Consider the following 116,832-nt stretch of genomic DNA (forward strand, 5'->3'; position numbering starts at 1 on the left):
TTACTCTAAGGATTTGATCAAGGAAAGGAAAAGGAAAATTATACAATAAACAATTACAAAGTTCAAAATACAGATCAAACATATACAAAATGAAAGCAACCAAATAACATCCAAATTAAAATGCAAACACAAATTTCATGCAAAACATTAAAATCATTAAATAGCACTCTTATCAAGTAATATGGAAAATTCTATTACTATTGCATTGTAAAAAACACAAAACTTAGATGAAAAAAATTTTGAAAAAATACAATGAACACAACATTGCAAAAGTTTAAAAAAAATAAACCAATCCATCAAACTTGCTTATGCAAATCACATTCAAAAATAGATGAAAATTAAACATAATCTAAAACTATTTACATAATATTTACATATACCTACAATACACACAATATATAAAGGTATACTATACATAAATATACATATACTTCATATTTATGTGTTACATATATATTTATATACACATTCACTATAATACAATTCCGCAATCCTGACAATACTACGCACTATTTTGTGTATTTACATTTTTGTGTGATATGTGATGTTATATGTAATATTTACTATGTAAAGTATGCTGCAATGTATTTTGTAATGCAATTCAATATCTTACCTTATTTTATCAACCCTAAACTCCTATCTATCAAATTACAGCCCTATCTTAATAAAATCTCCTAAAACTAATCCTATCTACATATATTATTATTCTTCTAAAGTACCTAAATCCTATCTTAAATTCTGTACTAAGTAACTAACTATTCTTCATTAGTAACTCACCACTTTATAACTAATTATAACATTGTCAGTACCTAACTATACATTGTTTCCCTAATTCAACTAGTGAATCAATTTATCCTAACCATGTTTGTGTATATTTTTTATGATGCTGTTATTCATGCTATGCTATGTTATATTACTGTTGTATGCAATATACTTACCAAAACTTCAGATTTTCTTTCTTCTCACCTTGTTTGATGATTTCTTCCTCATGAAAATCCATGGTAATAATATGTATTGGTGAATGCTTATGAATATGTGTAATATTGCTATATTACATTACCTAAATTCCTTAGAACCATTAGTCCATCCACCACCTGATCCTCTTCATTGAAAATTCTCTTCAAAGTCTTTATCTGCTTAACATCTATAAGTCTTTCGGTCTTTGTATAATGTCCATCAATTTTCTCAATCCTCCTCTTCCACAGTAATGTCCTCCATGTGAATGTCCTGTTCCACTGGAATAGTACTCTCCTTCCTGATCTTTTTTGACTGCAGACTCTATTTGACTCATGAATTTCAGCTTTCCACAAATGAATAATGATACCATGATTCTCCTCCTAATACTTTTCCTGAAGATTGTGACACTAATAAACTGTGTAAGGACCTACCTACCTCTCTTGTGTTGCTGATGTTTTTGCAAAACTTTTCACATACACCACATAAGCTGGTTGAAAATTATGAACAGAATAATACAATGGACCAGATTGTATCTATACCCCCATATCATGCAGGTCTTTAAGTCATTGTTGTAATTCACTTGAATATGAAGCTAGTTGACAATCTCCTCCTAGGAGAGATGTCTAAACAAACTTACAAGCTTTTGTCTGTAATAGAGCCTGTCCGAAGAGCATTTCATAAGATGATATATGAAAATGTGCTTTTGATCTTGTACATAGGTAAAACAAAGGTATGGGAAGAATATCTGGCCATTTTAGATGAGTTTCAGCACAAATCTTCCCCACCATAGACTTGAGTTCCCTATTCACATGTTCCACTTGACGTGAACTTTGTGGATGATAAGGAACATAATATGTAAGTGTTATTCCTACATTCACATAGACCCTTTTTAGAATATCTTGTGTAAAATGAGATCCCTTATCAATATCTATGGTAATTGATACACCGACCTAGGAACAATTTCCTTAAATAACGCTTTCACCACAAAGCTAGCTGTATTAGTACTAGATGGAAAAGCTTCAGACCACTTTCTTGATCTATCTAAATTACAAGTCAAAACTTGTATCTCCCAGATTGTGGCATGCTTATATAATTCATTTTCAAACTCTCAAATTGTCAGTATGCTAAAGGTCTACCACCTAAAGTTTAGCATCTAACAAGCCAGTTATTTTTTTCTGCATGTGTGATTGATTTTCCTGATGCAGTAATAAAACTTCATTGTTTCCAGATCTTTTCTGTTGCACAACATACTGAAAAACCATACGGAGAATCTGTAAAAACATTAGCACTTTACCATCAGCCAGAAGACAGACTTGCTTCAATGCCACCATCTCTGCTCCTTGAGCACTAAGATTACTAGGTAATGAGCCAGACCACAGTGTTTCAAATTCTGTGACCAATGTAGCACCAGTACATCGAATTCCATTACACTAATATGAAGAACCATCAATGAATAACACCAAGTCTGGATGTTCAATAGGAATGTCTTTCAAATCCATCCTAGGCATATCCACTAGATCTACCACTTCTACACACTCATGTAATGTTTCAAAATTCTTTGCCAAATCAGGAGAAAGCATAGCTGGATTTAATACACTACACCTCCTCAATTAGATGTTCTCACTACCGAGGAGAATAATTTCATAGTTAGAAATTCTTTGATCTGAATACACTTGAGTATGAAACTTCCTCATTAGTGCTTCTATTTGATGTGAACAATATACAGTCAATGGACATCTCAAAACTAAATTTGATGACTTCTGGACTAACAGAGCAGCAGCAGCCATTTCCTGTAGACAAGGTACAATACCTGCAGCTATTAGATCAAGCTGACAACTATAATAACCAATTGGATGGTAACTTTGTCCCAAAGTCTGTGTCAGTACTCCAGAAACAATATCTTTGGTCACATTAACATATAACTGAAATGGTTTTCTATAGTCTGGGACATCCAAAGCTGGTGCAGATTAAATGGATTCTTTAAGATTACTTAAGGCTCACAAATGTCCAGGCTTTAGTTTCAGGAGTTCAGGATCTGTATTCTGGATAAATTCATTAGACATTTTGTAAGTTCACTATATCCAGGTATCCATTGTCTACAGAATCCAGTTGTCCCAAGGACAGCTCTGAGTTGCTTTTTGTTCTTAGGATCACTAATTTCCTGGATATCAGCTATTCTTTTCCTTGTGATATATCTTGAAATCTCTTATAATAAATAACCTAGATATTGCACTTGAGGCAAAATCCATTGTAATTTGCCTTGGGGACTTAATGCCTATGCTTATATAATTCTAACAAAAGAATCTTTCTATCTCTCAGACACACCTTTGCATTTGGGGATGCAAGAAGAATATATTGTGCACAAAATGCACCAATTTACTTTCTTTGATGTTATAATTTTCAGATCTCTATTTAGAATTTGTAAAAATTGGCCAGGTGTGTCTGTATACCCCGGGCACAGATGAGTCCAAGTCCACTGGGTTTTTTCCCAGGTTAAAGCAAAGATCTTGTGAGAATCCTCATGAATTGGAATTGAGGAAAAGCTGAGCATAAATCTACCACAATGAAATATCTTGCCTGACTTGGAATGGAAGAAATTATAACAGCTGGGCTTGGTACAACAGGATGAGTTTTGCTTACATAATCATTGACTGCTCTTAAATCCTGGATAAAATGATTTATAGGTAGGCTATTCTCATCCAGCTTTAGCTTTATAATTGGAAGAAAGGAGTATTAAATTCTGAGAAGCAAGGTATTATAATCCCTTGTTGCATTAGGGATTCAATGATTGTTCTTATACCCTCAATTGCTTCTTTAGTCAAGGGATATTGATGTATACAAGGAACTACTCCTTTCTTAGTCCTCACTTTTACAGGGGTAGCTGATTTCAATAGACCTACATCTGTGGAAGACTTTGACCAAAAATCTTCAGGGTTGTCCTCAGCTATAGAATAAATTGATTCTGTAACCCTCCTTACTGACTGAATCTAAGAACAGCAATGGAAAAGCTTTTAAAGATTCTTCTGGTAGATGTAATAAGATATCAACAATATCAGTACATTGGATTGTTGCTCTTAATTTACATAATAAATCTCTACCTAAAAGATATATTGAGCATTCTGGCATACACAGGAATGCATGCTCCACAGATAAGGGATCTAAAGTAATCATTTTAGGTTGTAATTTTGCTACTCTCTCTGTTTTACCAGTAGCACCTGTTACTTCCATTGTACCAAAAGCTCTACAATTCTCAGGAAAACTTTGAAAAACTGATTTGATGGCTCCAGGATCAACCAGAATGTCATAAATCTGGTTTCCAATAGTCACAGTCACATATGGTTCTGTACTATGTGGTACTTGGAATGTTTCCAACACCAGAGCTAACACAGTAACATCAGTACAAAGCACAGTCATTTCCTGTCCATCCAAACTTACATGTGCTTGAATTGCATGATATTCCCAGGATTTCACATCTTTAACACCTTCATCAGATTTTTCACTACTCTCATTGGTCCTTATAACCTCTACCTTTGTATCATTGTTCTCATTTACAAATGCATTATCTTTATCTAATTTACATTCTTCATTATTTTCCATTATGTCACAATCATCAGAATTTTCAATTATTTTTATGTTACAATTTTCTTTTTTCCTCATAATTATTAACACTATTTACATTATCTTTGGTTTCAATCACATCATTTATAAGTTCATTAGTCTTATCTCCATTACAATCAATCCCATTTATTTCCAATCAATTTTCCTTTGATTTTTCAAATACTTGAGAACTCTGGGTACAGCTTCATAATGAACATGGCCCTTTGTTCTTATCACTCTTATGTCCACTAACAACTTGGCTATATTGAGGACTTGCTCCAGATTTTACCCACTCTTGCATTATGTTCAAATCAGATGCACGAGCACCCTGACAATAAGCATTTGGACAATTTTTACCATTATTTTTTCTTTGATCACTATTATTATTATTATTCCAATTAATTTTTCTCCATCCATTATTATTATATTGCCTACTGTACCCATTTTTTCTATTGATTTGTATAGAAAATTGTCCTCTGTAGCTACACCCTCTTACAAAATGTCCTACAAGATTACATAGAAAAGACCTCAGAACTCCTGATCTCCTTCCTCTCAACATGCATTGATTATGTAGATATGTAAGTGCCGACACCACTTTTATTTCTTTGATCTCACTATCCCTTGCTTTACTTTCTGCATCCCTTATTTTTTTCTTTAAATCTTCAATCACCATTCTTTATCATCATAACATCTATGCACATCTTCTAAAGATAGATATATAGACAGAGAGACAGACAGACAGATAGATAGATAGATAGATAGATAGATAGATAGATAGATAGACAGATAGATAGATTTTTCTTTCCATTTAAATTCCTCCAAAGTTAGCATTTCCCTATATGGACAATTATTCTTAGAAAAAAACATTTTATCATTGGACAGGCATTATTTATAAATAATATTTTGATGTGGGCAATAGTGTCATGTGCCATCACAGCAAGACCTAAAAGTCTGTCAGGAAAACTAGCTGTTGTTTCATCATTTTACTTTTTCAAATTTAGACCATGCATTGGGATGCCTAGGGTGTCTCTTTATGACCTCAATAATTGCTTGCTTTTCTGGCCTGCTTCATCATTCTATAGTTAGGCACAGAATTCATATCCAGTTCTTTGAAATTTTCTGGCCATTGGGTCAGAGGAGGACTATTCCTGGTTTCCTCCATAAACTCATTTCTCTCTCACTTTGTGAGGAATTCCTCCATCAATAGGAAAAAAATCAGCATTGTCCAGGTCAAAGATTTTAATTGCCCTTTGGAATTCTTTGATGACTTTATTAGACCCATCAAAAAACTTAGGCATTCTACTTTTAATTGTTTCCAGATCTTCAGATCTGAATTTTTCATGGGATTTTACATTAAAGATTTCATCATGGTTAATAATTGGCACATCCCTAAGAGGGAACAAATTTACTGGGGTCTTATTTAACTTAGCAGCCTCTCTTTCTAATCTAGTTTGTTCTTTACCCTTTACTTCAGATACATCCTCCTTTAAACCATATCCCACAACATTATTCTATACCATTCCATCTTTAATACATTGTTCTATAGCATCAGTCTTTGCTTGCATTACTAATCGCATTTGTTTTAGTTCTTAATCTCTGGTCAGTCATTGAAATATTACTCTCATTTTACCAACAATTGCCAAAAAAAACAGTTTTCTACATTTATACATAACCAAAACATAAACTCACAAGAGGTACATATGAAAAAATAGTTTGGATTCTTATAGACATTATTGGTTTAATCCAATCATAGCCTAACAGCATGTAACAATATTCTGGAAAAAATGTAAAAATTCCACATGGGATATAAAGTAAACAATCATATAGAAACAGTAAAATTACATTAATCATGTCTCCTGTCATGATGTATGGAGTATCGTGTAATACAGTATAGGATAGGTGGTATTAGTATCCACTCAAGTACCAAAAGGAATCACCAACAGAACAGAAAAAGAAAAGAAAAAAATTTCCCCTACCACATGTGCTATTTTGTCCATTTTGACTGGCTCTTTAAATTGTCCCTTTAAAATTTAAATCCCTCCTAGTGTCAATCAGTTGAAAATTCTATTTTTCAGAACCTTGGACAGCAGCAGTCGCTCCCAAGGAAAAATGGAATGTTGCAAAGTGCCCCAAATGTCAGTCTTATAAACTCCTCTATCCTAGTCCAATTTCTCTAGATTCAACCTACTTAACTCACCAACTGAAATAACTACACTAAAATTATATATATATATATATATATACATATATATATATATATATATAACTAAAACAATAATTTATTTTAAGGGAACAGAAGAAAGGGAAGGGAATTGGGATGATATCTCTAAAACCAAAAATCAAGTTGTTAACTTACACTACCTAACACTTCTCTACCTATGAATTTGTCTCCCACAACTAGTTACATTAAACCCCCTGAGTTAAGATATAAAACTGGGAAGGAAATGAAGATAGCAGGAACAGGGTTCAGAAGAAAGTCTCACTGACAGTTGTGCTCTGGTGTCTTGAGAAGCTCTGTTGGAAATCACTCTTCAGCAGCAGCAGGGATAGGCAGAATCTCAAGGAAAGCCACAGGAGAGGGAATATCTGGTTCTCAAGGTCCACCCCAGAAGAACCAGACAGAAAACCCTTGTGGCTCCTTAACTGTTCCTCCCAGAAGAAGAAACTTCTCCAGAGCTCCAGAATCTTGCCCCTGCTTCTGCACACCAGGATTTCCTTTCCTATTCCTGGTTTGTAGCATTGCTTTTACTCTTGCTAAACCCTTTTAACATCACTATGTAATGTTTTAAATGGTGCTTCTTGAAGTTCAGGTCAGGTCTATGAGCCTAAGTTAAGGGCTAAGAGTCAACAAGAGAAAGAAAGACAGTCGCCTCTCTTGGAGAGGAGCGAGCCACTTTACAGAGAGAACTCCCTATGATCATGTCCCTTTAAAAATTTAGACAACTTAATCTGGACATATACTTGTCAGGAAGCCCCCATTTGTCTTCAGCATCTTGAATACATTCAAAAAGACTTTTATTGAATGAAGTTATTGGTTGCCATGTGAACAGGGACTGTATAATGCTTTTTATGAATCAAAGTCATTTTGTAAGAGATTGGCTCGCACTCTAGTCCATTTTTTAGGAAGAGAGAAAAACAATCTGAGAACCTGTGAGAGCTTTTCACAAAGCAAGAGGAAAAATGGAATCCTTGCTCTTGTCTTTAGTGCTTACTAAGAGAGGGCAGTGGTCGCAGATAAATATCTGACTTAAAGTTAGAAAAGTTCTTGTCCTTCCAATTTAGCAATGCACGTAGGTCTGTGCTTCCAAATGGTCCTTTGGGGACACTACCCGAAAGAACTCTGAATGGAACTTTGTATGGATGGGACAATGAGCGTGCCTCGCTCCCAGAACCCTCTTTAATCATCAGTTCACTTCACCAGGCAGAAGTAAAGGAAGATCAGAAAAAGCACAAATTCTAGGCCCTCCTTGACTCACCCTTACTTCTGGCAGCCCCCCCAAAGGTTACATTTCAGTTCATTTTGACTAAATCAGAAGATCAGACGTGCTGGGCTGGGTTGGGTTATCGTCAGAGAAATAGACTGTCCCATGGTGAAGGGGCTTCCTGCTATCTGAGGTAGAATGGCAGAAAGAGTGCTGGGCCCAGAGGAAGAACTGTCTCAGTTCTAATCCAGACTCAGTGACTGGTTTTGTCATCTGGCCGAGTCATGTGTCCACTCTTTGACTCAGTTCTCTCATCTGTAAAATGGAGATAAAAATAACCCCTACCTCCCAGGGTTGTTATCAAGGCCCACTGATATACTAAGTACAAAACACTCCGCCTAGTGCTTCACACACATCAGTGCTAGCTATGGTTATGAGGTGGTCTCTGGCCATCCTTCCAATGCACATCCCAGAAGACCACGAGGCTGGCACTGATGGCCTCCACTTGGAGAGTCAAATCTGAAGGAAACAAGACTGAGCTTAGGAGGGGCTGCACTTTCCGTCTCCAAGAGAAGGTGTCTTCTGCGGTTGGTCCCTGGGGACCCCCTGCTCGAAAATGCCTTCAGGGCAGCCAAAGAGCTGCTAAAATTACTAAAAGCTAAATTCACAGACTGAGGAACCGGAAGAGAAATGGTGACCAACGTCTTTCATCGGGCAATATTATGGGGTGCTCTACGGAGCTGAGACTGGCCGGGAGGAGGTATTTTAGAACACACACGGACACACACGCTCACACACACACACGCACGCACACACATGCATGCAAACACACACACTCTCGCTTTCCTGCAGCACACAATCCCTAACTCATCCATATATACAGTGCACTCAAGGTAAGGCTAGTCTATCATCGCCATTTCTGATACAATTTAGAGAGGGAAGTCCCTGGAGGCCATCTTGTATCTCCTGCCCAACTACATGCTAAGAAATCTGACAACCCCAGTGAAATGGGTGAATAATCACCAACATATAAGCTCGCCAGATTAATGAAAGAGGAAATGGAATACTGAAAGAGCTGCATCACCGAGAAAGGAAGTGAACAAACAATCGAAGACCTCCCTGAGAGAAGGGTCCCGGGGCCACATGAACTCACACTGAGTCCTGCCCAACCTTCAAAGGATGACTAACCCCAGCACTACAGCAATTTTAGGAGAATGAGGGAAGAGGGAATCCTCCCAAATTCTTTTCATGAGACCAATATGGGTCTGATATCGAAACGAGGGAGCTAGAACAGAGAAGAAGAACTACAGACCAACCTCCCGAAGGAACATTCATGCAAAAATGTTAAAGAAAATACCAGCAAGGAGAGGACAACATCCTATCCCAAGACTCATACGCCCCAGGCAGGTGGGATTTCTACCAGGAAGGCAGGGAAGGTTCAATAACAGGAAAACCATCAGCACAAATGACCACATCAACGACAAAACGCATAGAAACCACACTGGACCCTGCTCTGTCGAAAGCTGAGGTGATGGAATAGGAGTGGGAAAGGAGCACTCGCCAGTCAGTGGTTGCTGAGAGACTGGAGACAGTCAGCTGTGGTCACTCCCAGAGTGGAGTCCCTGATTGAAGGCATTGGGAGTCAGACTGGCTGCTTGCACTAGCAGGGGCAGAACGGCCCTTTGGCTCTGCATGGAATGCCTGAGGTCAAGCATGAACTGGGGCTTGAGTGGGAATCCCAGGATTATAACTGACCCTGGACTATGAAACCTGGAAAAACGAATAGGACCCAGGTATAAACAAACAGAAAACAATTCTGAATCTGAGGTAACATACAGCAGCACAATAGGAACCCTGAGAATCCACTAAAAAGCCAGTAATTAAATGTACTGGGCCGGCTCTTAAACTTTTTAGAATAAAATGAGTAAACAAAGGAGAAAGAACCTACTTACTGGTAATTCCTATAGAGACAGGGAAGATCATCGCTTGAACTCAGAGGACAATGAATTAAAAACACTTGTTCTGGGACAGCTTGAGAAAAAACCCCAGGCTGGGAAGGTCCCCCTTCAAGAAGGACAGGCTCTGAGAGAGAGAAAGACAGAGAGAGAGAGAGACAGAGACAGAGACAGAGACACAGAGACAGAGACAGAGACAGAGAGGCAGAGAGAGACAGACAGACAGACAGACAGACAGAGACAGAAACAGACAGAGACAGAGACACAGAGATAGAGACAGAGACAGAGAGGCAGAGAGAGAGAGACAGAGACAGAGAGACAGAGACAGAGAGGCAGAGACAGAGACAGAGAGGCAGAGAGAGAGACACAGAGAGAGAGAGAGAGAAATGTATTGAGTTGAATGCAAGTTGAATTATTGAGTCAAATGGCCAGAAGGCAGGTGCAGGTCAAATGCTGCCTCCCTGAAAAGATGGAGTTTCAGGTTCTTAAACCCTCTTGACAACAGGGGCTACCTGTAACCCAAGAGGGGTTGATGGGGGGATGCGTTGTGGCTCAAAGACTAAAGGGGGTGAACTGGGCAGTTCAGGAGATGATTAGATATCTGAGATACAAACAGATGCTCATCAGAAGCAAACTGAGGTGCCTCTCTGTGCTTATCAAAGAGCCAAGGGAGAGGCCAAGGGAGTGTCTCTCTTGGAAACCCTTCCTTATAGGTTTCCGTTGCTCAAAGCCACCTTCCTTTGGCACTGCAGGGGTGTAAGGAAAAGGGATTCCTTACATGCTCTCTGACCTGGGACACCTCTGGGGTTTGGGGTGTCCAGGGGGAGCCAGTAACCCATCTCACACCTCGCTTGGCTTCACGTATAAGAAGGGGACGGCATTACAGTTAGTTCTTGCCTCTCGTGTCTCTGAAGATCGATGGGATCCTGCAGGGGAGTTGCATTGGGTGAGGGGCTATTGAAACGTCCCAGGTCTTGTTTAGCCCACGACACCCTTCCAGTACCAGCAGATGTGCCCCCAAGTCTCCTGTTCTTCCGTAGGTGCCTCCCCAGGTTTTCCAGCTCACCCTCAGGAGGGTTGTTCTCCAGGCCTTTCACCAGCCCCACGTCTGCCGGGGTTACAGACATGCTCCAGTTTCCAAATGGCTTCCCTAAAGTATGGCCGCTGAACCTGGGCATGGCGTGGCCCAACAAGGGAAAGCCCATCTCCCTGCTTGGCTTAGCTCAGAGCCTTGATCCAGCAGAGGAGGGCAGGACGCTGGCCTGTTCCCAGTGCTCTGTCCTATTGGGAAGCCCTCCGTGCCAGTTCAGTGCTGTGCTCTGCTTGGCTACCTCCTCCTCTGTGTGACGTTGCTAGCTGGACTCTGGGGAGACAGTCACCCTTTTTCTGCCAGGTACCGTCCCTTTGGATCTGACCCCTCCCCCCGGCTCCTTCAAATGCTTTTCTGTGATGGCTGCTCCGCAGCTAGGGGGCATCTCCGCATTTGACAAGGCTGACTTCTACGTTTATAGGGAAGGAACCACCCAGGTTCACACATACTCGTCTCCAGTGATGCATCAGAGGTCTGCATCCAATTGGGAATCCGTTCCTTAGTGGGCACTTTGGGGTCTAGCCATTCTCCTAGTGCCAAGTCCGTTTAACCAGATAATCCTTCTTTAGTTCTCAGTTCTGGCTCCAAAGCCGGCATGAGGAATTCGGGCAAATGGTTTCCTGCAGCATAAAGAGCCCCAGGCCAGTGGTGCTTCCCTACTCCAGCAGACTAATTACTGCCTCAATGAAGGAACATCAGGTCAGGCTGCCCTAGTCTTGGTGAAGTCTCACCAACTTTGACTTACTACCTCTGGAGATGACACCATTTCAACCAAGACCCAAATGGCAAAGCCATAATCTCAGCCCAGAGGCTGAGAAAATCACCCAGAAACAGAGAAAACCCTCCTCCCCATTGGGGTCCCTTGCTAGGAGGTGTCGGCCCCTTTCTTAGCACACAGCAAGTCTGCCCATGGCACCCTCCCCAGCCCTAGGATGTAAGTCTGAAGCAGACCCTAATGGCTCACCTGGAGTCCAACCAAGACTAATGAGACAGAGAGCTTGAGTGATGGAGCAAGGCTTTATTGGAGGAAAGGAGGGGGATGGAAGGCCAGTGGCCATGGAGTAGGAGGGGGAGGATGGGAGAGCAAGCGGGGAGCCAACAGTCTATAGAAGGCTAGGGGTCTCCATGGGGGATGAAGAAGGAGAGAATCTTTTATAGGGTGTTGGTCCAGGATTGGGGAACCTGTATTGGGCAGAGTTGGGGTACTTGTGATCAGATGATTGGATGACCCTAAGGGGCTTGGCTTTGGGGTTGGGGCTTTTGTTGCCCAGGCTTGTCTAGTCCTTAGTATGGTACAGACAGTATAAGTCCAGAACATCCATCCACCATGGATTTGTCAGGTCATAGCAGGGAAGTAGCAGTGCCCTGAGGAAGTGGAGCTACTTGCTTTGTTCTGGAGTTCCAGCAGGTGCAGGGGACGGGGTGGGGGGCTGTCAGTCCCGGTAGGGATTGGGGAAGGGAAAGGGGGGTTTTGATCCCAGGATCTATCAACTGACACTCACCTGGCTCTCCGCTGTGCCACTGAAGATTTCTGTGTTTCATCCTATGCAGAATGCAGGGACCCGTCTGGGCTGTAGTTATAGGTACTGGATGTCTGACCTCATCTCCCTCCAGAGCCGCCATTATCTTGTCACCTACCAGAGAAGTGATTCATCCAATTAGAGCCAGAGATGTCTCCAGGTGTTTGGGGAACTTTGGTCCCTTGAGCCCATCCCAGTCAGCAATTGGGACAGAGTAATGAGGGCTCAGCCAAGAGTGGGAGCAGCTGCGAAGCTTTTTCTGTTCCCTATGTGTCAATGAAGCTCATCCCCTCCCCCTCCTGAGTAACTTTACTTGCCCATCAAACATTCCTGAAGATGTGATTTAGACTTGCAAGAAGGAGGTGGACCGAGCACCCATGAGAAAGAATAAATAATCCTGAGAGCAATCAATCCACATGAGTGAATAATCTTCTCTCTTCATGCCATTGCACACCATGTCTAAAAAGCATATGGCGGATGTTCAGTTCAGGAGAGGTAGAGTGGAGGACCTTCTCCATCACTTCATCTAAGTCTGTCCAAATTTCCTTGGTTCTGGCCATTATATCTTTTCATCAAGTATTTTCTATCAAGTTCACATACCATCATCTTTCCACCATTCTCCCACTAAGTTTGTTTCCTTTCTAGACACAGACGTGTTTTTAAAAGAGGAGCTTTAAATGATTCTGAGACTGCTGCCCTCTTTTTTGGCTCTAATTTTGGGGCAAAATTTGTGTGAAGATTGGATTTGGCTATCTCCTGACTGTAACAACAAAGGTACTTCGCTCTTCTTTATTGGGAAGATTGAATTGTAAACCCGTATTTTTAGATTTTAATCCTCAAAAGTGTTAACTCAGTATTTAAAGTAGATCTACCCATTTTAACTACAAGAAGGTGCAAACTAACTACAAAAAGGTGTGAACTAACCATAAAAAGGTGTGAACACCCATTTCATGCATTGAGTGGGAGGTCTTTGACCCACATGTGAAAGAGTGAAAAGTCCTGGAGAGGAGCATCTGCTGTGATTGTTCGATGTAAAATTTTAGGGGAGATGACACAAGAGAAAAAGGTCTTTAAATAGAGGAAAGAGAGGCACACAAAAAATGAAGAGTGAAGAAGAGTCACTCAGAGGAGAGACTTCAATCAATTGCTCAAAGTCAGACTGAAAGAGAGACACTCAGACTTGGAGTGAAGTCACTTGGCTGTGGAACTGGACCCATGGATGAACTTGTGTGGGAGACCTCAGACTGCTTTCCTTTTAGAAGGTCACTTTGGTGAGTGAAAGGCTGGCTTAGTTCCTTGGCCTTTCTGGAGGTGTGAACCTCCTAGAAAGGCGCATTGTCTTGAGACTCCTTTTCCCTTGCTGGGGCCTGAGAATTTCAACCTGACTCAGAGGAAGCCAGAGCACTCTCTCTCTCTCTCTCTCTCTCTCTCTCTCTCTCTCTCTCTCTCTCTCTCTCTCTCTCTCTCTCTCTCTCTCTCTCTCCCTCTTTCTCCCTCTCTCTCTCTCCCTCTCTCTCTCTCTCTCTCTCTCTCTCTCTCTCTCTCTCTCTCTCTCTCTCTCTCTCTCTCTCTCTCTCTCTCTCTCTCTTTCTCTTTCTCTCTTCCCCCCTTTTCTCTCTTCCTTAAATAAACTACCAAAAATTACATTTTACTTCGGTAGTTCATTTTGGGATTTAGCAATAAAATCCCTGGTGACCACCAGTTTTATATTCAATCTCAATCATAAAAATTTAACATTTGTATACACATAAACATATTGATTATTTTACTAGATTATACTATATCTATACACACATGCATATATATGATTTTGATACCATTCTAGTTTGCTTTGAAGAATATTTGGACCACTTAGCAGCTCTGTCTATAATGGATTAGTGGGGAGTGGGCAGCTGGGTGGCTCAGTGGATTGAGAGTCAGACCTAGAAATGGGAGGTCCTAGGTTCAAATCTGGCCTCAGACACTTCCCAGCTGTGTGACCCTGGGCAAGTCACTTCACCCTCATTGCCTAGCCCTTAGCACTCTTCTGCCTTGGAGCCAATATATGGTATTGATTCTGTGATGGAGAAAGAACGTTTTGCAGCAAACTAAGTGGTGCATAAGTCAGAGTGATTGGTGGGAGCATGTGACTGAGAGTCACATGGGAGCCTCAGGCTGGAGATCTGGGGAAAGGTTCTAAGTCCCACCTGTCTGGGCACCTGTCTCCTGGAAGGACCTTGATGGGAAAGCCTTGGAAAACAGGTTTCTGCTTCTCCCAATAACAACTGAAGAGAGAGATCTTTTTGATCTGGTTGCTGGCAGCTTGAGTAAAGAAGATTGAGGACACGCTTCACCTCTGGACCTCTTTGGACAGTTATCACCTGAAGATCCTGGCCCATTTGATTGGACTCCATTCGGGAGACTTGACTTTGGGGACACTTAGTGCTCAGCTTAGGATAAGATCGTTTTTGATCGATTTATAGAAATTGGTGTTTAAGGTAACTTGTAGTAACTCTCCAACCCCTCTTGCATCGAGGCTATCATAGCACAGGACAGACACAGAGTGCCCTGAGCTCGCAGCTTGTGGGCAGAAGTGAGTTTCTTTCCTTCCCCTCCTCTTCTCCATTGGCTCTTTCAACAATGGAGCCGCATCCTGTCAGCATCTTATCAAGGTCGCCTCTGCCCTCTGGTGTGATTTCTGGGGGTGCCAGAACTCCACTCCACACAGAAGGGGCTCATCTAGGATTCCAGAATGATGAAAGTGCCTCCGTTTGCCCATCTGGGCACATCTGAAATGTCTAAAAAAAGGTCAAGTAAAGAGAAATAAGGAGTGATTGATGCCAGAGAAAAGATTCAAGCCAGAATCCTGGTGACTGTTTGCTTGAGCATCAGGGAGAGTGGCACAGCCCATTTCTATGACCTTCAGGGATTCATCAAAGCATCTTGCTGGGGAGGTGCCCCATTTTACAGATGAGGAAAGTGAGGCAGAAATGAAGGGACTTGCCCAGGGTCACACAGCCACCAAGTGCCCCAGGTCTGATTCCATCTCAGGTCTTCTTCATTCCATCCATGTTTCCTTTGAGGGGTTCAGAGGAAGGCCAAGCCAGGCTCTTTCTAGCACCCCAGGGTTGACCCTCATTGTGTAAAAAAAATGTAATGATGGTAAAAGAATATTAAATTAGCCAAACTTGTCCCACGTGTGGTTCTAGAAGAGCCATCTGCCCACTGCAGCTAAAGTAGTAATGCTTGATAGGAGGAAGAGTCTACGCCCAGAGGCCTTGTTTCCTGTTGCCCCAAGCTGGTGCCCAGACCTATAATATGTGTTTGCCAGTGGAATGTGTGTGTGAATGTGTGTGAGTGTGTGTGTGTGAGTGAGTGTGTCAGGGCTCTGGCCATCACCTGGGGTCACCAAGTTTCACCTGGAAGGGATGCTGGATGTCCCCTGGGCTGACTCCTTTGTTTCACACAAGGACACACAAGGAGGCTCAAGAACAGACAAAGCCAGAATTTGAACCCAGATCCTGCAAATGAATCCCTCAAGTGTATGCCAGGCCTTCAGCACCTCCTTCCCTCCCTCAGCAGAGGACCTCAGAGGGGATCATGGATCAGCCACTTCCATGTGACTGTGTCTGAGGATCCCCCCAGGAGGCTGGGCTGGGAGGCTGAGTGGAGAGGGAAGGAGGCTGCACAAATGGTTTCAGTGATAACGAACCATGAAGACATTAAATGTACATTCAGAAGCTGACTTGAGCAAAGGCTTCCTGGGCCAGACTCACATGACTGATTTCTGAATCCTTACGTTGGAGGGGCTTCAACACGAGGCCTCTGTTGTATCTGCAGGTTGAAGGCGAGCCAGCAATGTGTGAGAGTCTGACCTCAAAGGCTACTCATGGCGTCTAGACATGCTCCATGCGGCAGCCATGGAGAAGAAGGTTAGACCAAAGTCAGGAAGGGCTCGCACTCCTTTCCTGGGCGCCCAGCAGGGCTGTGAGGTCGCTGTCCGCTCCTCTATCTTGTAACTGGCTGTCCGTATGCTGGTGACGCGTCTGTTGTTCTACTTGTTTGCTGGACATCCCGAGAAGCCCCATCCTAGGATCCCAAATGAAATCAGGAGGCTTGTCCGTCACCCTCTCTCTGGTCATCTGAGGAGGAGCTGGCAGGAGGCTGAAGATCTCTGTCTCTCCTGTGTTTGTTTTATCCATGCCATTCCTCCCTTTAGCCTTAAGCCTTCCCCCCATTGTCTCCCAGCTCTTGGCTTTCCTTCTGGGCCTTTAAATCCACAGGAGGTTTTTGTGGAGAGGCTGACACTCTTCAAGGCAGACCAGGAGAGGATGGGGATGGGACTGGATCTTCTCTGCCTAGAAACCATGGAGGAGGTTCTTCCTCAAGCCCAGGCCAGAGCTAAGGAGATGCAAATGGTCCAGCTACATCCATCCCAAAGCAAAGACATTTCCTGGGCTCAACTGCTGAACTCCCAGAGGAGAAGAGTCACACCAAGGGGGCTTTTGTCTGGAAAAATTCCTGATCTGGAGGGGGCAGCCTCAGGGCACATCCCTCCTCAGGGCCAGAAACAGGCTGCTTTGTTCTTAGTTGTTGTGGGCTGAACTGGAGAAGAGAAATGGCAAAGGAAGCCCAAACCAGGCCTGGGCTGGAGAGGCAGAAATGTCCTGAGAGCGGAGAGTAAAGGGAGGATCTCCTGAGGCTTCCCTCCACCAGCCAGGGAGGAGACGTGGGCACAAGGGAGCCCCTCAGAGTCTCAGGGAGCCAAGAGGGTGGGCAGGATGGCCAAGTGGGGGTTTGGCTGCCCAGGTTTGATTAATTTAAGAAGATATTTTGCCCTCCGGCTAAAACCCATAATGGGGAGGGATGAGAGAGGAATGAAGAGAGAGAGGCAGAGACAGAGACAGAGACAGAGAGACAGAGAGAGAGAGAAACAGAGAGAGGGAAATACAGAGAGAGAGAGAGAGAGAGAGAGAGAGAGAGAGAGGAGAGAGAGAAGGGAGGGAGGGAGGGAGGGAGAAATAATTGGAAACTCTTAATACTAGTTTCAGAATGCACTGAGGCAACTCAGTGCTCTGCTATTTGGAATCAAAACGGGGTGTTATATAAACAGCTAGATGGCTCAGTGAATTGAGAGTCAGAAAAAGAGGCAGGAGATTCTGGTTCAAATATGCCCTCAGACACTTCCTAGCTTTGGGACACTAGACAAGGTACTTAACCCTGGTTGCCTAACCCCTACCACTCTTCTGCCTTAAAGGTAACAGTTCTAAAGGATTAGTGGAGTAAAATAAATTTTTCTATAAACAATTTAGGGTGTGATTGTAAGGGAAGGGTCAGATCTGTATATTAAAGAAGACAGGTACAGTTTTTATGTGGTAAATGTTATGTGGTTACTCTGTGTAAAATTACAGCTTGAAAGTTTTAGCTCCTGAAGTAAATGGCAGGTGAAGCAGGGTGGTGACAAAAATTGATCCAGTTCTTTGAAAGGAAATAGGGATAATGTTGTAGGGAGTTAGTGTTGTGGGAGACTTGAGGTGAACCCCCAGGGTTCAGAAGGGGTACCCTTTGCAAGAATGCAAGACTCCATAACTTAATTTAGAAATAAAGAGAAATTTATTAATTTGGAATTCATGCTGAAGTGGCTGGGAAGACAGCATAGGTGGGACATTGCCTCCTAAAGAAGATATGTCCTGGGTCCTTTATACCTTTTAGACAACCTGGGCTATGTGACTAGAGATAATAGAATGGAATGAGGTTAGTCAGTGTGTGATTGTGTAGTCCTGTCAACCCCTTTCCCAGGTTTACAATTACTAAGATTTTAATTTTCTCCTTTAAACAGTAATGGGTAAAATATTTTTGCTTTTGGATTCAAACTAGTCTTCTTTTTCTCAGGAGTTGTCCCTAAACATTCTTTGGTTCTTTCAATTAGTCCCTGTATGGATTGGTTTGGTTCTGCAAGACTATCAGCTATGTCGTTTGTTTCTTCGGATGTATATTTCAATGTATCTATTTTCTTTGCTGTTACTGTGTTAAAATGGTTTAGATAACTGTGATGCTGCTTTTTCTCCACTGATGTAACTTTATATTGTTGTCGATATAAGTTTTTATAACTTTTCCTTTTCTAATCTATCCCTAAACCAAATCTACATGATAAGACATTTTCTAGATATGCTTTAACTTGTTATCTGCTTTTCTCTTTCCCTGTTATTATGCTCCATGTATTTGAATCAGTTCAGAGATGCAGTGAAGGAAACATCAAAGACAGTCCTAGGCCCCAAACAACGCAACCACCAGGACTGGTTCGACGAGAACAACATTGCTATTGAAGAACTATTGAGAAAAAAGAACAAAGCCTTTATGGAGTGGCAAAATAACCCAAACTCTGCTCCTAAAAAGGACAGATTCGAGTCTCTCCAAGCTACGGCACTGTGTGAGATCAGGAAGATGCAAGACCAATGGTGGAAAAAAAAAAGGCAGAAGAAATCCAGCGCTTTGCTGATACAAAAAACTATAAACAATTTTTCAGTGCCCTCAAGACTGTCTATGGGCCATTAAAACCCACCACCACTCCCTTGCTATCCTCTGATGGTGACACTTTCATAAAAGATAAAAAATGCATCAGCAACAGGTGGAAAGAACACTTCAGTCAGCTTCTCAACCGACCTTCAGTCGACAAAACGCCCTTGACCAGATCCCCCAAAACCACACCATTGAACAACTTGATGTCCCTCCTTCATTAGAAGAAGTCCAAAAAGCCATTAAACAAATGAGTGCAGGCAAGGCACCCCATAAAGACGGGATCCCAACCGAGGTGCACAAGGCCTTAAATGGAAAGGCACTCCAGGCATTCCACATAGTGCTGACCAGCATATGGGAAGAGGAAGACATGCCCCCAGAACTCAGAGATGCCTCCATCGTAGCCCTATACAAGAACAAAGGCTCACGAGCAGCCTGTGACAACTACAGAGGCATCTCACTACTCTCCACTGCTGGAAAGATCCTCGCCCACGTTATACTCAACAGACTCCTGTCATCTGTTTCAGAGCAGAACCTGCCTGAATCACAACGTGGCTTCCGACCAGATTGCAGCACCATCGACATGGTCTTCACGGTGAGGCAAATGCAGGAAAAATACCTTCAGCAGAACCTAAGTCTCTACATTGTCTTCATAGACCTGACAAAGGTGTTCGATACAGTGAGCAGGGACACATTGTGGGTGATCCTTAGCAAGCTCGGTTGCCCAGCAAAATTCATCAAACTGATCCAGCTCTTTCATATTGACATGACAGGGGAAGTCCTATCTGGTGGAGAGACTTCCGATCGCTTCAACATCTCCAATGACGTGAAACAAGGCTGTGTCCTTGTTCCAGTGTTATGCAGCCTATCCTTCACCCAAGTATTACGACATGCTGTGATGGATCTAGACCTGGGTGTCTACATCAAATACCAACTGGATGGCTCACTATTCGACCTTTGCCTCCTGACTGCAAAAACAAAGACAACAGAGAGACTCATCCTGGAAGCTCTCTTCGATGATAACTGTGCTCTCATGGCCCACCAAGAAAATTATCTTCAAACCATTGTGGACAGGTTCTCCACCGCAACAAAACTGTTTGGCCTGACTATCAGCCTCAGCAAAACAGAGGTGCTGTTCCAACCTGCACCAGGGAAGCCAACTAACCAGCCGTGCATAACTATCAAGGGCACGCAGCTTTCCAACGTCAACACTTTCAAGTACCTGGGCAGCACCATCGCCAACGACGGGTCCCTAGACCATGAGATCAATGCCAGGATCCAAACCAGCCAGGCACTCGGACAGCTGCACTCCAAAGTCCTCCAACACAGCGGTGTAAGCACTGCGACAAAGCTCAAAGTGTATAATGCAGAGGTCCTCAGCTCGCTGTAAACCTTAAAATTTCTTAGACTTATAAATGTTGGAAATTTCACCATTGGGAAATTTCATACTTGGAAAATTTCTTACTGATAATGTATTGGAATGTGAACCCCATTGGCATGGGAGGTTCCTTCTCCTCCCTTCTTAAGATTACTTTAGGACAGAAACCTTTTGCTTTCACCTGGAAGGGCTCACAATATACCTGGTGTCGGCTGCCACAGGGTTATGTTGAAAGTCCGAGCTTATTTGAGCAAATTTTGAGCCAAGACACAGACAATATAACATTTAAAAATAGCAAATTAATCAAATATGTAGATGATCTACTCTTGGCTTCAACAGATGCAAAAACATGTCAAGAAGATAGCAAACACCTTCTTTTGGAATTGCACAAAAGAGGACATAAAATCTCTAAGGATAAAGTTCAATGGTGTCTCCAAAAAGTAGAATATTTGGGATTCATCGTGACTGCGGGTGCTCGTTATATTTCTCCAAAACGAATTGAGAACATTCAAAAATTGAGTGCTCCTACCACTAAGAAACAGCTGAGAGCAATTTTAGGAGCAACAGGGTTTTGTATACAATGGATTCCTTGCTATGGGGAAATCACTAAACCCCTTATAGCATTAACAAAGGATTGGGTTCCTGAACCCCTCAAATTAGAGCCTGAACACTTGTCAGCTCTATCAGATCTAAAAAAGGCTATCATGTCTGCCCCTGCTCTAGGCATCCCAGATTACAACAAGCCATTTATTTTATATGTGCATGAGCGAAGAGGAGTGGCCTCTGGTGTGTTAACTCAGACTTTGGGACCTTCCCAGTGCCCAATTGCTTATTATTCTGCCCAACTAGACCCAGTAGCAGCAGGAGCACCACCATGCCTTAGAGGAGTAGCTGCTACAGCCTTACTAGTAACAAAAACCGTTGATTTAGTATTGGGATGTCCATTAACAATAATGTGCCCACATGAGATAGAAGCATTATTGATAAAACATAGAACACAGGCATTCTCGGATCAGAGAATTACAAGGTATGAAATAACCTTATTAAATAGTGAAAATATTACCTTGAAACACTGTTCAACTCTTAACCCTGCCACCTTGCTTCCAGATTTACCTACTTCAGGAGAACCATTACATAACTGTGAAACATTAGTGTCCATGGCAGAAAAGCCTCGAGATAATCTCTTGGACACTCCCTTAGACAATGCAGATCTGATTTTATTTACCGATGGTTCCTCTTTTATGAGGGATGGCATATGTTACACTGGAGCTGCCATAGTCTCAGAATTTGCCACTGAATGGTCAGCTTCACTACCTTCTAACATTAGCGCTCAAGGAGCAGAACTCATAGCTCTAACACAAGCTTGTATAATTGCCAAGGATAAAAAGGCAACAATTTATACGGATTCTAGATATGCTTTTGGCATTTGTCACTCAGTCAGGATGCTATGGCTCCAAAGAGGATTTTTAACCTCAGCTGGAAAATCCATAGCTAATGCAGAAATTATTAATGAAGTTCTTTCTGCTCTCAAACTGCCTAAAGCCCTAGCTGTAGTTCACTGCTCTGCCCATACAGGTGGCTCTGACCCTGTCTCTAGAGGAAATGACCGAGCAGATGCAGCTGCAAAACTAGCAGCCATAGAAGGACCTGGATTAATTTTAACATTAACAACCACTGATAATTTAAATTTATCACTTTCCTATAATGAAAAGGAAGTGGAAAAATGGAAACAAAAATTTAAAGCAAAACAAATTAATGGAGTATGGGTGTCATCTGAAGGAAAACCCCTGCTCCCTAGAAGTTTCTATAACCAAATTTTCCAATCTATTCATAAAAATGGTCATTTTGGCACACAGGGCATCATGGACTCTGTCAAGAGAGTATGGATAGCCCCTGGTATAACTACTATAGCCTCTAAAGTATGTTCAGCCTGCCCTATCTGCCAGGCATATAACCAACATGCATATCGTGGAAAAGCCTTTGGGGGACGTCCTCTGGCTTACACACCTTTTGAACATCTACAGATAGATTTCATAACGATGCCAAAGGCTGGACGTTATAAATTTTGTCTAGTAATTGTAGATCAACTAACCAGATGGCCGGAAGCATTTCCTACGACCCGAGCCACAGCAGATTTTGTTGCAAAGATACTTTTAAAGGAAATTATTCCTCGTTTTGGCCTACCAGCACGTATTGACTCCGATAGAGGGAGTCATTTTACCGATTCTGTCTTAAATCAAATATATTCTTGTTTGGGGATAACTCCAAAATTCCATGTTCCATATCACCCCCAGAGCTCAGGCCAAGTGGAGAGGATGAATAAAGAACTTAAGACTATGATTGGCAAATTATGCACTGAGACCCATTTAAAATGGCCCGAAATTCTCCCTCTGGCCCTATTTTATCTTAGAAGCAGGCCTAGAGGAGACTTACATATTTCACCATTTGAGATGCTTTTTGGACATCCGCCTATACAGGCTAAGCCTTTCTCCCCGGCTTATACATCACTATTAGGGGGAGATATTACTATTGCTTCCTATATACAGGAGTTACAGCACAAACTACGTGAACTTCATGAATCCGGAGCTGCAGTACAAGCTGGACCATTAGACTTTTCTCTGCATGACCTGAGCCCAGGAGATAAAGTTTATATCAAGAATTTCAAGCGAACTGGAGCAACTCAACCTTCATGGGAAGGACCGTTCCAAATATTATTAACTACTCCAACATCTATAAAGATTGGAGAAAGAGACTCTTGGATTCACTGCTCACATGTGAAGAAAGCATCTTCTGCTGAGACTGATTGACTCTATCCTATCATATGAATTGTGACTCTATCTTATCATATGAATTGGAGATAATAATCCATAGACAAATGGATGCTGTTTTTTCAAGAATATATTGAATTACTGATTTTTTCTTATTTTTCTTATTTCTTTTCTTTTCTTTTTTTATCAGAATATTTGATTTTTTCTCATTTTTTGTACTGAAGGTACACATAATTAATATTAATATTATTTTTTTCCTGCAGTAATACAAGTTAATATATATACTCTTGCTATAATATCAATATATGCCTAAAAGCGTTAAACTATGGGAACCTGCCATTTATTGATAAAATATTATAGGACTGTGATTAATGTTTGTGTCTGATTCCAGGAAAAGGGATAAAAACAAGGAGCACAGACTAAACCTGAATAGTGCCAATAGAGCACACAAGAAATATTAAAGTGAGACTCGAGGTTGCAACACTTAACTTATGTTTAAGTCGTAGGACTTCCTTGTATCTACACTCTTTTCGAAGTACTCAAACAAGTACAAAGCTTGACTATCATGCTGGCTCCCTATATCCCTGAGGAAAAAATCAGACAAGGGAATGACATTTCCCCATCAAAATAGAATTCTAATTCTTTTCTTCTTATATTATGGCAACTTCCTGTAGTCTTGGCTACAAATGGCTAAGTGAAATATTACTGCATTCTTTCCTACATACTTGTAGGATAGAAATTACTTTAAACTGGACCTATACAAGGTCTATTTTGAATTTTTCTTATGTTTTTGATTATTTTTCTATTCTTTTGATAATTGACACATACACCCCCATAACTGAACATTGCATTTTGAGCTAAACTTGATTTTTTTTTAATACTTACTTCAGGGGGGATTGTATTTTAATTTAAAATCTAAGAATTTTTGAATTTTTTTTTGTTTGAGATTGTATTTTTATAAAAATCCAAGAATTTTGTTTAAGATTTTACTTTTATAAAAGAAATTCAAAGATTTTTATTCTGTTTGAGACAAGATCTTCAAGAAAGAAGCTTGAAACTTTTATATCCAGAGAATGAACTGTTGCAGAAAGATGCCGAAAAATGTAAAATAAATAATTTTGACTACATCAAACTAAAAAGCTTTTGTACAAACAAAACCAATATAACTAAAATCAGAAGGGAAACAACAAATTGGGGAAAAATCTTCATAAAAACCTCTGACAAAGCTTTAATTACTCATATTTATAATGAGCTAAATCAATTGTACAAAAAATCAAGCCATTCTCCAATTGATAAATGGGCAAGGGAAATGGATAGGCAGTTCTCAGATAAAGAAATCAAAACTATTAACAAGCACATGAAGAAGTGTTCTAAATCTCTTATAATCAGAGAGATGCAAATCAAAACAACTCTGAGGTATCACCTCACACCTAGCAGATTGGCTAACATAACAGCAAAGGAAAGTAATGAATGCTGGAGGGGATGTGGCAAAGTAGGGACATTAATTCATTGCTGGTGGAGCTTTGAACTGATCCAACCATTCTGGAGGGCAATTTGGAACTATGCCCAAAGGGCAACAAAAGAATATCTACCCTTTGACCCAGCCATAGCACTGCTGGGTCTGTACCCCAAAGAGATAATGGACACAAAGACTTGTACAAAAATATTCATAGCTGCGCTCTTTGTGGTGGCCCAAAACTGGAAAACGAGGGGATGCCCATCAATTGGGGAATGGCTGAACAAACTGTGGTATATGTTGGTGATGGAATACTATTGTGCTCAAAGGAATAATAAAGTGGAGAAGTTCCATGGAGACTGGAACAACCTCCAGGAAGTGATGCAGAGCGAGAGGAGCAGAACTAGGAGAACATTGTACACAGAGACTAATACACTGTGGTATAATCGAACGTAATGGACTTCTCCATTAGTGGCGGTGTAATGTCCCTGAACAACTTGCAGGGATCCAGGAGAAAAAAAACACCATTCATAAGCAAAGGATAAACTATGGGAGTGGAAACACCGAGAAAAAGCAACTGCCTGAATACAGAGGTTGAGGGGACATGACAGAGGATAGACTCTAAATGAACACTCTAATGCAAATACTATCAACAAAGCAATGGGTTCAAATCAAGAAAACATCTAATGCCCAGTGGACTTACGCGTCGGCTATGGGGGGTGGGGGTGGAGGAAAAGAAAATGATCTATGTCTTTAACGAATAATGCTTGGAAATGATCAAATAAAATATATTTAAAAAAAAAAAGAAAGATGCCGAAAACCTACACTTCATCAAGAAGATCAAGAATGAACTTTGGATGTGATTGATTGGACTGAACTTTTGATTGAACATTTATTGTAACTGTACACATTTATGCCAAAAGGGACTGCCCCTAATTTGGCTTTCTGTCAATGCGCCTAGCAAAACATTGGTTTTGCTTTCTTTTCTATTTCCTCTCTCACTATTCTAATTTCTCTTAGAAAATTGAATATTGTGTATATCTTTAGTTAGAAGTGAATTTAGAACTACAAAATGATTATGTTAAATGATCAATGGGGAGACTAGTCTCCCAATGATCATCAGGGGGGATTGTAAACCTTAAAATTTCTTAGACTTATAAATGTTGGAAATTTCACCATTGGGAAATTTCATACTTGGAAAATTTCTTACTGATAGTGTATTGGAATGTGAACCCCATTGGCATGGGAGGTTCCTTCTCCTCCCTTCTTAAGATTACTTTAGGACAGAAACCTTTTGCTGAACAATGGAAAGGGCTTTGACCTATGCTTAAGCACAGAACAGGAATTTCTTTGAGTCATGATTGATTTTAGAATTGATACAATAGAGATACTTGGAATGACAGAATCAGGTCTTGGAAAATACAATTTCCACCCCACTCAGTCCTAACAGGATTTAGGAAGGGCTGCAGCATAGATCAAAATTTAATTATTTGAGAATATGACCTCCAACAGACATGTGCAAAGCCCAGACCTCTGGGCGGTCCTGGGTTAAGCTAGAGCCACCATTGGCACAGGGAAAATGATGGACAGTGATTGGTAGATGTGAGAACTGAGGGGAGGGAACTTGGATGGTTTCCTTAAAGAGAGGGGGGTCTGAGGACTGAGGGGGTGGTTGGAGAGTTTTGGCTCTGGGTGTTTGGAGAGGTGCTCTGAGAAGCTTGCTCTGAAGGAAGCTGAAGGTGGGGGCCTCTGAGACGCTTTCTCCATTTTGGTCAAGTGAGTAATAGGGACTGATCTCTTTTCTTTGCCCCAGCTATCTAAGGGCTTGGGCCTTTTGGCCCAGCCTAAACAGAAGGGATATTTAAGCCCTATTCCCTTCTCTCCCCTTTCTCTCTCCCTCTCTCTCTCTATCTCTAATTCCTTTCTTCCTCCTGTCTGTAATTAAACTCTATAAAAGGTTGATGGCTGACTTGAGTTTTCATTTAGGAATTACATAGCCAAATTCCTTGGCGACCTTAAATTAATATATATCAGTCTTTTAAAGTGATTTCCTTGTCACATCGCTCCTGTATGGTTGCAAGACATGGACACTGTACCGGAAGCACATGAAACAGCTGGAGAAATTCCAACAACGCTCTCTCCAGTCAATCATGAGGATCCGATGGCAGGACCAAATCACCAACCAGGAAGTCCTCGACAGAGCCAACTCCACCAGTATTGAAGCCATGGTCCTCAAAACCCAGCTACAATGGTCTGGACACATCATCTGCATGGACCCACAGCGAATACCAAGGCAGGTATTCTATGGTGAACTGTCAGCTGGACTCAGGAAACAAGGCTGACCAAAGAAAAGATTCAAGGATCAGCTAAAGTCAAACTTGAAGTGGGCTGGCATTACACCAAAGCAACTAGAACTTGCTGCCTCTTTCAGAACCAGCTGGCATACCCACATTAACCATGTTGCTGCCACCTTTGAAGATGAGCGACGTCGACGTCTTGCCACTGCGCGTGAACGCCGACACCAGGCCACAACCACACCTCCCGTAACAACTGGCGTCCCATGCCCCATGTGCCACAAACTGTGAGCCTCAGTCTTTGGACTCCAAAGTCATATGAGGGTACACCATAGATGAAAATGCACAAAGACAATGTCATTCTCAGTCACCGAGAGACTACTACTACTATTTGAATCATCTATATCTTGTTGTATCTCTGCTATAACCTTCTGAATCTCCTTTTCCATCTCCATAACTTCTCTCTACTTTTTATTAATGTTCTGTTCCAACCCTTCTTGTAAAATTCTTAAAGAACCCAAAATCTCATTTGTAGATACCACCCTTTTGACACCATCACCCTTTTTGTATTTTATGTTCAATCCCTCATATCTCTTTCTTTTAACTACTGTCCATTAATTTCTCCCTTATACAGTCTTTTGTTTTAATGAAGCTGGTTCCTGGCTTCATGCTGTGTCTCTGTCCTTTAGCTACAACGTCTGCATAGCAAGGTTTCTCCCCTCTTTGGATAGCAGATTGCATCATTTTCAGATCTGGTGTTTCTGATTCTCTCAATCCATGGTGGTCACAACAGCTCTTGTTTTTTCTCTCAAAGTTCTTATTATAACCTCTGTTTTGGGTGTTTCATATTTCACATTTCTGTTGTGTCACTTCATATTTTTGTTTCAGGGAACAATTCTGTACAATGTGCCCAATCTTGTTGCATAGGAAACATCTTTTAGTGTCTCTCTGACCCCTCTGTTGTGATTGGTAATTTGGTCTAGTATATGTTCTGATGGTATTAAGATTTTTGACTTCTTCAATTTCTTTCATTTTCAAGGTTTTTGTTGTTTCTTGTAGTTTCTGCTTCAATTCATCCTTCTCTCTCTTGTTCTTTTTGGTTTTCATAGAGATATGAATCAATGTCTCTTAATTCAGAAATTGTTATGGAATCAAAGTTTGGGAAGAAGTTCCTGAAAAAGTTTCTCATCTGGTGATTGCACCCTTTTAAGAACTGCCTATGTACATGAGCTACAGACTCTTGGGAATCTTGGCTAATCCCCAGGATTGACTCTACATTTTCTGTTAATCTATCAATAAAACTTAGTGGGTGTTCTTTCTGATTCTGAGTCATCCTATCAAATTTACTCCATACGTTGGGTCTGTCACAAAATTATTTAATGGCTTGTAGGAGGTCTTCTCTGCATCTTTTCAAATATGAGAAATTAGCTGGTCTTGCAAAATCAAAGTCTTTCCTCTCATGTGCCCCAGGCCAGTCCATCAAATTATCATCTTGTCTGATCTTCTCAACAAATTGTCTCTGTTTGTGATATGTCAAGGAGATTTATCCACTCCCCCTCTTGAGAAGCTTTACTTGTCTATCAAACATTCCTGACATACCACAGGTTTTGCCTTGGTCAGGTTTTGTGTTAGTCAACGTGATGTGTGTCAATAAAGGTCAAGACTTTGGGAGAATTGGGAGAGAATCGAGAGAGAATCGGGGGAGAACCGAGAAGAAAACAGAGCAGACAGGTGAGGGGGGAAGAGGAAAGAGACTGGAAGGCTAGGGATCACATGGTCAGGTTACTTAGGAATGATTGTCTACCCTTCCTAATAAACTTTATAAAATATATATCTGAGTAGAAATATTATTTAACTCTTACAGTGAGGACTGAATACCTTCCCCATATTAGTTAACTACACATCTTCAAAGTCAAGTTCATACATAATAAAAGCTCTCTTCAGTTCTTTGTCACATTTATGTGGTTCAGAGATAGATTTTGGAAATCTCTTCTTCAGAGATTCCAGATCTTGCATGGTAAATACTTTGTGGATCTTTGTGTGTAATACTCCAGAATCATCATTTAGCATGGCTGCATCACAAAGAGTCATAATTTTTTGTGCCCCTGTGATTTCTGATGTTGTCTATCTTGCTAACTGATTTAGAATCATCAACTACAGTGTCTTCAACCATTGAACCCTTAGCCTTATCTGTATCATTGCCCATTTTGTGTTAGTAACATCCTCCTTTTTTGTGTCTTCAGTCCCCTCACTATCTTTATCTGTGTTCTTCTTAGCTAGATATTCATTGCAGAGCTATTTAACTAAGTCTTTAAATTTGTTGTCAAGGACTAAGATCTGGGCCTTGGGGGGGGGGGTAAGATCATTCTCAATACAGTCTTCACATAAGTTAAGGACTGAATTGCTACTGTTAGAATAATATACACTTGTGTTACTACCTGCCACATTACAGAGTTGTTAAAAGGTACCATAGTCACAAAGGAGGTGGTATTTGAAATTAATTCAATGGTATCCATCACTACTGATGTTACCATGTTCTAAATTAAGCAGTAAGTTCAGCATATGCCTAGAATCATAATGATAGAAGTCCACATAACAATTGCCACATGTTGTCTTTCTATAATTTATCTCTTCACTTGAACCCCTAAAGATGGGCTACCCTTGTTCAGGGGTTCCAACTGTCAACCCTGTTTCAGTTGGCCAAGATGGATTCTTTCTTTCTTTAAAACTGGGGAGCCAAAACTGTACTAGCGGGGGATCAGGAAGCAAAGTTGATGGATAATTGAGAGGGAGAGAATAGATAAAGAGGAACACCACTTTCCTCCCAGGCAGAGCTGTCTAGAGAAAATGGAGTTGGATCTGATCAGAGCTGAACGGTAAGAGAAAATCCCCTTCAATCTCTGTTCCTATTTTCTTTAGCTGATTGTATCTATGATCCCTTTAGTACATTGAAGATATCTGGTTTTCTCGGTAAGTTAAAATATCTATTTATTAGAGGAGGGGGTTGTTATAATAGTTTAGGAAAGAGGGAACAGGAAGTTCCTGAACTATCTTCCTCCCTTAGTTTCTTCAGGGGTTTTAAGCTCTAGACTAGGGACTAAGTCCCAGACAATCTTAGCATCATTGTATGTTAAAGATGATGTATTTCTTAGCACAGAGATATCTTTTTTGAAGGAAATCTTCTGATGGATAGGGTATTGCCTTCCTCAAAGGGGAAAAGGCTCTATCCAACCACTATAAGACAGATGGTTAGTCTGGATCTCTTCTGTTCAATGAGAGTTTTGTGGCTAGATAAGTTCAGTGAGAATTGCTCCTTCCTCTTCAGTTCAAAAGGGGAAAAGTTGAAACTCCATCTGCTCAGCTCCTTTCCTTAGCTGGAGATTCCATTCCCATCCCCCATTGGCAGCCAGAGTTCTATCTCATTTTTACATGAAATAACACTGCAAATGCAATCCTTGTATTTCCTTCAGTATTTCTCTCTTTCACAGCAGGAGTAGGGAGATATTTGACCAGGATTTGTTCCCAGAGACACAAGAGGTGGCCAGCATAGTTTAGAGGGTGAGTAGATGTCCTAGGTTGTAACCAGATGGCATCAAAGCATAGATGGAAGATGTATATCTGTGTCCATATCAAAATCTAGGGGAGAATCCAAGGGAAATAGTTCTCTCAGGGATCTTTCCTTATCATGAGCCTCTGATGCCCAGAGTCACCTTTTTCCTCAGCATTACAGGAATGCAAGGAAGGAAAGGAATTTTCCTGCTTACAGTTTGACCTGAAGCACCTCTAGGATTTGGGGTGCTCAAGAGAATGAAGGTCCCATACCACTATGAATTTTTTGAAACTGAGTATGGACAAAATTAGATTTTTTTTTCCTTTCTTTTGAAGTGCTAACAATTTTGAGGAAGAACTACAATGCTGGGAAATACAATGATTCCACCAGTCAGTATAATTTACTAGCCATGAGATTTCAGTTGTCTAAAGGATAATGTGGAAATACCCCAAAGGTTTCATATCCTACTTGATTTATGGAAAACAATATATAAATGTTAATACTTGCTATTGTGAAATTTGGCAAACTCATAAAGATAGGCTGTGGAAAAGTAGCTTCTCTTACAATTTAGATGTTGCTAGATTATAAACTAAATTTTTAAAAAGGTAAAAAATTACAGATTTGAAAAAAATCATGTATTTTCTGAGCACTGTTAATCATGTGTTTAAATTATGTCAAACATTGTTTCATGTATTTTAATTCTAATTAGTTATACATCTAATTTTGAAGCATTATGTTTCATTCTGAAGTTATTTGACTATCACTTGTGGAAATATAAAATAATTTACTTGTGTTATAAAATTATCATCTATGATATTTATTGTAATATAATCTATGGTATAGTATTATAGAACATAATCTATTAAAATATGACAATATTATACAATGTATATCTTATTTAATATTATATGATATTGATAATATTAAAACCCATCAAATATTTAATTGGCTATATTTGAAAGGAGAAAATTGAAGAGATCTGCTTAAATCTCCTTGTTTCCTTTTTTTTAAACCCTTACCTTCCATCTTAAAATCAATACTGTGTATTGGTTCCAAGGTAGAAGAATGGTAAGGGCTAGGCAATGGGGGTTAAGTGACTTGCCCAGGATCACACAGCTGGGAGTCTGAGGCCATATTTGAATCTAGGATCTCCTCTCTCTAGGCCTGGCTCTCAATCCACTGAGCTACCCAACTATCCCCTCTTGTTTCCTTTTGAGCTATAAGAACAAATAAAATTCTTATCCCTTTCTACATTATAATGACTCTGTGATTAGAAGGAAAGTAATTATCAGAGGGAGGAGTAATTAGGACTTTGTTCATCTCATAGAATTGTTTTATTGTATAGCATTTAGATTTTAACCAATGAAGAATATACAGCTATTTTCCTAGGATACTATGGTTTCTCAATGGGGGCATGAAATTTCCATAAACAAAAAATGTTGCCATTGTCCCCAGGAAAAAGGGTGCCTTGACTCTTGCTTATGAAAGGAGTTGTGTCCTGTTTCTCTTTAGCCTGGCAGCTCAATCTCAGGATGTTCTCTGAGTCACCATTATTAGTTATTTTGAGAGACAAGGTGGACTTGGACACCTCAAATCCTCCCCTATTACTTCATCAGAAGAGTTGGACGTCTGCTCAGACTCAGAAATCAGCCAACCACATCATGAGCCTGAGTCCTTGGATAGAATGAACTGAACAGTAGGGACCAGGTTCCCAACCCTTCCACATCTTCCCCATGCACTCTAAACAGGAAACAAGTACCAATTAACTAGGGAATAGACTAAAAAACTGTAATAAATGAACACCAACAACTAATAAGGAAGAACGACAAGCATTGATTTCAGAAAAAAAAAGTCCTTATCATTGTAGAATTTTTTGCACAGTATAAAATTTGGGGTTTAATGAAGGCTCCTCTGTGGAACAGTCTATGAAGTTTGTACTACAGCAAAATGCCTTTCCTGGTGAATTAGAGACACTGATTCTTATCTCTAGCATAAGGTATCCAGTATATAGTCAAGTATGAGCTCAAGCAGAAGCCTTTCCTGTAATCATTCCCTTTACGCCCCTTCATTCAAGAAAGAATATTATTCACTACTGACCATACAACTCTTCTCCATCATTTCACATTTTATTTTTTGACAATTGTGTGTAAAAAATATCCAACATTTTTTAAAAATTGTCTTGGGTTTTCTCCCCTATGCCCAAGAGAAATTAAGCAATCTTATTTAGATTTTGCATTTTGTGGCAAAATTTTATCACACCAGTACAAAACTCCAAGTTAAATAGGTTTATTGAGAGGAGGCCAGTCTCACAATAAAGCTGAACTCTGGTCAAGATCAAGAACAAAGACCTTGAGTCTTAGGAGATGGGCTTTTCTATGAAGAGATATCTTATGATATAGTGACAAAGTGATAGTCAAAATTAAAATTTAATGGATGTACAAATCTTTCATATAGGTATGCCCTAACCAATGATGCAAGTGCTGAATAAACTGGAAAGTACAAAAATAATCACTTTGTGTGGTAGCCCAGGTCTAATATTATGGCTGACCTTTTCAAGGCCTCTGTAATAAGGAACTGGGGTCTAATTGTTTTTCTGCTGACAATTATTATGAAATACTAGCAGCCAGCAGTTGAATGATTGATGTTTGGAAGAAAGAGCAGCCTTCCACCTCTCTTCTGACTGTCTTGAGCGGATAAGCTTCATGGTTGCCAAAACTGTAAAGAATAATTTTAGCATTGTGACCTAAGCTATATTAATTATTGGTTGCCATGGATATCCCAAATAAAAAAAAAATACCCGTCAGCTGGAAATTTATGGTGATTTGATTAATATAGTGGAAAGAAATTAAGAAGAAGGGAGAAGGAAAGGGTGTAGGATTTATCCCGCCTGGCTTGTACCAGGGGGAAGATTAGAGGCTCTAGGAAGATAAGGTTTTGGAAAGTAAAGGAGGAAGGAATTGGCTTGAACTCCAACAGGGCTCAGCCAAGATGCCTGAACCTGAATTAGCTGAATTAACTCACCACCAAAACCCAGACAAATAGCTGCCATCATGCCAAGATGTCGGAACTGTAATAATTACAATAGCTGAGGTCATAAACTGTGATAATTAAAATAGTGGAAGACTTAAATTGTAATAGATATAAGAGTGGATGAGTAAATTGTGACCGCAGAAAATATGGTTTCAAGACAGTGTCTTGTTTTTAATCAATATATAAGGTGGTTGCCAGGGAAATATTCCCAATTATTAAAACATACCCAAGTCAACTGGGTTTTATAGAGATTTTAATTAATACAAATGAGGAATTAAGAAAGAGAGAGAGAGAGGAAAAAAAAAGAAATAATGAGAAAAGGGCTATACCAGCCTAGGCCTGCATGAGTCAGCCTAGGAAGAGAGGGATCAGTCAGTCTTTTATCACTCACCACAAGATCTGTCCAAGCAAGGATTCAGAGGGGGCAGAGTCTCCTCAGAAGGAGTTCCAGCCAGAGTCAGCCTCCCTCAGGCTGTCTTCAAGAAACTGTCTCAAGAGACTGTCCTCAAGAGACTGTTCTGAAGAGACTGTCCTTGCTCTCAAATTTTCATCTCCTTATAAAGGGAATTTTCTCCTATGTCACCTCCCCTAAGTCCTTATATCTACCAATCACAGTAGACATTTTTCAAAGGACTGGCCATTCTTAGTTCACACCTGAGTAGACTAGAATCTTTGAGTAAGTTTCTCACCTCTTTGCTCCTTGTAAGTTCACAAGTTGCCTGACCTTTAGAGTTACTTAGCAACCTTTTGTATTAGTCCTAAAATAGGCATGGCTTAGGTATGGGTTTAAGTACTTTTCATTGTTCAGCAAAGAGTTTACAACTTTATCTTCCCCTAAGGCATGCTTAAGTATGGTGAAGTAGAGTTCTCATATTCCTGATCAAGTACTTTCACTGCCCAAATGGGGAATGGTCCCAATGGGGAATGGTCTTAACCCAACCCCATGAAGTAGGGTCTGAGAATTTTTAAGGTTCACAGAATGCTTAGCACGCTGTGAGCCAGAGCCGCCTCTCCGGGGAAAGAGACAGACGAGCAGAAGCCCCATAGGGGAAAAAAAAAACCCTAGACGATTCTACCTCCCTTTCCTACATCTCCTCTGCACCAATCTTAGCCTAAGCTTGACTTAGGACAGCCCAGGGTTCTGTCAGCTGTTTCTGATTTGTCGATTTCTCTATCAAAGGCCACTCTCTTAAAACTCAGTCCTCAAGCATGGTTACAGACATTCCCGATTGTTAGACAAAGTAGGGTGGAGTAATGCAAAGTTCCCAAGACATCCCTGTTTTTGTTAGACAAAGCATCTTCATTGTTACAAATCAGGAGATAGCTAAATCCAATCTTCACACCTCCACCTCTGAGCTTTACTGACTGTCCTGATATTACACCAAGCAGGGTGTGGTGGGCTTGTTAGAAACTTTTGGAATACAGACTTTAGGTCAAAGTGCTTGTCAGCAAGATTTTATACCACCATAAGCTATATGTTTCCTTAGCAAACTATATTATTTGATTAATAACTCAAAAAATAATGATTGTATTATAAAAATAATCATAAAGGCTAATACAATTAGAATATTAAAAGGGGGTTGGGGGTTTCACACTCACAATGTACAATCATATAAAACATTTTTCCATGTTGATCCTTCTATAGAACTAAACTCAAACAAACAAAAGAAAAATCAAAAAGTGAAAAAATATATCTTTGGTCTGGATTCAGACTCCATAACTTCTTTGGAAACATGAAATTTTTTATTGTGAATCCTTTGGGATTGTTTTGAATCATTGTTGAGAATCACTCAATTCACAGTTGCATTGCATACAATATTCCTGTCAAAATGTGCAATGTCCTCCTGTGTTGTAAAATTCAGTCTGCATCAATTCTCAAGTCTTTCCAAGTTTTTCTGAGCTCCTCTGTGTCCACATTAATTATAAAACAACAGTATTCCATTACAATCATATACCACCATTTAATCAGCCATTTCCAAATTGATGAGCTTCTTAATCTCCAATTCTTTCATCACCACAAAAAGAACAGCTTTAAGTGTTTCTTTTTTTAAAAATACAAATAGGTCCTTTTCCTTTTTGTTTCTTAATGCCCTTTGGACATAGTTCCAAACTGCTCTCTCCAAAAGGGTTGAATCAGTTCACAACTCCTCCAATAGTTCATTAGTATCTCAGTTTCCCCACATCATCTCTAACTTTTGTCACTTTCCTTGTCTGTCATAATAGCCAATCTAATAGATATGGGGTGGTCCCTCAGACTTATTATAATTTGCATTTCTCTTAATAATAGTGATCACCCTCCTCCTGAGGAAAATACATACAACTTGAGCATATTCATTAGGTTTTTCTGCACTATGAATCCTCTGATATGAAGTAAAAGATATGCTTTCTGGATGAAAGCCTTCCTACAGGGAATCCATCTGGAACTGGTCTAGGCAGAAGACATTTTCTCAGAGTGAACAAGCTTTGGACTCTCCATTTCAATGTCTTTCTTCATTCATGACAATAATAAGATTTCTATACAAAATAAATTCTTCTCAGGGATAAGAGATGATTATTGCCTGATGGTCTTACTATGTTAATCATATTCCTAAAATTTCTCTTTAGTGTGGACCCTCTTAGGTCAAATAAGCTAAGAGTGACAACTATAAGATCAGTTTCACTCATGATGGCTCTATCCAATAAAGATTTTCTGACATGAAGCAACTGTGGACCTTTATGTGAAAGCCTACCCAAATTAATGACATTCATAAAGTTTCTCTCCAATGTGGATGCTCTAAAGTGCAGCAAGAGAGACCTTCCATGTAAAACCCTTTCCACATTGTTTAAATATGTGGAGTGGAAATTGAGGGGACCTTGAAAATCTCAAAGTACACCCTCTTTAACCAGTATTTAAAAGAGACCAGGGAAACCATCACTTAAGATGCATTGCTTTATTGAGAGAGAGAAAAAATGTGGAGCACTATCTCAAGCCATTGACCTTAGACAAAAAAAATTCACAGAAAAATTCCTTATTTATAGGAGAATCCTGATACAATCCAGCCTCTCTGAAGGGATTATAACATTTTTACAGTGGTTGAAATCCAGAAATAATGGACAGGAATATTAAGTTGAATAGTTTCAAAGTGGACACATTCAAGTAAATCAACATCTTAAAGAAATGATCAGAAAGTTGGAGACAGATACAAATAGGGGAATTCTGGGGAATGGATTATCTGGGAGGGGGTGAGGTTTCACAATGGGCACACTAGTATCTTTCCAGCCATTGGACTTGACTAACTGGGAGAAGCCTTTGCTTCAAAGGGAAGAGTTTTTAAGATAAAGGGGAACTTGAGATTTGATCATAGGGTACTTCAGGGTCTAAGAACAGCCAAAACATGTACAGACTATAAAGCTTTTGTCCTGCATGGAGAAGGGTAGGGAGTAGGGTAATCTAGTCTTCAAAGGAGCTTGATGGGGGGTTAGCTTTACTTACTTGGGTATTGGGAGCACCAGCTTTACTTACTTGGGTATTAAGAACTATTACCTTGAGAATAATATACTAATTTTTCACTCCACACAAAAACATTTCTCTCCAATATGGATTTGCTGATGTTTAGCAAGAGAGCTCCTATCTGTGAAAGCCTTTTCACATTGTTTACATCCATAAAGTTTCTCTCCAGTATGGATTCTCTGATGTGCAGCAAGAGAGTTCCTCCGAGTGAAAGCCTTTCCACATTGTTTACATTCATAAGGTTTCTCCCCAGTGTGGACTATCTGATGTCTGGCAAGACTGTTCCTACGTGTGAAAGCCTTTCTACATTGTTTACATTCATAAGGTTTCTCTCCAGTGTGGATTTTCTGATGTCTAGCAAGATGGCTCCTTTGTGTGAAAGCCTTTCCACACTGTTTACATTCATAAGGTTTCTCTCCAGTATGGATTCTCTGATGTGCAGCAAGAGAGCTCCTATCTGTGAAAGCCTTTCCACACTGTTTACATTCATAAGGTTTTTCTCCAGTGTGGATTCTCTGATGTACAGCAAGATTGCCCCTATCTGTGAAACCCTTTCCACATTGTTTACACTCATAAGGTTTCTCTCCAGTGTGAACTGTCTGATGTCTGCCAAGAGATCCCTTAACTGTGAAAGCCTTTCCACACTGTTTACACTCATAAGGTTTCTCTCCAGTGTGGATTCTCTGATGTTTAGCAAGAGAGCCCCTATCTGTGAAAGCTTTTCCACACTGTTCACATTCATAAGGTTTCTCTCCAGTATGGATTCTCTGATGTTTAACAAGACAGTCCCTATCTATGAAAGCCTTTCCACACTGTTTATATTCATAAGGTTTCTCTCCAGTGTGGATTGCCTGATGTCTGGCAAGAGAGCTCCTATATGTGAAAGCCTTTCCACATTGTTTACATTCATAAGGTTTCTCTCCAGTGTGGATTCTCTGATGTCTGGCAAGATGGCTTCTCTGTGTGAAAGCCTTTCCACAATTTTTACATTCATAAGGTTTCTCTCCAGTGTGGATTCTCTGATGTGCAGGAAGATGGTTCCTTTGTGTGAAAGTCTTTCCACATTGCTTACATGCATAAGGTTTCTCTCCAGAGTGGATTATTTGATATGCAGCAAGCTCAGAGATCTGACTGGAAGGTTTCCCACTGTTATTACTCATAGAAACCATTGTTACAAGTTTACTATATGGATGTCTAATAAGGTCTAAACTCCAGCCAAAGGCCATTCCCTCCGGGTTACCTTGATATATGGCCATTTCAAGAGGTTCCTCGGGAGTCTGAATAAGTCCTACTTCTTCAGGAAAGCATTTGCTGTATTCACTATTCTGACAAAAATCATTTACTGAGGTCAATTTCATATACTGATTTAGGACTGAATATTGGCTGAATTTCTCTGCAGTATCATCAAATTCACAGTCACTCTTTGGCTTTTTATTTACATTGATATTAGAGTCATAGATTTCTCTCAAAATGAAGTCACAGGGACCCTCACTCATGTATCTTTGGGGGCTACATCCTTCCACAGAAAGGCTCAGCTTTGAGGTCATCTCCTTCACTTCAAAATTAGTCTCAGCCTCTGAAGAAAACAAATAATAATATAAACACAGAAGGAAGGAGGACACACAGAGACAAAGAAAGTTCTTTCCTTTGATGCTAGAAAGTATACTGATTTTTATTCTATTTTCCCAGGCCAAAAGTTTTCAAACTTAAATAAGCAGAACCAGTATTTGGATACACCATTTGGTCATATTTGCAAGGTGGATGATTTTAGAACTACTTTCACATACAGTAACAATGAATCCTCACAATGGACCTGGGACACAGGCAGGCCCAAGATTCTCACCATACTTTACAACTGCGTAAAGAATGGAGGAATGACCTGACCAACTTCCTTGCAGCTAGACTACAACTCAAACCCTGTGCCTGAGTATGCCTTGTCCAGTACTGGACAGTTTTTCTCCATTACCCATGGTTTCTTTCCTTAAAAAACCATTCTTTGATTATTCTCATAATTTTGTGGATCTCAGGTAACCTTCTAGAGAATCTGTTCTCATCATTTTGGATGCACTATTACATGGTCATTCTTGGTAAATTTTATATGCTAAACTAAGAAATAACTTCATTCTTTTTAACTCTGATGCAGCAATTTTCAAAGCAGAATATAAGTTTTCTTCTTTTCTCTACAGATGCAAAGATATTATGCCATATTGTGCAGACATACTAAATATTCATCTTATTTTATGATCATTTATTTTTATGACATATTATGTCTCATACTCTATAATGAGTCTACCATCCATCTCTCAGAAAATGAACAGCATGCTTCATTGGTGGTCTGCCAGACCCCAAGTGTAGCACTCCCTTCACAAAAATAAAATAAATAAAAGTCTTTTGAGATAATTGCCCTTACACACCTGCTTTCATCTTACTCACCTGGATAGGAGCTTCTTAGGCCTTTTTGCTCTAGTGCTTCCTCTTGCTGAAAACAGGAGATAAAAATTTCTCTAGGAACTGGAAGCCCTGAACATAAGAAAGAAGGAAGGGATCAGCAAAAAAATTTAAATGTGGTCTTTTTTGTGAAAATTTTATTTAGTTAATTTAGAATATTCTTCCATGGTTACAAGACTCGTGTTCTTTCCCTCCCCTCCCCCCAACACCCTTCCATAGCTGACACACAATTCCACTGGGTTTTACATGTGTGATTAATCAAAAACTATTTCCATATTATTGATATTTACACTAGGGTGATCATTTATATCCCCAATCATATCCCCATTTACCCATGTGATCAAGCAGTTGTTTTTCTTCTGTGTTTCTTTTCCCACAGTTCTTCCTCTGAATGTGGATGGCTTTCTTTCTCATAAGTCCCTCATAATTGTTCTGGATCAGTGCATTGCTACTAGTAGAGAAGTCCATTACATTATATTGTACCACAGTGTTATCAGTCTCTGTGTACAATGTTCTCCTAGTTCTGCTCCTTTCACTCTGCATCAATTCCTGGAGGTCATTCCAGTTCACATGGCATTCCTCCAGTTTATTATTCCTTTGAGTACAACAGTATTCCATCACAGCCATTCCCCAATTGAAGAGAATCCCCTCGTTTTCCAATTTTTTGCCACCACAAACAGCACAGCTATGAATATTCTTGTACAAATATTTTTCCTTATCTCTTTGGAGTACAAACCCAACAGTTCTATGGCTGGATCAAAGGGCTTGCCTTTTAGTCTTTTAGTGCCCTTTGGGCATAGTTCCAAATTGCCCTCCAGAATGGTTGGATGAATTCACAAATCCACCAGCAATTTATTAATGCCCCAATTTTGCCACATCTCCAACATTTATTAATTTCATTTGCTGTTATGTTGGCCAATCTGCTAGGTGTGAGGTGATACCTCAGAGTTGTTTGTTTTTTTTAAAACCCTTACCTTCCATCTTGGAGTCAATACTGTGTATTGGCTCCAAGGCAGAAGAGTGGTAAGGGCTAGGCAATGGGGGTCAAGTGACTTGCCCAGGGTCACATGGCTGGGAAGTGTCTGAGGTCAGAGTTGAACCTAGGACCTCCCACCTCTAGGCCTCACTCTCAATCCACTGTGCTACCCAACTGCCCCCCTCAGAGTTGTTTTGATTTGCATTTATCTGATTATGAGACTTGTGAAATTTAAAATTGTGAAGCCTTAAACTGTTATATTTAAAATAGTTGTCTGCCATAAACTGTGGCAGTTAAAAGAGTGGATGCCATAAACCGTAAGAGTTAAACTAGTTGAAGAACTGTAGTGATTAAAATAGTGGAAGATATAAATTGTGATAGATATAAGAGTGGGTGAGTAAATTTGACCGCAGAAAATATTTCACTACAGTGTCTTGGTTTTTAAATCAAATATATGGTGGTCGCCAGGGAATATATACCCAATCATGAATATGCCCAAGTCAACTGGGTTTTATAGAGAATTTAATTAATAATACAATGAGTAATCAAAGAAAGAGAGAGAGAGAGAGAGAGAGAGAGAGAGAGAGAGAGAGAGAGAGAGAGAGAGAAAAGTATAAGTATGAAGGGCCTTAAGCCAACATGGCCTAGATCTGTCTTAAGAGAGAGAGAATCAGTCAGTCTTTTATCACTCACCATAAGATTTGTCCAAGTAAGGGATTCAGAGGGACAGAGTCTCCCCAGAGGGAGTTCCAGGCAGAGTCAGCCTCCCTTGAGAGACCTCCTAAAGCATCATCTCAAGAGCTTTCTCAAGCGATCCTCATAAGAGATTTCTCCAAAAGGATTCCCCTTCAAGAGATTCTGCTTTTTCTTATATAGGGGGTTTTCTCCTATGTCACCTCCCCTAAGTCCTTACATCTACCAATCACAGTAGATGTTTTCCAAAGGACAACCCATTCTAAAAACACTGCTGGGACAACCCATTCTAAAAACACTGCTAATCCCTTTAGGAGAAAACCTCTGAGTAAGTCTGAACCAGAGAAAACACAGCTGAGTCGACTAATCCCCTCAGTAAGCCTGAACCAGAGAAAACACAGCTGAGTTGACTAATCCCCTCAAGAGAAAACCTCTGAATAAGTTTTCACCTCTTTGCTCCTGGCAAGTTTACAAGTTGCCCGACCTTTATAGGTACCTAGCATCCCATTGTGTCAATTCTAAAAACAGGCATGGCTCAAAGAACTCCTTGCCTCGTTATAAGTATGGTTTTAAGTACTTTCATTGTTTAGAAAGGAGTTTTTTCCCCTAAAGCAGTCCTAAGTATGGGTGGAGTAGAGGTCCTCCCATTTCTGATCCAAGTAAAGTTCTCACATCCAAATGTAGAATGTTCCCAGTAGGGAATTGTTCCAATTGAGAATTCCCCGATGGGGAAATTTTTAACATTCACAAGTCTGAGAAATTTCAAGATTTACAGACTTAGAACACTTTTTCATATGCTTATTAATAGTTTTGATTTCTTCATCTGAAAATTGTCTATTAATATCCCTTCCCATTTATCAATTGGGGAATAGCTTGATATTTTGAACAATAGAGCTTGTACAAAGGAGATTGATTTAGCTCCTTATAAATTTGAGTTATTAGACCTTTGTCAGAGGTTTTTGTTATGAAGATTTTTTCCAAATGTGTTGTTTCCCTTTTAATTTTGATTGTATTGGTTTTGTTTGTACAAAATCTTTTTGATTTAAAACCATCAAAATTATTTATTTTGCATTTTGCAATGTTCTCTAGCTCTTCCCTCATCTTAAATTCTTTTCTTTCCCAAAGATCTGACAGGTATGCTATTCTGTGTTCACCTAATTTACTTATAGTTTCCTTCTTTATATTCAAGTCATTAACCCATTCTGAGTTTATTTTGACATAGGATGTGAGATGTTGATCCAAACTAATCTCTCCCATACTGTTTTCCAATTTTATCAGAAGTTTTTGTCAAATAGTGGATTTTTCACTCAAACTCTAGGATCTTTGGATTTATTCTATATGGTCTTGCTGAGGTCATTTACCCCAAGTCTATTCCACTGATCCTCCTTTCTGTCTCTTAGCCAGTACCATATTGTTTTGATGATGACTGTTTTATAGTACAATTTAAGATCTAGTACTGCTAGGCCACATTCCTTCACGGTTTTTTTATTTCTCTTGATATTCTTGATCTTTTGTTCTTCAAAAAAAACCTTCATTATTGTTTTTTCTAATTCAGTAAAAAAGTTTATTGGTAGATTGATGGGTATGGCACTAGTTTGGGTAGGATTGTCATTTTTATTATGCTAGCTCATCCTATCCATGAGCAGTTAATGTTTTTCCAATTACCCAGATCTAGTTTTAATTGTATGCAAAATGTTTTGTAGTGGTGTTCACATAGTTCCTGTGTTTGTCTTAGCAGATAGATTCCTAAGTATTTTATATTGTCTAGGGCGATTTAAAATGGGATTTCTCTTTCAAACTCTTGTTGCCAGGATGAGTTGAAAGTATATAGAAATGCTGAAGATGTGTGGATTTGTTTTGTATCCTGCAACTTTGTTAAAGTTGTTGATCATTTTCACTAGCTTTTTAGTGGAATCTCTAGGATTCTTTAAGTAGACCATCATATCATCTGCAAAGATTAATAGCTTGGTCTCTTCATTACCTATTTTAATACCTTCAATTTCTTTTTCTTCTCTAATTCCTCCTGCTAGTGTTTCTAGTACAATGTTAAATAATAGAGGTAATAATGGGCATCCTTGTTTCACTCCTGATCTTATTGGGAATGCTTCTAATTTATCACCATTGCAGATGATACTTGCTGATGGTTTTATATATATATATACTGTTTATTATTTTTAGAAAACATGCCCTAAAACATGGTCAATCTTTGTAAATGTACCACGTGCTGCTGAGGTGTATTCCTTTTTGTCCCTATTTATTTTTCTCTGCATATCTATTAACTCTAGTTTTCCTAAGATTTCATTCATATCTCTTATCTCTTTCTTATTTATTTTTGGTTTGATTTAGCTAGATCTGATCAAGGAAGGTTCAGGTCTCTCACTAGTATAGTTTTACTATCTATTTCCTCCTTGAGCTCCACCAATTTCTCCTTTAGAAATCTGGATGCTATACCATTTGGTGCATACATGTTGAGTACTGATATTTCCTCATTGTCTCTACTACCTTTTATCAGGATATAATTATCTTCCCTCTTTTAACTAGATCTGTTTTTACTTTGGCTTTGTCAGATATCATGATTACAACTCCTGCCTTCTTTTTCTCAGTTGATGCCCAACAGATTTTGCTCTAGCCTTTATCATTAACTTGGGTGTGTCCAACTGCCTCATGTGTGTTTCTTGTAGACAACATATGGAAGGATTTTAGTTTCTAATTCACTCTTCTATTTGCTTCTGCTTTCCAAGTAAATTCACATTCACATTCAGAGTTATGATTACTACTTATGTATTCCCCAACATTTTGATTTTCTCTACTTGTCTTGCCCTTTCTTCTTTCACTATTTCATTCTACACCAGAGTTCTGTTTTTAATCACATTTTTGAGTTATTGAGGCCCTTAAAAGAAGAAAAAAAATAAGACCCCTTTCTTTCTTATTTACCTTTTTATGTATGTTTCTCTTGGTTTTGTCTTTTGATATCAAATTTTCTGTTTAGTTCTGGTCTTTTCTTTACAAATATTGAAAATCTTCTATTTTGTTGAATGCCCATACTTTCCCTTGGAAGTATATAATCAATTTTGATGGATAGGTGATCCTTGGTTGTAGACCCGATTCTCTTGCCTTTCTGAATATCATATTCCAAGCCTTGCAGTCTTTTAGTGTGGAGGCTGCCAGATCCTGTGTGATCCTGATTGGTGCTCCTTGATATATGAAATGTCTCTTTCTGGCTTCTTGTAATGTTTTCTCCTTAGCTTGGAAGCTCTTGAATTTGGCAATTACATTCCTGGGGATTTTCTTTTAAGGACTTAGTATAGCTATGGACTCTTTCAATGTCTGTTTTGCCCTCTTGTTGAAGAACATCAGGGAAGTTTTCTTGGATAATTTCTTGTAGTATGATGTCAATGTTTCTGTTTATTTCCAGGTTTTCAGGTAGGGCTATGATTCTCAAATTGTCTCTCTGAGATCTGTTTACAAGGTCAACCACCCTCTCAATGAGATATTTTGTGTTGTCTTCTAATCTGTCATTCTTTTGACTTTGTGTTATTAATTCTTGCTGTCTTGTAAGATCACCGGCTTCTACTTGCCTAATTCTAGTTTTTAATGACTGGTTTTCAGCTAAGGTCTTTTGATTTTCCTTTTCGGTTTGATCTATCCTGCTTTTCATGGCTTCTAGCATGTCATTTCTGGTCTTCAATTTGCTTATTATTTCATTCGATTTCTGGGCTTCAGTTTCCAAGTGAGAGATCCTATCTTCTAAACAGTTATTTTAACTATTTCCTACTTTTTCTTGACAAATCTCTTTTATCTTTCTCATGATCTCAGATTTTAAGTCTTCAAGGACTTGTGGCCAATTTCCTTTTTTTTTTTTTTTGAAAGTTTGGGTGTGTTTACTTGTTTGTCATCTTCTGCTGTCTCCTCTTTAGTCTGGGTTTTTCTTCATAAAATTATCAAAGGTTAAAGTTTTCTTCTTCTTTTTTTGGTTATGGGTTGTAGTACCCTGGAGTTGGTGGCCATTGCCTTGTTCTTTCCTGGTCAGAAGTCTAAGTGAGGTCCAGCCCCTAAGAACTTAAGGGTTGCCTCGCAGAGGTCTGGGTGTGGAGTGTAGGCAAGTCTTTGTATTGAGCACTGGAGAGGTTTTTGCCCAGAGCCTATTTTTCTGGTCTCTGTGGCATTTTGCTGTGAGCCACCCCTCTCTGCCCAAGCTCCACACCCTATCTCCACATTTCCTCAACCTCCTGGGGTCCCTAGTCTTGCTGCACTTATGAGCAGGTCCATCCCCTGAAAACTTAAGATTGTCTGGAAGAGGTCTGGGTGTGTAGTGTAGGCAAGTCCCTGAATTGAGCACTGGAGAGGTTTTTGTCCAGAGGCACTTTTTCAGGTCTCTGTGGCATTTTGTTGTGAGCCGCCCCTCTCTGCCCAAGCTTTGTGCCCTATCTCCATGTGTCCTCAGCCTCCCAGTGTCCCAAGTCTCATTTCTCTTAGGGGTAAGTCTGTGCTGACCTCAGCCAGCCTCTCTCCTAGAACTTAGAAGTTTGTCCCATGATAGCTCGGACTCTGGCAAGGTAGGTTAAGTGGGGGAGGGGTGATGAGCTGGCCCCTTGGTGGGGAAAATTTTGCCCCCTTTTAGTGTGAAAATGCTCTAACTTTGCCTACCTTCTGTGCTCTGCACTACCATGGAACTCCTTCACTTGTTTGACGTTGGTTTTGTCATTTTGAGGCACTGTATCTCAATCAGTGGAGAGGTGAGGTAGTGCCCTGCTTCTACTCTGGTACCATCTCAACCCAGAAGTCCTCTACTAAATATGGTTTTCTTAATGGAAAGGGGGCATGCAAATAAGACCTATAGAATGGTTTTTGTTGTATTCACTGTTGGGACATTTGCAGGAGGTCAGAGGTCATGGAAACCATTTGCAATAAGGAAATTCCATCTTTACTTACCTCTTGTAATAGGATAGACACATTCCACAACCTCCATTATCTAAAAATTAAAGGTAGCTGGTAGTAAAGGGATAAAAGATCAGGACTTGCGAGTCAGAAAAACAAATTTAATCCAGTCTCAGAGAGATAGTAAGTGGGTGCTCCTGGACAAGCTATTTATATTATATATTGAAGTCACAATCTCTGCCTCAATTGTGAATTGAGAACAAAAACTCACAGGGATGTTATGAAATTAGTGATAATTATTAACTCCTTTACTCAATAACAGGCATGGAGCAAGTATTTTGAAATACTTATTCCCTTCCTTTCCATTCCTATGTGACCTGCAATTTGAAGAAAGAATAAAGGAGGAATAGGAATAAACTCTCCAGACTAGGCAGAATTAGGGGCTGTGAGCTACCCTATCTCTTCCTTGGTCTTAAATTCTTTCCTTTCCCAAAGGTCTGACATGTATACTATTCTATGTTCACCTAATTTACTTATAACATCCTTCTATATATTTAAGTCATTTACCCATTCTTAATTTATCTTGGTATAGGGTATGAGATGTTGCTCTAAACCTAATATCTCCCACAGTTTTCCAATTTTCCTAGCAGCTTTTGTCAAATAGTAGGTTCTTGTCCCAAAAGCTGGGGTCTTTGGGTTGATCCAACACTAGCTTGCTGAGGTCATTTACCCCAAATCTACTCCATTTGTCCTCCTTCCTGTCTCTTAGCCACATTGTTTTGATGATCATTCCTTTATAGTACAACTTAAGACCTGGTATTGCAAGGCCCCCATCCTTCATGGTTTGCTTTTTTTCATTATTTCCCTTGATAGTCTTGATCTTTTGTTCTTCCAAATGAACTTTGTAACAATTTTTTCTAATTCTATAAAAAAAGTTTCTTGGTAGTTTGATAGGTATGGCACTGAATAAGTAAATTAATTTGGTAGGATTGTCATTTTTATTATACTAGCTCATCCTACCTATGAGCAATTAATGTTTTTCCAATTATTCAGATCTAGTTTTATTTGTGTGAAGCGTTGTATAGATGTGTTCCTATATTTCTTGAGTTTGTCATGGCAGATAGATTCCCAAATATTTTATAATGTCTAGAGTGATTTTAAATGGTATTTCTCTTTCTAACTCCTGTTGCTGAGTTTTGTTGAAAATATATAGAAATGCTGATCATTTATGTGGGTTTATCTTGTGTCCTGCAACTTTGCTAAAATTATTAATTATTTACAACAGCTTTTTAGTTGATTTTTCTCGGGTTCTCCAGGTATGCCATCACATTATCTGCAAAGATGGATAGTTTAGTTTCCTCACTGCCTACTTTAATCCCTTCAATTTCTTTCTCTTCTCTAATCGCTACAGCTAGCATTTTTTAGTACAATATTAAATAACAGTGGTGGTAATGGGCATCCTTGCTCCACTCCTGATCTTATTGGGAAGGTTCCTAACATCCCCATTACAGATGGTACTTGATGATTTTAAATAAATACTGTTTATTATTCTGAGGAAGGGTCCTCCAATTCCTATATTTTCTAGTGTTTTTAATAGGAATGGGTGTTAACTTTGGCATAGGCTTTTTCTGCATTTATTGAGATAATCAGGTGGTTTCTGATAGTTTGTTTATTGATATGGTCAATTATGTGGATGTTTATTTCGTTTATTTTAAGTAAGCATATAAAACCATAACCTCGAAACAAAAACAATTGAAAAATGGTACTGGATCATTGTACTGCTGAGAATACCCAAGTCAATCACTGTTGATCATTCCACAATATTACTGTTACTGTGCACAATGTTCTCCTGGTTCTGCTTATTTCATTCTGCACTAGTTCATTCTGTTTTTCCAACTCATTCTGAAATTATCCAAGTCAACACTTCTTACAGCACAATAGTATTCTATCACCATCATATTCCAGAATTTGTTCAGTCATACGTCAACCAATAGACATTCATTCAATTTCCAAATCTTTGCCACCACCCAAAGACCAGTTACAAATATTTTCCTACAAGTAGATCCTTCCCATTTTTCTGATCTCTTTGGGGTACAGACCTAGTAGTGGTATTACTGGATCAAAAGGGGTGCATTGTTTTATAACCCCTTCAGAGTCAATCCAAATTGCCGCACAGAATTGATGTATCAGTTCTCAACTCCGCCAGCAATGCATTGGGTGCCAATTTTGCTGCATCCCCTCCAACCTTTATCATTTTCCTTTTTGTCATACTGGCCAATCTGGTAGGACTGAAGTGGTACCTCAGAGTTCTTTTAATTTACTTCTCTAATCAAGAGGAATTTATCACATTTTTTTTTCTTTTGATTAGTGAGAGCTTTGATTTTTCCATCTGAAAACTGCTTATTCACAACCTCTGACCATTTGTCAATTGGGGAATGACTTGGATTCTTATTAATTTCACTTTTTTTAATGAAAAGCAGGCAGGAGGAAAACCCAGGGCAAAGATCAGCAGTTTTTATTTTTTTAGTGATTGACAAAGGCACAAAATCCTATACATTTGACTTGGAATGAAGACATTCCCTTAATGGCAGATTCAGAATTCAGAGAGGAAATGCTTCTTACCCATAGAGAGTAGATTCTGCACATTCTCCAGCATGACCTCCAGGTACAGCTCTTTCTGAGAATGGTCCAACAGGCGCCACTCCTCCTGGGTGAAGTCCACAGCCACATCCTGGAATGTTACTGACCCCTAAACCAGCAAAAGTCACAAGTCTTAGAGCTGAATCTCCAGAATCCATCTAGTACAACCCTGATCAACTGAGTTTAAGAAAATGAAGCACAGAAAGGATTTACCCAAACTCCTAACCTTGAAGAGGGCCAGAGCCAGCACTGGAGACCCGTCATTCAAAGCCTAATGGAATACTAACAACAGCATTTTGTGTCTAATGTGAGAATCATGTTGGAAGAGTAAAACCTGGAGAAGTATCTTACTCTGAAATGCTTTTCCTTATAGAATCAGGGAGCTGGGAAGTGCTCTCTGAGTGAAGTGGAAGGAGAAAGAGAGAAGGTGATCTGAAATTCCTCCTCATCTCAAGTGTCAGAATTGATCTGGTAAGAGTTTCTGAGAAAGGAGCATGGACTGTGTATTCTAGAGGGAAAATATTAGCAGTGATTAATGAGGAGAAAACAAAGAAGGAGGGATTCTCTGCTTCATTTCCATGGAGGCTGAAATACTCTTATCTAGATGAAAGCATAAAGAGGATTCCACGGAGTTATATGGGATCAGACTCTGACTCTAGCTAAGTGATGAAGCCTAGTCTTGGGCTATATTGAGAATTTGGGGAACGACTGGCTAGGACGTGCCAAAGCCAAAACATCCCACCTTTGCTTTATGATGGATACCATTTGTTACTGGAATATATTCAGTCATTTTATATTTAGTTACACAGAAGGAAGAGTAAATATGATGAGGAAAGGAAGGAGCATTCATCTTTTAAAATATAACATTTTATTAACTTGGTATAGATTGAGCTAATTCAAAAGAAAGACACTGAGAGTGGAATGAGTGGAATTCTCAAGAGGCAGAATTTCTTTATTTTACATTATTTATTGATTAACTGGTCATTTAATGTGGTCTGTTGACTCTCTCCAAAATCTAAAAGAAAAAAAAGGTAGTACTCTTAGTACTCTCCTCTAGCACAGGTCTTCTCTCTCTCTCTCTCTCTCTCTCTCTCTCTCTCTCTCTCTCTCTCTCTCTCTCTCTCTCTCTCTCTCTCTCTCTCTCCCTCTCTCTGTCTCTCCTTCTCTCCTTCTCTCTCTCTCTCTCTCTCTCTCTCTCTCTCTCTCTCTCTCTCTCTCTCTCTCTCTCTCTCTCTCTCTCTCTCTCTCTCTCTCTCGTGTGTGAGAGAGAGATAATGAGAGATAACAAATATATATATTGCCCTGGTGAGCTCCCCACTCAGTCCCTCCCCTGACATCTCAGATGCATAAATAACCACCGAGGGGGGCTTAGGAGACCTCAACTCCTGCCTCATTACTTCATCCCAGGAGAAGCCGGTCCTTGTCCATACAAGGAAGGTGTCAGTCCCAGCTTCCCCCAGCCTTGTGGCTGGCCCAGAACTCTCAGAATGTGTCAAGGTTCATCATGGCTTGCCAGTCCTGCCCCTTTTAGATGAACAAAAGAAGGGAGGTTCCCCTTAGTTTCATAACTTGGGATGAAGGGGACAGCAAATCTGGAGCTCTGGCCTTAGTCATGCTAAAGCGAAATTAATTCCATTAAAATTAATGTTCAAAAGCAGTTTGTTTATAAAAAGCAAAGGATCAAAGCCTCGCCGCGTAACTATGGAAACCTGGAGTCAAGAGAAGAAGCTAAGAGGCCAACTGAGGAATAACGGACAAGCCAGTGGCCAGATCCGACAATCACCCGCCCCTTGGCAGGGCTCTCCTACTTTCCCATGTGTTCCAGGGAAAACACAGGGCATAGTTGGGATTGGAAACTCTTCCATTTCACCCCTTCCTGACCCACTCCCTATTTTTCAGCCTGGAATGTCCCTGGAACCTCCAAGGGAGGAATAGTCTGAGGACAGGCAGAGAGTTTCCAAGCATGGGAAGACGATTCCTCAGACCCTCAACACAATCTAGAAACCTAGAACCCTACAGGAGCCAATCCACTGCCCCCTACGCCTGACAGGGCTATTCGGCCCCCACAGTAGCTTTTTCCACCCCCATGACTAGCTTATGGTAACATCATTCAGGACACCTTCATGTCCGGAGAGGAACGGGCCTGAGCTGCAATTCCTTGGACCAGAGCCCGAATTCCCTCTCCCACAACAGTAGAAGGGGCAGAGCCAGGTCTGGGGTGGAGAACTGCTCCTGATATACCTGAAGAACATTCAAAGAGTTCAGACAGGAAAGATAAAGCCCAGTGGAGAGGGCAGCCCCCAGAAGCAGGGCAGCAAAAGGTCCTCATTCCGGTATAGCTAGAACCAGAAAGCAGAAAGATTCCAGCGACAAAGGAAAGCAGAGAAACCTGGGCTCAAAGGGAAGAATGCAGGGAGGCCTCAGGCCCAAGGCAAGTAGACAGCTTCTGGTTTGGAACTTGTCTAGTCTGAGCAGTTCCTAGTAGTCCCCATTGCCCAGCCTGCCCTGCCTCTGACATCCTGTGATCACAGCTATCCTCCAATGGCACCCAAGGCCAGGCCCAAAGGACCCTGCGAGCCTCTCCATCCCAAGTTCTGCTCTCTATTATCTAGAAAGCCACTGGCATCAGCGTGAACCCTTTTCAGCCTCTTCCCAGGCATCTAAAGCACCCCAGGGCTGGGTATTCCACCTGGGCAGCCACCTACAAGCCTGGTCCCCCTGGCAGTTCCCCCTTACTCTCCTTCCCTCTCCCCTTATTCCCTTCCTACTCTACAAATCCAGTGGCACTGGGCTTTCTTGTTCCTCACACAAGCCTCTCCATCTCCTGATCCTGCATTTTCCCAGGCTCCTCTGCCCCCTCCCCACAGCCTTTACTATTATCTACACTAGTTTCTGCCTCCTGAGTGCACTGGATTCCTTCAGGTGCAGACAAAAATCTCATCTTCTGCAAGAAAACTTGATTGGCCCCTCATGTTTGTTTGACTTCCTACAATGTAGTTTATATATATATTGAAATGAAAATTGCTTGATTGCCTTTATATTATTGATCATGAACAAATTAATATCCTTTAGATAAGTAACTGCAATTATAATAGAGTGTTAGATCTGGTTATTCCACTGAGTATAAGATATCAAGCATAATAGTCAAGTGTTGGCCATCGTATTGTAAGATACGTAGTTGGTGGATTAGAATATTATAGCAGAAAAAGAACTGTGGGAGTAGAGACCCAGGAGAAAACAAATGATTTATCACTTGTTTCTATGGGTATATGCTTAGTGGTTTTGGCTTTAAAAGATCATTCTATTGCACAAATGAATAATATGGAAATAGCTTTTAAGTAATAATACACGTAGGACCCAGTAGAATTCCTTGTCAGTTCCAGGAGGGGGAGGGAAGATGGGAAGGAGAGAAGAAGAATCATATAACTATGGGGGGGAAATAAAATAATAAAATATTTTTAAAAGAATATTATATTAATGAGTGATATTGAAGACTTCTATTGGAAGAAAAAAGCTTTAGGTCTTTGTAGTTAGAAAGCCTGCTGAAGGAACTGGGTTCACTGGGAATAGTGAGTCTACATTCGACCCAAGAAAATCCTAGGAAAATAACCTTGGCATTGTATAATTTTTGTAAAAATCCAAGATTTAAAAATTTTTAAAGAAAATTTCAGGAAAAGAAGCTTGCTAACTCCCCAAATCAAGAAAGTGAACTGTTTGGAGAAGGTGCCATAAAGAATCCTGTGGAAACCACACAGTGCATCAGAAAATCCAGAAAGAACTTTGGGATGTAGTGGGTTGAACTGAAGGGGGTTGAACACGTTTATTTTGAATGTAAACTCTTATGCCAAAGAGGATTGCCCCCTAATTGGTTTTTGTTTGTTTGTTTGTTGTTGTTGTTTTTGGTCAATGGGCCTAGCAATCATTGGTTTTGCTCTTTTCTTCTATTTCCCTCTTATCTCCAACTATTGAAATTTCCCCTTAGAAGTACAGTTTTGTATACACTCTTATAGAAGATCTTTAGAGGTATAAGCTGGTTATGTGAAATGAATCACTGTGGAGACTAGGCATGTACATCTGGGAGATTTCAACATGCTCATTTCCCAATAGAATCACAGGGGGGATTGTGAAAGGGAATTTTTATGCCTTTTGTCCATTTTAAGTTAATCAATCAAGAACTTAAAGTATGCCTACTTTACACATAGTAAGTCACTAACAAAGAAAGTTCATGCCCTAACAGGCCACAAGCACTGCCCCCTTCCCCCCAGATGAGGAGGAGAGCTTATGGGTGGAAAAAAAATATATGTAAGCAGGAGCCTGAGAGAGATTCAGGGTCTTTATTCTACTCTTTCTTCTTGAGGGCTCTTAGTCTCATGTGTGCTGAAGGTTCTTGGCAGTTTTCAGCATCTTTTGGCTTATCCGATTTCAGTTTCCTGATCTGGACTTTGGATTCTGGTGAAGATTTGGCTTCTTACATTGGAGACTTGGGCTGAAGAGGGACACTTACTCAGGTGAGATTCCTGCCTCCTTGAGAGGCATAAGAGACTGCCCTTTGCAGCTTAGCCTCTTTGGCATCAGCTTTTGGTTATTGGACCATATGACTGGAAACACTCTAGTGGACTGGTGAGACTCGGATTTGCATTCGTGGCCTGGAGGCACTTGGGTAAGGACTTGGGGTATTTTTAGGTAGGTGATATTTTCTACCTCTTTCCTATATTTTCCACTTTAATATCTCTTACTTGCTGTAAATAAAGCTACTAAACAGCATTTTGACTTAAGTTAATTTTGTATATGGAGACGATGCTTTTTAAAAAAATATTATTTTTGCAAACCACATTTTTAACTATTATAGCATGTTCAGGGACTGTTTGATCCTTTGAAGATTTATGCCAACTAGAAGCTCCCCAAACCATTGTGAACTAGAAAGGTTCCTGTGACCTAAGTAGTATGATAGTTCCGGAGGATTAATTAAATTCTCTCTTAACTTTATATGAACTTCTCTCTCCACTATGTCGCTTTGTTTAACATCATCTCTCAGGGACCTGGAGGTCAAAGACCCCTGAATAAATTCAGGTATAGATGAGGCCTCCGAGAAAGGAAGTTAAAGAACTAAGAAACCAAGAAGACAGGAAACTGACCCCACAGGCACTTCCCCTGGGCGGCCAGGCAGATTAAGCAGCTACGGTTGGTTCCTTAGATGGGATGTGTGAGAGCCAGTGGGTGGAGAAAACAGCTTATGAGGGGAGACCAAGGCGGCTATGGAGGCCTTCTGGCTGGAGCGTGAAGAGCAGAAGGAGCCATTGTTGGAGTTCGCCACAGGTCCAACATGGCAGCAAAGAGACTAGGAAGCCAAGTACCTCTTTGCCTGCTTCCTCTCTCTCCCTCTCTTTACTACTACTACTTTGATTCAATCAAGTTATTAGGCTACTATCAGCCTCATAATTTCAATTATTACAATTTGGCGACAATAAAGGTTGGATAAATACCTTCATTTTCTTCATTTTCTTCACTTTTTAGTCTCTCTATTCTTAAATCAGTTTGTTAGAAACTCGGGTCAGATTAGGTAAAAAAATGCCAAGACGCCAACCAGAGCCAGTGATCAGGACTGATCAAAGCTATAGCCTGCCTCATGGTACAGAGCTCTGGATTGGTGAGAATGGGTTGAGTAGTGGGGGAGGGTAACTTGCTTAGCTTTTAGCTTTTTGGTGGGTTTTTTTTTCCCCAAAAAGAGCCAGGATACTAACAAGCTCTGATTGCCTGACAATGACCACGTGGAACTCCTAACTCAAACCAGGTGCACCAAAATCTCCTAAGTCTCTAACCCTTTAAAGAACGTTTAAAGATTATCTTGCTCCTGGGAGTCAGGGGATTGGGGGGGTCCCAAGGCCCCTTCTGAGCCCCCATGTGCCCCCAGAATTAACTTGGGTGGACCACTGGGGAGAGCAGCAATATTAGTCCTAAAGCTGACTCACTACCATGGGGGCTCCAGACTCTGCCACATCAATTTCTGCTTCCTTAATCCTGTTTCACTTAAAATAGAGAAAGCAGATAAGCATAGATTCTAAGTCTCACCATGTGTAGCTCATCTTGCAGGATTCTCTGACCGTCTCCCCTGCCAGGCTCAGGGAAGTAGAAAGAGGTGAGGTCCACCCACACCCTCTTATTTACGTTCATTGGCCAGTGTTGGCATGCAAAAAATGGGATGAACCGAGCTGGCAATCCAGAAGGGGGAAGGGATAAAAGTCCCTCTACACAATCTCCTCTGTGGTTCTCTTGGGAGATAAGCATGTTGAAATCTCCCAGATTTACATGCCTAGTGTCCCCAATGAATCATTTCATACAACTAACTTATACCACTAAAGTTTATGACTAAAGGTACATAACCTATTGTACTTTATAAAGGACAAATTACAACAACTTGGGGATAAGAGGGAAAGAAAAGAGGAAGAAAACAAAAAATAACTGATAGTGCATTGACAAAATGCCAATTAGGGGGCAGTCCCCTTTGGCATAAGAGTTTACATTGTTAGATTTAAAATAATTTTGAGCATTAAATAGTTGTAGATAAGAGAGTGGGAGCCATAAACTGTGATAATTAAAATGTTTGGGAGCAAGGGAAATATATAACAATTATGACCACTGAAATATGTTTTCTACTGTGTCTTGGTTTTATATAAATATAAGATGGTCGCCAGGGAATGTATTCCCAATTTATGAATATGCCCAAGCCAACTGGGTTTTATAGAGAAATTTAATTTGTAATACACTGATTAATCAATAGAAAAAGAGAGAAAGTAAGAAAGGAATAAGAATGAAGGGCCTCAAGCCAATAAGGCCTAGACCTCAGTCCTAAGAGATAAATCAGTCAGTTGGTTTATCACTCACCCGAGATCTCTCTAGGTAAGGCTTCTCATGCCAACCTCAGGCTCCACCTTCAAGAGAGCCTCCTTTCAAGAAATGTTTCCAGAGAATTCTCCTCCTGACTCCTCCTGAGTTCTCCTTCCACAGCCTCCTTCAAGACCTCTCCAGGACTCTCCCTCCAGGATCTCTCTCCTCTCAGCCCTCCTTCAGAGCATCTCCCCCTCAGTCCTCAGACCCCGCTATCTTTAAGGAAACAATCTAAGTCCCTCCCCTCAGTTCTCACATCTACCAATCACTGTCGATCTCTCCCTCTGCCAATGGTGGCTCTAGCTTAACCCAGGACCGCCTAGAGGTCTGTCCCCTTTGCACATGTCTGTTGAAGGTCATATTCTCAAATAATTAAATCTTGATCTTTGATGCAGCCCTTCCTAAATCCTGTTACTCTGAGTAGGGTGGAGATTGTAGTTTCCAAGACCTGGTTCTGTCATTCCAAGTATCTCTATTGTATCAATTCTAAAATCAATCATGACTCAAAGAACTTCCTGTTCTATGCTTAAGCATAGGTCAAAGCCCTTTCCATTGTTTAGCAAAAGGTTTCTGTCCTAAAGTAGTCTTAAGTAGGGAGGAGAAGGATCCTCCCATGCCAAGGGGTTTCATATTCCAATAGAGTTCTTACTATCAGTAGGAAATTTTTTCAAGTATGAAATTTCCCAATGGGGAAATTTCCAACATTCATAAGTCTAAGAAATTTTAAGGTTACAACATTCAGAATAAGTATGTTCAACCCCCTTCAGTTCAGTTCATTATATCCTAAAATTCATTCTGGATCTTTTCATACAGAGTGTGATCTCCACAGGCATCCTTGTAGCACCTTTTCCAAAAAAATCTGCTTTCTTGATTCGGGGTGTTGACAAGTTTCTTTTCCTGAGATTTCTCAAAAAGATTTAAACCTTGGATTTTAGGATAATTACACACTCCCCCACCTCCCTGAGGAGGGGGCTGACCAACACCAGAATCACCCTGGGAAACATAGCTGAGTTAGAAGGTATATGAATCAATTGCCAAAAAGAAAACAACCCCCCCCCAAATCCCCAATAAAAGAGCAAAAATTAAATTCTGGATTAAAAAATGAAAATAATAATTTAAAAAATAAAATCTTACATGCATAAAATTCTGAGTAAAAAAAAATAATAAACCTGTAACAGGTCCTTGAATCATCAGCAAAGCCCAATTAAAGTGATTTATGTCCCACAAGCCCTTAAATCTTAAAACAATCAGCAAATACAATATATATGACAGGATACAGTCATTCAGTGTCAATACAATGTCCCCATGTGAGCAATGAATCCAAAAGTTCATTTCTCCAATTTCAATAGCTTATGGAGTGGTGTACACAATTTGACCTGTAAATCCTGAATATAAGGAGCAATGGAAATATCCCCCCCCCCAGTAATGATGTGTATGCAGAAGAAAAAGATTTAGCCTGTATGAGGGGATGCCCAGAAAGCATCTCAAATGGTGATATATGTAGATCTCCCCTGGAGACGTGAACCTCAGTCCATCTCAAATAAGTGTCAGTGCACAATTTTCCAATCATGGTCTTAAGTTCTCTATTCATTCTCTCAACTTGGCCTGAGCTCTGGGGGTGATATGATACATGGAATTACGTAGTGATCCCCAGGCAAGAATAAATTAGATAAAACAGTAAATTGGATTCCCCTGTCTGAATCAAATCATGCTAGTGGGCTAAAGCAAGGAATGATCTCCCTTTAAGAACAGCTTAGCAACAAAAGCTACTGTGGCCAGACAAAATGTATAATGTCCAGTCTTAATCATGGTAATACAGTCAATTTGTAAATGCTCAAAAGATGTGTAAGCCAGAGGATGCCCACCAAAAGTTTTGTCATGAAAAGCATGTTGAGTGGGACAAACTGCACATATTTTAGAGGATATGGTGATCATACCATGAGCTCTCCGTACCTGTTTAACAGAGTCTACAATACCCTGAGTGCCAAAGTGGCCATTCTTATGAACAGATAAGCATATTTGGGGATAAAAACTTCTAGGCAATAGGGTTTTTTTTTCAAATGATAGCCATACCCCATTGATCTGTTTTGCTTTAAACCTTTGTTTCCATTTTTTCACTCCCTGATCATTATGAGAGATCAATTTGAATTGTTACTAGTTGTCAAAATTTAAAAATTTCAGAAACTTCTCAAACAGCGCACTTTGCTGCAGTATCTGCCTGGTGGTTCCCTCTAGAGACAGGGTCAGTTCCACCTGTAGAAGCAGGGCAATGAAATACAGCTGGGGCTTCTGGTAGTTGGGGAACAGAAAGCCCTTCATTAATGATCTCTGCATCTGTGATACACTTTCCAGTAGGGGTTTCTGTTAGCAGGACTGTGGGGTTATAAGAGGGGTAAATGCTTTCAAAATCAGTTGTGATTACAATGGACTCATCTTCAAAGGAGGGGGTCTTTTCCTTAAAGCTCTCAATGTTGTGGAGATAAAGATGTATGGTGGCAAATGTTCATCAGGCTCTCCTACTTCTTATAAGTGGGACCATCCCCTGGAGGGAACAGGCCTCCATTTGAATTGTCTATGATAACTGTTGCTTGGCTTGTGGACTGGGTTGCAATGGAGTGGGTTGTAATCTGGGTTGTAGTGGAGTGGGTAGGGGAAGGGTGAGTGGGTGAGCTGAAAGGGAGGGGATGGTCAGGGGGTGGGGAGGCATGGAGAATGGATCAGGGTGGGGCAGGGAGAATGGTGGAGATTGAGGTTGGGGGCTGGGAGGAGAGGAGGAGCTAGGATGGACTAAGTGGGGGCGGGGCCAGGGAGGAGAGGGGGAGACATAGTAGGATGGGTGTGGTTGGTCAGGGGGAGGATGACAGGGAAGGCAATGGCCAAGAGAGTGAGAAGGATGGTTCATGTAGTAACAGGGAAGATGTGTGGGGGTCTGAGTAACAGGAAGGAAGAAACTCTGGGGTAAGGGTAGTGGGACTAAGAGTCAGATGGGGGCTGAGGGTAAAGAGGTGGATTGAGAGGAAAGGAGATGGGAGGAGTGGGAGATGAGCAGGGTCTGACAGGGGAGGGCCCAAGGGATAGGAGGAGAAGCTTCCTCCCAGTCCAGGAGGGGGGATAACAGGGTGTGTTTCTTGCTAGATCTAATCAAGGGTTTAGGAGGAGCGACTGAAGGAGCTAAGTCAGAATAGTCCAGATTCCAAGAAAGAAAGGTCTCCTCGAAGGAGGACACTGAGGGACTGGGTATGACTGATTGATATGACCACAAAAGCCAGTACTTATAATCTTTGGAATCTTTGTCACTAATGGCCATTTTTAAATCATTTAAGACCTCAGAGTCAAAGGAACCATACTTTGACCATCTAGAGGACTTATCCATCAAGGCTTTGCAGTTTTTTAGCTTCCTTCTTTGTCATCCCAGCCTCCCTAGGAAACCCTTGGTCATTCCAACTACATAGTAACTTATATAATGGAGAGACCTCAGGCACTTTACTAGTTTTGATCTGCTTATTTCCCATAATGGCTGGTCTTTAGACTCATTTGAGGGCAGTAAAAGCCTTGAGTTTTAGGGAGGCTGGGAAGGATTAGGAGTTCCTGCTGGATTCCAGAGCTGCTTGGGACTCACTTGGATTTTGGTGGGACTGCAGCCTAGGTGTGTCCAAGAAAACCTCACAACTTGGGCTCCTTTTTCCAACACCCCACCCTTATCTAAGCTAAAAAAAGGGGGGGCCCATGGGGGAGAGTTCTTACCTATCCACATGGCAGGCTTGCAAGGGAAGCAGCAGGCACAAAAACGGAGGCAGCAGCTTATCTGTCTCAGCAAAGGTGAATCCAGCACATGAAAGTGGCCGGAGCAAGCTGGCGTTTCAGCACAAGCAAGCAGGAGCAGCAGCATGAGAGAAATGTGGTTTTGCACAAGTCACCTACTCCCTAGTCTATACTCAAAAGCTTTCTCAAAAGAAAATGAAGAGTTCTTTTTCCAATAGTGGTTGCCATTCTGTTAGATTAAGATTAATGTCTCCAAGTTCTTCTTTTCCATAAAGTTTATTAATAATCACTTGAAATAGAAAAAGTAGCTAAGCATAGATTCAAAGTCTCTTTCCTACTCTAAGTCTGACCACATGTAGCTCATCTTGCAGGATTCTCTGACTGTCTCCCCTGCCGGCTCAGGGAAGTGGAGAGAGGTGGGATGAACTGGGCTGGCAATCCAGGAGGAGAAGGGTATGAAACTCCCTCTACACAATCCTATGAAGCATTTCAGGGACTACTAAAAACAAAATCCTAGAAGGGGACCCTGGCCACAGTCTGTGCTCTCCACCCAAGCTTTTTCTGCATCCCCAGACCAGTTTTTCTCTGCCTTTTACCCTCCCAGGCCAGCTAAATGAAGCAGCTCCCTGCCAAGTCTTTCCCCAGTAAAGCCTCGGAGTTCAAGCACCCCTTAGAGCTAGAGCCCTAGCCCCCCAAGCCTGGAGACCCACCTGGAATCTTCTTTACCCCTGTGGGGGTAATTCTTCCCAATCTCTTAGCTAAAACTCAGGTCATACCCAGAGGGGTGGTTTTGCCCACAAGGAAGTGTGTGTGTGAGTGTGAGTGTGAGTGTTTTGTTTTGCCTTAAGTAGAAAATCTTTGCTTTGTTTTTTTCCTTCCCAAACCTTCCTTGCCACCTTTTGGCCTCAGGTTAAGGCTTTTCCCACCCTCCATTCAAATGCTAGCATACTAGATCATGTGTGTACCCAAACCATTTTCCTTCCTAATCCTTAGGATGCCCCACCCTCTAGCCCTAGGGGACCCTACTCCCTGGCCAGTATAAACTAGGGTAACGCCATCTACAGACAGGAAGTAAAACTGCAGGCAATTTAATAATTTTTAAAGTAAATAAATAAATTTAATAATAAAGTTAAATATAATTGAATACATCAAAATGAATTGAATAAAATCAAATAAATTTAAATAAAATAAATATCAATAATTTAAAATTAATAATATTGAATTAAGTCAAATTAATAAAATTGAACAAAATCGAAATCAACCTAATTCAATGCAATAGCAATCAATCTAATATACTAATTCAGTGTTTCATTATTTCAAACATCATAATGATTTTTAATAATCATTATTATATGTATTTATTATTGGTACTATTGCCTTCCATCAATTTCTTAGTAGCTCTACAATAAAATTCAAAGTTGCATCTCAAATTTTTCCAATAGGCAGATCAGGACAGAAAGCCTAGAAATTTTTCTTCTAAATTCAAGCATGAGACCTGACATTATGGGAAATAAACAGAATAAAACCAGAAAAGTGCCTGAGAGTTCTAAATTAGATAAGATTCTATGTAGTTGGAATGAACAAGGGTTTCCTAATGAGGATTCAATGACAAAAAAGGAATTGAAAAAACTTTACAAAGCCTGGACACAAAAATCCTTTAGCTTGTCAAGATATGGTGGTTTTGATTTCAAAGTTTTAAAAGAATTAAAACTGGCCATTAATAACAAGAAATCTAAAGAATATAGCTACTGGCTCTTGTGGGCATACCACATTGAGAAGTCGACCAAACCCAGTACCCCAAAAATAGCCTGGTTAACTCTGAAAAGCCTGACACATTGCCCTCATTGTCCTCCAGCCAGAAGGCTATTCATTCTTTGGATCTAGACCATTCAGGCTTAACTCTTTCAGTTTCTCCTCCTAAACCCTTGATTAAATCTAACAAGACAGACACCCTGTCTTCTTCCCAGACTGCCCACAAGAAGGTTCCTTCTCTGGATCAAGGCTAAGATTTGACTCCTTCCATTCCTCCCCCTTACCTCCCCTGCTCACCTCCCACTCCTCACATCTCCTTTCCTCTCAACCCACCTCTGTATCCTACCTTACCATCTGACCCTCAACCCAACTACCTTTACCGTGTATAGTTTCTCCCTTTCCATTACCTGGCACCCACCCACCTTCCCTACCCCCACTCTTTCACCTCCCAACCATCCTTCCCCTTCCCCCCCCCCCCCCCGGTATAACTACTATAGCCTCTAAAGTATGTTCAGCCTGCCCTATCTGCCAGGCATATAACCAACATGCATATCGTGGAAAAGCCTTTGGGGGACGTCCTCTGGCTTACACACCTTTTGAACATCTACAGATAGATTTCATAACGATGCCAAAGGCTGGACGTTATAAATTTTGTCTAGTAATTGTAGATCAACTAACCAGATGGCCGGAAGCATTTCCTACGACCCGAGCCACAGCAGATTTTGTTGCAAAGATACTTTTAAAGGAAATTATTCCTCGTTTTGGCCTACCAGCACGTATTGACTCCGATAGAGGGAGTCATTTTACCGATTCTGTCTTAAATCAAATATATTCTTGTTTGGGGATAACTCCAAAATTCCATGTTCCATATCACCCCCAGAGCTCAGGCCAAGTGGAGAGGATGAATAAAGAACTTAAGACTATGATTGGCAAATTATGCACTGAGACCCATTTAAAATGGCCCGAAATTCTCCCTCTGGCCCTATTTTATCTTAGAAGCAGGCCTAGAGGAGACTTACATATTTCACCATTTGAGATGCTTTTTGGACATCCGCCTATACAGGCTAAGCCTTTCTCCCCGGCTTATACATCACTATTAGGGGGAGATATTACTATTGCTTCCTATATACAGGAGTTACAGCACAAACTACGTGAACTTCATGAATCCGGAGCTGCAGTACAAGCCGGACCATTAGACTTTTCTCTGCATGACCTGAGCCCAGGAGATAAAGTTTATATCAAGAATTTCAAGCGAACTGGAGCAACTCAACCTTCATGGGAAGGACCGTTCCAAATATTATTAACTACTCCAACATCTATAAAGATTGGAGAAAGAGACTCTTGGATTCACTGCTCACATGTGAAGAAAGCATCTTCTGCTGAGACTGATTGACTCTATCCTATCATATGAATTGTGACTCTATCTTATCATATGAATTGGAGATAATAATCCATAGACAAATGGATGCTGTTTTTTCAAGAATATATTGAATTACTGATTTTTTCTTATTTTTCTTATTTCTTTTCTTTTCTTTTTTTATCAGAATATTTGATTTTTTCTCATTTTTTGTACTGAAGGTACACATAATTAATATTAATATTATTTTTTTCCTGCAGTAATACAAGTTAATATATATATACTCTTGCTATAATATCAATATATGCCTAAAAGCTTTAAACCATGGGAACCTGCCATTTATTGATAAAATATTATAGGACTGTGATTAATGTTTGTGCAGACTAATGCACAAACTAAACCTAAATAGTGCCAATAGAGCACACAAGAAATATTAAAGTGAGACTCAAGGTTGCGACGCTTAACTTATGTTTAAGTCGTAGGACTTCCTTGTATCTACACTCTTTACGAAGTACTCAAACAAGTACAAAGCTTGACTATCATGCTGGCTCCCTATATCCCTGAAAAAAGAAAAATCAGACGAGGGAATGACATTTCCCCATCAAAATAGAATTCTAATTCTTGTCTTCTTATATTATGGCAACTTCCTGTAGTCTTGGCTACAAATGGCTAAGTGAAATATTACTGCATTCTGTCCTACATACTTGTGGGATAGAAATTACTTTAAACTGGACCTATACAAGGCCTATTTTGAATTTTTCTTATGTCTTTGATTATTTTTCTATTCTTTTGATAATTGACACATACACCCCCATAACTGAACATTGCATTCTGAGCTAAACTTGATATTTTTAAATACTTACTTCACGGGGGATTGTATTTTAATTTAAAATGTAAGAATTTTTTTTTAATTTTTTTGTTTAAGATTGTATTTTAATTTAAACTCTAAGAATTTTTGAATTTTTTGTTTGAGATTGCATTTTTACAAAAATCCAAGAATTTTGAATTTTCTTTAAGATTTTACTGTTATAAAAATCAAAGATTTTTATTCTGTTCGAAAAAATGATCTTCAAGAAAGAAGCTTGAAACTTTTATATCCAGAGAATGAACTGTTGCAGAAAGATGCTGAAAACCTACACTTCATCAAGAAGATCAAGAATGAACTTTGGATATGATTTGATTGGACTGAACTTTTGATTGAACATTTATTGTAATTGTACACATTTATGCCAAAAGGGGACTGCCCCTAATTTGGCTTTCTGTCAATGCGCCTAGCAAAACATTGGTTTTGCTTTCTTTTCTTTTCTATTTCCTCTCTCACTATTCTAATTTCTCTTAGAAAATTGAATGTTGTGTATATCTATACTTAGAAGTGCATTTAGAACAACAAAATGATTATGTTAAATGATCAATGGGGAGACTAGTCTCCCAATGATCATCAGGGGGTATTGTAAACCTTAAAATTTCTTAGACTTGGGGGCAGCTGGGTAGCTCAGTGGATTGAGAACCAGGCCTAGAGACGGGAGGTCCTAGGTTCAAATCTGGCTTCAGCCACTTCCTAGCTGTTTGACCCTGAGCAAGTCACTTGACCCCCATTGCCTAGCCCTTACCACTCTTCTACCTTGGAGCCAATACACAGTATTGACTCCAAGAAGGAAGGTAAAGGTTTTATAAAAAATAAATAAATAAATAAATTTTTTAAAAATTTTCTTAGACTTATAAATGTTGGAAATTTCCCCATTGGGAAATTTCATACTTGAAAAATTTCCTACTGATAGTGGGAACTCTATTGGAATGTGAACCCCATTGGCATGGGAGATTCCTCCTCCTCCCTTCTTAAGATTACTTTAGGACAGAAACCTTTTGCTAAACAATGGAAAGGGCTTTGACCTATGCTTAAGCATAGAACAGGAAGTTCTTTGAGTCATGATTGATTTTAGAATTGATACAATAGAGATACTTGGAATGACAGAACCAGGTCTTGGAAAATACAATTTCCACCCTACTCAGTCCTAACAGGATTTAGGAAGGGCTGCAGCATAGATCAAGATTTAATTATTTGAGAATATGACCTTCAACAGACATGTGCAAAGCCCAGACCTCTGGGCGGTCCTGGGTTAAGCTAGAGCCACCATTGGCACAGGGAAGACATGGACAATGATTGGTAGATGTGAGAACTGAGGGGAGGGAACTTGGATGGTTTCCTTAAAGATAGCGGGGTCTGAGGACTAGAGGGGGTTGGAGAGGTTTTGCTCTGAGAGGTGGTGCTCTGAGAAGGCTTGCTCTGAAGGAAGCTGAAGGTGGAGGCCCCTGAGACTGTTTCTCCATTTTGGTCACGTGAGTGATAGGGACTGATCTCTTTTCTTTGCCTCAGCTATCTAAGGGCTAGGGCCTTTTGGCCCAGCCTAAACAGAGGGGGTATTTAAGCCCTATTCCCTTCTCTCCCCTTTCTCTCTCTCTCTATCTCTCTATCTCTCTCTATCTCTCTCTCTCTCTCTCTCTCTCTCTCTCTCTAATACCTTTCTTCTTCCTGTTTGTAATTAAACTCCATAAAGGGTTGACTGCTGACTTGAGTTTTCATTAAGGAATTACATAGCTGAATTCCTTGGCAACCTTAAATTAATATATATCAGTCTTTTAAGTGATTTCCTTCCCACAATTCCCCTCCCCAAAATAAGAACCTCACATGACCCTGAAAGTTGAGAAAAACGTATTATGATTACCTCTTAGACACTGGAGCTTCCAGGTCAATTTTGCTAAGTCTGATTCTGAATATAATAATATTGGACCTTTAAATGTATAGTAGGTGTGTCAGGAACACCTCAAAAGGTCCCCAAAGCTTTCTCCTTGAATGGTGTCTATGGGACCCCTATCAGTAGAACATTATTTCCTTTTAATGCATGATTCCACAACAAATTTGTTAAGGAGAGATCTTTTATGCAAACCTAGAGCCACAATAACGTGTTCTCCAGATGGTTCTATGATGCTAGACCTGCCTAAGGAATTCTTTCAAACAGTCAGGAGGTAAAGGAACACACACACACATACACACACACACCTTTGAAATCCCAGCTGATATACCTGAGTCTCTCTGGACCACATCTTCTTCTGATACAGGCCTACTCAAATCAGCTGTTCCTCTTTATATTAAGACAAATGGTTGTCCACCTCCTTCCATTCCTCAGTATCCCCTATCAAGAAAGACAATTGAGGGAATTTCCCCAGTGACAGGTTCATTAATTAAGCAAAGAATTTCATGCAAATCTGAATATGATACCCCCTAAAAAAGCCAAAGCCAGGACCAGATGGAAAACATATCTATTGGTTTGTACAGGATCTAAGGGTTGTAAATAATCATGGTATAAAGTCATGCTGTGGTTCCCAACCCAATCACAATTATCTCCATTCCCAACACAGCCACATATTTTACTGTGGTGGGTGGGTGTGCTCAAAATTCTTCTCAATCTCTATCCATGAAAATTCCAGGAATATATTTGCTTTCACCTGGAAAGGCTCCCAGTGGCCAGGGTCAAGGCTTCCACAAGGATTTGTCAACAGTCTGACCCTGTTCTCAAAAATTTTTAAACAGGATTTAGTAAATATTTTTTAGAAGAGCTGTTTGAAACAAATTGTAGATGATCTGCTCTTGGGCACACCAAATGCCACTGTGTTCCAGGAAGAGAGCAAGCATTTTCTCTTAGAGCTACATAGGAGAGGCTATAAGGTCTCAAAGGCAAAAGTTCAGCGGTATCTCCCCATAGTTGAGTATTTAGGGTTTGTTCTAACTGCTATTGTCTGCTCCATTTCCCCTAAGCATATTTAAGCTATTCAGAAATCGATTGCCCCCTCCACTAAGAAACAATTGAGAGAAGTTTTATGAGCAACAGGGTTCTGTAGGCAGCAGATTCCTCACTATGGGGAAATCACCAAACCCCTTATAAGCTCTGACAAAAAAAATTTAGTCCCCAAACCACTTAATTTAGATGCAGAGCACCTTTCAGCTCTCTCAGAATTAAAACAAGCTATCCTGTTTGGCCCTGCTCTAGGCATTCCAGGTTACAAAAGGCTATTTACCTTACATGTACATGAAGGGGGAGGTACCTTCTTTATGCAGCCCAGCTGGATCCAGTAGTTTCAGGAGTCCCATCCAATCTTAGGGGCATAGCTAATTGTAATAATTAAAATTAAATTATGAGGCTGTTAATAGCTTAAGTAGTTTTATTACATCAAAGTAGTGAGAGTAAAGAGAGGGAAATGTAGGAAAGAAGTATAGAGTTATATAGCCTACCACCCTATGTGGTGTTCTGATGAAATCAAAGCTCACCACCAACAGGGGTCCAATCTCCAGCCAGAAGAACTCAAGAGTCAGCCTTCAGGTTCCAATCTCAGACTAGAAGTCCACAAGAGTCTCTTCCGCAAAAGTCACCATATCCAGAGTGTTCCTTTAGCAAGAGTAAACAATACCACATTCCATATCTGAATGCAAATCTCAATCAGAATGTCCTCCAGATCCCTGGTCTCATCTTTATATGCAGTTTTCTGCACCCACTAGCTCTCCCAAGTCACATCTTCAGGAACCAATCATAGTTCCTTAATTTGTCTGGCACCACTCAGGGGGGCAGTGCTTGTGGGATCAATTTCCTGTCTCATTGATTTCAACTTTCTTTCACTGTGGGTGTGTGTATCCCTGCACATCTCAATGGTAAAGGACCTCCAGGTCCTTGACTGATTAAACTAAAGCAAAGGGAGGGGAATTCCAAGTCCCTTCTCACATGCCATAGCTTTGTTAGTAATTAAATCTGCTTTTACATTGGGGTACCCATTAACAATATATGAAGTTGAGATATTGTTAAAGCATAGAACAGAGACATTTTCAGATCAAAGACTTACTAGGTATAAGATAACCTTGTTGGGTAATGAAAATATTACCTTGAAACCCTGTACAATCCTTAATCCTGCAACCTTGCTTCCAGAATTACCAGTTTCAGGAGAACCATTGCACAATTGCAAATCTTTAGTGCCATGGCTGAAAAGCCTCGAGATCATCTCCTTTAGACAATCCAGACTTAGGTCTATTCACTGATGGTTCTTCTTTCATGAGGAATGACATATGCTACACTGGAGCTGCTGTGGTCACAGAATTTGACACTGTGTGGTCAGCTTCACTGCCCTCAACTATAAGTGTTTAAGGTGCAGAAGTGATAGCTCTAAAACATGCCTATAAAACTTCCAAAGCTAAAAGAAAACAACAATTTACAAAGATTCTAGATATGCCTTTGAAATCTGCCATACAGTGGGTATGCTATGGCTCCAAAGAGGGTTTTTAACCTCTGATGGAAAATGTATTACAAACACAGAGACCATTAATGAAGTGCTTTCTGCTCTCCAGCTACCTGAAGATCTAGCTGTAGTTCACTGCTCAGCTCATACAGGTGGTACTGACCCTGTCTCTAGAGGGAACCACCAGGCAGATACTGCAGAAAAGCTTGCTACTTTTGGACCGAGTTGATTTTAGCTTTGACAACTAGTAACAACTCAAATTGATCTCTCTTATAATGAACAAGAAGTGAAAAAAATGGAAGCAAAAGTTTAAAGCAAAATAGATCAATGGGGTATGGGTGTCATCTGAAGGAAAAACCCTATTGCCTAGAAGTTTCTATCACCAAATATGCTTATCTGTTCACAAGAGTAGCCACTTTGGCACTCAGGTTATTGTAGACTCTATTAAAAAGGTATGGATAGCTCCTGGTAAAACCACCAGAACCTCTAAAGTGTATGTAACCTGTCCCACTTGCCAGGCATATAATCAACATGCTTTTTGTGGCAAAGCTTTTGGTGGAATTCCTCTGGCTTACACATCTTTTGAGCATTTACAAATTGACTTTATTACTCTGCCCAAGACTGGACACTATAAAGTTTGTCTGTTTATAGTGGATCAGCTGACTAGATGGCGGGAAGTATTTCCAAGTGCCCAGGTCACAGCAGCTTTTGTTGCTAAGGTACTCTTGAGGGAAATTGTCCCCTGCACTGGCCCATCAGTGTGAATTGATTCAGGCAGGGGAACCCATTTTACTGCTTCTGTTTTGTCTCAGGTTTATTCTTGTTTGGGGATCATTTCCCAACTCCATTTCCTTATCACCCCCAGAGCTCAGGCCAAGTTGAGAGAATGAATAGAGATCTTAAAAATGAGTGGAAAACTGTGCACTAAGACTCACTTGAAATGGCCTGAAGTTCTCCATTTGGCCCTGTTTTATCTCTGTAGCAGGCCCAAGGCAGATCTACACATCTCACCATTTGAGATGCTTTTTGGACATCCCCCAATACAGGCTATGCCTTTTTCTCCTGCATACACATCATTACTTGAGGAGTGGGGCACCTCTATTGCTTCTTAAATACAGGATTTACTAGGTAAAATTGCGAGAACTCTGAATCTGGAATTGTGATACAAGCAGGACTTATAGACTTCTCACTCCATGACCTACATCCAGGAAACAAGGTGTACATAAAGAACTTCTGACAGGTCTATGGGGATACTCAAGGCCCACTGAGGCAAAAGCAGCCAGAAAAGACACATTTACAGATCTGCTTCAGACCATGGCAAGGACCGGTCTTGACCTTACAGGTTTACAAATCAATGTCTAAGAACACCTACCTTTCTTAATTGGCTCAGAACATCCTGACTAGTTAATCACATACCTTGGGCTCTATCTCAGAGAAAAAAAATGGCCTTCATCATATCAACTATATCCTGGCACTTTTGAATTTCTAAAGAAATGCTCATGTCAGCAATAGTAGATCAAAGAAGCTTTGAAGATTACTACTGATGAATTACGTACTCCTTTCTGCAGCTGACACCTATGTAATCTAATTGGCACCAAGGACATATGCCCTTCATACATTCTTTTCGTTTGTTCATAAGTGTATAGAAACTATATAAATACTACACCTCTATGCCCAATAAATCGGAACCTGTGATTGCATTTCACAGCCCCCTAGGCCTCTTCATCAGCAGCAGAGAGGTTTTTATGGGCTCTCATACCAAATTTTGGAATGGCAGTAAAAGACTGTTAGAAATATCCCAGCTGAGGTTGAAAAATTGGCATAAGACACAGTCTAAGCCATCTCCCAAACTACTAAGGCCATCTCTTAACTACAGGAAGAGACTGACTTTTTAGCAAAAACAGTTCTATAAAACTGGCTGGCCCTTGACATGCTCACAGCTGCATTGGGAGGTATGTGTCCCTTTATTAATCAACCTTGTTGTTCTTATGGAAATAGATCTGGAGAAATTGTGACAAATATCCATGAGCTTCAAAGGATTTTAAATGACACACGGAAAATAGCTATAGAGACTCATGTGAATCCTAATAATTAGTGGAACCTCTCATGGTTACAAGGAACAGGTTTGCTCACGGTTGTCATCAAATGGGCTCTTATAATTTGAGGGATTGCGGTACTTTTTAGAATCTCCATTAGCTATTGTACTATTGTTTATAACAAGCTTTTTCCTGGTGAAAAAAATATGTACACTCACATTGTGGATCACGGCCAAGTTGGAAAGGAAACAGAACTTGCTTTTGAGTATGAAACCTTTGTGTTGTACCTCAACTTGGTTGACACATTGTTATATGGAATGTGAACTATGAATTCCTGAATTTTTTATTTTTATTATTGTTTTTCTTAATACTTGCAATGGGATATTTGATTTTTTTCTTTCTTATTTTCTTTAATACTTTGAAGCACATGGAATCAGTATTAATGATTTTGATGTTGAAGGATAAGTTTACAATATCTCTTAGTCCTAATATCACTGCATACCCCAAAGCTTAAGATTATGGAAACCTGCCATTGATTTTAAGTATTATGGGACTTTTACTAATAATTGTGTTTGATTTCAGAAGGGATTACAAAAGAGCCACTGCACAGTGCCAAGAAGCACAAGGTCAAAGAGACCAATAATCCCTGAGGGACTGATGAGAATTTGCACTAAGGCAAAGGACTTGTTTGGAGATTCACAGAAGTGGTTTTTTGACAATTTCAGACACAGGATTCCCTCGTCCCAGATTTCCGACAAACACCTTAGTTTGACTTTCATTTATGCTCCCCTGTTCCTGAGGGTAAAGGTACAATCAGACCATGGAATCATACTTCCCTTTTACCTCAGAATCTAGTCCCTTCTCTTTTATAGTATGGCAATTTTCTATATCCCTGGCTGCCAATGGCGAAGTGCAATATTGCTGCAGTTGCCCTGCAGATTTATAAGACATAAATCACTGTAATTGGGCCTTGCTGGTAATTTAAGGACCTGTTATGGGTTTATTCTTTTTTTACTCATAATTTTACACATATAAGATTTTGACATATATTTTTTATCCAGAATTTCTTTTTTTCTCTTCTATTTGGTTGTGTTTTTTTTTTGGGGGGGGGGTAATTTTCTTTTTGACAATTGATTCATATACCTCATAACTCAGCCATGTATCCTGGGGTGATTCTGGAGTTGGTCAACACCCTCCTTGGGGGGACTGTAAAATTATCCTAAAATCCAAGGTTTAAAATCTTTTGGAGAAATTTTAGGAAAAGAAAATTGCCAAGACCCCAAATCAAGAAAATGGACCTTTTGGAAAAGGTGCCATAAGGATGCCTGCAGAAACCACACTCTACCATAAACTCTGTGAATCAAGAACTCAAAGCACCCCTACTTAATATCAAATATGAGTTCACGAGTCACTTACTAGAGTAAGCTCATGCCTCCAAAGACCACTGCTCCACCAACACCACCACCCCAATCACTTTGGACCGTGATAGGCAAATTGAAAGATGATCATTGGTTTCTGTGAAGAGGAGTGACAGGAAGTGACATGGGAAAAGGAGCATAAAAGAAGAGCTCAGCATGGTCTAGGGACCATTCCTTTCCTGGAGTTTGGAGAGATTGGCTGAGATTACTGCTTTGGCTTTAGAGACTTTTCCCCTGGATCTTGTGTCAGCTTGCTGGATGGATGAGTGGCTGGATTTCCTACTTTGGCTTTGGAGGAGGCTACATTGGTGGAACTCTGGCTGAGGAATACTGGGAAATCCACTGGAGGTATGCCTCTGCCGGGGGGCTTAGCCAGACTTCACCAGAGAAGGGATGGTAGTCTTGTTAAGGCTGTCTCTTATCTTCATTTTTCACTTTCACTCTTTCCAACTTTTTGTAAATAAAAGTTAAGTCATTTTGACAAGCTATAATATTTTAAAATTGGCAACCACAAAATTATAACTCTCATATTTAGTCATAAAAACCTAAACATAAATCTTACAACTCTTATGCCAAAGGGGAGTGCCCCTTAATTGGCTTCTGTCAATGCATCTGCGGATCATTTTTGTTTTCTTTCTTACGTCCCTCTTATCCCCAAATTGTCGGACTTCCCCGTTGTAAAGGGCGATGTTTTATACAACTCTAGGAAGAGAATCTTTCGAGGTAAACACTGGTTATTTGAAATGATTTACTGAGGGGCCTGAGCATGTTCATCTCCCAAAGATCTCAACGGAGAGACACCCAAGCACAGGGGATTTGGGGAGAGAACTTCTCTCTGCACCATGTCGCTTTGTTTAACATCCTCTCTCAGGGACCTGGCCGGCAAAGACCCCTGAATAAATTCGGGGATAGCCGAGCCCTGGGAGAAAGGAAGCTAGAGAACCAAGAAGCCAGGAAACTGACCCCACAGGCACTTCCCCTGGCGGCCAGGCAGATTAAGCAGCTACGGTGGGTTCCTTAGATGGGACATGTGAGAGCCAGTGGGTGGAGAAAACAGCTTATGAGGGGAGACCAAGGCGGCTACGGAGGCCTTCTGGCTGGAGCGGGAAGAGCGGAAGGAGCCACTGTTGGAGTTCGCCACAGGTCCAACCTGGCAGCAAACAGACTAGGGAGCCAAGTACCTCTCTGCCTGCTTCCTCCCTCCCTCCCTTTACTACTCGGGTTATTACCAGCCTCATCATTTTCATTTTAAGGCCTCGAGACCAAAGCCCGGCCCGCCGCCCTCCTCTGCACCCTGCCAAGGACTCGGTAAGGACGGGGGACACCCGCAAACACCTGCCTGGGGACCCTGGGGGGAGGGCCCCCCCGCACCTGCTGCTGCCACCGACCACGGGTCAAGTTTGGCTCTTCAGCCCAGAACGACCCGGAGTCGTCTCTGACCCTCACAATGTCCTCCATGGAGGGAACAAACACCTGCAGGAACCCCCCAGGCGGGCACAGCCGGGGCTCACCCAGCTCAGGGGGCCACCCCGTCCCTGACTGGCCTTCAGGAACCAGAAGAGCCCTTGGATGGCACCTTCCTGCCGGGTCCCGCCTCCTCCTCCCTGAGCCAGCTCTCCCTGGCCAGCCCAGCCCCCTCCCCGGGCGCCCCTGTGCCCAGCTCCGTGCCAGCCCTGCCAGGCTCTTCCTCCTGGGGCTGGGGAAGCCCAACGCTGTCTGTCACCCCCCCCATTCCCAGCACCCACCAGGGAGGCCCTCCTGTGGCCAGGGGGGAGGGGCTGCCCCGGCCCCTCCCCCATTTCTCACTATCTGATGAGGCCCAAAGGCCTGGGGGGCGGGGGAGGGGGGGAGGCTGACCCACAGCCTGACCCAGGAAGCGGGGGGGGGGGGCCCCCCCATCCCCCGCCTGTCCTCTGGCCCGGAGGAGGAGCCTGGCTGGAGCCCTTCTCCGCAGCCCTTCCAGTCGGCTGCACTCACCTGGGAGGGGGGCCTCGGGTTCCTGGGCGCCATCCCTCTGGCTGCGGGCTCTCTGCGGGGCCACCCTGGGGTGCTTCAGGGGGTGGCAGCGCCTGGGGGGGGAGAGGGAGGCTCAGAGGGGCTCCCAGGCCTTCCCTGGCCTCAGGGGGGAACCGGGAGCCTCGGGCTGGGCAGGGCCTGGGGCTGGCCGGGAAGACGCCCCGCCCCCTCTGGTGCCATCCTTGGCTTCCTTCCATTCAGGAGCTGCACTGGCTGGATTGAAGGAGTCTGCTGGGGGGAGGGTTGCTGAAGGGGGGGGCGGGGCGGGGAGAGCGGACTGGCATTTCCTCAGGGTCCGAGATTGGGGTTCCTTCCCCGCCTCTCTTGGTGCACATGCGCACACGACCCCCCAAAACTCCCAAGCACGGAAACCTGGAATTGGTCCACCCGGGTCTTCCCGCTCCCCAAGAGTTGGGGAGCAAAAACTCTCAGCTGATAAAGCAGGGAGGCAGGGTCGCGTCTGCGCATGGACTGCCTCCCCTCCCCCTCTCACCCAGAAATGTTGCGAGCACAACTATGCACCTTCCTGGAGCTGAGACTGCCCACAGGAGATTCCCAGCATGCTTTGGGGCTGCCATAGGAGAGATGACAAGATTTGCCAGATTTCAGAACCCAGGCATTCTGGGAAATGGAGTCTTCCACAAGATAAAGCCAGGATTACATGAAGTCATGACACCGGCATTCTGGGAAATGGAGTCCTCCTACCTTGTTCCTTGGATTTAGAGCCCTGGTGGGGGAAGGGCTATACACAAATGGGGGTGGGGAAGTACAGTCGTCTCTCCCTCACCCCCATTTCCCCTCCAGCCCGGTCCCGCATCTTCTTCTTTAGACTGGAAGCCGCCTCAGGCCAGAGCCTGGCACACAACAGGTGTCTAATAAGTGTCTACTGACTGGCTGACTGACTGATCCCTCAATGGATCTCTGCTCCCCGCGGCCCAGGACGTGGTGCCGGGAACCCCCTCCTGACACACACTCACAGAGTCTCCCCTTCCCCCACAACACCCGCTTTTACACCACATCACAGCGCCCGGACCATCCCTTCTTGTTGCACATGCGCACAAGCTGCAGGTTCACCAACCAGGAACAAGTCCACCCGGGTCAGCCTGGTCCCAGGAGTTGGGATCAGAAAGTCTCAGCTGCCACAGCAGGGAGCCGGGGCTGCGCCTGCGCATTGACTCTCCCCTCCCCCTCTCACCCAGCAAAGGTCCAAGAAGCTCTCTGTGAGCCTTCCAGGAGCTGATACTGCCCATAGGAGATTCCCAGCATGCCTTGAGGCTACCATAGTGGGGAGGAGCCAAGACTAGGAAGAAAAGAAATGGCATTCTGGGAAATGGAGTCCTCCACAGTAGAGGGCCAAGACTTGCATGATGTAATGACACAGGCATGCTGGGAAATGGAGTTCTCCTGCCTGAGTCACTGGCTATACACGAATTGTCCCCCAACCTGGGCGGCTGCAGCCTTCTCCCCTCCCCCCATTTCCCCTCCAGCCCTGCCCTGCTGCTTCTTCTTTACTCTGGAGGCTGTCTCAGGCTAGAGTCTGGCACACAGCAGGTGCCTAATAAGTGTCTATTGCCTGGCTAATCAGGAAATGGATCCATCCTCCCCCAGGACCTGAGGAGGGGGTGCTAGGATCCCCCTTCTGACAGAGAAGGAAACTGAGTCACAGGGCAGCCGCTGACCCTCCAGGCCCAGGCCCAAGGCCCCCCTCCCACAGCTTCCCCTCCTCCAGGGATCTCTCTGAACTTCCTGCTGCTCCTTCAGCTTTGGGGGACCCCAGGGACTCCCCAAAGGACAGGCCAACCCAATCCCCAGAAGAGGAATCAGGTGACTAGAGGGCTGCCCTCCTGGGCCTGGAACCCCCAAGATCTGGGCTCAAACCTGGCCTCAGACACGGCCCAGCTGGGGGAGCCTGGCCAAGGCCCTTACCAGCCTTTGCCTCAGTTTCCCCCATGGTGAGATCCAGACAAGAGCCTGAGGTGGGGGGGCTGTGGGGAAGCTGGTCCAGAAAGGATCTGGGGGGAAACAGAGCTGCTTCCTCGGGGTCTCCTGGGCCAGCTGAGGAGGGTCTCCTTCAGCACCGCCCCCAGCCCAGAGGTCCAAAGATCCTTCAGAGGCCTGGGAGAGGTCCAGGAACCTCCTCCTGCCCTCAAGGAGTCCACAGAAGGCAGCAGCAGTCACTGAGCCAGGCTTGGAGCCCTGATGGACAGCGGACAGTCTGGGGGTGTCTGTGTGTCTGTCTGCCTCTCCCCAAGCTGTCTCTGACCTGTTCGTGAAATCAGCCAGTGTAACCTCCTCATTCTGCACCCTTAAAAGAACCATGAGGACAGGCAGATCGTTTCCCTGCCTTTCTTTTGTGACTATGAAAGTTTCCATTTTCCAAACAAGCAAGTTGACTAGTAGAAGTTTAGAATTAAGTGATGTTTGATGACTTGTAATTGATATTCCCTCGAAATTGGTAGAAGTAATGAGGAGAAGCTAGATTTAAACTAAAGATTAGGGCCCAGGAATTTCTGTATCTCCTACAGAACCTGAGGCAGAAGAATCTGTTCCATAAAATGTTTGCTTTGCAAAAGAATTTTTGTCAGTAGGAGGACCCCCCCCTCCAAGATTCTGCAAGCAACCTGGAACAGAGGGAGCAGAGTCCTGATGAAGATGATTTATGAAGATGAAGAATGTCCAATTATGTTTAATTGTAGTTATTAGTAGTTGTTGCATATAGGGGAAACTGAGGCAGGTGAGAATTACACAACTCTGAAATTAAAAGAGGAGGACTGTGGGATGAGATCCAGCATGTAATTCTAAGAGTACTATTTGACTTGTAACCCCAATTCTCAAGACCCCTTAGTGTTACTATTCCTTAGATCAAAAATGCCTGCCCCTACCCCACCCCATAAAACTTCTAGTTTTCTTGATCTATTTTCCTAAAACCTTGAGAAGAGTTTCTCTGTACCCTGGGAAGAAAGCCAATGATAAGATAAACTGAAGGAGGGAAAGTACAGTGAGTTTCAAAAGTATCATTATGATCCCCAGCCTGAGAATCCCATGATAGTCATGGGTTTTCTAGATCATGAGGTTCTCCCTTATATGTAATGTTGAAAATCACGTGCTCAAGACAGTAAACATTACAACCCTCCTTTTTATGGGATTGGACAGAGGGGAGGAGGAGAATCTTGTGTCAAGATTATTATAAAAGTCTGTGATTGTACCTAGAAGAAGAGAGGGCATTTTTGACCCAAGCAAGCCACTTGTGTAGGCAGAATCCCTTTTTCTTCCCTTCCTCAACCCTTCCCTGCTGTCTCCTGTTTTTTGCCAAATAAAGCCTCTTTTCTCTGCCAGCATCTTATCAAGTCTCCTATGGGCTCATTAAAATGATTTCTGGGGGCATGAGCCTCCTTATAATTCCACTTCACACATATTAATATAACCATTCAGGGATATAAATTTTCCCAAGTACTACTTTGGCTGTATCCCATAAATTTTTATATGTTGTCTTCTCATTATCATTCTCTTCGATGAAATCAGTGATTATTTTTATGATTTGTTCTTTACACCACCCATTTTCAAGAATTAGATTTATTCAGTTTCCAATTAATTTTTAATTTGCCTTTCCATGAACCCATATTGATTATAATTTTTATTGCATTGTGGTCTGAAAATAATGCATTTATTATTTCTGGGGTTTTTTTGCATTTGGTTGTGAAGTTTTTATGCCCTAGTTCATGGTCAGTTTTTGTGCATGTACCATGTGATGCTGAAAAGAAAGTATCTTATACTTATTCAATTTTCTCCAGATAGCTATTAAATCTATCTTTTCTGAAATTTAATTCACTTCCTTTATATTTTTCTTATTTATTTTTTGGTTAGGTTTATTTTGTTCTGATAGGCAAAATCTGAAGTCCTCCACTAGTACAGTTTTACTGCCTCTTTCCTCCTTAAGCTCCTTTAGTTTCTCCTTTAAAAATCTGGAGGCTTTATCTTTTGATGCATATATGTTAAGTATGGATATTGCTTCATTTTCTATATTACCATTTATCAAGTTGTAATTAACTTCCTTATCTCCTTTAATTGGATCTATGTGAAAGAATTAATATACAAAATGGTGGGGTTCTCTCAGAAGAGCAGTAGTAAGCATACAAATTTCTATTCGCCAAATAGGCCCCTAGTTTAAAAAAAATACCAAGTCACCCTGAGCTAGCAGAAGAGGACACCCCATTTGCTGTATAAAAAATAGAATATACATGGATGATTGTGACAGGTTAGAACATCACATCACACCAAGACATGGTCACCAGCCAATGGTGGACTGGGAGAGGGGCGGGGTAATAGGTATGCTGTTAGTGTCCACAGAAGCAACTGCTTCCCTGCTGCTCAGTTGTACTGCCATATCGAGGGGGTGCCCTTTTTCATGAGAAAGATTAAACTTGCCTCTGTTCACCCAAGTGGTCTCTGTTGTCTTTAGGTCATATTGTCTCATAAAACCTATTTTTGCTTTAGGTTTATCTGAAATCACAATTGTTACTCCTGGGTTTTTTTTTAAATCTCTGTTGAAGCCCAATAAATTCTGCTCCAGCCCCTTATCTTTACTCTGTTTGTGTCTATCTGGCTCAAATGTCACAATATATGATAGGATTCTGATTTTTAATCCATTTTGCTACCTGCTTCTGTTTTGTGGGTAAATTCATCCCATTTATTTTCAGTTATGATTACCATCTGTGTATTTCTCACCAACTTGTTTTCCTCTTTTAATCCCATACTTTCTCCTTTCACTCTGTCCCTCCACACCAGTGTAATGGATGGGATACCTAACTGAGGCACAGCTGAAAGAAGAAAAGGCAGGACTAGGAGTATAAATCAAAATGCTGGGAAATACACAGCTGGTAATTATAACTCTGAGTGTGAATGGAATGAACTCACCCATAAAATGCAAGCAAATAGCAGAGTGGATTAGAATCCAAAACCCTACCATATGCTGTCTACAAGAAACACACACGAGGAAGGTAGACACACATAGGGTAAAAGTAAGAGGACGGAGCCAGATCTATTGGGCATCAACTGATAAAAAGGAGGCAGGAGTAGCAATCATGATATCTAACAAAGTCAAAGTAAAAATAGATCTAGTTTAAAGAGATAGGGAAGGTAATTACATCCTGATAAAAGGCAGCAACGACAATGAGGAAAAATCAGTACTCAACATGTATGCACCAAATGGCATAGCATCCAAATTTCTAAAGGAGGATCTAGTGGAGCTCAAGGATGAAATCGATAGAAAAACTATACTAGTGGGAGATCTGAACCTTCCCCTATCCGAACTAGATAAATCAAATAAAAAAATAAATGAGAAAGAGGTGAGAGAAGCAAATGAAATCTTAGACAAATTAGAGTTAGTAGATATGTGGAGAAAAATAAATACAAACAAAAAGGAATACACCTTCTTTTCAGCAGCACATGGTACATTCACAAAGACTGACTATGTACTAGGGCATAAAAATATTACAAACAAGTGCAAAAGAGCAGAAATAATAAATGCAACCTTCTCAGATCACAATTGTTACAGTTAAAGGAGTGGTTGCCTTAAACTGTGACCACGGAAATATGGTTTCAAATCAAAAATATAGTGGTCACCATAGGAAAATTCCCAAATATTAAATATACCCAAGTTAGCTGGGTTTTATTAATTTTAATTAATACAAATAAGGAATTAATGAAAGGGAGAGAGAAAGAGGAAATAATGAGAAAAAGGGCTAGGCAAGCCTAGGCCAGCCTAGGCTTAAGCCTTAAGAGAGAGATCAGTCAGTCTTTAATCCACTCAGCACAAGATTTGTCCCAAGCAAGATTCTAGTGTTCAGAGAGACCCACCAGTTCAGCTCCTGAGCTCTACTTCAGCTTTCAAGGCTGCAATTTCTTTTCAGAGGCCTTCTGGCCTCCTCTTAAAGAGAATTTTCTCCTATGTCACCTCCCCTAAGTTCTCACATCTACCAATCACAGTAGACATTTTCACAGGACTGACTATTCTTAATTCACATCTTCTTTAGTTCTCAACTTCTCTGGGTAGATTAAAACTTCTGAGTAAGTTCACACCTCTTTGCCCCCTGCAAGTTTGCAGTTGCTTGACCTTTTAGTGATTAATTTGACCTTCATAAGTACTTAGCACCCTTTTGTATTAGATCTAAAAATAGACCTAGCTTAGGGTTTTTGCCTCACTATAAGTATGAGTTAAGTACTTTTTCATTGTTCAGTAAGGAGTTTACAACTTTATCTTCCCCTAAAGTATGCTTAAGTATGGGTGGAGTAAGGTTAGAGTTCTCACATTCCTGATCAAGTACCTTCATTGTTTTAAATGGGGAATGGTCTTAACCAAATGTTCTAAGGTAGAGTCTGAGAATCTTTAACATTCACAAGTCTGAGAAATTTTAAGATTCACACAATGCAATGAAAATAATAATTAGTAAGGGTACATGGAGAGGCAAATCAAAAATCAATTGGAAATTAGACACTACGATTCTCAAAAATTCTCCAAAATCAGTTAAAGAAAAAATCATAGAAACAATTTATAATTTCATTGAAGAAAATAACAATGATGAGACATCCTTTCAAAACCTATAGGATGCATCCAAAGCAGTACTGAGGGGGAAATTTATATCCTTAAGTTCATATATTAACAAATTAGAGAGGCCAGAGGTCAATGAATTGAGCATGCAAATTAAAAAACTAGAAAGTGAACAAATAAAAAATCCTCAGATGAAGACTAAATTAGAGATCCTAAAAATCAAAGGAGAAATTAATAAAATTGAACATCAAAGAACTATTGATTTGATAAACAAGACTAGAAGCTGGTATTTTGAAAAAACAAATAAAATAGACAAAGTACTGGTCAATCTAATTTAAAAAAGGAAAGAAGAAAACCAAATTGACAGCATCTAAGATGATAAGGGAGACTTCACCTCTAATAAGAGGAAATTAAGGCAATCATTTAAAGCTATTATGCCCAATTATATGGCAATAAATATGGCAATCTAGGTGATATGGATGAATATTTACAAAAACATAAATTGCCTAGACTAACAAAGAAAGAAATAGACTACCTAAACAAGCCCATATCAGAAAAAGAAATTGAACAGGCCATCAAAGAACTCCCTAAGAAAAAAATCCCCAGGACCAGATGGATTCACAAATGAATTCTATCAAACATTCAAAGAATAAATAATCCCAATATTATACAAACTATTTCTTATTTTGCATTTGAAAGAGTAGCAGCCACAAAAAAAGCCTCAATATAAAATGTAAAATAGTCTCAGCCTGAAACAGTAACAAAACAGAAAGAATTATCTCCAAGAACTACATACAGTAACCATCCAAGAAACAATTGCAGTAACCATATGATAAACCTCCTTGATAAAAAAAATTGATATCATTATTCTTACCAAAGCCTTGTAAACGTATGCATAATGCTCACACCCATCCATTTAAAAACACCTGTACACCTCACCTGCAAGCACGAAGATGTACAAATGCAAAGCTTAACCCCCATGCATGAAGAAAACACATGTAATCTTACTTACATGACATAAAATTGATAAATTCTGGCACTCAAGAAGATGCCATCTTACTTCCATGCAAAAGTAATTTTTTACTCTTACTTGCACACAATTGTTCGTGGTTTGTTCGTGTGTTCCCAGTTCATAATTATTGCAGTGGATCCTGATTTGAAGAACACAAGTCTTCAATCAAGTGACAGAAGACAGAAGAGTGATGTGCTGACTAGAGAAGAAGGAAGAATTTCTACAAGCAACATGACTGGACATGGAAGGACTTTGGAACTTTGAAATCTTGGAATTTTGACCATGAGAATATGTAAGAATGTGTCGTACATGTGAACATCACATATATATGCATGCACATCCTATATAGCAAAGGAAGATATTTCATGGATTGGGTATACAATGTGCATATTTGTATAACAAAAGACATGCCGATAAGAATTTCTGTGGGAAATTCAAACCGAGATATTCTTTTCTGCATGACTTTGCACAGAAATTTAGAATGATGTACATATGTGAATTTTTGTGGACGCACACATATTTACTAAGTTACTAAGGAGCTACCTTTTTAGAGGAAGCTCATTAATATTCTAACTACTAACAATGGTTATAGCCTAGTGAGTTTGTCCAAGGCTTAGGAAGTAGAGACATAGATGTTCTGAAGTATCGAAGTAGATTGCATCATAATGGTAGAGTAGCATTTGTTAGTGGTAGAAGATTTTCCTTAGTGAACTTAGAGCCATTAGGAGATAGGACACTTGCAAATTCTTAATGTTAGTGAATTGGTTTGAATGATTTGAACATTGTTGCTTGATTTGTTGTGATGGAAAACTATGCTCGTGGAATTCCCCTCCCTGAACCATTTCCCTATAACCCATTCTTAGCAAAGCGTTTAGATAGAGAGAACAGCTAAAATGGGCTTAGGGTTTTGTTATTTTGGGGGGTAGGAGTATATTCCACATAGCAAAGAGTCAAGATATAGCGATGATATTGTTAAGGTAAGTATCACTGAAAAATGCAAGTGGCACTTTTTGTCTAATAAAAGGGGGGATTGTGGTAGAGACTTGAAGAGAGAGAGGTTTTGCAGGACAAGCCAAGATGCAAGAAACAAGCTGGGGACCCGACCTGCCTGTCAATCAAGGAGAAGGTTCTAAATGGAATGTTCCCAGGAGCTGGCAGTTGAGGGTCTGGCCACAGAGGAGAAGAAGCAGGATCTTGGACTTTAATTCTGGCTCTGGCTCTGGAATTGAAACTGGCCAGGGGGAAGAAGCTGAACTGTTATTATTTCATTTCTGTCCCAGGCTGAAGGACCCTTGAGTGGGGCTTCCGAAATTGGTGACTTTGTGAAGAAGATTTTAACTGTTGCCCTCCATCTCTGACTGTCCCTGTCACAGTTGTGACTTCCCAAGCCCTCATAATCTTCATTTTAGATTAGTGACACCCTCATCCCTCTTACCTCAGTTTCCCATCCTGTTTCCCAATAAACCCCCTGACTTGAAAAGGACAAGAAAAGAGTATCTTTATAGTTCACTCAAGGGGGGAGGGAAGAAGCCAAAGGCTTCAAGAAGAACTGGGAGGTGAGGGAGACAGGAAGGAGAGGGTATAGGAGGGAGGGAGAGAGGGTAGGAGGAGATTAGGAAAAATATTGCTCCAGTAGTCATCAGTAGGGATCAGTAGGCAAACCCCAGAGCATTCTCCTATATCAGTACCTCTCAGTGTCTCTCAAAGTACTTCTATCTCCATTGCAAATAGGCAAGTGTGTCCCCATACTTAGTAGCAGCTCTCTCTAGTCTCGAGCCAGAGTGCATCAGCCATTGCAGCAACCAGGAAGTGTCACACAGATTACCGTTCTATTTCGGATCCCAAAAGACTACTGAAGGATGAGTATGTATTTCTATTTACAATGAAAATGATGCAGATGGAAAGCCACATGGCATAGCCTTCAGAAAGCGAACGGAAGGAAGAAATGCCAAAGGGATTGTGGGGCGTCTTTCTGCCTTCTCCTACGATACCTTATTCAGTTTAGAATTTTTGCCCCATCACCTACAAATATGCCCGCCGTGTACAAGGTATTAGGCACTCCAAACACCGATCAGGCTTAAGCCCTTCAGAATTGTATAGTTCTAAGAACTTAAAATCTTTGGTGAAAGACTTGTGACTGGAAGAACTCATTGTTCTTCCTTCCCATGACTGTGGTCCATATTCTAAAACATGTGTGGATCTTACTGATGAATTGGACAGCAACACAATTGTGCTTAAGTATTTGTTTCTCCTCAGCCATGAATTCATGATGGCAGAACTCTTAGGACATTCCTTCCTGGCGTCTAGGGGAACAGATCTCAACAAGTGCCTGTTACGGGAAGAGCTCGATCCCACTGGCGTGTTGGTGACATTCAAATACTCCATGTGGCCAATATTCTACTGGGGCATTGATCATCACTCCCCTCTTATCACCAGCCCTATCTCCCACCCCAATCCACCAAGAACCCTACAGTAGCTGAATAAAGACTCTGCAATGGCAGATGGATCCATTTCACATATGGAAAAATTATAATATTTTCAAGGATCCATCGAGAAATCCATTATCACAAACTCCTCGAACGTTATAAAAATTCAGCTGCGGAGCAGCTCCACCAGTGATCACCAATCTGTAGAATTTCCGTTCTGGAAAGCATCAACTAAAAACTCCGAGGCCATCAGCCCACACTTGTGAGCACTCACCTAACAGTCCTTAATAAGGGGGATTCTGCCTCCTACCATATGAAAGGAAGGTTTATTCATTTTACTATACGTCCCTGCATGACTTTTTATTGTATATGTGTGTTTAGAGAGAGAGAGAGAGAGAGAATATCTATTTTGAGGATCCCTAAAGAAATGTTTTTGAGATTTCAAGGTGAATGTACTTATTACTTTTAATATTAGAAACCTAATTAAGTAAATAAATATGACATTCCATGCCATAATGAAATAATTAGTCAATGAAATAGTATTATTAAGCATCATCATGTGCCAGGCACTAGGGTACAAATACAATTGAGTTGCAAATAAAATGAGGGAGGCAGTCCTTACTCACAGGAAGCTTACATTCTAATAAGAGAAGACATGATCCAGGAGAGAAGAGAGATGAGCAGAGGAGGAATGTTTTTATTTTACTTTTATTTCATAATAATTCTCATTTGTATTGTTGTTATTTGAAATAAATTCTTTACGTCCCCCCACCCCTCCATATTGACGCATTTCCTTAATAAGCTCTTTCAAAAGATTGAGTGGCTAAAAAAAACCTGAAAGTTGTCTAGGTTTTCAATTTCAAACATGAGGAGCAGAACTGAAAATTGAGAGTTAACATTTTCAAAGCAATTCAGCTCTCTCAACTTGCCATTTTAACCATGAATGTATACACCCATTCTTCTGAAAAAGGCATAATTTGGGACTTTTCAATCAAGAAATTAAAAGCCTGTCTCTCTGTCACATATTTAGATTTTGGTTGCTTCAATATCTTCCTTTTCTCTTGGCCCCGTGTCAATGTGACAGCATTGATGGTGGGAGAGAGACAAATAACACTGGTGAAGAATTATCACAGCAATCCAGTCTCCAAGCTATTACTAGGTTTATTGAGAGGTGGCCTGCCTTGCAATAAAGCCAGACTCTGGTCAAGATCAAGACCAAAGACCCTGAGTCTTAGGACATAGCCTGTTTTTAAGCAGAGAAATCTGATGCCCCAGTGACAGAAAATACAATCAAAATTAAAATAGAACGGATGCAAATTTGTTTCACGTGGGCACATCTTAAGGGATGATGCAAGTGCTGATTAAGCTGGAAGGTACAAAAAGAATCACTCGGGGTGATATCTAATAAAATAACAATACAATGTGTAATACTGTATGATAGTGATAAGGTAAAAACCCACCCAATAGTTAATTGGCTAGATTTGAAAGGAGAAACTTGAAGAGATCTGCTTCACTCTCCTTGTTTCCTTGTGAGCTACGAGAGCAAGTGAAATCCGTATCCCCGTCTCCACTGTAACGACTCCCTGATTAGAAGGAAAGCATCGATCAGAGGGAGGAGCAATTAGGACTTTGTTCATCTTATAGAAATGTCTTATTGTGTAGCACTCACATTTGAACCAACAGAGAGTACGAGGCTATCTCTCCTAGGACACTATGGCTTCTCAATGGGAGCATGAGATTCCCATGAGCAAAAAAACTGTCTCTGCCATGCAAGTGTGATACAATAGTATTAGCTTTATGACTATTCTTATAACACAATCATTCCTTTTGAGTTAATAGTCAAATAACAGAGTTTGCTTTATAGAAATGGCCAACATTCGCTAAGAAATATACAGTTTAGGTGGTATCAAATCTTGTTTACGTCCTGACTGTAAGCCTATGCCGGAGTTTCCATTAATCCTAGCACAGCCCAAGTGGGTGTATAACAAGGAGAGGAAGGCTGATCTTTGTGTAACAAGGCAGGCAAACAGGAGGTGGAGAGCTACTCTTGTGTGCACTATTGGTTACCCACCTGCTGACGCCGAGCATTACACCATAATTGTCAGTAAAGCATTGCAAAGGTCTTGGAAAAGTCAGCGATAATATTTCAAGAAGAGAGACCTCTACCCCTATTCTTGATTGGTTTAAGAGAATCAATATTGTGATTCTAGAGTGATTCTCATGATTTTCATAAGGATCTCTAACTAAAATATAAAACTGCTTCTAAGGGGATTTTCACCCCTGCCTTGTACAGAGCTGTGAAGTTTGCACTTCCCTTTATCATAAGATACGGACCATCTGAGCTTCGTGTCCGGATATGGTGCAAACATCTACACCCTTCCCTTTTGGGAAATAACCATTAATAACATCCTTCCCCCCACACACAAGATCAGATGAGTCTTAGGGAATGGGCATCACTATTTCTCTAAATAAGGGTATTGTCTTGGGATTTAACCTTTAGACTAATATGGTCTTTCCTAGATGAACGAACCAATCAGCTTTATTGTTGGGTAACTGTTTCCTAAGAAGGTCTATATGTTATGTCTTGCGATATAAGCTCTGAACCTTATATGGAAACATTCATTTTGTTAGTGTACTAGTATATAAATGGGGTCTCTGCCACCTTGTATTGTCTCTTGCTGGGGTTGAACTATGTAATACATGCAAGGGGCCAATCTGTTGGAGGACTGGGCCCCCTTCCAATCAAATCTAACTTTCTACCTTGACTTGGAGATTTTTTATTTTTTTACTTTATTCATCTAGATTTTTATATCAGTGGGGTGGATTTATTTTTCCAGACAAATAATAGACAAGTTACGACCCATAGTGATCTTTTTTACACTTCCTAGTTTATTCAGCACTTGTGTCATTAAGAATTGCCCCACATGTGAAAGATTTTGCATCCATTCTAATTCTGACAATATTTTCTGTCCCTCTGTCATCAGATTTCTTGGCATAAAAAAGGTTATCTCCTACGGCTTGCGGTCTTTGGTCTTGATCTTGACCAGAGTCTGGCTTTATTGTGAGATTGGCCTCCTCTCAATGACCATTATTTAGCTTGGAGTTTTATACTGGCGTGATAAATTTTCATCACAACCATCATCCTCAGAAAAGAGGGTGCCTTGCCTCTTGCTTATGAAGGAAGTCGTGTTCTGTTTCTCTTTAGCCTGACAGCTCAACCTTAGGATGGTCCCTGAGTCCCCATTAGGAGTTGTTTCGAGAGACAAGTGGACTTGGACACCTCAAATCCTCCCTTAATTTCATCAGTGGAGTTGGACTTCTGCTCAAACCCAGAAATCAGCCAACTGCATCATGAGCCTGAGTCCTTGGAAAGAATGGACTGAACAGGAGGGACCAGGTTCCCAACCCTTCCACATCTTCCCCATGCACTCTCATTTTGTTTCTTTGGTAAGATCTATATGTGCCAGAAGAAGAAAAAATAGGAAACAAGTAAGTGCCAATTAACTAGGGAATGGCTAAAAAAACTGTAACAGATGAACACCAACAACTAATGAGGAAGAATGACAAGCATTAGGACTTCAGAGAAAAAGACCTTATCATTGTAGTATTTGTATCACTATTGGAAATTTAGGGTATTTAATATGGGCTCTTCTGTGGGAGTCTATGAAATCTGTGCTACAGCAAAATGCCTTTCCTGGTGAATTGTAGACATTGAATATTATCTACAGCATAAGGTATAAAGTCTATAGTCAACTATGAGCTCAAGGTGAAGCCTTTCCTGTAATCACTTCCTTTATACATCTTATTCCAGAATGGTGTTCACTACTGATCATGCAACTCTTCTCCTCCATTACTTCATATTTTAATTTTTGACAATTATGTGTAAAATTAATATCCAACCTTTAAAAAAATTTTGGAGTCTTGGATTTTCTCTCCCACATCCAAGAGATGTTAAACAATCATATATGCAGATTTTGCATGTGCAATTCTACAAAACATTTTTCTATAATGATCCTTCTATAGAACTAAATTCAAACAAGCAAACAACATTTTTTAATGAAGAAATTTATCTTTGGTCTAGAGTCAGACTCCACCAGTTCTTTGAAACATGAAATTTTTTGTTATGAGTCCTTTGGGATTGTTTTACATCATTGTATTGTTGAGAATAACTCAATTTACAGTTGTTTTGCATGCAATATTGCTGTCACAATGTGCAGTGCTCTCCTGGTGTTGCAAAATTCAGTCTGTATCAGTTCACTAGTCTTTCCAGGTTTTTCTGAGCTCCTCCTTGTCCTCATTAATTATAAAACAATAACATTCCATTACAATTCTATGCCACCATTTACTCAGCCATTTCCCAACTGATGCGCTTACTTTCCAATTCTCTCATCACCCCAAATAGAACGGCTTTAAGTGATTTTTTAAAAATACATATAAGTCCTTTCCCTTTTTGTTTCTTAATGCGCTTTTAACATAGTTCCCAATTGCTCTCTCCAAAATGGTTCACAACTCCTCCAATAGTTTATTAGTATCTCACTAGTCCCACATCTCCTCCAATTATTGCCACTTTCCTTTTCTATCATGATAGTGGATCTAAAATGTGAGGTGTTCTCTCAGACTTATACAATTTGCATTTCTCTAATAGTGATCACTCTCCTCCTGAGGAAAACACATACAACTTGAGCACATTCATTAGGTTTTTCTGCACTATGAATCCTCTGATATGAAGTACAAGATATGCTTTCTGGATGAAAGCCTTCCTATAGGGAATCCATCTGGAACTGGTCTGGTCAAAATATACTTTCTCCTACTGAACAAACTCTGGACTCTCCATTTCAATGACTTTCTTCATTCATGACAGTAATAAGATTTCTATCCAAAGGGAATTCTTGTTAGGAATAAGAGGCCTTACGATGTTTATCATATTCCCAAAGTTTCTCTCTAGTGTAGATCCTCTTATGTCAAATAAGCTAAGAGTGCCACTTATAAGATCAGCCTCATCCATGAGGTTTTTCTCCAGTGAAAATTTTCTGACATGAAGCAACTGTGGAGCTGGATGTGAAAGCTTAGCCAAATTAATAACATCCATAAAGTTTCTCTCTAATGTGGATGCTCTGATGCTTAGCAAGAGAGCCATCCTGAGTGAAAGCCTTTCCACACTGTACATTCATAAGGTTTCTCTCCAGCGTGGATTCTCTGATGTGCAGCAAGAGAAACTTTCCATGTAAAACCCTTTCCACGATGTTATTTAAATTTATAATGTGTGGAATAGAAATTGTGGGGACCTTGAAAATCTCAAAGTACACCCTCTTTAACCAGTATTAAAAAAGAGACCAGGGAAACCATGACTTAAGATGCAATGCTTTATTGAGAGAGAGAAAAAAAATGCAGAGCACTCTCAAGCCATTGACCTAAGACAAAAAAACCCAAAATTCAAAGAAAAATCCCTTATTTATAGGAGAATGCTGATAAAATCAAGCCTCTCTGAGGGGATTATAACGTTTTTACAATGTATGAAATACAGAAATAAAGGACAGGAATATTAAGTTGAATAGCTTTACAGTGGATACATTCAAACAAATTAAGATGTTAAACAACTGATCAGGAAGTTGGAGACAGATACAAAGAGGGGACTGGATTCTCTGGGAGGGGCTAATGTTTCACAAAAGATACACCAGTATCATTCCAGCCACTGGGCTTCACTACCTGGGGGAAGCCCATGATTCAATGGGAAGGACTTCTAAGATAAAAGAGTACTTAAGATTTGATCATGGGGTACTTCAGGGTTTAAGAATAGCCAAAACACTTACAGGCTGTAAAGCTTTTGTCCTGCAGAGAGAAGGGTTGGAGGTGGGGTAATCTTGTCTTGAAGGGGGCTTGATTGGGGGGGTGCAGGTGAACCCAAGCTTTACTTAGAAATTAATAATTATTACCTTGAGAATAACACACTAATTTTTCACTCCACACACTCCACACAAAAAGGTTTCTCTCCAAGATGGATTCTCTGATGTGCACCAAGGGAACCCCTATCAGTAAAAGCCTTTCCACACTGTTTACATTCATAAGGTTTCTCTCCAGTGTGGATTCTCTGATGTGGAACAAGAGAGCCCTTCCTTGTAAAAGCCTTTCCACACTGTGCACATTCAAAAGGTTTCTCTCCAGTGTGGATTCTTTGATGTGCAGCAAGAGAGCCTCTCTCTGTGAAAGCCCTTCCACACTGTTTACATTCATAAGGTTTCTCTCCAGTGTGGATTCTCTGATGTGCAGCAAGAGTGCCCCTCTCTATAAAAGCCTTTCCACACTGTTTACATTCATAAGGTTTCTCTCCAGTGTGGATTCTCTGATGTGCAGAAAGAGAGCCCTTCCGTGGAAATGCCTTTCCACAGAGTTTACATCCATAAGGTTTCTCTCCAGTATGCATTCTCTGATGTGCCGCAAGAGAGCCCCTTTCTGTGAAAGCCTTTCCACACTGTTTACATCCAAAAGGTTTCTCTCCAGTGTGGATTCTCTGATGTTTAGCAAGATTGCTCCTTTGTGTGAAAGCCTTTCCACACTGTTTACATTCATAAGGTTTCTCTCCAGTATGGACTCTCTGATGTGCAACAAGACTGTCCCTCCGTGTGAAAGCCTTTCCACACTGTTCACACTCATAAGGTTCCTCTCCAGTGTGGATTGTCTGATGTGCAGCAAGAGAGCCCTTCCTTGTGAAAGCCTTTCCACACTGTTTACATTCATATGGTTTCTCTCCAGTGTGGATTGTCTGATGTCTGGTAAGGTGGCCACTCTGTGTGAAAGCCTTTCCACATTGTTTACACACATAAGGTTTCTCTCCAGTGTGGACTATCTGATGTTTAACAAGAGAGTCCCTCTGTGTGAAAGTCTTTCCACATTGTTTACATTCATAAGGTTTCTCTCCAGTGTGGATTCTCAGATGTTTAACAAGATTACCCCTCTCTGAAAAAGCCTTTCCACATTGTTTACATTCATAAAATTTCTTTCCACAGTGGATTATTTGATGTACAGCAAGCTCAGAGTTCTGACTGGAAGATTTCCTACCTTTATTACTCATAGAAACCATTGTTACAAGTTTACTATATGGATGTCTAATGAAGTCTAAACTCCAGCCAAAGGCCATTCCCTCTAGGTTACCTTGATACATGAGCATTTCAGGAGGTTTCTCAGGCAACTGAATAAGTCCTACTTCTTCAGGAAAGTAATTGCTATATTCACTATCCTGCCAATAGTCATTTCCTGAGGTCAATTTCATATACTGATTTAGGGCTGAATATTGGCTGAATTCCTCTGCAATCTCATCAAATTCATACTCACTCTTTGGATTTTTATTTACATTGATATTAGAGTCATAGAGTTCTCTCAAAATGAAGTCACAGGGACCGTCATCCATGTATCTTTGGGGGCCACATCCTTCCACAAAAAGGCTCAGCTCTGTAGACATCTCCTTCACTTCAAAATTAGTCTCTGCCTCTGAAGAAAACAAATAATGATATAAACACAGAAGGAAGGAGAAGGCATGCACACAGAAATATAAATTCCTTCCTCTGGTGGCAGAAAGTATGATTTTTATTCTATTTCCCCAGAAAAAAACGGAGTTTTCAAACTTAAACAAGAAGAACCAGTCTTTGGTCATATCTGCAAGATGGATGATTTCAGAAATACTTTCACATAAAATCACAATGAAACCTCACAATGAACCTGTGACATAGGCAGGCCCAATATTCTTATCATACTTCCCAATTCATGTCATGAATAAAGAATGAAGGAATCACTTGACCAACTTCCTTGTAACTTAACTACAACTCAAACCGTGTGCCTGAGCATGCACAGTATTGGACAGTGTTTCTCCATTGCCCCTTGTTTCTTCCCTACAAATTCATACTTTGATTAGTCTTATAATTTTGTGACTCGCAGGTAATCTTCCAGATATTCTGTTCTCACCATTTTGGATGCACTATCACATGGTTATTCTTGGTAAATTTTATATGCTAAGCTGAGAAACAACATCTCACTTTTAATTCTTATGCAGTAATTTTCAAAATGGAACATAAGTTTTCTTCTTTTCTCTACAGATGCCAAGATTGTATGCCATTTAGTGCAGACATAGTAAATATTCATCTCTATACTCAGTCTATCATCCATCTCTCAGGAAATGAACAGCATGCTTCACTGGTGGTCTGCCAGCCCCAAGTGTAACACCCCCTTCACTATAACAGATAAAAATCTTTTGGGATGACAGCCATTATGTGCCTTATTTCACCTCACTCACCTAGATAGGGGCTCCTTGGGCCTTTTTGCTCTAGCAGCCATGGTGCTTCCCCTTGCTGGAAACAGGAGATAAAATTTTCTCTAGGAACTGGAAGTCCTGAGCATAAGAAAAAAGGAAGGAAGGGATCAGGAGAGAAAAATGAAAAATATGGTCCTTTTAATGGAAAGGGAGAATGCAAGTAAATTTGTGCCCACAGAATGGTTTCTGTTATGTTCACTGTTGGGACATTTTGTAGGAGGGAAGAGATCATGGAATCCATTTGAAATCAGAAAATCACAGCTTTATTTACAACTAGTAATAGAAGGATATGCACATTCAACAACTTCCATTATCTAGAAATTAAAGGCAGCTGATAGTGAAGATGTAAAAGATCAGAACCTGGGAGTCAGAAAAACAAATTTAATCCAGCCTCAGAGAGATAGCAAATAGATGCTTCTAGGCAAGCTATTTAACCTCTCTTTGCCACAGTTGCTCAACTATTGAGGACAATAAGAATATCAAACTCATAGGAATGTTGTTAAATTAATGAACTCCTTTACTCAGGAGAGGACATAGAAGCAGGTATTTTGAAATGCTTATTCCCTTCCTTTCCATTCCTAGCATGTGGCCTGCAATTTGAGGAAAGAACAAAGAAGGAATAAGGATAGACTCAGTAGACTAGGCAGAATTAGGGGCTGTGAGCTACCCTTTTATACGTCTTTTAAAATTTTATTTTCATATTATTTATTTTTTAGGTGAATAGTCATATAAAAACACAACCTCAAGACAAAAACCCAAGTAAACAACTGAAAAATGTGTGTGCTTTTACTTTCATTCTATCTCCAACACTTCTGTGAAGGCATTCTTTGTCATATGTCTCTCAGAATTGTACTGGATCACTGTATTGCTGAGAATAGCCAAGTCATTCACAGTTGATTATTACACAATATGACTGTTACTGTGCACAATGATCTCCTGGTTCTGCTTATGTCACTCTGCATCCGTTAATGTCCATCTTTTCAGCTCTTTCTGAAATCATCCTGGTCATTTCTTATAGCACAACAGTATTCTATCACCATCATATACCACAATTTGTTCAGACACTCTTCGGCTGATAGACATCCTTTCAACTTCTAATTTTTTGCTACCACCAAAAAAGCAGTTACAAATATTTTCCTACAAATAAGTCCTTCTCCTTTTTTTCTGATCTCTTTGGGATACAGACCTAGTACTGATATTACTGGATCAAAAGGGGAGCATTGTTTTATAACCCTTTCAGAATCATTCCAAACTGCCTTTCAGAATCGATGGATCAGTTCACAACTCCACCAGAAATTCATTAACTGTCCCAATTTTGCCATATCCCCTCCAACCTTCTGGTAAGGCTGAGGTGGTACCTCAGAGTTCTTTTAATTTACTTCTCTAATCAAGAGGAATTTAGAACATTTTTTCATATGATTAGTGAGAGCTTGGATTTCTCCATCTGAAAACTGCTTATTCATAATTTTTCACCATTTGTCAATTGGGGAATGATTTGGATTCTTATTAATTTGACTATTTATAAGGAAAGCAGGCAGGAGGAGAACCCAGGGCAAAGATCAGCAGTTTTACTTTTTTAATCATTGACAAAGGCTCAAAATCCTCTACCTTTGGCTTGGAATGATGACATTCCCTTACTGAGAGATTCAGAGTTCACAGAGGAAATGCTTCTTACCCACAGAGAGAAGATTCTGCACATTCTCCAGCATGACCTCCAGGTACAGCTCTTTCTGAAATTGGTCCAACAGGTCCCACTCCTCCTGGGTGAAGTCCACAGCCACATCCTTGAAGGTTATTGTCCCCTAAACCAGCAAGTCACAAATCTCAGAGATGAACCTTCAGAATCCATCTAGTACAGCCCTCACACACTGTCTGAAGCACACAGAGGATTTACCCAAAGTCCTAACCTTGAAGAGTGTCAGAGCCAGCACTGGAGACCCGTCATTCAGAGCCCAATCGGGTACTGACAAAGGCATTTTGTGTCTGAAGGGAGAATGATGTTGTGAGAGTCAAACCTGGAGAAGTGACTTACTTTGAATTGCCTTTCCTTATGGAATCGGGGAGCTGGGAAGTGCTCTCTGAGTGAGGTGGGAGATTCTAGGAGGAGAAAGAGGTGATCTGAAATTCCTCCTCATGCCAAGTGTCAGAATTGATCTGGCATCAAAACATTTTTGAAGTTTCTGAGAAAAGAGCATGTACTACATATTCTAGGTGGGGAACATTACCAGTGATTAATGAGGAGAAAACAAAGAAAGAGGGATTCTCTGCTTCATTTCCATGGAGGCTGAAATACTCTTATCCAGATGAAAGCATAAAGAGGATTCCTCGGAGTTATATGGGATCAGACTCTGACTCTAGCTAAGTGATGAAGCCAAGTCTTGGGCTATATTGAGAATTTGGGGAACGACTGGCTAGGATGTGCCAAAGCCAAAACATCCCATCTTTGCTTTATGATGGATATTGTGAAGATGGAATTAACTCTCCTCTGCTGATCTTTTAGATTTCATCACCAGAATTGTAGACACCCCACTTATCCTTAAGTGGAGGAGGCCTGTGACCCACATGTGTGAAAGTGTGTGACAAATCAGAACCTGATCAGTCCTAAGCAAAGCTTTAGCTGGAATTGGTCCATGTAAAATGGAAGGAAGGCACAGGAAGTGGCAACAAGGAATGGTCTTTTAAAATGTCAAGAACTTCCTGTGATGAGGTCTTTCGCCTTTGACTTGACTTTGGGGGAGCTCTGGCTGAGGACTGCTTTTATTAGGACTACAGCATAGGTGAGTGAGAAAGACTGACTCCTTTCCCTGGTTTGTTCTGAGGTACTAGCCTCTGCTAAAACCCTTGTTTAACTGACCCCTAGATTCTCCTGCTGGGGCTTCTGGAGCCCCGCAAGAGTAAAGCCAGGGCTTGGGCAAAGAGTCTCGCTCGTTACGCTAGATTTCTTACTCTGCCCTCTTTCTCATTTCTCTACTTTCACTTTCTATGTCTTATGAATAAATTGCTATAACCTTATTTGGAATTAATCAATTCCTGGCGACCACACGCTGATAAATTTAGTCCAACCCTTTCATTTTAACCCCCTGCATTTCTGACCCTAACAATACCATTTGTTACTGGAATATATTCAGTCATTTTCTATTTAGTTACGCAGGAAGAAGAGTACGTATGATGAGGAAAGGAAGGGTGCTCATCTTTTAAAATAGAACACTTCATTACCCGGGATTGGGGACTGAGCTAATTCAAAGGAAAGACGCTGAGAGTGGAATGAGTGGAATTCTCCAGAGGCAGAATGTCTTCATTTTAAATAATGTATTAATTGGCTGGTCATTTAATGTGGTCTGTTGACTCATTCCAAAATCTAAAAGGAAAAAAGGTAGTTCTCTAGCACAAGTCTTTTGTCTTTCTGCCTCTTGTCATTATTTATATATAAGTATATATTACATTATCTGTCTATTTAATGTGAGAGATAATGATTTATATAGTGAGCTCCCCACTCAGTCCCTCCCCTGACATCTCAGATGCATAAATAACCACTGAGGGGGGCTTAGGAGACCTCAACTCCTGCCTCATTACTTCATCCCAGGAGAAGCCGGTCCTTGTCCATACAAGGAAGGGGGCAGACCCAGCTTCCCCCAGCCTTGTGGCTGGCCCAGCACTCTCTTGGAATGTGTCAAGGTTCATCATGGCTTGCCAGTCCTGCCCCTTTTAGATGAACAAAAGAAAGGAGGTTCCCCTTAGTTTCATAACGTGGGATGAAGGGGACAGCAAATCTGGAGCTCTGGCCTTAGTCATGCTAAAGCGAAATTAATTCCATTAAAATTAATGTTCAAAAGCAGTTTGTTTATAAAAAGCAAAGGATCAAAGCCTCGCCGCGTAACTATGGAAACCTGGGGTCAAGAGAAGAAGCTAAGAGGCCGACTGAGGAATAACGGACAAGCCAGTGGCCAGATCCGACAATGACCCGCCCCTTGGCAGGGCTCTCCTACTTTCCCATGTGTTCCAGGGAAAACACAGGGTGTATTTGGGATTGGAAACTCTTCCATTTCACCCCTTCCTGACCCACTCCCTATTTTTCAGCCTGGAATGCCCCCTGGAACCTCCAAGGGAGGAATAGTCTGAGGACAGGCAGAGAGTTTCCAAGCATGGGAAGACGATTCCTCAGACCCTCAACACAATCTAGAAATCTGAAACCCTAGAGGGGCCAATCCACTGTCCACTATACCCATCTGGGGGCTATTCCACCCCCCCGCAATGGCTTTTTCCATCCCCATGACTACATGATGTGTAACATCCTTCAAGACACCGTCATGTCTGGAGAGGAATTGTCTGAGCGGCAATTCTTTGGGCCAGAACCAGCATTCCCTCTCCACAACAAAACTCACTCTCTCCCAACAGGAGCAGAGGCAGAGAGCAGACCTGGAGCCAGGTCTGGGAGGAAGACTCGCTCCTAATGTATGTGAAGGACATTCAACTAGTTCAGGTAGGAAAACGAGGCCCAGTGGAAAGGGCAGCCACCAGAAATGGGGAGCAAAAGGTCCTCATTAAGATATCGCTAACACCAGAAGGCAGAAAGATCTCAGGCCCAAAGGAAAGCATTATTATTCCCAAGTTGACAGCTGGTCCCTTAAAATCAGACTTTCTGGTTCTTTTGTCCTATTTAACTTGCCAAAACCTGAAGGTGTACCAAGGACTGTGCGGTTACAGATCTAGTATAGGGACAGAATGAACTAGGAAGTAAGGGCAATGAAAGAAGAACTCATGAAAGTGACAATGAGATGTTTAAAACATGGCAAATTAGCAAAGGAGAAATCAATGAAGAATTAGAGAAAGAGAACAGGAACAAGTGTTGAGTTTTCCCCTTCCCAGTGTGTTAGCGCCTGTAATACGTGCCCATTCTCCAGAAAATAGCACAGAACCCCATGTAACCCTAAAAATCAGAACCCAAGTTTACGATTGTCTCTTGGCCACAGGTGCTGCCAAATCTGTGTTGCAGAAATCCCCTGAAGAGTGCAAAGCAGTGGGTTCAATGGAAGTTGTGGGTGTAACGGGAAAAGCACAGAGTAAAGAAATTGGAACCAAGAATGGTTTCACTTGAACCTCTAAGTGTGGAACACTCTTGCCTCTTAATGCCAAATTCCCCAATGAATCTAGTGGGTAGAGATCTTTGTAAATTGAGAGCAACTGGAGATATTTCTTTGAAACTCCCAGAAGAATGCCTGAACCTTTCCCCTGTATTATTCCTGGATACAGTAGAGTCAGAGGGGGAAGGAAATAACATCTATCAGATACCAGATGATATTCCAGAAGGCTTATGGGCTACAGATTCTACAGATGTAGGTTTATTAAAATCAGCAACCCTGGGGCAGCTGGGTGGCTCAGTGGATTGAGAGCCTGGCCTAGAGATGGGAAGTCCTGGGTTCAAATCTGGCATCAGACACTTCCCAGCTATGTGACCCTGGGCAAGTCACTTGACCCCCATTGCCTAGCCCTTACCGCTCTTCTGCCTTGGAGTCAATACACAGTATTGATTCCAAGACAGAAGGTAAGGGTTTAAAAAAAAAATCAGCAACCCTTGCTAAAGTACTGACTAAAGGAGGTCCACCACCATGTATTGCACAGTATCCACTTAGTAAAGAGGCCATTGATGGAATCACCCCAATAATAAACATTATAACACCCTAATTTTACCTGTTAAAAAACCCAAACTAGATGCCAAGGGACGAATAGTCTATCGATTCGTTCAAGATTTAAGAGTTGTTATTGATCATGTAGTAAAAGCTTACCCAGTTCCACCAAGTCCTACTACCATCATTTCATCTATCCCAAGTCATGCAAACTATTTTATTGTGCTTGATTTATGTTCTGCTCTTTTCTGAATACTGATACACAAAGACTCACAGAAGATATTTGCATTCACGTGGCAGGGAAATCAGAATTTATGGTCCTGTTTGCCACAGGGATTCTGTGAAAGTCCTTCATTGTTTTCCCAAATCTTAAACAAAGATGTGAAAAATATCCAGTTCAAGGACAGTAAGCTCATTCACTTTGTAGATGATGTACTTCTAGTATCACCACCTGCAAAGTGTGCCAGCACGAGAGTAAATGTCTTCTGTGTGAGCTCTCTAAGAGGGGACACAAAATAGCAAAAGCTAAACTTCAATGGTGTCTTCCTCATGCAGAGTATTTAGGGTTTGTGCTGTCTCGGGGTCCAGAAGCATTTCCCAAATGACAGGAGAAGACACAAAGCTGACTTCCCCTAAGACCAAACAGCAAGTCAGAGGCATCTTAGGAACCACAAGTTTTTGCAGACAACGGATACCTAGCCTGCCTTAAGGAAAGACACTGAGAAAGACCAACTAAAGCTAAAACCAGAGATTTGCAAGCAATTGCAAAGTTAAAGGAAGCAATATTATCAGCTCCTCCTCTTGGTATCCCTGATTATTCAAAATCATTCTCCCTTTATGTCCACAAGCGAAAGAGAATAGCTTCAGGATTTTGACACAGAACTTAGGACCAAACCAACATCCTATTACATATTAGTCCAGTCAACTAGGCCCCATAGTCACAGGAATAGCTCCAGGCTTAAGAGTAATGGCAGCAACTGCATTGCTTGTTACCAAATCTGCAGATTTAGTGTTAGGCTGTGATAAATGTATGGTTGGACTGAATGTAATTTAGCTGGTCACCAGGGATTTAAATGTATAAATCCCAAATGAGTTATGGAATTTATGGTAGTTTATTTACAATTGAGGGAAGCTATTAGGGATGAGAGAAAGAGAGGAAAGTAGAGAGATAGCTACTCCGGCCTCCTCTGAGCCAGGCAGGAATTCAGAGGCCCCAGCCAAGGGAAAAGAGTCTCAAGATGATGGGCCTTTCCGGAGGCTGGTGACTCCAGAAAGGCCAAGGGAAAGGGAGTCAGGCTTTGCACTCTCCAGAAAGCCAAGGAAAAGGGGTCACCAGGAAAAACAGGTCCAGTCAGCACTCTTCTGAATGAAGAAAATTCTCCATGCCAGTAGAACTCCAGCAGAACTCTCTCTCACAGGGGGTTCCACTCCAAGTGAGAGTTCCAAGTTGAACTGCCTTCAGGCAATTGTTATTTTCTTTTTAAAGACATTTTCCTCTTGCCTCACTTCCCCTAATTTTTAGTCTACCAATCACAGTTGACATGCTGCTCTAGGACTGCCCAGAAGTTTATACCTTAATCTCCATATTCAACTTTTAAGTACCGTGTTTACACTTCTGGGGATTCAATCTAAAAATAGACAGGGGATAACAATTTAATCTTCACAATCAGGGAAGAGCTAAGTACCTTCATTGTTACAATCAGGGGAGAGCCAAATCCAATCTTCACTGCTGCCTCTGACAGTTTATTGTTCACATGAAGTCGAGGCACTTCTGAGAAAGTTCAGAATACAGGCTTTTTCAGATCAACACCTGGTTAAATATGACATAGTGCTTTTGGGGAATGAACACATAACACTAAAGAGATGCAACACCTTAAATCCAGCTACATTATTACCAATTTACCAACACAAGGGGAACCATTGCACAATTGTGAAATTGTAGTGCAATTAATAGAAAGACCTCAAGAAAATCTGTCAAACACACCTCTTGACAACCCTGAACTGATCTTATACACAGATGGATCATCATATATGCAGAATGGAATAAGATTTACAGGTGCTACAGTAGTAAGTGAATTTGATACCCTATGGTTTGCTTCACTACCTAGGAACCTAAGTGCTCAGAGAGCAGAATTAATCACTCTAAAACACACATACAAGCTTGTAAAAGACAAACATGCAAATATTTTCACTGATTTCAAGTATGCACTTGGAATTTGCCATGCTGTCAGTTCTCACTGGCTTCAGAGAGGAATTTTAACATCTAGTGGGAAAAGGATCGGTCATGCAGAAATAATTTGAGAATTACTGTCATCTCTCCAACTACCAAAGTAGTTGGCAGTGATTCACTGCAAAGGGCATTCTTTAGGACAATACAATTGCCAGAGGAAATCGTAGGGCGGATATGGTGCACAATATCTGGCACAAAATGATCCAGCTTGCATTATGAATCTCTCTTACACATACCACACATTAAGAAAATACATACAATGACAAAGAAGTTCAAAAGTGGGAGCAAAATTCTGGAGCTAGAAAAGAAAATGGGATTTGGATAGAGTCAGTGGGAAAAACAATTCTTCCAAAAGCATTTTACTCTTACATCTGTCAAGCAATACACACAAAAAGGTCATTTTGGGGCACAAGCATAAATTGACACTGTCAAAAGAACTTGGATAGCTCCGGGAATTAGCGCTGTAGCAAATAATATCTGCTCAGCTTGCTTTGTGTGTACACAATTCCATCAAAGCATATTTAGGCAACAAGTTTTTGGGGGTCATCCACTAGCCAGGAATTGAGCATTTGCAAATACTTTACATCATGCCCAAATCAGGACAATTTAAATTTTGTCTAGTGATAGTGGACCAACTAACTAGATGATCAGAAGCTTTTCCATCTAGCAAAAACACATCAAGCTTTGTAGACAAAATCTTGTTGAAAGAGATCATTCCAAGATTTTGTGTACAACTGAGAGTATATTCTGACAAAGGGAGCCATTTTACAGATTCAGTTCTAAAACAAGTTTATAAGAATCTTAGTATCACGACAAAATTTCATGTCCCATATCACCCATAAAGTTCTGGTCAGGTGAAGAGACTAAACAGAGAAATCAAAAGTATAGTTGGGAAATTATGCATGTAAACTCATTTGAAGTGGCCAGAGATTTTGCCTCTAGCTCTGTTCTTCCTCCACACCAAACGAAGAGGAGATATGCATATCTCACCATATGAAATGTTATTTGGACGTTCACCATTGCAAGCAAAAAATTTTAAGACAACATATGTATCTATGCTTAGAGGAGATCTTGCACTTGCTGAATACATCACAGAGTTACAAAACAGATTACAAAACAGTTACAAAACAGAGAATTACAGGAAATGGGAATTTTCACTCAAGGGGGTCTGTTAGATTATGCATTCCATATGATAAAACCTGAAGATTCAGTTTACATCAAAAACAGAACTAGTGCAACACAACCATCATGGGTAGGGCCTTTCCACGTTATTTTGTCAACACCTTCAGCTGTTCATGTATTAGAGAAAGAATCTTGGCTACATTGCTTGCATGTGAAAAAAGCAACAGCAACAAGAAGAGATTGTATCAGACAACATGGCTGCAGTCAAAAAGATGTCAGAAGAAGAAATTATTCAAGAAGAAGAATAAAATGAAGACAGAATTAAGATCAATACAAAGGAGAAGACAATATGGAAGAAACAGAAGATAACAAAGGAAAGGACGACTGCACTGTAACAAAGAAGAGGAACACAGACTGATTATGGACATGAACTGTAAAATTTTTGTGCCATTCTAATATTAAACATTTTTACTATAGTTGCAAACAAACACTACATAGTAGCAGCATGAAGACAGAAGACAGTAGCAGGGGAGGTGACTTTAAAGATATGCTAAGTATTCACTACAAAATAATATACACATATAGGACACATTTCTCACAAACTGCAAGTTTTAAATTTCATCTATTGTCTTTTGCTTTAGTTTTTCTTTTGTTTCCTTGAGCTGATTTCCTAGATCCTGAACTAACACATCTTTTTCAAGAGAATTTTCTTTATGAGCAGAAAAAGATATAAATGGCATTCTTTCTTAACTCTTCCAATCCAAGGCTTTCCCAGTCAGAGCATTGCAATCTAAAATAATTCTTAATACGTAGATTACTCCCCTTTAACAAAGTGTCTCCTAATGTGTTAGAGATTTTGCTCATTCAAATCTTGGAAACCAAGGAGATTTTTGGCTGACTCAACAACTCTATCTAGGAAAATGGACAGGTGCTCTCCCACTTCCTGCCTTAATTGCTCAAAACGCCCCCAATTATCCCGACGCTTTGAATGCAATTTCATTGCTTCTATCAAATCTTCCCTTACCTTTCTCTGATACACTAGATTTTGGTTGTGGCATAATTCCAAGTCTCTCCATTGCTCTGGCCAAGATGTTAAGTCTGGGTTTGACCTTGTTTCACCAACAAATTGATCTGTGTGTGTGTGTGTAAAAAGCTCAGAGAGAACATTTCTGTGTCTTCAAAAGTGGGGTCGTACAAACTGCACATTTCATCTCCTTGATACATTTAAATGGGTCAGAAACCCATTTAGGCATTCTCTTCTTAAAGCTGTCCAAATCTCCAACTGAAAACAGTCTGTGAGTTTTTACATGGATGATCCCGTGATCAGCTTGCAAACCGGCATAGTCCCTTAATGGCAGTATTGGTATCTCCCCTTCTGTTTCAACTTTCTTCCCCCCTTTGACTACATTGTCTGTTTGTGTGTTATTTGCTTTGTTGTTTTCCTTTTCCTTAGTCAAGTCTGCAACCTTTGGTTTGAACTGTGTGATCTCCTCCCTCGTTGCTAGAATCCTGATCTTCGTCTCATTCGTTTTGCCTGGGTTCTCAACCACCAATGTTAGTCCTTTCTTTAAAGCATGGCGCAGCTTGATCACTGCCACTATTATTGCTACTCCCACTGGCACGTGACAAAGTGGCCCGTCTACCCCAGTCTCCAATCACTGCAATGTTATATATATATATGTATAAATCCGGAATTGTCAGCAAAAAGAATGCACGCCCTGGGTAAATAGAATGTCCTACTACGGCCAGATAACCCACTGCCACTGCAAGTTGGCTAGCCGTAGTTTTCTCCAAAAGCCTCTTGCCAGAGGGGAAAAGGGCGTTTCAGTAGGCATTCAAGAGCTTGCCCCCTTAGGAAGAGCAGAGTGTTCTTACTGGCCGTTGTTGCGGCTGGGCAGAGTGATACTGCTTCCAGGATGGCTACCTCCTACTCCACACTGGCTTTTCACCCCTATGTAGGCCCAAACCTCCCTGAAAACACCTCCTGTCTTCTGTTTCCCAAAGTTTCAATAAAACAGGTAAGAAGCCTGGCTGGCCTCACCAACTCTAAGAGGGGAGATAAGAAACCCCTAATGATGGTACTTGCCAGCGAGGCTATCCTCCCCATAACCAGAGGGCCTCAGATGAAAACTGAGCACAGGATCCCGTCTTCAGATAAGAGGCATCCCTGGGCCAAAGTAGTGACGCTTTGCCGGGGCACCCCGAGATGTCCTTTCTGACTCAGACCCTGTCAGAGAGGCAGGGATGGCAGTCGGCTTGGGGTCTGACCTCTTACAACTGCCTCGCCAAGTGAGCCCTGCACCCTCAAGCTCCCCTGATATCTTCCGGAGGTTCATCTGACTGCATTGTCTCAACCAAAAGCGGGTTTGATAACCAAGTCCAAAAAGGGAGAAATGGGGAAAGAGGTAAACAGGGGCCCCTAATCTAAAGCACAGTCGTCGTGAAGTCCTTCAGGTTGAGCCTCCAGCTCCCACTTCTAACAGTTGTCGGCTTCTTCCTAGCCCTGTGCTACCAACGATGCTACAATTGTCCGAGTAAAACGTCCTCAGCGATAGTGAGCACACAGAGAGTTCTTTATCTTCGGGCTCAGCCAAGCTTGCCTCTCCCGGTAAAACCCCTCAAGGTAAGCTTGCAGTTCAGCTAGCCTCTTCAGATCTTGGTTTCCCAATAGCACAATCCAGGGCAAACAGGTCAGAGGAACAGGTTGGGGAAATCCCAGGAATAGAAGGTAGAGAGCCCTCTGTTCAGTCCGGGTCCAGGAAAGGAACTCCCCGGAGTCACTGTCCTTACAGAAGTCTCTCCTCCTCCCCCTTCCAACTGCCTGCCTTGTCACTCAGGTTTCTCTCCGACATTCCGCACCATCTCTGGGTCAAATTCGACTACAAAACAACACACACACATACAGGACACGTTTCTCACAAAGTCTGCAACAGCGTAACCAGGTGACGAGTATTCATGGCCCTGAATTCAGATAAATCACCTTGGGAAGGTGGTGATGATTGTACACATTACAGGAATAAGATCCTAGCTCACAGAAGACGCTATGCGTCCTGAGGAGGTAACATCAGAACAGACACATCTTTCTAAAGAAAATCTTCAAGGTTTTCTGAGACTCTCTTAAGGGGGGAGTTGATTTTCCTCCTGCAACGTGTAAATAGTTTGTAAATACTATGTACATAGTCTATAATGTAATTTGTACATAACATATACATAGGGGTAGAAATGATACAGATCTGTATATGTCTGTAGATGTGTATATAGTTGCAAAGTTCTAATTTTATTAGTACAGCAGGCTGATTTTGAGTTTCAATGTAGTTAGTTTGGGTTTTCTGTATCAGCAATAGGGTAAGGTCTTAGCATAGTAACGTTCATTGGAATGGCTCAATAGGATTTGTAAGGTGCAGTTTACACGAGTTTTGCAGAGTTGTTCTTTTAGATAGACTTTACTCTTGTCAAACATAAGTCAAATTGGTTTTTGTGACTGTATTTTATTGTTTCAAAAGTTTTTCCAAAGTTTTATTTTGCAGTTCTGTAATTTTATGTTTTGTACTTGCGTTTGTGCAAAAATGTGTTTTTGTTGATTATTTGTTTTCACTGAAAATGTCATCCCTGTGTGGAGGAGAGGATTAGAGACTGCACTGCAAGGCCTTGGTTTGCAGGAAAACATCATGCAGGAAGAGAATGGAATTCTGTGTCAGTGGGGGGATGGGGCTAGAACCTCTAGCCAAGAAAAGGAGATCAGCACTTGGAGAGTTCTTTCTCTTCTGGCAAGGAGGAGAGAAGAACATCACTCTGAGCTCCACTTGTTAAGGTCCTTCAATTAGCTGATGCGAATCAGAACATAGCCCTTATCCTTTCAATAGTGGATAGAGACTTTTCCCTGTGGGGAACAGAAGAGACTATCCACCCAAGAAGATCTTCAAGCAACATCTGAAATAACTGTACATCCCTCTAAATCAGGAGTCCAACAGTTTGACTCTACATCTCCACTGAGCCATCACCCTTTGAGTGGGAATTTAGGATAAAACAGAAATTGGGCATTTCCTCACTTTCCCTCTACTCATATACCCCAATTTCCCTCTATTTTCAAAGAATAGTTATTACTTAGCAGAGACTGAGCCTCAATTTATAGTCAAAGCCAAAGAGGGAGAAACAAACATCTTCTTCCTTTCCATCTAATGTTCTAGGGGAGATCAGGACAATATCTAACAAGGGAAGAAACCAGAGACCGAAGGGGATTTCCTCCTTACCTCTCAGCTCTGGACCTTGACCAAATCTCTCCCCTTCTCTGGTGTAGCTTTACCTAACAGAGTTTAAATTGGAGATTTGAACCCTAGATTTCCATCCCCAGAAGTCCTTGGTATTTCCCAGAATTCCCTATAATCTCACCCGCATCTCCACCTGGGCAAGATCACAATGAGTATTTAACTGGCTCTCTGCCTCACACACGCGCTCTCTCTACTCAGCCATTGCAATGGTGTAGTAAGTAAGCTAAGCGTGGGCATTCTGAATTGGCTCGTGGTGTATTCTTTATTCCTTGATTTTCTAATAATCCTCAATAAACCTCACAAAATATAATATTTCTATTACTAGAGACTAAATTTAATTTTTACAGTTATGGCAACGAGAGCTTCTCAAGTTTTTTTTTTAAATGAGATAGCCTAGATAATGTTTTTTAAGCCACATTTCTCCAAGGCTTTTCAGCAAAGCCCCTTGACTCAGCTCACTCCTGTTGCCTGCTTGCCTGCTATCCGCTCCTGCCTGCATTCATCTGCTCCGGACCTGCTTGACCCAGATCATCGCTCTCCCAGTCCTGACCCACCCCAGCCCAGCCCCAGCTGATCTCCAGCCTCCAGGCCAGATTGCCCCAGCCCAGCCCCAGGACCCAGGCTGCTGGTAGCTGCCCCAGTTTCTTCAGGACTCACAAACCAGCTGGTAAAAACAGGGATGATCTTTCCTTAGGCTACAGTTAGCCTCCACGTGGTGTCGGGGACCAAAGGGGGGGAACGACGAGGAGAAGGAAGAGACTTTTCCAAACAGGAAGTTACAAGCATGGCTTATTTAAAAGGATATCTTTTGAGTGTACTGATACTGTTACTTATCTCACCTGAGATTCAGGGGAGAAATTCATCTCCCTGCAACTCTTTGGCCCAATTTGAGATTCCAAAATCCTACCCTCACTATGGGGGAGCAGCTCAGTGGTTCAGTGGCTCAATGGATTGAGAGCCAGCCCTAGAGACAGAAGGTCCTGGATTCTAATCTGGCCTCGGACACTTCCTGGCTGTGACGCTGGGCAAGTCACTTGAACCCCACTGCCTACCCCTTACCAATAGTCTGCTTTCTGACAATAGGCATCTAAATGGAAAAAAAATTAACTTTAAAGAGACTGGAGGTTATATTTTTAAGGCATTTTGGACTCCAAAGTTTTATAAAAATCTCTGTATTATATTGCATTTTGCTGATTGTTTTAAGATTTAATTTTGTTGGTTTTAAGTTCATATATCAATGTATTCAATACTGTTCTGTTACGCTATTCTTCATAAAAAGTACTGAGTTTTAACTACTGTTATATTGTTACTTTTCCCCTATAACTGTACTGAACAAAGATTATTGAATAAACCTATATAAAAACAGCCCTTTTTCCATTTTTGACTGTAAATTGTCACATAGAGGATGGATGGACTTTATAAAAAATAGTTACAATTGTATAACAACCTTTGGAAAATTTAATGAGCTAAATATCTCAAATTGATTTTAGGGGTCCTTTAGACATGATTTTTAGAATTTTTTTTAACAATCTCTGGTCATTTTGCCTGCTCCTAACAGGAGGTAAGGTCCATTTTAGTAACTGAAGTGAAATAAAAATTTAAACCCCACCTCCCACATTTATAAAAATGTGAACAGATGGGACATCACAGTCTCATTATCAAAGGAGCTGGGAAGTTAATCCCAGGGCATAGTACCCCTAGAGGAATCCCAAAAGAGGAGCATCTCTCATTTATAATTCTTAAGCTCACTTTACCCAACATCAACAGTACAGAGAGGTTTGGAGTTTTTTTTCCTAGACTCCTCTGCCACATTTTTTTAATGATATCTAGATTTCTTCATGATGTTCTAGACCCAAATAAGTTTTACTTTGTTTAAAAATGTATTTGCCAAGGTTGAAAGATTTGCTACGTCTGTAACAAATTGTGACAAATATCCATCAGTTCATAGACTTTTAAAAATGCCATACAGCAACTTATGTGAAATATGATAGTGGGTTTGTTTGCTATTGTAATTAACTGGGCTATTGAGAATTTTGGGGATATTGAGACCTACATATTTGTACTACTGTTCTTTATTTTAAAAAAAAAACTGTTACCTTGTGAAATTCATTTGCTTGTACTCACAGTGGATCATGGCCAGGTACGAAGAGGAAATGGATCTCATTTTTGGTGAGAATGCCTTGTATTCTATATTTCCTTAGCTGACACAGTGTGTCAATGATTATAAGCTAGTTCTGAAATTTTGAAACTATTATATTTTTCTCACATGTACAATATACTATTTCAGTTTTTTTTTCTCTCCTTTTTATATTTGAAGCACATGTCACCAGAATTAAGGTTTTCTTTAACTTTTTTGATTTGCAGTAATATAAGTTTAAAATATATTTGCTATAATGTCAATGCATGCCCCAAAAGCTTGAGACTATAAAAATTGATGCCATTTATTGAAAAAAATTATGGGACTTTGCTTAATGATTCTGTCTGATTTGAGGACAAGACATACGAAAGAGCCATTGCACAGGGCCAGGGAAACGCAAAGCTAAACCTGAATTGTGCCAAAAGAGCACACAGGTCAAAAAAGAAGAAACTAATCCCAATGGGGTTGATGAAAATTCTAAGCCAATACAAAGGACTTGAACCTAGTGTGAGATTCGAGGTTGTGACGTTTAACATATGTTAAGATGTAGGCCTTCCTTATATCCACACTCTTTGTGAAAATACTTACAGACAAGCATCCCAAACTTGACTCCTACCTGGCTCCTATAATCTAGTCCCTATTCTGTCTTTCATAATGTGGCAACTTTCTGTAGTCCTGGCTACTGACTGGGTAAATGCATCATTGCTTAGATCATTTTAATTGGGCCCTGATTCAAGGACCTGTTATAGATTTATTTTTCCTTTACTTAGAATTTTTACACTTAAGACTTTGATAGTCTATATTTCACCCAGAAATTATCTTTTTATTTGGATTTTTCTGATGTTTTTTATTTATCTTGCCAATTGATTAATATACCTCATAACTCAGCCATATATCCCCAAATGATCCCTGTGTTTTTCAATCACCCTCTTTGAGGGGGGGGGATGTAAAATTATTAAATTGAAAAGTTTAAATTCCTTGAGAAAGTAATTTTAGGTAAAGAAGATACTACCTCTCCAAATCCAGAAACTGAACTGTTCGGAGAAGACACCATGAAGATGCCTCCACAGACCACAAGCTGCACGAGAAGATCAAGAATGGACTTTGGGTGTGGTTAATTGAACATTTATTTGTATGTATACTTTCATGCCAAAGGGGACTGCCTGCCCCCTAACTGGCTTTTTGTCAGTGCGTCCAGCAATTATTGGTTTTGTTCTCTTTTCCTCTTATCCTCAAATTATTGTAATTTCAAAGTTGGTATGTTTACAAGACCCAGTGGAGAGACTAGTCTGCCTCAGGCCTCAGGGGAGTAATATAAAATGGAGATTTGAACCTAGACTTCAATCCTCAGAAGTCCTTTGTATTTCCCAGAATTCCCTATAATCTCACCTGAGTCTCCACCTGGGCAAGATCACAATGAGTATCTAACTGGCTCTCTGCCTCACATGCTCTCTCTCTACTTAGCCATTACAATGGTGTAGTAAGTAAGCTAAGTGTGGGATTCTGAATTGGCTCATCAGCCATGGGCACATGGTGTATTTTCTTTATTCCTTGATTTTCTATTAATCCTTAATAAACCTCACAAAAATGTAATATTTCTTTTTTTTTAAACCCTTACCTTCCGTCTTGGAGTCAATACTTGTATTGGCTCCAAGGCAGAGGAGTGGTCAGGGGTAGGCCATGGGGGTCAAGTGACTTGCCCAGGGTCACACAGCTGGGAAGTGGCTGAGGCCGGATTTGAACCTAGGACCTCCCATCTCTAGGCCTGGCTCTCAATCCACTGAGCTACCCAGCTGCCCCCAAAATATAATATTTCTATTACTAGACACTAAATTTAATTTTTACACAGGGGAAGTAGTGCTTCTTTTTATCTGTCCCCTCTCTTACTTAAACCTTTTTAACTTTGGTTCCTGACCCCTCTAGTACAGGTGCAAGTTAGCATAGATAAGGTGTAGCAATAAGAACAGGATAAGCATAAAATTAAGACTATGGGGGGGGGGGTATGATAATAAGGTTAAGAATAGCTTTAGAATTATATAGAATAGCAAGCATAGGGGAGATTTTTTCTCTCTCCATATGCTCAAAGGGAGGAAATTATAAGGATGAGATGAGAAACTAGGTCTTGTTACATTAGTTTAGCGATAAGAAGTGGAGAAGCTGGCTTGGGAAAGAATTGGAGTTTGAAACAGATCTGAGACAATAGTGTCAGTTTCAAATGTTGACAGTGTGGGGGAGGTTTTTTCTGTGGCAGTTGCTCTCTGGGAGTGCTGGGAGCAGGTGACAGCTTTTCTTCCTCTCCTCACTGTCTGAAGGTAGAAGGAGAGGGAAAAGCCTGAAGGAGCTAAGTGATTCCTTTTTCCAACTTGGGAAACACCGGGGATCGTCTATTGCTGTTTCATAGATTGTTTTATCTCTGAGATCGAAGAAAGACCCGGTCTTTGGTTTGGACTCCGAGTCTCCTAAGGCTCGGAGTCCTAACTTGGTTCTTGCTGAGGCTCAGCCAGCTGGCCTTTGTTACTTTTATAACTTTGAGACAAAGTGAAAAATGATATACTTCTTCTAAGGATAATTGTGTTAGTTTATTGCAGAATAGGGAAAATTTGGGCCAGATCAGGAAGGATCAGTGTAGCCTGTGGAAACAGGAGAAGTGGTTCCTTGTGGAATCTGGGAGTTTTATTTTGGGTGGAATTAGAAATCCTTTTATATTATATTCTCAATAAATAGTTTATTTTTGTAAAACAAGAGTCTCCTTAGCGTCCTTGTGCCTGGCCATGAAGAGAAGTTCACTTATGAGTTTCACTATAAACTAAAGATACCTTGTAAGCACAGCAAGCAGGGTATCTAATCAGTTTATATCCATAATCAATTTATTGAGTATATTATTTTTACAGTTTAAAGGGAGGAATGTAGAGGCTTCAGTCCCAAGGAAAGCAGGCAGCTTCTTGTTTGGAACTTGTCTACTCTGGGTGGTTCCTAGTAGCCCCCAGTGCCCCACCTGCCCTGCCTTGGACATCCTGTGATCACAGCTGTCCAATGGCACACAAGGACAGAACTTCAGGGCTCTGCCTGCCTCTCCACCCGAAGCTCTGCCCTCTGTTATCTGTAATACCACTGCCACCAGAGTGAGCCCTCTTCAGCCTAGCCTCCTCCCAGGCATCTAAATCACTCCAGGGCTTGATATTCCACTTGGACAGCCATCTACAAGGCTAGTCACCCTGACAGCTTCCTCCTTTCTCTCCTTCCCTCTCCCCTTATTCCCTTCCATACTCTGAATCCAGTGACACTGGGCTCTTTCTTGTTCCTCACACAAGACTCTCCAAGTTCTGACCTTGCATTTTCCCAGCCTTCACTATCTTCTCTAGTTTCTGCCTCCTGAGTACACTGGATTCCTTCAGGTCTGGACGAAAATCTCATCTTCTGCAAGAAAACTCGGTTGACATCTTCATTGCTTGATTTCCTACAATTTATCTTATACATATTGAATGGAAAATTGTTTTATTACCTTTACATTATTGATCATGAACCAAGTGATCACATAGAATCCTTTGGATAAGTAGCTGCAATTACAATTTTTAAGAGTTAGATCCTGTTATTCCACTAAATGTCCATAAGATATCAAGCATAATATTTGAATGTTGGTCATGGTATTAGTGTATTGTTGTATTAGTACAACTAGAATTAGTAGTATGGGTGTATTAGAATATCATAGCAGAAAAAGAACTGTGGGAGTCGAAATCCAGAAGAAAACAAATGATTTATCACTTGTTTCTATGGGCATATGATTAGGGACGTGGGAGGCAAGTTCTACCCTCCTCCCCTTTCGGGGTAACAGCTGACATGCATCTATGTGAGCGGACACACGCCGGTGAGTTTGTGTCTCCTAGCCTGGGTCACAGCCCTGAACCTGATCCAGACAGGACTGGATTTGAACTGGATGTGATGGGAAGTTCAAAAGGATGATCCAGGAAGCGTTTGCTCTTTTTGTCTCTGGCATCCTGACAAGGAACTTGCCCGCTGGGGGGCTGCTGTGGAAGCCACGTGGCTAGCACGCCGAGGCCTTTTTTTCTCTCTACCTCGGCTTTTGCCTATCCAAGTAATTCTAATATACTTTATTAAAATCTAAGGATCGGAGTCCTCTTTTTCACTCTTACCGGGATATTGGTTTTAAAAGATGACTCAATTATACAAATGAGTAATATGGAAATAGGTTTTGAGTGATAACCTATAGAGAACCCGGTGGAATTGCTTGCCAGCTCCGGGAGGGGGAAGGGAAGAGGGGCAGGAGAGAGCAAGAATTATGTCACTATGGGATGAAAATAAAATAGAAAAAAATATTATAGCAATGACAGATACTGAAGACTTCTGTTGGAAGAAGAGAAGCTTTAGCTTCTGGGTCTTCATCAGGAAGGCCCTGCAGAAGGAGCGGCTTCCCTGGGAGTCTACAGCCGGCCTGAGGAGGTCACACAGCCTCGGCCTGTCCAGGTACCGGGACCCTTTGAAGGTTTCTGCCCATGAGAAGCTCCCCAAAGCTCTGGGGCCCCGAGAGGCTCCTGTGAGCCGAGTAGTGCCACGGGGCTGCACCACTCAGTCCATTCTCTTCTCTTAACCTCATACAGAACTGAGGACTCCAGATGAAACATTCAAAGCCTCGAAGCCAAAGCCCCCTGCCCCGTCCTAACATCCTCTGTAAGGGCCGTCAGACACCCAGGAAACTCTGGACCCTGGCTGGGGGGAGGGAGGGGGGCCTGCAGCTGCCACCCACCACAGGTAAACTTTGGCTCTTCAGCCCAGAACGACCCAGAGCCGTCTCTGACCCTCACAAGGTTCTCCACGGAGGGAACAAACACGGAGGAGCTGCAGGAACCCCCCAGGCGGGCACAGCCGGGGCTCACCCAGCTCAGGGGGCTGCCCAGTCCCTGACTGGCCTTCAGGAACCAGAAGAGCCCTTGGATGGCCCCTTCCTGCCAGGCCCCGCCTCACCCGCTCCCCCCCAGCCCAGCCCCCTCCCCTGGGGCCCCTGTGCCCAGCTCGGTGCCAGCCCTGCCAAGCTCTTCCTGCTGGGGCTGGGGAAGCCCAACGCTGTCTGTCACCCCCCCATTCCCAGCACCCACCAGTGAGGCCCTCCTGTGGCCAGGGGGGAGGGGCTGTGAGGAGAAGCTCAGGGCCGCCCTGGGAGGCCAGAACAAGGTGCTGGATGTGCTGGGCAGCGCCCGCCCCGCCCCCACTTCTCACGGTCTAATTCGGCCCAAAGGCCTGGGGGGGGGGGGGGGGGGGCTGAGCCACAGCCTGACCCGGGAAGCGGCCCCCCGGGCTGTCCTCTGGCCCGGAGGAGGAGCCTGGCTGCAGCCCTTCCAGCCCTTTCCTCCGGCTAAAAGCGCTCCTTTTCCCGGCTGGGCCTCACCTGATCGCCCCCAAACTCCTCCAGAAGCCCCCCTGGCAGGCCTGAGGGGTCCCTCCAAGCCGGGGCTGCAGGGCAGGAGCAGAGCCTGTCCTGGGCCATCCCTGGGGCTGGGGGACCCCCGGCCATCCCCGCTGAGGGAGGGCGTCCCACGGCGGTGGATGAAGGAATGGCAGTGCCTGGGCCCGTCCGCCTGGAACCTGGGCGGCCCCCGGAGCTCCCCTGAGGACACGGCCCGGCACAGGCGGGATCCCAGCTGGCGGGTGGGGGAGGGGGCTGCACTCACCTGCGAGGGGGGCCTCGGGGTCCCGGGGGCCTCTCCCTCTGGCTGCGGGCTCTCTGCGGGGGTCACACGGGGGTCCTTCAGGCAGCCCCAAGGAGGGGAGACGTCCTCTCGGTGCGCCTGGGGAGGAGAGAGGGGAGGGCTCAGGGGGGCTCCCGGGAGGGCCTCGGACGCCCCCCACCTTTGGCGTCCTCCTAGCCAGAAGCCGCACGGGGCTGCTGGGGGAGGGGGGCTCTGGAGAGGGGGCGGGGAGGGCGGGCTGGCATTTCCTCAGGGGCCGAGCTCGGGGCTCCTTCCCTGGCACGGGGGCTCCCCTGGTGTGTTCTGACCTGAACGTCCCCTCCGGAGAAGGGCCCGAACCAGCCCCGCCCCCAATAGCCTTCGGGCTCCAGGGCAAGGTAGCCCGCTGTCTCCTCAGGGGGAAGGCAAAGCCCCGCCATGGCTCCTGGTCCAGACAGGCACTTCCGTGTGGGTCCCTCTTCGGTGGTCCTTCAAAGGGACGGACTGACAGGGAGAGACGCACTTGAAACAAAGGGAGACGCAGCCCGCACCTCCCCCACCTCACACTTTTATACCGGGATACCGCCCCCTCGCTCTCTTGTTGCACATGCGCACAAGCTTCCGCCCACTCTCCCAGGCGCACTAACCCGGAACTGCTCCACCCGGGTCTTCTGAGTTCCCAGGAGTTGAGAGCAGAAAGTCTCAGCTGATAAAGCAAGGGGCCGGGGCCGCGCCTGCGCACTGATTCTCTCCCCCTGAAAAAGTTCAAGAATCACATCTGTGCGCCTTTCAGGAGCTGAGACTACATGAGATTCCCAGCATGCCCTGAGGCTGCTATGGGGAAGGAGCCAAGGCGAGGTTGAAGTCATCCAATTGGCATTCTGGGAAATGGAGTCCTCCATTAAAAGAGGGGCCAAGTCTTGCAGGATGTGCTGACACAGGCATTCTGGGAAATGGAGTTCTCCTGCCATGGGTTTAGCCCCCCTGATGGGGGAGGGACTATCCGCGAATGGTCCCCCAGCCTGGGCGGCTGCAGCCTTCTCCCCTCCCCCCATTTCCCCTCCAGCCCTGCCCTGCGCCTGGAGGCTGCCTCGGGCCAGAGCCTGGCACACAGCAGGTGCCTAATAAGTGCCTATTGATTGGCTGATCAGGGAATGGATCCAGCCTTCCCCAGGCCCTTCCCAGACAGGGGCCTGTCCGGGCTGCGCTGGGAGGCAGCAGGGGGCGCAGCACCCTCGGGGGTCCTCCTAGGCCTGCCAGCCCCGGCCTGGCGCCCCTCCCCCAGCAGGCGCTTCCTGGCCCTCCGCCCCTCGCCAGCACAAGCCCTGCCTTCTCCCAGCCTCCCCTTCGGGGCCACAGTCAGGGCTGCGTCTGGGCTCCAGGAGCCCCAGAGGGGCACACTTGAACCCAGAACCTCTGCCGTCGGCCCCTCCGGCTGCCCCTGAACTCAGCTGCCTCCCCCCGTGGCCCCTCCCCACCAGGAAGGGGCCTCTCCCTGAGCCCTGTCACGGCGGCCCTCTGGGGGCACAACTTCCGGGCTAGGCTTGGGGGGCCGCCCATCCTCAGGGACTGCAGCAGGGCAGCAGGCGATAAAGGGCCCGTGAGGGGGTGCGGGAGGGAAGGGGGGGGGATGGCACAGGCCACGCTGGCGCCAGGAGGCCTCTTGGGTGGTGCCGACAGTGGGGAGGGGCTCTCGGTCTGGACCTGCGCCTTCGGGGCTTCCCCAAAGGCTGGAATCCGAGGAGGAGCCTGTGGTCAGGGTGTCCGCATGGGTTTCTGGGTTCCGGCCAACGGGCCCCACCAGCCCGGCTTCGAAGGACCCCGGCTCGATGGAAGCCCACAGGTCCTGGGCTCCGGGGACCTTCCAGACGGCCTGAGGCTGAACAGCGAGTGAAGCTTCCTGAACAGGGTGGGCGGATGGAGCTGGGGGTCCTCCAGGGCCCTCCGTGTCCTCTTCCCGGCCTCCTCCTGGCCAGCCCGTCTGTCTCCGGCCCTTCATTGCCCAGAGCAGGCGACCCCACTCTGTTCACCCCGCAGGTCACCATCCTCAGGGCGCTGGAGGGCCGGACTGTGAAAAGGGTCAGCAGATCCGTGGAGCGGAGTGCAGTCTGCAGGCTGGCCGCCAGGGGCTGCCCTCCGCCACATCCCCCTGCTCACAGGGCGGACTCCCCTCCCCCACGGCTTCCGACGCCTCGTTCTCCTTCAGTGACTCTCACACCTGGGCGAGCCAAGGATGACGTCCTGGAAGTCATGCCCTGGGTGAGGCCACACACGGTGCTCCTCTCGGGGACCCCAGTGAACGAGGGGCCCCTTCCGGAAGGCCTTGGTCCCTAGTTTGGGGAGCCCTGCCCAGAGTGCCGAGAGGACCCCAAGATCTGCAGTGCATTGGGAAATCCCCTCCCGAGCACTTTCCCAGCGTCCCAGAGCTTGTCCGTGGGGTGGCCTTAGAGCCAGACTTTGGGGGGGTCCCGTGTTTTCCAAGGTGGCCCTTTTGGGGAGCCCCCGTCTGCCCCTGTCCCTTGGGAACTCGCCTTAAGGGAAGACCCAGACAGACCTTGTCTCAGACCGAATGAGGGGCCGCCCAGCGCCCACAGAGCAGCCTGGAGACGAGTGGCAGCAACGTCCAGGTCCCCGTCACTCCTTTTGGGTTGGAAGCTCGCCCTGCCGTGCCCGAGATCCTTGCCCGAGACTACCAGCCTCTGGCCCCCGCAGACCCTCCCCAAGCTCCTTGACCAGAGTGCTCTGCCTGCAGACCTGCTCCCGGACACCGAGCTAGGCACAAGGGGGGGACGACCAGCGTCCTCGCTGCCGAAGGCTGGCTCGCCTTTAGAGAGGGGCCTGAGCCGCAGCACCGGAGTCCTCCTCCTCTGAAGGGCCCTCTCCCGAGGGACCCCTCTGGGCTGCCGCCCCCCATGGCCTCAGGCGAGGGGGGGGACCCCCAGCTCGTGGCTCATGGTCGTTCCTCATCCCTCAATGCTGGAGCCACGAGGGCTGTCCCAACCCTTCCTGTAGGGGGGCTCCTGGACACTCCCCTCAGAACGCCATCCCGCCTTCTCCTTTGCCATCACCTCCCGCCTGCCTGGAGAGGCCCCTTCCTCGGGCGGCTCCTCCCCGCTCCCCTGGGGCGGGCCCTCCCCAGCCTGCCTGGTCTGTCACGGCTTCCAAGGCCGCCTTGCTGACCCCAGAGTCCTCCACACCCGCCTCCTCACCAGCGCCTCCCTAGTCATCTTCCATGATGGGCCGACTCGGGCCGTGAGGGGACTGTGAAGGGGCGTGGCCCTTCCTGAGGCCCGGCGGGCTCCCGCATGGCCTCTTGGCTTCCCCGGGTCTTGGGGGCCCAGAAGGAGCTTGGCAGTGGCGGGAGAGGATGACGCCCACCGCTCTGGAGGGCGTTGGCCCCGCCCCCACAAGATGACACCTACCAATACGGAGGGCCTTGGCCCCACCCCCACACGGGTGCTCTGCCCAAAGGGGAGGCTGTGCGCACTCCCAGGAAGGCAGGATTGGAATGCGGAGCTCCACACAGCTTTCCAGCTCCTGCTCTATTCCCTCTCGGGACCGTGTCTGGAGGCCAAGGAAGGCTTCCGCGTTGGCTGGGTTGCAAACAGACAAGATTTGGGGGCGACTCTGCGGCTGGGCTTGCAATGGCAGCACCAACGTGCCTCTGGACGGAAGTCCTCTCGAGCTCCTCCCTGCGTCTGGGGGGGCCTTCTGGGATGACGAGGGCCGCCCTTCAGGCGTCCTTCTTTGTCTTTAAAGGCGATGAAGCCATCCATCGGGACCGGCTCTTGGCGGTGGATTCCCTTGGAGGGGCCCCTCGTGCTTCCCCCCCTTTCCCTTTTCGGCTCCACGGAGCAGGCTGACGGGGTCTTGGGGGTCGGCCAGGATCTAAGAAGGTGATGGGAGCAGGCTGGGGGCTGGGCTGGGAGGGTCGTCTCGAAGCCGGGGTTCCCCCTTTGGGAGTCAGTGGGCTGCCCCGCGGAGGCCCTGCCGGCCCTTTGGAGTGTTTCAGCACACAATGGGCCATTTCCCTTCCCCTCCCCCGCCCCCAGCTGCCTTGCAGGGCCAGACGACATGGGCTCACTGGAACATCCACAGCAAGAGCGGTGCCGGATGCCGCCATTTCCCAAAGTGGCGGCAGGAGAATTTGGGGAGAGCCGTGGAGCCCCGGAACATCTATGGCAGCCCTGAACGTGCCGGGAGAGAACTGCCCGGGGAACACTGAGGAGCAAACGCCGGGGTGTCTTCTGGGAGTGCAGGCGGGGCTGGGCATGGGGGGCCGGGAGGGTGCTCGGCTGCATCCCCTAGAAAGAGCCCCCCCCATCCCCCCGTTTGTACCG

At 42.0% G+C, this 116,832-nt stretch overlaps 2 protein-coding genes across 28 annotated transcripts; both read right to left on the reverse strand.

Annotated features, from left to right (window-relative positions):
* Positions 1-12,024: 12,024 nt before the first annotated feature.
* LOC103094100 (zinc finger protein OZF-like) lies at positions 12,025-74,407 on the reverse strand. 24 transcript variants are annotated; one of them, XM_056825476.1, is made up of 8 exons: positions 73,105-73,432; positions 66,682-66,835; positions 66,468-66,558; positions 65,475-65,584; positions 48,620-48,746; positions 39,436-39,522; positions 12,524-12,655; positions 12,025-12,203 (listed from the first exon to the last, which is right to left on the reverse strand). In XM_056825476.1, the coding sequence occupies exons 4-8, from the start codon at positions 65,493-65,495 to the stop codon at positions 12,040-12,042; spliced, it is 531 nt and encodes a 176-aa protein (XP_056681454.1). In that variant the 5' UTR covers positions 65,496-65,584; positions 66,468-66,558; positions 66,682-66,835; positions 73,105-73,432; the 3' UTR covers positions 12,025-12,039. The 24 variants fall into 24 exon arrangements, 22 of the variants coding, with proteins under 22 accessions (XP_056681454.1, XP_056681453.1, XP_056681443.1 ...); XM_056825465.1 differs by lacking the exons at positions 12,025-12,203; positions 12,524-12,655 and adding exons at positions 36,428-38,578; positions 74,222-74,261 and having other exon boundaries at positions 73,105-73,196; XM_056825464.1 differs by lacking the exons at positions 12,025-12,203; positions 12,524-12,655 and adding exons at positions 36,428-38,578; positions 73,637-73,655 and having other exon boundaries at positions 73,105-73,196.
* Positions 74,408-88,477: 14,070 nt separating this feature from the next.
* Positions 88,478-113,478, reverse strand: LOC107648940 (zinc finger protein OZF-like). Of its 4 annotated transcripts, XM_056825448.1 has the most exons (6): positions 113,140-113,230; positions 112,822-112,996; positions 112,496-112,612; positions 93,106-93,232; positions 91,413-91,508; positions 88,478-90,613 (listed from the first exon to the last, which is right to left on the reverse strand). In XM_056825448.1, the coding sequence occupies exons 2-6, from the start codon at positions 112,930-112,932 to the stop codon at positions 89,085-89,087; spliced, it is 1,980 nt and encodes a 659-aa protein (XP_056681426.1). In that variant the 5' UTR covers positions 112,933-112,996; positions 113,140-113,230; the 3' UTR covers positions 88,478-89,084. The 4 variants fall into 4 exon arrangements, with proteins under 4 accessions (XP_056681426.1, XP_056681424.1, XP_056681425.1 ...); XM_056825446.1 differs by lacking the exon at positions 112,822-112,996 and having other exon boundaries at positions 113,140-113,478; XM_056825447.1 differs by lacking the exon at positions 113,140-113,230 and having other exon boundaries at positions 112,822-113,100.
* Between the last annotated feature and the right edge of the window lie 3,354 nt (positions 113,479-116,832).

The sequence above is a fragment of the Monodelphis domestica genome, chromosome 4 (assembly GCF_027887165.1).
Source record: "Monodelphis domestica isolate mMonDom1 chromosome 4, mMonDom1.pri, whole genome shotgun sequence".
Classification (NCBI taxonomy): domain Eukaryota; kingdom Metazoa; phylum Chordata; class Mammalia; order Didelphimorphia; family Didelphidae; genus Monodelphis; species Monodelphis domestica.

What these genes read in the sequence shown, in the direction of transcription:
- LOC103094100 (XM_056825460.1), bottom strand. Translation starts at nt 73,137, where the DNA reads ATGGCGCCCAGGAACCCGAGGCCCCCCTCCCAG. An exon ending in ACCCGAGGCCCCCCTCCCAG is followed by an intron (nt 48,747 to 73,104) that starts GTGAGTGCAGCC and finishes TTGCTGGTTTAG; the next exon opens with GGGTCAGTAACATTCCAGGA. An exon ending in CCTAAGAAGCTCCTATCCAG is followed by an intron (nt 38,579 to 39,435) that starts GTGAGTAAGATG and finishes TGTTTTCTTCAG; the next exon opens with AGGCTGAGACTAATTTTGAA.
- LOC107648940 (XM_056825446.1), bottom strand. Translation starts at nt 113,463, where the DNA reads ATGGCAGGAGAACTCCATTTCCCAGAATGCCTGTGTCAGCACATCCTG. An exon ending in CCCGGGTGGAGCAGTTCCGG is followed by an intron (nt 112,613 to 113,139) that starts GTTAGTGCGCCT and finishes TCTCCTCCCCAG; the next exon opens with GCGCACCGAGAGGACGTCTC. An exon ending in CCCCGAGGCCCCCCTCGCAG is followed by an intron (nt 93,233 to 112,495) that starts GTGAGTGCAGCC and finishes TTGCTGGTTTAG; the next exon opens with GGGACAATAACCTTCAAGGA.